Genomic DNA, 144,179 nt, shown 5'->3' with positions numbered 1-144,179 from the left:
GAGCTGAGAGTGAGATCTGGGATGTTCAGTGTCTGGTTTCAAAGCTCACCGCCTCCTCCAACAGCTCCATGGCTGTTCCTTGTCCACAGGAAGTGGAATTCAGCCGAGGAGACTGCACAAATGCATGGAAAATTCCCGAGACAGTTTGTATCCAGAGCTGTTTCATAACTGGGAAATCTGGAGGCAGCGGCAGAAGCAGAGGCTGCCCAGCTCTCTAAGAAGCTGTCAGAGCGCGCCTGATCCCTGCTCCTCCGGGCTGCTCCCTGCTCCTCCTCCACTGTGTCCTCCACGGCCCCTCCTCTGGTCCCATCCTCAATGTTCCTCTTGCTTGACTGACTGCAAGCAAAGACCACGAAAACCCCTCCTCGCCTCACCAGACAGCATATGCTGTTCATGGGAAGTTAAACAATTGCGCTGCGAAATAACAGCTCCGCACAGAAGAGGGGCGATGTCACAAGGCAGGGTATGATTAATTGCCAAATGAATTATTGAAATTGTAATTGCAGACAAGTTCAGGGGAGCGCGTGATTGTCGCAGGCTGGAATGGTCAGGACAGGCTGGAGAGGAGGCTGTGTGGGGTTGGAACAGTGAGGGCTGGGGGCGGGTACCCCCCTGGGGGGAGGGAGGGAAGGGTACTCCTGAGAGGTGGAAAGAAAAGCTACAGAGGGATGGAGCAAAACAGAAGATAGACCTTTCCCAGTGTGCGCTGACTTTCTGGCTCTCAGTTCCAGTCCCCTAGCCTCCCTGTGTCTGGTGACATTTTTTTTTTGTCTGTGCACCAGCTGTTCATTCTGCACAGCAGGTTACAAAGGCAGGTCTCAACCATCAAAAGGGAGGAGAGGCATACCTCAAAGTTTGGGCTAGAGAAGTAAAACATTGGCAAGTTTTGCAACTCCATGACACTGAGGTCCAAGCAATTATAGAGAGCCAGATCACTTTTTTTTTTTTGCAATGTAGGATAATAAGTTAATCAAAGCTATTGTAGTTATCCAGACCTGAGCCCAGCTACTGACTCTCTGTCCTGGAATTGTTATGTGCTCTTGGATAACTTGTTTAGCCTTTCCCTCATCTGTAATGTGGAGCTACGGCTGACCATCTAGTGTGGGCTTCTGGAATGCTTGGGATTGTGTATGTCAGATGCCCACCCAGCGCTGGCGTGTGGTAGCTTAACATCCAGCTCCACAAAAGATCAGCAGAGTGGTCTAACAGGAAATGAACAGTAGCTGGGTTGTTTTTCTCTGTTGTTGATTTTTTTCTTACAGAGTCATAAATAGCTGGGGTTTTTTGTTTTAACAGAGTCATAAAGGGACAGAGGTAGCAGGCATGCCATTTGGCTAAGGGCACAGGGGCAGAAGCAGAGCAGACAATGGACAAACATGCCAGGCACGCAGGCTTGGGTCACTAATGGAGAGGAGCAGAAGGCTGGGCAGTGCAGGCAGCCTGTAGCAGCTGGGAGACGGGAATTTGGACTCGAGCCACGGGTACGGTGCGGAGCTACCATCCCGAGGCAAGTAGGAAGACTGGGCAGAGACATGCGGGAAAAGGGCAGTTTATTTTCAAAAGTACTGCAGCACATACAGCAGTACACACACTCCGAGGGCCACGGAATGCCTGTCAGGGTAACTCTTTAAAAGCACGTGTGCAGTGAGACTAGCATGTGCTTCACTTTCCCTTGGGTATTACCTTTTAGCTTCAATGTGCCTCAAAGAGGAGCTGTCCCCGCTGGGGGGGAGATGGGTGGGATGTCTGCACCTTTCTTCACCAGGCCTCTGGGTGGGGCAGGTTCAGGCTTGGCTGCATAGGCAGACAGATGTGTCCAGGAACAAGAGAAGCAGAATCTGGGAGCCTTGTGCAGTGGGGACAGGGCTGCACAGATGGCAGAAGGCAAGAAGAGGGGACTCATGGGGGACCTGCTGGGGGAAGGGTACTGAGGAAAGGGGTCTGAGCAGGGAGAAAGTAGGGGGGGGGGATGACAGGAGGGGTTGGTGGGCCTCTGGATCAAGAGAAGCAGCTGGGGCAGAATAACCTACAATGCTGGGGCCTGGGACTTGGGAGGGATAGCAGGAAGCCTAAACTGTATGGACCTGGATTAGCGTCTCCCAAATCTGACTAGTCATCAGACTCAACAGCATGTGTTTGTGCCAAGACCTACACACAGCATCTGTATCTGAATCCTCAAGCCACCCTAGCCTAGGGTTGGCCCTGGGAACCGAAGGCTGACACTGCCCCTAGTGGCCATATGTGGTACTGCACACAGACTAGTCAGGGCCTTCTGGAGTCAGGGCTGCTTAAGGGCTTGGGAATTCCACTTAAAAGACTCTGCCAGCCACCTTCTCCCCGGGCCAGCCTCCCCCAGAATGCTCTGCTGAATGAAAAGAGCTATGCATGTCAAGCACGTGTCCAGCAGCAGTCTGATCCTTGAGCTTTCTGTTGCCTTACTCATGTCTGATTGGGGCAAAGGGGAGTCAGAGAAACAGACAATCCCTAACAGGTATAGCCAGGGAGTTTAGATTTCAGTTGCCGAGCCATATACCACATTTCTTCTTTTTCTTCTTCAAATGGATTTGAGTTCAAAGTTCCAGTCTCTATCTGCTCCAGCGTGAGGGACCCCAGATCCTCTGACCCAGGATCTCTCCAAAACATCAAAGATCTTTTGCTGGTCCCCTGGCTATGTGCCCTGCTACTCAGCAGGAGTGAGGAGTCAGTGAATTCACATTTGTGTAAGGTAGGAGCAAGCAGTGCCAGGCCCAGAGCACTCCATATACATTGCTATTGGTCATCTATGCTGTTTATTACTGACCTATCCATCTTACTGTTCTCATTGTCACTTCAAGTTGCATCACTTGCCGGGCGCTGGTGGCTCACGCCTGTAATCCTAGCTACTCAGGAGGCTGAGATCTGAGGATCGCGGTTCAAAGCCAGCCTGGGCAGGAGAGACCGTGAGACTCCTATCTCCAATAAACCACCAGAAAACAGGAAGTGGCGCTGTAGCTCAAGTGGTAGAGCGCTCGCCTTGAGCTGAAGAGCTGAGGGACAGTGTCCAGGCCCAGAGTTCAAGCCCCACGACCGACCAAAAAAAAAAAACAAAAGAAGTTGCATCACTTATGGGGCTAAGGAATCTTCCAGAAGAAACAAGAACGTCCTTCTGGGTCCTTGTTCTCATTCCAATTTGCTTTTATCAGGTAATTTACAATCTTCACTCTGACCCCAATCCATTCTGAGGAAGCCTTCCTCCTCCTTTCTTCTTTCTTCCTTCCTCCCTTCCTTCCTTCCTTTGTTCCTCCCTTCCTTTCTTCTTCTCCTCCTCCTCCTCCTTTTCCTCTTCCTCCTTCTTCTTCCACCCTTCCTCTCACTGTCTCTTTCTCTCTTTTTCTCTCTCATATCATTGGCATTAACCATAATCTCTTCACTTTGTTCAGTCTCGCACTAGGGCACAGAGCACATTGCCTTTGCCTCTGAGCCATTTCTGAGGGCTGACTGATACAGAGGAGGAGAAAATGTCATGAATAGAGCTGAAATTCAACTCAGGCACCATAACCCCAAGTCTCTGAGACTCCACTTCACCACCCTTGCTACTCACAGAGCTTGTCAGAGTGTGAATGGCTGATAGCGGCTTAGTGGAACCCTTCTTCTGCAGACATCCAGGGAAGTATGAGTGGGAACTATCCAGGCTTCTGATGTCCTTGAGTCTCCCCCCACCCCCACTCCTCCAGGCTTCAGATCCACATCACCTTCATTCTACTTGCTCCATCCTTCAGTCAGTGATAAATCCCAGCAAGGCCTAAGGCCAGCGCAAGCTGGATTAAAAGTCTCTAGAATGGGCCTTTGGTCTTCTATCCTGATTCCTGTGTGTTCCTCCTCTCAGAGAGTCTGGCTGCCAGCTGAGAGGGCATAGCCCTGAGAAATGCCTCCCAGGAGGGTTCTTAGGGTTAAGTACAGGGCTTTGAGTGAAATTGGAATTTCAATAATATAATATTTAAAATCCTAGCTATGTATGTTCCAAATGGGGCACAAAATACACATATACCACCACTTATTTGCTATTTACCTGACATTCAACTTTTAACTGGATGGTCGGTGATTTCCTTTGTTACATCTGTCAACATCCCCGCCCCAGGACATCCATTTCTAATCTAGGTCCCCACAAAAGCCATCATCTGCATTTTCCAAATCCTATAGACAATGTCCATACATGCACAAAAGCGGGTATCCCTCAGGACAAATGCCTCAGACCACAGAGACACTAACAGCTCTTGGCAGCTAGCATCTGGGCTCTGTGGGTCTAAGGCCGGGTGCAGTCCTGGGTGTACAGATGTGTAACCACACTCCTTTGGTGCTAATTATAAGCGATATTGTCGGTGCCATCCCTCCCTCTATGCTGCAGATGAGGGACCCAAGACACAGAGAACCAAGATGACACATCAGAACCGCAGAGCCAGGCGGCCAAAGGCAGCTCTACAGCTCATGACCTGGCCATGAGGGACCAGAGCCTAGGCTGAAGAGACACAGCACAGTGTATATGTAGTACCGCAGCTGCCAGATGGGCTGTGCAGCAGGCCGCTCTCCCCCTCCAATGTCACATACAACTGTGAACTGTACACTTACTCATACAAACACAGATACATTTCTATCCAAAGTGCTGATGGTGCATTAACCAGCTGCTGGTGCTGTCTGTCGCCGGGAACATCTGGTATGCTGCCATTAGAAGGCACATTTACACAGGAATTGCTTTGTCTCCTGGAATGAGTCAAGCCATGCTCTGCTCAGGTGTGCTTTGGTGTGATCGTGGTGTCACAAGCCCCCTCTTCCCCCCTCCTCACACTTTACCCATACCTAATCTCTAAGGCCACCCCTAAGGCAAGGCCCCTCCCTTCTGCAATCCCACTGGACTGATCTTCATTGGAATATTCACTCTGGATCAAGGAGCAAAGCTACGGGCTTTGTCCAGGTGGATACATGTCCTCATGGGGTTGCAGATGGAAAGGCAGAGGTAGCAGTGCTGGGTGGAGAGAGACAACTGAAGACAAACAGCATGAAATCTAGGCCAGGATGAGAATCACCAGTCCCCCTCTGCACGCTGCCGACTCGGCGCCTGCCCCACCTCAGCTTTGATCACTTGCTTCAGTGGCTCACAGAATTTAGGATAACAGTTCAATTATTACTGCGGGATTAAGGTGGCAGACGAACAGACAGATGATGTGCTACATAAGGTCCCGAGTACGGAACTTCTCTTCCATAAAGTTGGATGAGGCTACTTCTTGGCCTTCACCAGTCCTGAGATCCTGAATTCCCTTCGTCGGTATTGTCACAGAGGTCCCATGATGAGGGCAGTATGGAGTAAGGGCACTGGCTATTGATGGCTGTCGACCTCAAGCCCCTCCCTCCTTCCTGAAGGTGGGAGAAACTAATCACATGACTCGTTTCCCTGGAAACCAGTTCCCATGTGCCAAGAGTTACCTCAATAGCATAAGCTCATTTTATTTTATTTTGAGGTTTGGAAAAGGTTTATTTGGCAACACAGAGCAAAACAAGAAGAAGAAATAGAGAAAGCAGCGCACCTCCCACCCTGATGAGCGAGAGCAGTGGTGGTCCGCATCCTGGTTACATTTATACCTTCTGGACTAAGATGGGGAATCTGATTGAAGATTTCCCTATACTGGCGGTCAGCCATCTAACCTCTAATCCAGACATGGAGACCTCAGGGTGGCTTCCCTATCTCACCAATGAGAAGATGCCGGGCTTCGGGGTATGATCATCTGCTTTTTTTTCCCCATGATCCTGAACATTATTTTCTGGTCAATGAATTAATTCCCCACCACATTTTCTAGTTTGGGATCTATTATTCATCTAAGGAGACTGTAACTCATCGCTTAAAAAGAAAGAGGGATGATGGATGCATGTGCTTTCTTAAAAGGATTAATTTAACTTTTGCTGCTCTAGGAGAGAAAGAGGCTGGTTATGAATAACAAGAAAAATCACTTAGAATACTCCAAGGATTTTTAGGAGCTCTGTGCCAGAAACCAATGGGGAAGATCAAATACATACTTTTTTTTACTTTGTCAGAATATCTTTCACAGCCTTCAAGAAATAAAGATATGAATCCAGGAATAGCAGGAAAGCAGGCGGGAGGATGAAGAGGTTGAACCCGGGTCTGCCTCACACTGAATGATGTTAGTGTTCAGTGCTGAGCCAGGCAAACCCTAATCCCTGGAAGAGGCGTTCGGCCAATGCTTCAACACACAATAGCTGCCATCACCTATATCTGCAGGGTCCCCTCAGCCCTTCCAGACACAAGGGAAAGCAGGCTACTCAGCCCATTTTACCTTGAGCATCTCTGTTCCAGCCACCCAGGAACCGTTCTACCTGACTCTGAATTTTGAGGCAGCGGTACACACAGAAGTCAGGTCCTATGTGAGGTAAACTGCTAGATCATGGGGTACGGCGACCCTGATGGATCTCAGGAAACGAATCCCCTCCAAATGCTGTTCATTTGCTACTCACTACAACCTGAGGGTACCTGGAAAGCAGCTACAGTGGAAGAGGCTCTCTGGACTTCCCTGACCTGTCCAGAGAACTCCAATGTTAGGAACCCCACCTGCAGGTCACCTCACCAGGAATGCTAATTCTATCACAGGAGAGGAGAAACTTGGTCACAGGCCACCTGATCTTCCAGGGGTGTGTTCATCTTTCCCGGAAATAATATATTTGCATGTAAGTTGTCCCTGCCCTCACAGACGTTTGAATATTTACTTGTCTTTCAAAAGATGGCTCCGTGCTCATAATCAGCTTTAACAACTTTCCTTCCTGTCAGCCTGACTAGTGTCCATTTATTTGACAGACTCAATTATGAAACGTCAGCGTGGAGAGGAGACACTTTGACTCCCATACCATCCTCATTTCTACCCCCAAGTAGTCTACCATCTAGAGCCACCAAATGAAAGTGTTTCCATCCAAGATTTATGATTTGACTTTGAGCATCCCTATGTGTTTTTGTTACTAGTTAATTGATGGTTTTAGAACCTCCCAATGGACTCCACACTCCAGGGTGGCACTGTATCTATTCTCTTCTGGTAAGCAGTACCTACTGATGGAATGTTACCGCTCAAAACCTGAATGCAGCTCTGTAGTATCTTGTCTGTCTTCCAGGCCCAGTTCATTGTAGCATCTTTTCTTAGACAAGTTGTGAGGGGTTGAATTTGTGGGCTGTGTCACAAATGAATAGCAACTAACAACAGTTAAAGTATCCATTTAAGCAATAGCTTGTAAAATTAAGAAATATTTCCTATAGTTAACATGTTTGCTGTAGAGAAAGTCAAACCCTGCTCAGGCCTGGCTGTACACTAAGATCCTTACCCCAACCATAGCTCCACAATGCTGCTCAGAAGTGGGGGAGAATGGAATCAGAGTCCTACATCCAGTTCTGGGTGGTCATATCTGGCCACTCACCTCAAAGAGAACAAACTAAGCAATCATGAGACAATGACCAATTGGGGAAGATAAAAAGTAGGCATTTTAATCCATCTGTGGGGTATTGACATGAGCTTCAGGCTTATGTAGAGGAGAAATTAGGATGAGAGGCGTGCATAATTAATCTGCATTGGCCAGAGAGTGACCTGGTTGATTATTATCTCAGTTCTGGTTGTGCAAGTTGGCCTGCCATTGTGCTGTTTAACTGAGGGGACAGTGGGGTTCAGGGATGGTTGGTCTTTCTTGTAGATGCTCTCATCACGGGGCGATCTGTCTGCAGGGCTCTGCTGTTCGTGGAATCCAGGGTGAGGACAAGGACTGGAGACTTTCCAGTGCCTTTTGGAGCCTGGAACCAAACATTGTAAAAGGTGACAGTCAGCTGATCAGTCATAAGGGAGGATATGGGTTAGGTATCATCAGTTGTAAGACAGATATTCCTAGAGTAATATGCATGCCTGTGTGCTGAGTTAAACAGGAATCTGATCTAAACATTTTAAGACAAAGGCCACAGATGCGAAATAAAGGCAATGATATCAAGCATTTATTCTTCTCTTACTTACTTTGTGGGACTAGTAAAGAGTCAGTCACTGCTTTGTAGCAAAAGTAGTTACTAAGAATTTGCTTGCTGTAAGTAGGAGTGTGGGGGGGGAGGCAGCTGTATCACAAGCTTTGTCCAGGAGGAAGGCTAAATGTCCGTCCATCTGATAGGACCTTCTAGCTCAGGGCTCTGGTAGGAGGGTCATGAGGTAGGCAGCTGGAGCCTCCTCAGAACATCCAAGGAGGGATGGAGGTCTCGGTCAGTTTGGGCTGCCAGACAGCCTTCCAGAGCTAGGATGGCTTAAACAACAAACATTTCTGCCTCGGTCCTGGAGACTGCAAGTCTGACATCAGGATGTACAGGTGGACATGTTCAGGTGAGAATTGTCTACTGGGTTGCAAACAACCAACTCCCAATTATGTCCTCGGGTAAAAAGACAGCACTCTGCTCTCACACACATTTATTCATTTATTTAATTTATTTATTCTGAATGTTGAACTCAGGGCCTCATACGTGCCAGGCCAGCGCTCTACCCCTTGGGTACTAATTCCATGGAGAAGCCTCCCTGCTTGACCTGTTCAGTTCCCCCAGGACCCATCCACATAGCCTCACATCAGGATGAGAGTTTCAGCATTCAGGTGGAGATGTCTAGAGAGGAGGGTCTCTTGAAGTATCTGCTTTCCTCATCAGGTGGATCCTCCCTTCCTAACAAAGTCTCTCGAATAAATCCAGAATATCTGGCTCAATCCCATTCCTATCAATCCCGTGGGAATGGATCCTTTCCTCAGCATCAGTAGCTTGCTAGCTATGTGTGAAGTTAGTTTCAGGGTATTCTTAGGAAAGCTAACAGGTGAGGGTGTCCATAGAATGAACTTTTTTCTTTTTAATGTATTCATAAAGTGTACATTCCTAACAAGGGCTAGGGATTTTTCAGTGCTTTCTGAAAGTAGAACCTGGAGGGTCCAGCTGTGTTTGTTGTGTGAAAAATTCAGAAGACTCTCTGCCCTCAAAGTGCTGATTGAGGCACCAGGCATGGGAGCAAGAAGGCCCAACAGCACCTATCTCATTTAACCAGCTTTCTTGGGAAAGGGTGGTTGGCAGGATGCTGGTGTCCCTGCTGGACAATTCTGTGTAGGAGAAATTGTTCTAATCACTTCCTAGTGCCCAATGGTTACAAATTTAAACTCAGGGATCAAATGGTTTCTTTCTTTAAAGTTTAACAAGTACGTCACAGAGATTTTTATATTATAGTTTACTGCACATCCAAAGGGCTGAACACAATCCAGTTACACGGTGCAACTTAATTAGCCTCATACATTAAACATATCGACTTTATTGATGGGTTTTTGTTATTGTTGTTTGGGGAATAAAATAATGCATGTACTGTATTCAGCACAATGTCCAACATACAGGTAAGCCCAGTAAATATTAATGATTATGTAAATTCAAAGTCTTACCTCTGTCAAGAGTAGGGTGTGGTAGTCTGGAGGTTTCTTTGGGGGTCTCTCCCTTACTGTTCTTCTCCTGTCCCTCTGAGCTTCAGAATGCTTGAACAAAAGGAAAAGAAGGAAAGCAGTACTATTTACTTTCCTAAATCAGTCCAAATGTTTTTCAAAGCCTCTGCAAAGCAACTCTCTGTTCTTGAAGCTGAAACTTCTCCTGTCTCTGCTAAGGAGCCACATCCAGGGGTTTGTGGAAGAGCAGTGCATTCTGATTGCTGGAGTGGATTAAATTTTGGTTATGGGTAGGAGCTGGTGATTAGCTCTGATGACATCTCGGGGTATGGGTTCATTTCCCCTGCTCATTAAAGAATGAAAAGGCTGGAGAGTGTTTAAAGACAAAGTTTATTTGAAAGTGAAAAGAAAACCTTGTAAATAGGGAGATTCTCCATTCAGAGGGATCCCAAAGAGGAGTCCAATGGAGTCCTCCTGGAGGTCAGTTTTATATTATGGAACTCCTCCCAAATCTCCCCTTGGCTTTTTGGTGATTGTTTAATGGCTTTTACATGAGCCACTCCTGCTCTTTATGGGAAGAAGAAGCAATTGAGCAGGAGGTTGAGGCACTATAAGAACAAGAACACTATCATAGGTCACGTGTTTTCTGTCACGTGTTACATCCACACTTTTTAACCTCTATCTACATAACACTTTCCCCTTTCTTTCCCTTGGGAGAGCCAGGACATCTGAGGAGAGCTTCTCCTCAGATGAATCAGCCTCCTGAAGCCAGCATTTGGATCCCATGATGGTCAGTCTTACCCGTAGACTGTGGAGACCTGCCCTGACCCTCTCAGAAGTGTGAAGTCAGCTGAGACTGCGACATACCACACCCAGAGAAGTTAAAACAGAGCTGCAGGGCTTGTCTGCCCTATAAATAACCCAGGCTATAAATATTTATGTGCTTTGGGCTGTGACACTGGTCATCTCTCACTTTCCCTCTGAAGAGCAGGGTGCTGCAAGGTCAGAGAGAGAGAGAGACAGAGACAGAGACAGACAGAGACAGACAGAGATAGAGAGAGACAGAGAGAAAGAAAGAGAGAAAGACAGAGACAGAGACAAAGAGACACAGTGAGACAGAGAGAGAGAAAGAGAGAGCACGAGAGAGGTGGTGAGGAGATGGTAGAAGGAAGGGGACAGGGTTTGTAAAAACCTATGTGCCAGTTGCTCTGCTTCTGAGACAGTGCAGAGTAGAGGCAGAAGAGTGTGCTGTAGCATCCCGAATGCGGCCCTCACAGAGTTGAGGGTAGGTATATCAAGAAGAGATTGGAAGGCTGCAGTAGAGCTGGAATCTAAATTGCATGAACACATGTTTGGGCACCCATTATGTCAGAGCTGAGTTCTAGATGCTCGTATGTTAGAGAGGGGGGGCTTTCATGCCTATTTTATGACTTTCAAAATCAAGGTGAGAAAGCAAGCATGTTTGAACAAACTGAGAAGGATGAGGCAAAGATGTGCCAGGGAGGAAGACTGAGTGGTCATATCCCTTTCCTCTAAATGACCTATGGAAAAACGTTCCTAAGAGAAGTGTGCGTGCATACATCCACACCTACCCCCACCACACACACACAGGCACACATGCACACATACACACACATGGCAAAGCTTCACTGTCAAAACTGCTATCACACTTCTGCACACATCCAGCCTCACAGAACGATAACGCTAAAGGCAAATGATATTGGATCTGTAGTAGCTCTCAGAGGAGACACAGGAAGCCTGTCATTGACCACTATGGAAGCGTTGGGGGACTTGTCCTGCACAAGATAGAAGGTGCCTCCCATGGAAGATGAAGGGAAGTTGCTGCCCAAATCTCTCTGAACAAAGGAGGGAAAACAGGGACGCCCAGCCTTCTTCTCAAAGCCGGGCTTTGGCAGTACTGTTGAATGTCTGTTAGCTGTATGGCAGTATGTTGAGGTAGGGGGGTGGGAATGAGATCATATAGCATAGAGAGACTTGATTAATTTGGACAATTTACATTCTTCTCAGGAGAACATTTAAGAGAAAGTGATAGGGTAGGACAGGTTGCTTGAGGAAATACTAGGGCAATACAAATAAAAACAGAATCTTCCTCCAACACAGAAATCCTCTGCAAAGGTAGTAAAAAGAAAAAGAACTTTTATGGTTGAATAACAATTAAACGAGGATTCAGTGCACATCTCAGGCAATCTGCTAAGAGGTTGCAAAGACAGAAAAAGATCCAATTTCTCCACATAGTTAGGTAGACACAACCCCTAACATCCATATCTTCAAGTACACCAAAACTTATCCTCAAGAGAGAGAACTTGGCATCATCTTTTCCCATAGAGTTGGTCCTAATGTGGTCTTGGTAGTTAAGGTGACCACCTGTGTTAACTTTAATCCAGAGGAAGTAATACACCTCCTGTGTTTTTACAGGTTTAACAACCTGATCAGCAATAAACCGAGCCACAAAGAAACAGTCTCAAAATATCTCTTAAGAAAGAAGAGTATTTTGCAAGTTGAACCAGTGTGCCTATGGAAGTTATGCTCTGAGTTTGTCAGTTTTTTGGGGGTGTGGGTGGGGTCACCGTGCGATGACAATTTAAGAGAAACAATTTTAAAAGATAAAAGATTAATTTTGGCTCACAGTTTCAGTGGTTCCAATCCTAAGTCAGCTAGATCTGCTGCTTTGGGCCAGAGGTGAGACTCAATAGCTTGGTAGCACGAGTGTGTAGTAGAGGAGGATGTTCATCTCATGGCAGCCAGGAAGTAGGGAGGAAGAAACAAGGTATATATTTCCAGTGACCTGCCTCCTCCAATGGGGCCTCATTTCCTCTTTTCCATCACCTTCCAATAAGGCCATTAGAATCTTCAGTATTCTCAATGGCCCATTAACTGCTAACCAAACCTTTAACACACCAGTTTTCAGATTGAAACTGTTACTGGCTCTTAGCCTTCCAGAGACCTGGTAGAGAAGAACACCATCTCTCAAAATGTTTGCTTCCCATCCCTTGAGGAAACACTGCTCTGTTAAGGGCTGGCAAGAGGTTTATGTAGTCATTAGGAGGATTTATATGCATTCAGAAAGACAAAGACATTCTGAAAGGAGAGAAGGGAAGTCTTTTCAACAGAGAGAGGCTAAGCCTCTCCTTTTCCATTTGTATTTGCCCTCACCGTCACCTTCTCCTGTTACCATAAAATAACATTACAAACTTCTAATTATTTTCATTATAGTTTGTGCCTTTGTCTGAGCAAATGCAGTCACCTAAATATACAGCAAGTCCATAGTAACACGCAAATAAAGCAATTACCAGAACTACAATATGATGGATTTAGAAATTCAGTGTAATATTTGCCTTGGGGGAAATAACCTTCAATTGTAACAGAAGGGCGTTTGCTTTGTTTATCCATCTCTGGTGGAACTGGAAGAAGCTGCATCTTGATGTGAATGGAATGATTATGCGCCTGTCTTCTGCAGTTCATTTTTCTAGTAATTAAGTGCTTTCCTCTTCTACATCATCCTTCTAGTTCAACCAGTTAACGTTCTTGTTATGAATCTTGCCGCTTGAGTACCTAGATGTATAGTCATTACTCTTATTTTGAAATTGTCAGGAAGTTCTAGGGACAAGGTTTCTACTTGTTCTAGCTACAGAAATCAGATTGTTACACTTGTAAGCCCAGAACAAGTCAATCCTGGGAGCATCGTTTAGAATTCTCCAGAAACACGAGGTTTGGGGAACCACCTCTGGCATTCAGAAAGGAAGAGAAATTTCACAGACAGCACTGTTTCCTCCTGAACATGATGCTCAAGGTAACTCTCGCAACTGTCAAGCATCCCAGGGGAAGAGCGGGACATGTTTGGGGATGTTTCTTTTTGGTTCGGTTTCCTGCTGATCAGTTACTGTGAACATTTGTTCCAGGTCCTTTGTGGGAACCACCACATCCGGTCCAGTCCTTCCATAGTCTGGCTTCCCCCAGGAACCATGATCCCAGCCATGTGACTCATCTACAGCACTCCGAAAGGACTCCTCTTTAATACCTTCACAGCCTTCTTTCCTCCAGAACACTTTCATGTATTTGAAGTGTTCCATTTGGGAGGTATAGCTTACTTCCTCTGGCTACTCCTTCCAGATCTTTATGATGTACAAGTTTAAGACTCATGGTTTCTGGGAGATGAGAAGTCTTTGAAGTACTGAACAGAGTTTTTTGAATGAATTCAGTTAATTTAGGCAGATGTGCCCTCGGACCCAAATCCATGGCCTCTCAGACATAAGTTTAAGGAGAATGTTGTGTTTGCTTTCAGAGAGGTTTCTAATTTTATTTTCAGCTTATTTATTTAATTACTGTGGAACTGGGGATTGAACTCAGGGATTTACACTTACTGTGAAAGTGCTCTGCTGCAGAGCTACGTAACCTCAGTTCTCATTGTAATTTTTAATAAGGCTAGTGGTTAAGACTTGGCTAAATCTAATGCAGGCAACTGCTGGATCTTACCCAAAGAGAGTTTGGTTTTTTGTGAGTTTGATTTATTGCTCTACTTGTCCAGAACACTGGGGCTTTTAAGAATCTGCAAATATTTGCATAATTTCTGGGCAGCTATGGAAATAAAATGCTGTCCTCTGATTCAATGTGCTTTGGTATCTGCAAGAGTGAGGGCCTTTCCCATTGCTTCTGAAGGGAGAAAGGGTATCTCTCTCTCTCTCTCTCTCTCTTTCTCTCTCTCTCTCTCTCTCTCACACACACACACACACACACACACCACTTAGAAAAAAATCTCATCTTCCATATTCATTCATTTTAGGAAAACAAATGAACCCCCTGGTAAAGTTGGTCAGGAAGAACTTCCTGGCCTTACTTTGGGATCTACCTGAGAAGAATTCTGCTATCAGATAGCACATCTCTTTTTCATGCTTTTAGTGATGTCATTGTTGCAATAGTTATAAGGAGCCTGGAGTCTTTAAAAATGTTTTTTTGTTTAGGCAATTTTATTCAGGACATGTGACTAACCACGCAAGTAAATAGAAATTTATGTTAGCTAACTTCCATAGTGAAGCTAAATTTAGCCTCTTTTATAATATTTTCATCACTCCCACTGCCCACCCCTCTCACTCCCACTTTTTGAGACAGGGTCTCACTACGTAGCTCTGGCTGATCTCAAACTCACAATCCTCCAGCCTCAGCTTCCTCGGTGCTCAGATTACCAGCAATCTGTCAAATTAGGTTAGAGCCTGGGGCACATTTTCCTAGTGACTAGCAAAAATAGCAGGGGAATTTCAAAACTTTTGAGGAATTCTTTGCTACAAATATCTAACTCTTTTGTAAGTAAAACCATACAAAAATTTAGAGTCATCTTGTAGAGGTACAGGTGACTCAAAATGTGTGTGTCTTTCCAATAGGAATTCCGTACTATGCTAGCTGGGCACCTATGGCTCACACTTATAATCCTATTTACTCAGGATGAGATCTGGAAGATTGAAATCAGAGGCTAGCCCAGGCAGATAAGCTTGCATCTCTAAAATAGCTACCAAAAAGGCCAGCTATAGTTGGGGGTTTCATGGTAGCCTGTGAGCTGAGCAAGCAAGCAAAGAGAGTTTAAGGCTTTGATTCAAACCTTAGTACCTACTAAAACTAAAGCCATGCTGTATTGGCTTTAGTTCTAGGTACCCACATACTCTATGCATTATGGCATCTGAAACAGAGATCTGAGAAATACTTCCCAACTATAAGCCAACACACCACTTTGATTTTCATAGAAAAGTAAGTGGGAAAACCTGCAATTCCCAATGCTCTGTGACATAGCAGCAACTTTAGCTATGCAAATGCTTCTTCAGAAACCAGAATGTCCAGAGTTACACAATTGCTTATCAGAGATGGTCAGAGGTTCTGAACACTATGCAAAAGCTGGGATCCAATGTATTATACTCCACTCCCCCAAATTGTCTGCAATGTTCTTTTGTAGTATTCCTTTTATGTGTAAAATCGATGGGCTCCTAGATTGCCACACTTCATAGCCTTCTGCTCATAGTGAGAAGCTCTAATATTCTGCCACAACTTGGCAATACTGCAGTTTGTCTAATGAGGCTTTGTGACCTTGGAAAAGCAAGGAATTACAGTAAAGCCCAAGCATCTGTCATTTGTTTGTTTGTTTTGGGGTGATACTGGGTTTGAACTCAGGGCTTTGTGCTTGCTAGGCTTGAAGCATATGTTCTGCATTCTTTTTTAGTTTTTGAGGCTACCAGCAAATCATGGCTATGTGTTGTATGACCACACATGGGCAAATTTCCTCTAAATAATTAGAGAAAATAGTTGGAAAGGGTCTCAACGCTCTTGAGGGATTCTGTGCTACAAAGATCAATCTCTTTTATGAGTAAAAGCAAACAAAAATTTAGACTCATCTCCAATAGGTGAAAGGGGAAAAAAAAGCAGAACATAAACTGCAGGGAGATTCTGAATGAGAATAGCTGCAGTGTTAGTAACTACAGGAGTGATAAAAACGACAAATTGACTTATTTCTACAATACTGCACAATGATCTGTATATCTTTTTGAAGTATACCTTCTTTCTTTACTGGAAGTATGGTAATATGACAGGGTGAATATCCCTTGTAAATTATCCCTTATCTTCCTAATTCTTTTATAATCAGTCTTATCTCTTTTAATTGAGCTCTTGACAAAGGATGTTGTTTTACACAGGCTAATCCTTATCTTTCTTGTAAGCTGTTTTTATTAGTCCTATATCTGAAAGTAAAGCAGCATCATTACTCCCTAGGACCCAGGGCAAGTTAGTGATCTGGTCTTCCACAGCATAGTGTGTGACTGAGTTTTTATCATACCCTTATATTTCTAGAAAGTACCTGGAACTATTTCAGGTACTGTTTTCGGGAAACTCTACTTCAATGCTTCCTGAATAACAGTAGCCATTAGCTTGCCCAGCAACTCTAACAACTCTGTCTCTCTGTCTCTATCTCTATCTCTGTCTCTGTCTCTGTCTGTCTATCTGTCTGTCTGTCTCTCTGTCTCTCTCTCTTTCTCTCTCATCTCACATAGGGTCACAGGAGGATTAGGCAAGCATAAGAAAGATGAATCCTCAGTAACAGCACCTACCTGTATGCTATTACAGAGCAGAGGGCTGACCTGACATACCAACAACTTTCACTGACCTGTTGCCAGATAGAAAGTGGGCGTTTTCCAAGGAAGCTGCAGACTAAATGATCTACCAAGTTCTACTAGAAAAGGCAGAGACAGAATCACCGAGCACAGCCACTGACATACAGAGTTCAGCAGTTGACTTCAAGCAGTCAATCTTGAGCCATTTGCTGAGTGCTTCCTGAGTGTTGGTATTACTGGGCTTTCCTAACTGTGGATGTCTGTGACCTCCATACCCTCCAGTCTGTTTCTACAGACCTGTTGCCAAAGCTCAGCTGTGTGTGTGTGTGCATGTGTATGTGTGTGTGTTGGTCAGTTGTGGCGCTTGAACCCAGAGCCACAGAAGATTCCAATTTAAATATCCACAAAAGAGGAAACAAACACAGAGAGACTGGAACAGGCACCCAGTGCAGCCGCGTGGCAGCCACAGGCTCCAGCCAGAGAGCTATCCCAATTTATTTTTTTTCTTTTCCTCTCCCCCCTCCTTTTTTCCCCTTTCACGGCCCTCCAAGCAACTCAACCTCATCAGCACACAACACACTTGTGATCCAGAAACAGAATCTCAAAGCTGCAGCAGAATGCACCAGGAACAGCATTTTCAGAGACCAAGTGACTCCATGAGGAAACTCAAACAAAAGTCTGTCAGGGTCCTCCAGCCCTAGGACAGGTGCAGCCAGTGTCCTAATGCCAGAGTGCACGTGATGAGGCCTAATGGTCTCAGTGGGTCCTCTAATGCCAGGAACAGACTTGGCGGCTCTTTAAAGCAGGGGTCAGGCATGTGCTGGTCCTCCAAAATACAGATGTGTATCCATATGTGTGACACTGGTGGCATATTTCACCCAATAACCACACAGTTCATATTTCTATTAGCAGTCCATGGAACCTTCTCCAAAATTGATCATATCCTAGGATACTCAACAAGCCTGAGCAAATGGAAAAGGATTGAAGTAACTCTTTCATTCTATTTGATCACATGGAATTAATCTCTATCCCAACAGCAAAAGTTACTACAGAAAAGACTCGAACACATGGAGACTGAATAGCACACTATTGAACACTAGGTGGGTCACTAAAGAAATAAAGGATGAAATCAAAAAGTTCTTATAACTCAGTGAAAATTAAAACATACTGGAACCACTGGGATACAGCAAAGGCTGTGTTGAGAGGAAAGTTCATAGCTCTAACTGTGCACATAAAGTAAACAAATGGCTGAACTAACTACTTATAGCTGCTAGATAAACAAGAATAAAGCAAACCACAAACTAGCAGATAGAGAGATATAGTAAAGATTTAGGCAGAAATCAATGAACTAGAGACTGAAATATAATAAAATCAATAAAACAAAAACTGTCAAAAGAAAAGAAAAAAACCAAAAAGCTAATTCTTTGAAAAAAAATCAGTAAAATTGACAGACCACTACCTAAATTGATGAAGAAAAGGAGAGAAGAGACTCAAATCACCACTATTAGAGATGCCAATAGAATCATTCTAACAAACATCCAAGAAAAAAGATTATGAAGAGCTACTTTCAAAACCTATACTCAATGAAGATGGAAAATTAGTAGAAATGGATAAATTCCTTGAGACGTATAAACTGCCCAAGTTGAACCAAGAAGATACAAACCACTCAAACAGGCCCATAACATGCAATGAGACTGAGGAAATAATAAGAAGTCTTCCAACAAGGAAAAGCCCAGGTCTGAATTCTATAAGACTTTTATACTTGAACTAACACTGGTAAACTCCTCACACTTTTCCATAAAATAGAAAAAGAAGGATCAACTCCAAACTAATTTTATGAAGCCAGCAAAACACTCATCCCTAAGCCATCCAACAAAAAGAACTATAGATCAATCTCTCTGATGAACACAGATGAAAAGCTCTTCAATAAAATACTAGCCCACAGAATTCAGCAAGTAATAATAAAAAATCATACATTATGATCAAGTAAGTTTTATCCCTGAGATGCACAGCTGGTTTAATGTACATCAATCAATAACTGTGATACATCACATTTACAGAACCAAAGACAAGAACCACATGTGCATCTCAACAGATGAAGAAAAAGTCTTCAACACAATCCAACATAATGTGAAATCTCTGAAGAAGCTAGGAATAGAAGAAACATACCTCAAAATGATAAAGGCTCTATATGACAGACCAGCAGTCAACATCATACTGAACAGAGAAAATCTAAAAAATGAAAACCAGTTCATCTAAAATCAGGAACAAGGCAAGACTATAAACTCTCTCTGCTCCTTTTCTAGAATCCCTAGCAAGAACAGTAAGGCAGAAAAAGACATAAAATGGATTCACTGAGGGAAAGACAAAATCATTGGCAGATGGCATGATCGTATAGCTGAAAGACTCCATTCTCAAGCTCTTAGAGCTTAACAACAACTTTGGCAAAGTAGTGGGATACAAAATTAGCCCACAAGAAAATCAGTCACCTTTCTGTATACCAAACTTTACAAGCAGAGAGGGAAATCAGGAAAACAACTCCATTTGCAATAGCATCCAAACCAAAGAGGCATAAAGAAAAACTTTATAGAGGAAACTATAAAAATTTGAATAAAGAAATCAAAGATGATATCAAGAAATAGAAAGACCTTTCATGTTCATTAATGCATAGAATTAATACTGTGAAAATGGCCAGACCGCCAAAAATGATCTTCAAATTTAGTGCAATCCCCATCAAAATCCCAATGAAGTTCTTTACTGAGATAGAGAAAACAGTCCAAAAATCCATAGGGAACTGTGGAAGACCTCGAACAGCTAAAGCAATTCAAGAAGAAGAAGAAGAAAAAAGCAATGCTGGTGATATCTTGACCCCAGACCTCAAACTCTACTACAGAACTGTGATAACAAAAACAGCTTGATATTGGCACAAAAATTGACATGAAGGTCAGTGGAACCGACTAGAGGACCCTAAAATAAAACAATATATTTACAGTCATCTGATATTTGAGCTCCCTTATCAAGAAGATATCTTCTTCAATAATTGGTGTTTAGAAAACTGGACATCCATATGCAGAAAACAAAAGTGGATCCCTGCCGGGCGCTGGTGGCTCACGCCTGTAATCCTAGCTACTCAGGAGGCTGAGATCTGAGGATCGCGGTTCAAAGCCAGCCCGGGCAGGAAAGACCGTGAGACTCCTATCTCCAATAAACCACCAGAAAACTGGAAGTGGCGCTGTAGCTCAAGTGGTAGAGCGCTAGCCTTGAACTAAAGAGCTGAGGGACAGTGCCCAGGCCCAGAGTTCAAGCCCCACGACCGACAAAAAAAAAAAGTGGATCCCTGTTTGTCACTATGCATTAATATCAATATGAAGTGGATCAAAGACCTCAACACCAGACTGGAAATTTTGAAATTACTGCAAGAGAGAATAGGCTAAAAGATTCCCAGGAGCACAGAAGACAAGAGACTTGACGAATGGGATTGCATCAAGATAAACTAGCAAAGTACATCATTGCTAAACTAGAAAGACAGCCAACAGACTGGCAGATCTTCAGCAATACATCTGTCAAAGGCCTAATATCCAGGAGTTCAAGAAACCAACCCATCTCAAAGCTAATAAACCAATCACTAAATGCGCAAGAGAGCTAAGGAGAGACTTCTCAGAAGAGGTAAGCATGGCAAAGAAACAAATGAGGAAATGTTCAACATCCCTGGCCATAAAGGAAATGCAAACCAAGACAACTTTGATCTCACCGCTGTTAGATTGGCCAACACTATGGATTTGAACAACAACCAATGTTGACAGAGATGTGGGGGAAAGGAACCCTATCACACTGTTAGTGAGGATGTAAACTAGTACAACCACTTTGGACAGCAGTCTGGAGCTTCCTCAACAAGCTAAACATAGATCTTCCCTACGACCATACCATTCCTGGGCATCTACCCAGAACATTACAAGCCAGGATGCACCTGCCCATTCATGTTCCCTGCTGAACTACTCACACTAGCCAAGTTATGGAAATAGCCTAATGCCCTACAATAGATGAGTGGATCTACATAAATGTAGTCCTTATACACAATGGAATTTTACACAGCTATTAGAAAGAATAATATTATGTCATCTGAAGGGAAATGGATGGACCTTACAAATCATGTGAAGTGAGGTAAGCCACACTCAGAAAGCCCATCGTGCATGTAAAATCAGATGTTTTCTCTCATCTGTGGAAGCTAGAGCTAAAACATACTGGGACACGATCAACTACCAGGACTCTAAGCATTCACACACAATGAGAGCAAAGGAGCACACTCATGAGGGAGGAACACAAAGGTACAATGTCTCTGTGGCTCTGTTCATATGAAATAATATTTATCAAAATGAAAAGAAAGACATATCAAGAAATAGGAAGTTGAAAGCAAGTGGGAGTAGCTATAATCATATCAGACTGAGCAGATTTCTAGAAAATACTAGTCAGAAAGGTAAAGAGAGTCACTGCATGTTAATAAAGCAATATTCCATCACAAAGGTAGAAACATTCTAAAGATACATGCACTGATTTTTGATGCCTCTGATTTCATAAAATAAACATTGACCTCAGCATCTATTCTCATCAATACATAAAACATCTATACTCAAAAAGGATCGGCAAGGGTATCTCAGAACAAAACACCACTATTGAGGAAATACACTTTACAGAGACTTAAAGCATATTCTATTACACATAGAAGTTCACATTCTTTTCAGCTGCCCATGGAACTTTCTCCCAAACAGAGTATTTCTACTGTTGGTAGAAATGTAAATTGTACAATCACCATGGAAACTAGTTTGAAAGATTATTGAAAAACTAAACATAGAACTTCAATATGATCTGACCATACCACTCTTGGGTATGTAGCTGAAGGAAATTAATTCAGCATGCAATAGAATACAGCATTATTATTAATAACCCAAGCTTTAGTAATAAGTAGATAAAATACTATTAATCCAGAATGTGAAGACAGCATGGGCAGTCTGCTATGGGATAGTAAAGACAGAAATTTTGTCTTTACATCACCAGTCAGATACAACTTTTATATTCACGTGACACTGCTTTTTGGCTTACAGCCAATCATTCTAATTCTCCAGTGAACCAATGCACTAGGCATGTGGTTGGAAAAGGAGTTTGCCAGGCATTTACCAATGCTGGCTTTTATTGAATCTGTGACAGTGGCCTTTGGTAGATCAGCTCACATGGAAAATGGCAGATACCATGTTCAGAGAACAGACGGAATAAAGACATATCATAGACCTGCTGAAATTTCCAAAAGTTAATTTTCCTTTAACCTTTCACTTTTAAAAGTAACTTTTATATTTTAAACTCTTTTAAAATTTCTTGATAATGGGAAAAGTTAGCATGATTAAAGTTTTAATACACATATGCTAATGTTGCCCTCTCTGCTCAGGAGTGCCTTTTAATTTTCAGGAATGCCTAAGGTCTTTCTAGAGAAGTCATATGACTGAAACTGTACAGGAAAGTGTTGGAATTCAACAGACAATCGGTTATAAAGCTAGAAGACTACCTTTCCCTAGGGGAACTGAGAAATCTCCAGAAATTCCCCCTGGGAGAGGCCATACAGAATTTGGGAAGTACAATTAAGCAATTTCTGATGGCACACAGGCTCATCAGATCACGGCCCTCAGATGGGAGGCATTTCAGTCATTCTGAAGAAGCATCAGGTTCCAAGTCTTCATGTAAGTGCAAGGAACCTAAGGAGCTTTTTATATTTCAATAGTGCAAGAGCAGGAATGGAAAAGAAAGGGAAAAGAGGAGAGGGAAAGGAAGATGAAGAAAAAGGAAAAGAGAAAGAAGGGAAGGAAAGGAAGGAATCAGTTTTGCAAAATATCCTTTGCTTGTCCATATTTAACAATCTTTCAGTGAATTGAATGAAAACAACCTCTTCTTTCCCCCTCCCCCCAACTCTGAGGCTTGTTCCTGGGCAAAGATGGAGACCTTCACAGCCCACTGCAATAACAAAATGTCCGAATTGTCTCACTACCTGTCATGCTTAAGCAGGGAAAATGTGCCCTGGTTCTCTCTCTGAAATCACACACACCAATGATATCAACACTGCTTGCGGCCACTATGTAACTCTGCAAAACCAAGTTTTTAGTTAGGTAGTGTGTCATCCAAATGGCTGTCCATATTCCTATGCTAGTCATACCATTATGGAAAAGAAATGTTATTTTGCAGAAATGCTTTTGCTCAAAGGAATGAACGCAAGCTGGGAAGACTGAATTGTTCTTTCCCACCCCTGCTGGCATGGGCAGCACCCAGAATATGGCTCAGCAAACTATGGCCTGCAAGTCAAATCCAGCTTCTGTCTCCTACATCCCTGATGGCTCATGATAGTTGAAAATAAAAACAATTGTAACCTGAGAATTTAATGAAGTTTAATTTTGTGGTGTTATAGGGACCCAACTACATTTGTTTACATTTTTGTCTAGGACTGCTTTCACAAGCTCCAGTGCAGACTTACGTAGCTGTGATGGAGATTTTATGGCCAACATGAGCCTCCCATATTTACCTGGCCTTTTGCAGGAAGAGTATGCTGACCCCTGACCAACACTACCACATAATTTTTGCTGAATGAGGCTCACACAGAAGTGGCTAGTGACTCTCTCTTCCCTCTGAGCAACTGCCCATGTCCATTGTAGACTTCTACTGAAAGTGTGGACTGAATTATCAGATGTTCACACCTCACCCGTTTATGGGATGAAACATTCTTCATGCTCTAACACTACTTACATTCTGCATATACAATTGTTTTTGCCCTAGTTCTTTCCATTGAAGATTTTCTGTGGTTCTTCCTCATGTTCCTAAACCCTTGGCCACAGATAAGCTTTGGCACTAGGGCAAAAGTCAGTTCAAACAGATCGCAAACATTCCCTACAGTTGATTAACTTCGGTAATTTCAATTTAGAATTTATGACTGTCTCAAAAGATTATCCTCAGGATTTTCTAGATTTGGGGTACCATAGTGTTTCCTTCTGAAACTATGAAAGAAGAAATGACTCACAGAGAAAGGAGGATAAATTAAAACCAGACACAATGGAAAGACTTCTTGAGTCTTCTTGAGATGTAATGCTTTCATGTAGCAGTAATTAACTGCAGGTACTCATCTGCATGACTAAATCATTTGAATGGCTGTAAATTTTGTGTACTATGGTTATACATTGATCTGTCCGGTACCGTTTGTTTTGCATATTCTGACCCTCACACCGTTTACTTTTTAAAAAATTCTAAATTTTTGATCAACTTCTTTTTCGGACTGTTTTAGATTTACAGAAAATTTAAAAGTAAAAACCCCTTATACCTTAAACCTAACTTCCTCTATTGACAAGTAACTATGTTACACTTATTAAAAATTTTAAACCAAGATTGCCACTTACACTTTATTTGGGTTTCCTTCATTTTTATATCCTTTTTCTGCTTCAGAATATCATCCAGGACACACAGAACATATAATCATATGTACTTAGGCCTTTGCTTTACTCAGAGTTCATTTTCGATGGCTCTGCTAACAGTATTTTTTGAATACTGACCAAGTATTTAGGAGCAAGTCTCCTAAGAGGGATTTGTCTGCTTTCCTCATTTAGGCTGGGGTTATTAAACTAACTTTAAAACAAAAAAAAACCCATCAAGTATCATTTTCTTTCCATTCTATCAACAGTATTTAACATCGACATGCATTACCTTCAATATTGGCAAAGTGGTATCTGTGAAGTTTCTGCATCGTAGTTTTTTTCTCACCGTACACTTTCTAGGTTTTGGAAGAAGGCACCAGCGGCAGCCTACATTTCAGTGGGGTTATGCTTTATCCCCATGAAAGTGGAATGTTTACATAAACAAATCAGGAACTCTGCTTGGAAAATTTGTCTTATCTATCCAATAATTTATTTCCAGCAGTATGGCTTCACGATTTTAAAATGCATACATACATGTATACTTTGGATGATAATCCCTTATTACTTTGTTGTTCATTTGTCCATCTTGGCCATTGGAGCTACTCATTCATTCCTTGTTTCCCTAGAATGTTCCCTTCTTATAGTTTCTTACTTGCTTTTGGAGATAACATCTCAGCTAAATCTTTCAACATAATCTGTTTTCCCAATGTACACATAAGGTTTATGTCTGCCCTGGTTACTCAGTGTACTTACCTGGACAAGATCTTGAGGGCCTGAAGCGTATTTATTTTTCTCTCTAGTATTACAAGTTTTCATACAGAATGGGAGCTCAACAAGTATTTCTAGAAGTCCAGAGTTCAGTAGTATCAAACACATTAACCAGAAACCATGTGAGAACTGATAAGTAACAGTTCTGTGGAACTGCAAGGTCTTACTATCATATATAATTTAATAAGCTCAGGATAAGTAGTTGATCCAAGTTACATTTATATAATAATTGCTTTGCTTAGAGAACTGGTGCCCCCTGCCCTCCCCCCAAAAAAGCTCATGAGCATTGTGGCTATTATTTCCAAATCACTTACTGCTGGCTGGGGATTGTATAACCACTGAGAAATAACCTTGTTGAGGACTATTCTTAAAACAATGACTTCAAATTTACAAGGTATCTTCCAAGATATACATTAAGATTGAAACAGGCTTTTGGGATGGACAATGCTATCAACTTAAGTGCAAACTCCTTATCTTAACTGATCACCTCTTCCTGATGGGACTCATCTTCATCCATTCTCCACAAATCACATTTTGCTATTACTGCCTTTCCCTCTTAACCTTGTAACAGAATGAGAATTCTCAACCAGGCCTTAGTAGGCTCCACTCTACTTCAACTGCATCCTGTAATTCCAACAGTCCAGTACCGGTCCAGTAACACTCATCTTTCAGAAGTTGTAGCTTAGTCTCATAAATCTTAATACTTAGGAACTCAATCTTGAGAATTTTGTAAAGTACTCAAGTCTGTGATGATTCCTATTCATTGGGTATAAGACAAGCTTTGTGAGAACCCCTAAAAAGCCACAAAATAGATTAAATGGAAATATACCTTGTCTACCTATATTAAGTATTTTTGGTGTTACAATGTGTATGATCTATAACCATTATTTAACTAGTATGCAGTTTTTACAAGAGTTTGGTAAGGATGTCTTATCAGAGACTAATATTTGTGTATGTGTGTGTTGGCCCTGGGGTTTGAACTCATGCCCTGGGTGCTGTTCCTATTTTTTCCTCAAGGCTAGTGTTCTACCCACATAGCCACAGATCCACTCCCGTTTTTTTTTTTTTCCCGGGTGAATTAAACATAGACCTGCCTGGGCTGGCTTTGAGCCAATCCTCAGCTCTCAGCTTCCTGAGTAGTTGGAAAATAGGAAGCCACCGGTGCCCAGTTTAGTTTTTTTTTAACTTTTTACAAGAAATAATTCGAAAATACTTTAAAGGAAAGTCTTAATTAAAAAGCTGCATGCTTTGATAACCAAATGCATCTAAGTGCACCCTTCCAAAGAAGCTAAGGGAACTAATATCAATTCACAATGAAGGCAGCCTGAAATAAAACATACAATTGAGTTCAAATATTTATTATTGCATACTTATAATTTCAGCTACTGGGGAGGCGGAGATTGAGAGGAAGGTGGTTTGTGACCACCCAGGAAAAAAATATGGGAAGACTTCCATCTCAACATACAAACTATGTTTGGTGTTTTGTGTCTATTATAGTTAATGTGGAGGTAAAGTTGCCATCTTATATGGCTTTGGTCAAAAGTGAAAGCTTATCTGAAAGAGAAATTCATCTAATGTTTGAAATGAACTTACTTGGAACTCATACAATGTGAACACCATTCATATGCTTTCTTGCATACATATTAATGTGCTTGATTATGGCATATTTCTCCAGACTCTGCAGGAGGTTACTTAATAGAAAGTACATGTATTGCTAATTTTCTGATATTCAGGTAAACCAATGTGAACCTGTGGCTGGTCTTAGTAATTTCAAATTGAGGGATACATTTGTGATACTGATTACATTATGCAAAACATCTTCATTAAATTGTCTTCAGCTCCTTGTTTTTATTTGAGTGTGGCAGGCAGCTCTACTATGTTCTTTTGCTTTTTGAGGAGAATCCTGTGTCTTACCAGGGGCCAGCCTAAACTGTCATCAGGCAGGGGTAACAGGTGCATCGCACTACCCCTGCTTGTTAAAATAAGGTTTCCTTGCTGGGACTTGGTGGCTCACTTCTGTAATCCTACTCCAGAGGCTGAGATCAGAGGATCACAGTTCTGCCAGCCTGGGCAGGAAAGTCTGAAAACTCTCATCTCCAATTAAAAACCAAAAAGGATGCACATGGTGTTGTGGTGGAAGTGCCAGCCTTGAACACAAAAGTACAGGGAAAAGTGCCCAGGCCCTGAGTTCAAGGCCTAGGATCAGCATACACAAAAAAGAAAGAGGAATCCTTATTAACTTATTGCCTGAACTAGGCTCAAACTGTAATCGTCCTGATCTCAGGCTCTCAACTAGGTGGATTACAGACAGGAGCCACCATGCATAGCCCAGTTTTGTTTTGTATTTTTTAATAAAATGTGTGGAGTATAATTTTACTATCTTTTGCTGAAAAGTGCTCTCAGATTTTAAAGCAGCTCTATATGACATGTGTTTGGTTTGCTAATCTTAATTTTAAAAAAAAAATTTTTGGGTCCAGTCGTGGGGCCTGAACTCTTGGCCTGGGCACTGTCCCTCAGCTCTTCAGCTCAAGGCTAGCACTCTACCACTTGAGCCACAGTGCCACTTCCAGCTTATAAGCTTTTTGCTTATATGGTGCTGAGGAATCGAACCCAGGGCCTCATGCGTGCAAGGCAAGTGCTCTACCACTGAGCCACCTTCCCAACCCGCTAATCTTACTTTTTTACAATTTGAAAATTACGTATAAAATAAATGGGCTAACAAATCATGATCTGTAGGCAAAATTTTACAATTCCATCTATTTTCTGAGCATTTGTTCCCATTCTATGTGTGGCAGCTTTCCTGCTTTACTGGCTGCCGAGTAGTTGTATCTCCAACAAGGATAGCACTAGTAACTGACAAGGCAGCTCTAACTGTCAGTATTAGTGCTATCCTGGTTGGAGCAAGGATGGGTACATTATGTGTACATTATCAGCACATATATGGCAGTGAGAACTAGCTTCACTTGGTCAAAAATTTAAGTCTAGGTCCGGATCCAGAGGTGTTGGGGGTTAGTACCAGCCTACAGTATTTCACAGTTGTTCACAGGTAAGTTTTTATAAAATTAATGTATGCTACTTCTTGAATGCTTATATCCTCACATTTGACAAAAATTTTAGCAGCTTATTGTGGCTCAATAAATTTTTATTATTTTTTGTTATTTATTTTTATTCAAAAGAATTTATTTCCCTATCACAAAAATTAGATAACCACACCACCAACAGCAGCAAAGTCCATGGAGTTATATTGATGGTGGAGAGTTCGCTGGGTATTCCCAATGTCCCAAAGGTCATAAAGGAGGAAAAAATGGAAAAAGGTATTCGAAAGAAATCTAAAACCCAGATGACTTTGGGAGGGACATCACACGACATTTCTGTTTCTTCTCTCACTGTCACAGCTGCAGTTGTTTTTCAGCAAGACCGAGCACAAGATGTCTTCAGTAAACCCTTCATACCAATTCTAGCACCTAAATGGAGGGAAAAACAGGATGAGTATTATATAATAGTTTTAAAAATAGAGTTCAGTGAATCTCTAATATGTTTATCAATGGGAAGCAAATAAAGAATATTTACCAACTGGTGGAATGCTCAAGAAGGTGAAGGTATTGGACATTAATCCTTTCTTACTTTCAATTCAAGCACTGCATGAACTCTTTCAGATTAGTTATCACCACAGTTAATTAGTAAGCTTTCAAGATAAATAACATGGAACATGGATAAATGAATTGATGGCTGATGGCATAGCATAAAAATAATATATTTGGAATATTTGTATCTATTTTCTTTTCAGAAAATTTAAAATATTACTGTTGCCAATTTTAATCTACTTATTTCTCCTACTGACAAAAATTAGTTGGCTCAAACAAACACTTCTCAAATACTAATGATTAATGTGTACATCTTTTTCCCTTGCTTCTTTCATTTTCAACGTCAACCATCTGGTATGATATTTTGTTAGTGCTACTATTTTGTTATTAAAAATAAGAGGAAAGCAAATGGCTAAGAAAGGACAGGGAACATGAAGGTAATTATGAGACACTGACAAAAAGAATTATTTACATTTAGACTGTAATTCCAGGTAGCATAGAACTAAAGGTACTATCTTTCTGTTCTCATACTGCTAAGGTTTGACTTATACCTTTGCTTCCATAATGACCTTGGTCTTTGTATTAGACAAACAGGTTAGTTAATAAATATAGAGATTCACACTGCAAAACAACATCTTGGATTTGTATACAATGTCTTCTAACTAGCGATCCTCTTACTTTAGCTTCTCAAGTGCTGGGATTACAACCTCCTGAGTGCTGATCATTATGCCATCATATTCATCTCAAAAGCCTAGTTTTCATTTAAGCTATTTTGGCTTCTTTTTGGAAAGGCCTACCCAAAGAGATAAACTAGCTACCTAAAAAAACAAGACTACCATCTCATACAATTTATTTGGTTTGGATTTACTTTCTGGGTGGCTATTGTATTCCCTACCTCTGATAAGCTGAGGAAAATCATGGAAAAATTAATGTTCACTGGAAGGTTAAAAAAATAAAAGCCTTTCTCATAATCCAGGGAAAATATGTAGGTATGCTCAGTACGTATACTAGTGAAACCTATGCACTAAAAATCTCCACCAAAATACTGTTGTTTAGAAAAATTTCACTGCTTCACCTAGCTTTATTTATCTAATAGTCCACATACAAATATCTAAATAGTATTATTTGACAAAATTTTTATTTCCTATGCTTCTGTTTACTAAGTGTCTGGAAAACATTGTATTTGAGTTTGTGACTGAGACTGTTCCAAAGAACATTCCATTTTCAGACTTCATCAGTGGCTTAATCCTGTATCAATCAATTTTCAAGCAACACTAAAATTTTTTCTCTATCCTAATTCACTTTAGGAATTCAGAAAAAAATCTACTTGTCAGAAAAGAAAAAGAAGAGAAACGTGAGAATGAGTAATATGAGAGTACAACATATTTAAGTGCAGTGCACAGGTACTTCTCATTGTATCTTGGACCCTGACTACTGAATGCCTTGGAGGTTAATTTGTAGAAGGGAAGCTAAGAGTGCTTGGCTCCCAGTTAATGCTAAATAGTCTTCATCTGTTATAACCACCCATCAATCCACCTACCACCTGTACAATCTCAATAAGCATTATCATCTTCTCCATAGTTACAAGCTACCTATTACTTTCTCCTTCAATCTAGTCATACCCAAGGAAGCAATGGCCCATAATTTGGAATGAACTTCAAAACTCAATATACTGTTATAGTCTAAAAAAGGTTCTGAGTTTAAAATGGAGATGTATGAAATAGCTTACCTTAATTGTACCCTGACTGTTAGCAGCAATCAGCACATTGGACTCCTAGAAAAAGAACAAGAGTTTTTAAGTACAGAAAAAAAAAAATCCTGAAGGGTACCTTCAAGAGAATAATTTCCTCTTCTTTCTTAACTTTACCCTAAGATACCAATGGAATCTGAAGTGGAGAGCCAACTTTCAATGTGCATTTGTCAGGTTTAAAGGAAAACTCCTTTTTTTAATGATTAAGTTCTAATACAAATTTTATTTTATTTATTTTATTTATTTATTTATTTTTGGGTCCAGTCATGGGGCCTGAACTCTGGGCCTGGGCGCAGTCCCTCAGCTCTTCAGCTCAAGGCTAGCGCTCTACCACTTGAGCCACAGCACCACTTCCGGCTTTTTTCTTTTTGCTTATGTGGGGCTGAGGAATCGAACCCAGGGCCTCAGGCATGCAAGGCAAGCGCTCTACCACTGAGCCACCTTCCCAGCCCCCTAATACAAATTTTAGAAGTAGAAAATTTCTGAACACATAGAAAAAAGAAAGGAAAAAGGATTGCTAAGGGATATAAAGCTCAGAAAAAAAAAAGTCTGAAATAAAATACAGGACTAGCCTTAGAAAAACAAAGCAATTGCATCCTCAGAACGCTTCACTCATTTTTTGACATGACATAGTAATTATAATTAGTGTAAATGCTGCTTATACCTTTGGGTAGACATTTATAATTAGGGAAACAGTAGAGAATATTCATCTTAAAGAAGGGAAGGTTGTCTTTGCAAATAATCTATCATTCAGCATATGTACGGTGTATATAACTCTGGTGATTACTTGAGTGAAAATTTATGCCACAAAGTGTGCATTATTACACACAAAGTGTGTATTATTATTACATAATAATAATAATGATAGGGAAAAGGAATGGCCAAGAATGAGCTCATCAGATAATCTCAGAAAGCAGTAAGAGCTGGGGCATGCTTCCTGTGACAGTGTGTATAGTTGGGCTATGCAGTATTATAGGCTTGCTCTCCAAGATAGACACTTAGGAGGCAGAAAAACTCAAGACTGCCACAGAGTCTAGATGGCTGAAGGAAAGACCAAATACAAATTATAGCGATGTGAAACAGAAAAAGGTGTCAAACTTCAATGAAGGCCAGGATCTTCCTGAACTTTCTTCAGGCTTCATGACTAAGTGATGGGAAGAAGAAAGAAAAAATTTTGACTTGTATGCTGGGAAAGTTACTTCGGCCAATCTGAGGTTTAAGTTCTAGTTTCCTTGATATTCCCTGGTATAAGTAATTTGTATTTTTACAAGTTTACATGTTTCTTTATTGTAATTTTCCATTTGGTTTTATAAAGCTACTTGTGAAAACAGCTCATCTTGTTACTACTGGCATATGAGGGAAGAAATCATTTCTCCAGTTACCACAACAATTTTAGTAGGACTGGAATACTTAGATGGAGTTAGTGGTGATAGCAACCAGGGTTTTAGTTGTTTCAAGGAATAAACGTGGGCATGGGCACTGCTGATCTTTTCCCAGCTGAAGGTTCTCCTTAAATAAACATTCACAGTTGTCCTTGAAAACAGTGACAGAATTCACTAAGAGAGGTTCAGTATCCTCTTTTGGGGGAATTATGGGTGATTCCTGTGACTTCATGTGTTCCATATTGAGAGGAGATGAAATGAGGAGACCAAGAAGATAAACTTGAGATTGACCTACTCTTTTTAGTGACCTAAATTTAGCAAATGGTTGGCATGGATTCTGAGCCTCTTTAAGAAATATAACTCACCCTGAACTCGTCAAAAGCAGACTTTCTAGAACAGAAAACGGCAAAGAGAGACACTGTAGGCTACAATATAGATTTCTCCCAACAAAAACTTTACAACCAAAGCTGTGTGATATTAGAACTGCCACTAGAGGACCCAGCGATGACTCTTTTATGAACAATACTAAGAAGCAAAGCTGCAAACAGCATGGAATGATTGTTGCTGTTTAAGAATGGGAATGACTCCACATTTTCCAAGAATCCTTTTCATTGGTGAAAGACGCTTTTCACCACTAGATGCTGTAGCCATGAAGAAATGCACTCTCTGCTTCAGAAACATACAGTGTCAGAGTTGGAATTTTGGATTAGGGATATCCAACTTGCATTACCTTACAACATAAAAACTTAGGCTTATATTAAATAAGATCATTTAACTAGATAACCTCTGAAGATGGTCCTGGAATCCGTGTCACATTAAATTCAAGAAGCAGACATATTTCTCATCAGGCTGCCTTTGGACTCAGCTTCCTGGACAGGTGGGGTAACAGGCATGAGCCATTAGCACCTAGCTCACAAAGAGGTCTATAGTCTTCTCTTAGAGGAAAAGTAACTTCACAGAATTTACTTCTGCATGCACAGACAGCTAGTAATTGGCTTTCAGGATGAACTAAGCCACAACTATGTTAAGAAAGTCTCTTTCTATATCTAATTAACAAAAAGTGGAACAATATAAATGTTACAAATATAGGCAGAGCAAATGAGTGAAATAAACAGTCTTTAGATTTATACAAATAGTAACTCCAAACTATATCATTATGGGTAAGTTGCTTAAAATATTTTGATCTAAATGTACTAAAAAATGGACAAATGCTAATAAAATTGAGACAACAGAATTACTGTTATGAACAAACAAAACAAATACATATGGGCTTGGAATTAAATATATATTTACAAGTGATTGTTCTGTGAGGTAAAATTGCTTCTAGCTTCAAAAAGAGCCAAGTAGCCCCAAATGATGAAATAATTAAATGGAAAACCAGGTTGTTATACAGTTTAAGGAAGAGGCATAGAGAACCAAAAGTTATGACATGAAAAAATATTTAGTAATAATGTGTTTACTTGATCTCAAAAGCAACTCTAACTCATGTTCAAATTTTTATTATAAAGGGCCTCTGTACAGGTCTGTGAATAAGTAGGACTTTAGAAACTGGCTTTGACAAAAGTTTTAACACACAGCCTATCCTGGCCTTGAGGATAGTTAAAGAATGAAGGTTAATTTTAGATGTCAACTCAACTAAATTAAGAATTATCTGTACTGGTAAAGTGTCGTGTCTGCAAGGGTGATTTCAAAGATGTGGACAAGATACGCCCTCTATGTGGGTTCAGCATCACCTAGTCAGTCACCTGGGAGACTGCACAGAACAAAAAGGCAGAAAGTAAACTAGCTCTCTTTCTCGGGCTCTGCAACTTCTATTAGTGCTAACACCCAAGTTCTTAGGCCTTCTGCCTCAGACTGAAGGTTACTCTATGTGCTTTCCTGGTTCTGAGGCCTTTCAACTTAAAGAGTCATCCTACTAGCCTCTATTGTCTGTCTAATGCGGAACTTCTCAGCCTCAACAGCTCTTGAGTCAATTCCCTATATTCTATTATTTTTCTCCTTTGTCAAGTGATTTTATGAAGAGATGTCGTATTACTTTTGGATCGCAGAGTTTACACTTCACTTTTGCCAAGGTTTGCTGCCACCAGTAGAGTCCCCTAATGTGACCAGAATGTTTATTTTCTATGCTGTGCATGGATGGCAAGTAGGAGCTCATACAAGATAGTTAAACAAAGGATCTAAGACAATCTTCAGCTAAATAAATGCTATTTCTAATCCGAATAGCTTCTTTTTGTCCCTGACCTCTTTTGGTATGTGGTTTTCCTAAACTGACATGGCAAAATGAGTGTAAATATGTCTTAGAAAGAATAAACCTCAAACTACAATCTATCAATGAGATCTTGCCCTTTAAATTGAAATGTTAACAGACCTATCTGCACTCTATAAAGGAAAAGGTGTACTTTGAATTATTATATCTGTTAGATAGACAATAAATGAAGTTGTATCTCATTTTACTGTCAGGTATAAGAAATATTTCTGAATTATCTGTAACTTTAATTATATTACTTTGATAACTTTATAGACTATGTGACTAATCTGTACAGATATCCAATGAGAAAGCTATCCAATCAACTTACAAAGAGAAAACAGTCTCACTGAGATTTCTGTAACATTAAAAATTCATATACAGAGAAAGGGGGTGAGAATGCAGTAAAAAAAAAAAAACCAGTGTGCATCCTACAAAATTAAAAAAGTGAGGAAAGGGCTGGGAAGGTGGCTCAGTGGTAGAGCGCTTGCCTTGCATGCATGAGGCCCTGGGTTCGATTCCTCAGTACCACATAAGCAAAAAGAAAAAAAGCTGGAAGTGGCGCTGTGGCTCAAGTGGTAGAGCGCTAGCCTTGAGCTGAAGAGCTGAGGGACAGCGCCCAGGCCCAGAGTTCAGGCCCCACGACTGGACCCCCACCCCCCCAAAAAAAGTGAGGAAACAGGTGAGTTTGAAGAGATGAATGAGAATGTAAAAAGGGGTGACACTGATCAAGATGCACTGTATTCACAAACTACTTTGTTAAATGGCAAATCCTTTGTACAACTACTTAAGGATAATAAAAATATTAAAAAAATTAATACACATAGTTAAAGAATCACCAAGGTGGAAAACAACTTACAAAGAATGATTAAATGCCTCAATGCTGCTTTGTATCATGTCTAACCAGTTTGATTTTTCAGCCAAGAAAAAGTTGCAAGGATTATGTGAGGAAAGAGAACAAAATAGACAAAGGTAGATACATACACACTTCTTTCCTTACAATGTTTTTCAAACTCTGAACCAAGTAGCCCCAAATCAATGTAATTATACTTGTTACATAGCCCTGACATTTATCCAACTATTTTTTAAAAATCCAACTTTTTGCCTGGGCTTTCCTCAAACCACAATCCTTCTTATCTCCAACACCCAGGAAATTAGGATTATGGGCATGAGCTATGATGGCATATGATATAGCTTAGCAGTAAGAGTACCTGTCTTAGCATTTGCAAGGTACTGGGTTCAATCCTTACTTAGCACTAGAAAAAATATTGAATGTACATAAGGTTTTATCACATTGTCATAATATATTCCTGGAATTCCAAGCATTTGAGAGGCAAGGTAGGAGTTTGAGGTAAGAGGTAGTTTTAGGCTAGTGGGGGCTGTTTATCAGGTCTTACCCTTACACGGCTCAAAACAAAAAAATTAAGAGAAAACCAGCTCAAAGCAAAACTTCATGGAATCTACCTATATCACATCTAAAAACACATGACCCCTTAGAAAAATATTTCTGCAGTCCTTCTACTTTCCTGGCTATAGATTTCTTTTTTTGCTAGTCCTGGGGTTTGAACTCAGGGCCTAGGTGCTGTTCCTGAGTCTTTGTGCTTGAGGCTAGCATTCTACCATGTGAGCCAAAGTGCCATTTTTGGCTTTTTTGAGTAGTTTATTGGAGATAAGAGTCTCATAGGAACTTTTCTGCCTTGGATCGCTTCAAACCATGATCCTCAGATCTCAGCCTCCTGACTACAGACGTGAGCCACCAGGGCTCACTGGCTAAATTTCTTTAATATGAAGTTAACATACCTATTTTCAAAAATGGTGACATAACTCAAAAACCAATTAAGATGATAAAATAGCTTTATTTATCTACTTTAGTAATTCTGTACATTTAACCAAAAAAGATATTAAATAAAATGTTGAAAGCAGTATTTACAGTGAAAGTTTCAAGTGTCTGGAGGGGAACGATCAGACTTAGCCAGCTGTGCCAAGTCAGACAGAGACCTCCATGTTTATGTAGGATGCTGCTATCTGCAGACAAAGGGTACTCCTCATTTGTCCACATGGATGGTTCTTGCAGCTTCCATTTTTAGTGTGCTTTATTATTAAAACTACTTTTACTATCGAGTTTTATGTTCCAATTTCCCAGCTACATAGAATTCTCATTTAAATACATATTAATGAATTTAAATAAGCTAAATAATCAGGATTCAAATAAAAGAAAAGGAATCATTAAAAAAGACACTTAGCATATAATGTCAAACTGATTTTTCATCCAAGGAAAAAAGTTGGGAAAATAATATGGGGTAGAAGGAGGAGTTAAGATACAAAGGTACACATACTACTTCCTTCCTTCCAATGCTTTCCAAACACTTAGCACCAAGTAGTCCCAATCAATTTAGTTATACTTGCTACACAGCATTGAAATTTATCTCCAGACACCTTCAACTTGTATCATATGTCAACATTTCTGGTTTGTATAAAGCTTATACTGAATAATGATTAAGAACAATGTACTTAAAAATTTATATACACATATGTAATTGTAAAAATGATTGCTAATGGTAAGAGCTCAGAAATGATTGGTACTTAAAAGATTCTCTGAACAAAGAATTGAAATTTTTATTTAACTAGTTGTACAAAAAAGCTGCTATTGAACAAACAAAGCAATTTATGAACACACTGCATCTTGATTATTACCCTTTTCAATGTTCTCATCCATTCCTTCTACCATCCCTTCTCACACTTTTCTTAATTTTGTAGGATATATATTGAATATTTGACTCATTCTCTCCATTTCTTCTCTTCATTTTTATACCCCCTTTTCCTTGACCCTATTTCACACCTTTGGACACAGAACTCCTAAGGATGTTATTTTCAAGTATCTTCCACACTACTCTGATAAATCTACTTCTAGAATTCTGTTATTTACTTTCTAACATAATAGAAGTAACAATTTAGTTAAAATTAAGAGTCAAGGATCTGTATTATTTTGTACTCATTATCTTGCCCATGTAATTGTAACCCCTCTGTACAGTATTTTCACAATTAAAAAAAAAGGACCTGCATTTTCGTTCCGCCACCAAACTGTTTAATCTTTTTAAAGATTGTATTTCTTCAACTATAAATAATCTTTGGCACTTAAAGTCTTTATAAAGCTTGAAAAATAGATAGGATTTAGTACAAACCACCCCTAAATCTGGAAAATAGGCTTCTCTTGACTTTTGCCCTTCACCTCTTAAGCAGACCATAAACAATTCTTTTCTCTGAAGCAGATCACCTATACCTGGAGGAAAGGAATGGCTTAGTTCTAGAGCGTTAGGGATATAAAGAAGAATACAAGCAGGCCTTGCTATGTTCCCTCTAGTTTACAATTATATCCCTTGGTCCTTAACAACTATACTCTTCCGTGACTATTCAACTATTCAGCTCTGAGCACGAAAATATGCATTTATTCATTCTTTAGGCTTGATTTCTGAAGCTCCTGTAAGTCTACATGCTCTCCTCTTATAATCTCTGGTGTTGAGGGGTTTCAACCATGAATTTAGCAATGGATAAGAAAACATCTCTCTGTAGGGCACTTTACAAAAAGGTAACTGGCTAATTGTAGACATCAAACAAAGAAATGGTATCTATTCTTACCAAAAGCAACCAACATTTCTTCACAATTAAAGGGTAGTTATCTCAAGTAATGACTGTATTATTACAATCAATTTAGTGTATCATTCTAGTCAGAATACTTATAATCTTATGAAAGTTTTTTTTTTAATGTAAAAGACATTTCAGGTTAAGATTATTTTTCTGTTGGGCTAGGAAGGTGGCTCAGTGGTGGAGGCCCTGGGTTCATTCCTCAGCACCATATAAACAGAAATGCCGAAAGTGGCACTGTGGCTCAAGTGGCTAGAGCGCTAGCCTTGAGCTGAAAAACAGACCCAGGCTCAGAGTTCAAGCCCTATGACCAACAACAACAAAGAGAGAGAGAGAGAGAGAGAGAGAGAGAGAGAGAGAGAGAGAGAGAGATTATTTTTCTATTTTAAAATCTTAACTCTGTTACACCCTTCCTAGAAAACTTAGTACTTACTTTGCTAGCTGTTGGTATTTGTATTTTTGTTCAAAGTAGAAGAACCGTAAATGATACATTTATGAAACATAAAGTAAACTATCTTAATGGCAGCTGATAAAGTGTAATCTATAGGTACATCAACAGCTGCAGAAACCAAAGAGAAACCAAACAAAACAAAAGAAAACAAAAAAACAGTGACTAGCTGGGTGCCAGTGGCTCATGCCTATAATCCTAGCTACTCAGGAGGCTGAGATCTGAGGATCGCGGTTCAAAGCCAGCCTGGGCCAGAAAGTTCGTGAGACACTTTTTTTTTTTGGGGGGGGGGAAGTCCGGTCATGGGGCCTGAACTCTGGGCCTGGGTGCTGTCCCTCAGCTCTTCAGCTCAAGGCTAGCACTCTACCACTTGAGCCACAGTGCCACTTCTGGCTTTTTTCTTTTTTTGCTTATGTTGTGCTGAGGAATCGGACCCAGGACCTCACGCATACAAGGCAAGCGCTCTACCACTGAGCCACCTTCCCAGCCCAACTGTGAGATTCTTATCTCCTTTACCACTAGAAAACCACAAGTGGTGCTATGGCTGAAGTGGTAGAGTGTTTGCGTTGAGCAGAAGAGCACAGGGACAGCGCCCAAGCCTCACAACCAACAACAACAACAACAAAAAAGTGACTATTGGGGAAGAGTGACAGAATTTATCAGAAAAGGACAAGGCAACACTGATATATCTTGAGTAAAGAGACGATTACAAATTTAGAAGCAGGAACAGGAATTTCTTTGTCAATGGAGGCTAATTGGCATTACACACCTACAGTACTGCATGCATACTTATAACTCCATCTATTTGTGAGGTGCTGGTTTAGAAGACTGAAATCTTAGGCTGGTCAGACCATATCTGGAAAGCAAACACAAAAGGACTAGGGCAGTGGTTTACGTAACAGAATGCTTGCCTAGCAAGCTCAAGAGGCCAAATTCTTTCTCTAGTACAACAACAATAAAACAAAATGAAACAAAACAACACCAACTCCTTTCTTAATGGAGTAGATGGTCTGGGAAGAAATAAACTTGGGCAGTAGTATTACGTCAGAATCCTTGGTATACGGCAAGGAGCTTATAGCTGTAATCCTAGCTACTCAGAAAGCTGAAATTTGAGGATCATGATTTAAAGCCAGCCAAGGAAAGAAGTCTGATTACACTCTTTTATCACCAATTAACTCCCCAAAAGCCAGAAGTGGAACTGTGGCTTAAGGGGTAGAGTAAAAGAGCTCAGGGACAGCAACCAGGCCTAAGTTCAAGCTCCAGGCTGGCACAAAAAACAAATCAAAACAAGAAAAAACACCTAAGTAGTAGATATGAAGCTTAAGTGTGAACAGTGTGAAGTTAACAGGAATGGAGAGGATGTGTGAAATAGAAAAATGAAAGGCATTTAAAATTCACATCTTTGATTATACATTTAAAAAGCTGAATATTTACTAGTAAATTTGAAATTTGAACTACTTCTGAATGATTTTTCTCCTCTATCTTCTCATATAATAGATACTGGGTTCTTTTAAATACACACAGGTTAATAGTGTATTTTACACTACTAAAGATTTAAACTTTACATTTTGTTAGTGTAAAGTGTAATTTTTAAAAATAAGTTTATTGTAAAAATACTGTTACAGTTACATGAGCAAGGTAATGAGTACATTTCCTATCAAGCATCGTTACCTCCTCCTTTGTTTGTAAAGTGTAATTTTAAATTTAGAAAAATGCATTCACAGTGACAGAGATAAAGCAATGGATAAATTTTAGATATGAGGAAGCAAAAGGAATGGGAAGATGAAAAGTAGGAATTTAGAAGAAAAAATAGGAGCAACTTCACAGAAAGCATTATTACAATTTGGTAAATAGAGGAAAAATATAAGAAAAATGATTTTGGGGTTCTAGGCTTAGACAAATACAAAAGAGTGATAAAGCCAGAAAGAAACAAAGATGTCAACATTTCAAAAGTGAAAAGAATCAAAGGGATGACAAACTGCAATGTTTATTTATAAAAAGTAATTGAAGGCAGGTGCTCTCAGCCCTGTAATACCTAGCTTTCAGAAAGCTGAGATCTAGAGGATCTCAGTTTGAAACCAATCTGGGCAGAAAAGACTACAAGATCCCATCTCTATCTTCAAATCCCTTTCTATATAAAGGTATTTCAGATACTTCTAAACATTTAGAATGTCTTTTCAAATTAATATTTGTCTTCCTTTAAAAAGAACTAAAACAAAAAGGGCAGGAAGTTTTAAGATTTGTGTCAAATTTATGTTTTGCAATAGTCATATGTACAACAGTGTTTATAAATGTAAGAACCATCTAAAATGTAATAATTATAGTAAATATACTAAAATGATAATAAGGAAACATTTAAAATGTCACCTAGCAGACTGTATAAATCCTATTTGGTTGTTTTCATTACAACATGTACCATAAAATATTGAATGTAACATGTTTTCACTGAGGCTGTTCCACACAGTAGTAGACATTAAAGGTAAATTTTATTTCATATAGTTTCTTCAGAGAAAAACTAACAGGGCTGCCTCAGTCTTTCACCTCCCTTTTCTACTTTTTCCATCTCTCTCTAGTCTAGACACTTGGGAGGAGATAGTCAAGTCTCCTTTCCATTTTTCTGGAAATTGGGATTTTTGCTCAAAATATTCTTTGCTTCCACTCACAAGACAGACAAGAGTTAATTCAGATTGACACTCTTATAGTGAGGAAAATTTTCTAAAGTGCTATTAACCATCTAGCTAGAGGAAAGATAAAAAGACAAAAGAATGGCAGTTGATGAAAAAGGAGGAAGGAAGTAAAAAAAAAGAATCAGAAAGAAAAATCGCTATCATTTATTTTGTGTTCACTGTGGAATTCTGGAAAAGAACTGGCTTGTAAGTGTAGGAAGTCAATATATTTTAAGTATATTTTTTTAATTGAAGGAGAAAAAAGAACACATCTTACTGCCTTTTTAAATTTACCAAAATGGGATAGGAAACAGCAAAATTAAACATTAGGTATTCATAATTGCAATTCTTCTTTCTAACAGATGCTTGAGAGCAATTTGGATTTCTTAGTTATTTTCAACACAAACTTCTCCCAGTGGTAGCATGATTCATCTGTTCCCAAACAACAACAATCTGATCTGAGCCTGGGATCTTTTTCTTCTGTAATAAGACTATCCTTTGAGGTTTCCTTTAGTATAGGCCAAGTGATGGCAAATTCTTCAAAACATTTTGCTAAAACTGTTTGTTTCACTTTTATCTTGAGAGACTAACTAGATACAGAATTTTAGCTGGGTAGGTATTTTACTTCACACTTTGCATATCTGGTTTTATTATCTTCTCAATTCTACTGTGCTACTGTAACACTGGCTATCAGTGTAATAGATAATATTTTCTCTGCCTTTTTGATGAATGGTACTAGATACCAATAGGGACAAAAATGAAAACAGACTCTTCTACACAGATGATTACATGGCACACAAAAATTAATTCAAAACAGAATAAAGACATAAACATAAAACTAACCTATAATACTAAGAAATCATGATGGAAGTTTCACAACATTGATCTAAGCAATGACTTTCTGGATATGGTCTCAAAAGCAAAGGTGACAAAAGCAAAATTGGAAAAATGGTACCACACCAAATTAAAAAGCTTCTGTATGACAGGAAACAGAATTGATAAAACCTGTGAATTTTATGAAGATGTTTGCAACATAGTTAAAGAGCTCATAGCAAACACTCATAAAACAACTCAACAGCAAGTAAATTACCTAATTTAAAAAATGGCAAAGGATCTGAATCAGAAATATAAAAATAGGGAACTGGCGCTGTGGCTCAAGTGGTAGAGCACTAGCCTTGAGCTGAAGAGCTCAGGGACAGTGCCCAGGCCCACAGTTCAAGCCCCATGACCAACTAAAAATAAATAAATAAAATACAAATTTAAAAAATGCAGAAATATAGAAATAGACAAATAGGTATATGAAAAGAATGTTCAGCATCAGAGAGATGCAAAGTAACACCACAATGAAATACTGTATCTATTAGAATTTTTATTTTTATTTTGCCGGTTGTGGGGCTTGAACTCTGGGCCTGGGCGCTGTCCCTCAGCTCTTCAGCTTAAGGCTAGTGCCCTACCACTTGAGCCACAGCGCCACTTTTGGCCTTTTCTGTTTATGTGGTGCTGAGGAATCGAACCCAGGGCCTCATGCATGTAAGGCAAGCACTCTACCATTGAGCCACCTTCCCAGCCCTCTATTAGAATTTATATAATAAAAAAGATGAAATGTCAGCACTGGTCAGAATTTGAGAAAAAACAAACAAAACAGAACAATCTTGTAATGTTAGTGATGAGAACATAAATTAGAATAGCCATCAAGGAAAACAATATAGTAGAAGCTTTACAACAATTTAAATCTAAGTAAATGCCATTATGATCCAGTAATCTTAATTCTGGATACATAAGGAACTAAAATTACTACATCAAAAAGACAGCTGCACTTCCATACTTATTGTATGGAAGTCACAAGAATCAAGATACAAAATCAACCTATTTATCTGTCAACTGACAACAAACACACACAATACACCAACAACAGATTCTAAGCATAATTTAGTGGACATTAGCACAGAAATAACTCATACAGAAGAAAAATACTATGATCTTAGTTTTACATGTGATCTAAAAATGTCTTATTCATAGAAGGCTGGAAATGGAAAAGAAAGATGTTAGTCATAAAGTCATGAAGATTAAGTTTTTGAGGTATCTTGCACAGCAGGGTAACTGTAGTCACATATTTCAAAATTATTAACAGAAGATATTTTAGGTGTTTTCACAAGAAGAAAAGTAAATGTTAATTGGTTTCATTCAATTACCTATGTGTCTGTGCATATGAATTGCAAAACATGACACTGTACCACATCAATATATTCAATTTTGTCAATAATATAAAAATGGCTCAAAGGGGGAAATCCTTTGTACTTTATATATTTTCAGCAGTTTTACTATGTCATATGAAAATGTGAATGTCTCACCACCAACAAGGATTGATCTTGGCTTGGAGGATTCAGAGGCAAGTGGTTTTAATCTAGCACTAATTTAGTTATAAAAGAATATAGGATTGAAAATTCAGCCTGTTATATTTTAACTCACCTGAATATATTCTTTGACTTACCCACAGAGTACGTACAACAATGCATTTTGGTTTCCTATCCCTCTTATACTGTGTGCACAGAAAAAAGGCCACATGCCATACTATCCATAGGGTTTTATAATAAATTTAAAAGATAACTTGCAAGTAGCACTTAATATATAACTTGCAAGTAGCACTGTATATTCTTAATATACTTCCAAGGAAACAGAGCCATGAGAAGGCAACCTATGACAGGTTTATGTCTACTCAAGGACAGGGTCAACATTAGTATTTATTCACACTATTTCATATCTTTCATTCTTCACAGTTCAAAGACTTACAGAACATTTGCCCCCATCAACTCTAATCCCTTCTAATTTTCTTTACTGCTGCTTTCTTTTTCCTTTTAGATATCTTATTGAAAATATTAACTGTCCTTACTTGATACTCTTTATTTTGTATTTTCCCATTTTTCTCTTTCCATGCTTACTTCTATGCACATTTTTCCTAACAAATCTACCAGATAAGTAACTCTTTTATTTCTACCTTATCTCTTTTAGAACGTATTCATTGAGTTCTTAATTTTGGTAATACATTTTTCAGCGTTAAGGTTTTCATTTTTAAAAACATTTTCAGTTCCAGATAAATTTTGCAATCCTGTCTTTCATTTTGTAAGCATTGCTACTTTTAAGTTTTATCTGATAACTGTAATCCAGAGCTGCTACAATTCTGTTTTTAAGTTTATTTTTATATATCCTGTATTATTTTTATTTTTTAGTATACTTACTGTATTTGACAATTAGAAAAACAAGAAGATATTTCAAATTATACATTTAGTCAGAACTTACCTACTACTTGAGCCACACCTTAGCTTTAAATAAACATTGGTATTTTTTTCTTCTTTTTTTCTTTTGGTACCAGGGGTTGAACTAAGGGCCCCTATCAGTTCAGTCATACCGCCTAGTAAGATGTCACTAATAATTAACTCATGTTTACATTAATCGAGAATAAGATAACTACTACTTCATGTAAGTAACAGAAAAGTTAACAATTAAAAAATGTATAAAAGGTGAAGCCCAATAAAACTGTGTGTTTTTTTAAACCAGTAGGGTAACATCCTTGTAAGAAAATTCTTTAAATATTCTTACATATATATATTTGTAAAGCTAAGTCTACCACCTCAATCAAATGCCACCCTGCCCCCCAAATCTCATCTCAGCTAAATGCTTACTGAGCAAATACTGCATGTGATTTTTAGAGATGAGACAGAGAACCCTGGGGAATTTTCAGTCTTTAAGAAAAGATGTACATTTGTGTACCCAAGATTCTCTGGTACATGGGAGAGGCACTGGTCAGCGTGACATTTTTTCACTAGTGACATTTCAATTGTTATTTAACATTCTTCTTTCTCTGGTGATATAGTGCCAAGCAAAAAAGAAATCACATCCATTTATATCTTGAAATTTAAATACTCCATGTATACACAAAGCACAGACATACACAAACAAAACCAAAAAAACTAATGGGAAACTTACCCCATCTGGTAGTGCCCTCCAGCACACAGCACTAACAAATTCATTTGTATCATCTTCTTTTCTGTCTTTATCCAGAACACTTTTAACTGTATCAAACTTAAAAGTTAGCAAAGTCTTAGAAAGTCCTTTATAGTACAGATAGAGAGAGTTGTTCTCACTTCCTGAAAATAAATGATGAAAATATTATTTAGAATGGGAGAATATGGAATGATTATCAAAAAAAATTTTTGAGGTAGTACCACTATTAAACTAAGGATGACTTCACACTCTATGCAGACTCTCCTACTTTGTCTTATGAGTAATGGAATTATATGTACACACTACCACACACAGCCAGAATAGCATATTTAAATAGGAATTATCACTCAAGAGTGTTAGCTCACATTCCAGTAATCTCTAAAAAGCAAACTTGAAAGATCATTTGGAAGTTAGGTGTGAAAAGAATCCAATTCAAAAAAGCTATGGCTTACTAAAGAGACAAACAATGTTAAATAATGTAACAATGTAGATATCTAAGTTTAAAATCATTATATAATAATCACTGTCAACAGAAGTCTAAAATTTGTTAATTACTTTGGAAAGAATACTACACAGAAAAAAAATGAAAGTTGTAGCACCTTCAAAGGCAAATCTGAATAGGCTACATAATTTATTTCCTATTTTCCAATTAAGAATTACTCTATTAGTTTATAGAACTGTATTTCTGAGCAGTCAATCAGGGTAGGATAATAGTGCTTCATATTTCCTTTAGTGATGTTTAGGTTCATATATGTAAAGAGAACTGAATTTACCAAAGAAAAGCCATCATATAAAAACAAGTGAAAGGGGGGCTGGGAAGACGGCTCAGTGGTAGAGCGCTTGCCTTGCATGCCTGAGGCCCTGGGTTCGATTCCTCAGCACCACATAAGCAAAAAGAAAAAAGCCGGAAGTGGCACTGTGGCTCAAGTGGTAGAGTGCTAGCCTTGAGCTGAAGAGCTGAGGGATAGTGCCCAGGCCCAGAGTTCAGGCTGCACGACTGGACCCCCAAAAAAACAACAATAACAAAAAAAAAAACAAAAACAAGTGAAGTTTATTACCTTGATTTTTCTATTTCTGGTAGAAATTTCCATAAATTATCTATAATAAAAGCCCAAGAATAAAGAAATTGCTATACAAAGGGATTGCTAAATGAAAAGAACTCTAGAGAAAGAAAATAAATATTAAACTTAAAACAAATGTCTTCTTGGAATAATAGCAAAAATTAGTAATTTGTTTTTGCATAATAGCTATAATATCTACAAAAATTATGTCATTACAGAGAACTACAAACATGTTTATATTTTAAATGCAATTATTATGTATTCAGTTTGTGGTCAACAAAATGGAGACCAGTGCTCTTCCAGCACAACCTGAGGAAAACTTTTGTTGTGTAGTCATGCCTATTGATTCTTTCTGATTTTATACATCATTTATCCATCATGTATAATTATAGCTACAGATATATTAAAAATTTCCTTAAAAAGATTGTTTCACTTACCACAAGCTATATAATCTCCATTGGAAGCAAGGCCTACAAAATTTTTTTCATTGATATGTCCCTTGAAGGAACGTAGACAGTATGGTTTCCCTACATTCCACAGTTTTAGCTGGCTGTCTGTTGAGCTGAAATAAACACAAAGAATAAGAATGTATTTTAATTTCCATGGTGTGAAACTCATCACCACTACTAGAAGCCATCTAATTTTGTGGTTAAAAATACAGACTATGGAGCCAGATTGTCTAAGTCTGTTTCCTAATTGGCCTTAGTTTTGCATCAGTTAAATGTGAAACATATTGATTACTACACAATGCAAAACTTAATTTAAAATGGTCCTGACAGAGGGCTGAGAAGGTGGCTCAGTGGCAGAGCGCTTGCCTTGCATGCATGAGGCGCTAGGTTAGATTCCTCAGCACCATATAAGCAGAAAAAAAAAGCTGGAAGTGGCGCTGTGGCTCAAGTGGTAGAGCGCTAGCCTTGAGCTGAAGATCTAAGGGACAGAACCCAGGCGCAGAGTTCAGGCCCACGACCAGACCTCCCCCCCCCAAAAAAATGGTCCCCATAGTACTGGGTGTACAGGAAGTGATCAGCACCCCCACTTTGGAGATTAACAAGCTGAGGTTAAAGGTCAGGGACATTTTCAGGGTACCCTAGCTAGCAAACACTGCAGCAAAGATCCTGCTACCGGATTATGGAAGCTAGCTTTACAGTATTTTACAATACCGCTTTAGTTTATTTTGCTTAACAATGTTGTACTAAATACTCCTGTTTACAGTACCAAAATATTTTGCATTAATATTGGTACTGACTCATATATTGTGGATATTTCAAAGGTCTAAATCCTTTAAAAAATCACTGATTTATAAAAACTAAGGAAGAAATAGATGGATAAAAAAATGTTCTAGGTCTACTTTAAGATCAGTTAAGATTTCCAATTGATTCAATTCAACTAAGAACACACATATTTATATAGTAACTAATGGAAGTAAAAGTAATTGATTATACATTTATGAATCTGAAATAGAAAATAGTCTATACTTAAATCTGAATATTTAAATTATTTGTTGTTGATTTTATTCATTCCTAAAGATGGTATACTTTTTGACTGGTTACTACTTCATTTAAATTTCTAAATAACCTTGCCTTAGAGTTCTAACTTTATTTCTTGTCCTCTTTTGTAACTCAATTCAAATGACCAAGTTTTTATTTAGAGCAACCAGTGTGTGAAGGTAGATAAGAGATATCAAATACAGTGTGCTGGCATAATAATCTGAGAGACTAGAAACTAAGTAATAAAGGAAATGTGTCATTTATCTTGAGATGAAATGGTAGATATAAAAAAGAAAAAAATCAGGAGTAGTTATTTACAAGGTAATGTAAACCCAAAGCTTGGGACTGGCTATGTTAGGAGAGGTTTGTCAATATTTTCACAAGTGAAATTTCTCTTTTACCTCACTTGACATCTTATTACTTAAAAAAAAAAGTAAAAAGAGCAACTAAAAACTTAAGATTTTTTTAGTTCAGAAAGTTTTTCAAAAGACATCTGTCAGGTATAAATAGTCATACTTAGAAAGTTTTCTTTGAAATATATTTAAAACCTAGTGCAAAATCAGAGAAGAATTATAGCATAAAAGTCAACATGTAATAGTGAAACTAGATATGTAACATACTGTTTGACTTTAACAAATAATGCACTTATTCTAGTCTATGTTGCTTGTCTTGTGGAAAAACAGTTACTGAAATACAATTTGAAGTTCAAATACAATTACACCTAATATTAGATAAGTGGGACACATTGAAAATTAGCTTCTTTGCTTACAGGATTTTATTCACAAATAACATAAAAGTGAATGATACAGATCAGAATATACATGCATTTTAGTTGGACAATATGCAAAAATCTATTATTTCAGAAAAAGGACATGTAATCTTATGTTTTTCTATGTTTACAGTGACTTCATAAAATGGTAAATGACATCAGAACTGTATACGAAGCTCATGTCAGAGGAGAGTAATACTCACGCAGAGACAATTTCCTCGCCACTCACAAACTTTGCATAAGAGACTGCTTTTCGGTGTCCCTTGAATACCATGATTGGCTGTTTAGTGTTACGAAGATCATAGTAGTGGACACAGTGATCTAACACAAAACAGAATGAAAAAAAATGTAGTAAATGAAATGGAAAGAAAAACTAACTGGTTTTGGTGGTTTTTGTCAAATGTTTTCCAATGTCAAATTTCTAACAAGCAGAAAGAGAAAAATGAAGAGTAATTATCTTCCAAAAGAAATGGCAGACAATTTTATAGGCATGATGAACTCCAAACATAGCAAAACAAAAGCCCCTTAATCAAGTACTCAGAACCAGCTTACTTTGCTAAGTGGTGAGTTATTTCCAGTCCTATTTATATCATCATGGTGCTGAATATTTTTTTAGATTTTATGCATGTATTTAGAATGAGGTTATACTTGTTTGGTGCTGTTAGCTCATGCCTGTAATCCTAGCTACTAAGGAGGCTGAGTTCTGATGCTTGCAGTACAAAGCCATCCCAACCAGGTAAATTCATAAGACTCAACCAATTAACCAGTAACAAGCCAGAACAACTGTGGCTCAAGTGGCAGAGCACTAGCTTTGAGCAAAAAAGTTGGGAGAGCCCTCACATCCTGAGTTTAGGTCCCAGGACTGCTAAAAAAAAAAGGAACAGAAGCATATGAAGATGGTCTACAATTTCAAACTTGTAGGAGTACTTTAAACACTATGATAAAAATGGAGAATGCTATAATAATTTCCTTTATTAAAGGATCTGTGTTCACAAATACTTCTGAAGAATTGCTGTGACATTCAAAAATACTCTTTGGAAATATTTGGGTATTGTCCTATTTCTTCTTTTGTCGGTTATGGGTCTTGAACTTTGGGGTTAGGCGCTGTCCCTCAGCTCTTCAGATCAAGGGTAGAGCTCTACCACTTGAGCCATGGCACCACTTCAGGTTTTCTGGTGGTTAATTGGAAATGAGTCTCATGGATGTTCCTTCCCCAGCTGGTTTTGAACCGTGATCCTCAGATATCAGCCTCCTGAGTAGCTAGGATTACAGGTGTGACCACCGGCACCTGGCTTCAAGATAACTTTTAATTTGAAAATATTTAAAGTTACAGAAAAGGAAAATTTCAAAAACAACAAAAAATACAATGAATAACTTTCTATTCTAGACTTACTAATTTATACATGTGTCACTATTGCTTTATCCCTACCCTATATACTCATATTCCAATACCCAAACATTTGTAAGCTTCAACCATAAAAGCTATTTAACTGTAAAATCTTTAGGAGTAAAAATGAATGAAAAAAATCACTAGGATGTAAGATCTAAAAATAGAATCAATGACACATCAACAATATCATTGTTTTGCCAACAATATCATTGTTCTTCACAAACAACAACAAAACCCCCAAAAACCAGATACATCTGAATTTGTCAGAATGGGTTTATTATTTTGCTGAAATTATACTAGTCAAAAACACTATAGAGATAATGGTTCTTTCTACTGTATCACATCAATTTTTTTCTTATAATATGGTGCTAAGTGTGATTACTTAGTTATATGTCTCAATGGCCTTGTCAGTATAATTTGTTCTTTTATTTCAGTTTTTGAATCTGATTAAGCTCTGCCCACAACTATTAAAGACAAAGATATATTTTATATAGCTAAGTGTTTTAAAATGTTTGCAAGTGTATATATACATACCAACATCTTCACATACATATTTGCTTAAGGTATTTAAATATAAAATAAACAGAGATATAAACATTATTTCCTGTCCAAGTGCTGGTGGCTCACATCTGTAATCCTAGCTACTCAGAAGACAGAGGACTAAGAAGGCAGCCTGGGCAGCAAAATTCATGAAATTCTTATCTCCAATTAACCACCAAGACCTGGATGTGGAGTTGTGGCACATAATACACATTGGAATACTCATCCATTAGAAAGAATGATACTATACCATTTATAAAGAAATGAAAAGACTTGGAAAAAATTATGCTTCGTGACAACAGGGTACAAACCATAGGGAAAAAAAAACAAATCACATAGTACATTAAAAAGAAATCACGCCAGGCGCCGGTGGCTCACGCCTGTAATCCTAGCTACTCAGGAGGCTGAGATCTGAGGATCACAGTTCAAAGCCAGCCCAGACAAAAAGTCTGTAGTCTCTTATCTCCAATAAACCACTAGAAAACCGGAAGTGGAGCTGTGGCTCAAGCGGTAGAGTGCTCGTCTTGAGCTGAAGAGTGCAGGGACAGCGCCCAAGCCCAGAGTTCAAGCTCCACGACCAACCAAAAAAAAAAAAAAAGAAATATAAATAAAAAAGAAATCACAGAGTACATTAAAAATACCAACAAGAACAAAGAAAAACCGTTTGGTCTAGACAGCAAAAGGACACGTTTCCCCTTGTATGTGGAAGCCAGACTTAGATTACAAACTTGTAAGTAAATATGTTGAGTGGTACGCAAGTATATACAAATGTAAAACTGAAATATGATAGATTCAAGTGAGAACTCAAGAAGTATGTAATTCTTTACAAAGCCAAAATCAAAGACAGCAAAATAAAACACCAGAAAGTGGGTACTCAAAGGGTGTAGGGTTGGTCAAGGGGAAAGGAGTAGATGAAAGAAGAGGGGAGAGAATGAAGACAAGAATATAATGTACATCCTACAAAATTAAGAGAGTGAGGGAAGAGTGGTAGGGGAGGAATAGGTGAGAAGGTTGTAAGTGGTGACACTGATTAAGTTAAACTGTATTCATAAACTGCTCTGTCAAATGGCAACTCCTTTGTACAACTACCTAAAGGTTAAAAAAAGGAACATACAATTATACGATTAAAATACTCAATTTTATTTTTGTTGGTTATGTACTATATCAGCCTGTATTATATAATGAAACTGGCCTATTCATGGCCCCCAGGTGAGTGCTTTGTGCATTGTAAGCACTCAATAAATACTAGTTCAATGAATGACTATGCATTTAGGCTATTTAAACAAAATTGTGATTAACAAGACAATAATCAACATATGTTTACTGATTAAAGATGCGTTACAAAATAATAATTAACGTATACCACTATTTGAGTCATGACAGTATATTTTGAATTTAGAGGCCTACAATGAAATAAAAATTTAAGAATACAGGGATGATTGTTCATATTAAAATGTTCAGGTAGGAAAAGATTTTTTGATGACAATCAAAAATTATCTGCTTTCATTTCTTACCTGCACAACCAAAAGCCAGATGATATCTGGAGGAGGGACTGAATTTCACACAGCACACATTAGCCTTTGCTTCAATGCTTGCCACTGAATTGTCTAGGTTGGTAGACCATAGCTTCACTAAAGGAAAAATAATTAAAGTAAAACATTAGTAGAGATTTCTATTTATAAAGTATCTTAGCATAGATATCTTTTTTTGTAACAATATATTTTGGTTTTCTAGTACTGAAAAGTGTTTAAGCAAAATGCTTAGTTAATGAAATACTTTATTTGAAAACAGGAGAGCTTAATTTCAATGTGAAAAAAATCAACACAGATAAGCAATTTTGCAAAGAAATAATAAGGACCTATGGGACATAAAGATCAGAATCCAACAATAAACATGAAGTTTTAAATGCATATTTAAATGCTTTAAATGCATATATTTTGATAAAAGCATACATTCTTGCATGCATAATAAAAATCCGAACAAAAACATCTCCTAAATTACCTTTTTTTTTTTTTTTTGGGTCCGGTCATGGGGCCTGAACTCTGCCCTGGGCGCTGTCCCTTACTAGAGACAAGAGTCTCATAGACTTTCCTGCCTGGCCTGACTCTGAATGGTGATCCTCAAGTCTCAGCCTTCTGAGGAGCTACGATTACAGGCATGAGCTACTGGCACACAGCCCAAAGTTGTACTTTTGTATTTAATATCTACGCTATTGCAACAGAATATACTGAAACTTATCATAATTAATGTTATAAAATCTGACCTACTAGAGCAGATCTAATCTGAAAACAGAACTAGAAAGATGAGCTGCGATTTTTATACTGGTATCAGAACAAACACATACTTTTAAACAAGACTATAGCTGGGTAGGTATTGCATAATATGCAGATTTTTGAGGACACAAGTTGCCATCCTGGTTGCAAATTGGATTAAATGAGGAAAGGTAAACAGTAAGTAACAAAGAAAAGGAAGGGATGAAATAACAAGGGTTGACAAAGGTAAAGACTAAATAGAACATATAGGCATTACAAGAATTACTTTTAGGAATATAAAATGGTACTGCTACTATAGAGAACATAAAGGAAATTCCACAAAAAACTACTCATAAAAGTAACATATGATACAATTTCACTTGAGTATTTCCTAAAAGGACTGAAAACAAAAACATGAAGAAATATTTGCATATTTGTATTTCTATGATCATGTACTGCATAGCAATTCTTAACAGTCAAAAGGGTAAATTTTATGTGTACCAAAAGGAAAACATAATGCATGTTGTTACTTTTGTAACACTTATGAAAGCGGAATATGATGCTAAACACAGCTTCCAATGCTATCCTTGTCATAAAAATGGTTAAAGCAATACCAAAAAAGGGTAGAAAGAAAAGCAGAAAACAATAATAAAGATAAATGAATTTTTAAAAAGATAAATAAAAGAATAGAAAAGTCAATTAAACTGACAAAAAGATACATGGAAGTTTTGTCATGAAATATTTACAAAGCATATTATGGGGCTCTATACTAAAAACTTTCATAGAATTAGAATAGATTTCTAAATATTTACTTCAAGAGACAAAACATTCACTTGATGATATGTAGAGAACATAGCTTTTTAGATGGCACCAACTCTACATATTACCATGTGGCACAAATTGAGAAAATATTATATAAAGATGCAAAATATTCGTTTTTCCTTCACTCAGAAAGAAAAGTTGATGTGTGGGTTTAGGTTATTTTTGGAATAATTAGTAATCAGAAAGGACTGTTATGAGTTTCAATAAATGCTTTAATTTCTGCCAAAAAATTGGGAAAAAAGAAAAATGTTCAGAAAGAGTAACGAACAAACAAAACAAACAAACCTTTTGCATCATCAGAACCTGAAGCCAAAAGTTTAGGATCCATCAAATTAAAGTCAACACTCCAACACCTCTTCTCATGTTCCTGGGTGCACAAGAAAGACAAAGACTCAGAAAGAATACAAATCTTCAAATAAAGAAAAAAAGAGATACCAATTTATTCCTTGGGGAATGGAAGTCTGTAAAAACAAAGAACAAACTAAGCTGCTGGGCACTAGAGACTCCTGAGTGTTATCCTAGTTACTCAGGAGGCTGTGATCTGAGGATTTCAGTGTGAAGCTAGCCCAAGCAGTAGAGTCCAAGAGACTTTTATTTCCAAGAAACTACTTAGAAAAAGCCAGAAGTGGCACTGTGGCTTAAATAGCAGAGTGCTAGCTTTGAGCACAAAGAGGCTCAGAGACAGTGCCCAGGCCCTGATTTCAAAGCACAGGACTGGGATTTTAAAAAACAAAGATTTAAAGCAAACATAAACCTTTTCACATTATCTTAAATTACTACTTTTGTAAATTATTTAATACATTCTAAAAACATAAAAGTCTGAAGAGTCCTTCAGAAGACCATTTTGTATTACATAGTTATTATGGGATCTAAAAGTATTATACAAAGTCAGGTGCTAGTGGCTCACGGTTCAAAGCAAGACAGGTAGGGAAGTCTGTGAGACTCTAATTTCCAACAACCACCAGAAAACTGGAAGTGGGGCTATCACTCAAAGTGGGAGAGTACTAGGCAGTAGGCAGAAAAGCTCAGCTCCCAGGCCCTGAGTTCAAGCCTCATGACAAATAACAAAAAAAGAGAAAAAAACCTTTTCAGTAATTTCCAATCTGTAATTATTAATCAAAGGACATTAGTTATGAAAATAGTAAAGATGCAATTCTTACCTAACTAGCCTCTTTATTTACCTGATACACTTTTGATCTCTGTCCTGTGAATCCATCCCATAGGATAACAGTACCTTCATAATCACTGCTGGCTAACAGGTTTTTATGATAACTGCTCCAACTGATACAGCTGGAAGAAAGTGAAAACTTACATAAAATAAAAGTGACTGTATAAAGAATGTTTTTAAAAGGGACAAAGGAGACTTGCAACTTACAGAAAAGAGACAATTTCATGAATACTGAGAGATCTTTTCAAGTCCAGAAGAACAAAATAAGTCTAAAATAAAAAAATCTTTAAAAAATATTTATGTACGTATATAGCTTCACTCACAACAGGATGCAATTAAAACTACAAATTTCCTATATGACAAATCTGTGAAAAGCTTGTAAATTTCTGTAATTGGGAAAGGTCATCTGTATTTTTAAATATACTTACTAGACTTTCTGAAAAAAAATTATTCGAGAGTTAAAACATGGAAAATAGAACTATGCTCAAATTCCAAGTGTGCCACTTAAGAATTATGGCTCTGACTAAGTTAGTGTACTTCTTACACTGGTATAAACAAACTGGCTAACTCTGTTTAGGTGTGCTTGGTATTAACAGTTTCACTCCCAAGCCCATAGCTTTCAGGGTTGAACAATTGCAGCAATTTACTTATCATATATAAAGTATTGTATAATTTTATGTATCATGATAGTAGTTAGCACATTTAGACCCTCTACATTTCCATCGCAGTATGACTTACTTTGTTATGAACTGGCTATTCTGAAGAGTGTATTATGGGGATATTTTAAAAGCATAGTTTATAAAAGAGGTATAACCATTATGGTCTCTATAAAAGAGCTCTACAGCTCTCTTAAAGCATTTAAAACACTACAAAACATTTAAGACTTGTTTATTCTCTCTACTTAGGTATAATAGTAGAATCTCAATAATGAGCCCTACTGATAAATGGGCAGACTCACTTTTATGAATCATTTAGGAAAAAGGAGAAGCCAAAACAAATTATGGAGAGACTATAACATTTACTATATTATCAACGTTATAAAAATACATTTATATAAACATATACCACAGACTGAGAATACTTGTTTCAAAAATATGAAATGTTTCAAAATGTGTAACTTTCGGAGCATTGGTATCACATGACAAGACAGGTGACAGTTCAATAAAATTAAACTTTGTTTAAAGCTCAAATTATGGAAACATATTGTAGAAAACTACCTTCAAACTACTTATAAAAGGTATATGTAAAACATAAATGAATTAGATGTGCTTAGATTTGGGTCTCATCCCTTAGAAGTATCAGTGTATACATAAAAGTAATCAAATTAAAAACACTTTTGGTCTCAAATATTCAAGATAAAGGATGCTCAACCTGTATTTATGTCATTTACTAAGATATGAAAGATACAGAGACTAATTTGAAGATGTGCAATGTTGTAAATAAAGTTATTGGTAAATCGCTTCCTTAGATCAGTGTTCATGAATAGCTTCAAGCTTTTTTGTTTTAGGGAGAATAAAAAGGTAAGAGGAAAGAGGTGGGTAAAAAAATGAAAGGGTTTACTGATATTTTGAGAGGATATACTATAGTACCTAATTTCTGTACTTTTTAACAGTATTTGGGTTAGATAAGCATTCTTTATAATCACAATTCCAAGTAAGTGAAACTTAAGTACTAGTTATGAATGAAAGGCAGAATTTTCTGTAAAAATGAAAACAATGTAAACAATTATATTCTTAGAGACTTGAGCATGCTATGGGAGATACTATGACTTACAGACAGTAACCAACAAGCTATAATAATTTTTGCTGAACATTGAACTAATGGCCATTTCCAATAAAGACCTTTAATTAAGTGGAAGAAAGACTTTCATTTGTCAACTATAAAAACAATACATTCTAAACCCCACAGGGGAAAAGCAACTGTAAGAAAGATATTTTCTAAATGCATAGGGAAAATATTCTGTCAATAAGTTATTTCCCATGTACATAGTATAATTTATATCATTCACCATGAATGATTAAGGAGTCTCATGTGAAAGTAAAATAAGCTCCCCTTGTGGGGCTGGGAAGGTGGCTCAGTGGTAGAGTGCTTGCCTTGCGTGCATGAGGCCCTGGGTTCAATTCCTCAGCACCACATAAGCAGAAAATGCCAGAAGTGGCTTAAGTGATAGAGCGCTAGTGCTAGCCTTGAGCTGAAGAGGTGAAGGACAGCACCCAGGCCTTGAGTTCAAGCCCCACAAGTGACCAAAAAAAAGTATGACAAAAAAATCTCCCCTAGTATGCATACCAACTTTTATACACACATACCTGATTTTGGAATTGCAGGTCATTTCATTCTCAGGGTAATGAATATCCACTGCATCCTGGATGACTGTGCCGTACTCATAGACTTTAATCTTTTTTGTGACCCCAGCAATTGCAAAATAGTCACAATCCCGATCAAATTCAATACTAAAGAAAATGTACACAGTTCATATGTAACAGCCTTCACAAAGCCTTTATGAAATTTACAATACAACATTCAGGATTGTTATTTTCTATTTCTAACATGATTTAATCTAAAAACTATCTTCAAATTATGTGAAGCCCTATGTTCTGAGTACGTCATCAAGACATGTCAAAATACATCTACATTTGTGTCAAGACATACTTTTGTTCCTAGATACCAATATATATTTTACTTCAGTCCCAGAAACCACATTACAATTTAGTGAAAAAGATATAATGGCTGGATATGACAAATAAGTCAAAAGGAAATTATCAATTTGTTTCTTTTCATGAATTCTAGTTAATAGAATTTTGCAGAAAGATTTCACAGAATGTACTGGTATTTTAATAAATTAGTAAACAAACAGAATTACTTGAAGAACTAGATGATGACATGTGAACAGAATTCACATTAAAATTGAAATATTTTATTTATTTACTATTAGCTATATTTATTACTTATCTCCAAATTATTTTCTTATTCCTCCAATAAATATGGTCTCTCTGAATACACATTCTTCAAACCACAAGTTGTATGTGTATAAGAGGGGGAAAAAATTCCTTCTTTTTGAGATACAAAGAATTCATTCATTTCTTGGTGACCTTTATAAAATTTTATTCCATGCTCAAAAGTAACCTATCTCCAAGCAAGTTACAAAGCCTAATTTTCTTTGCAGAACTTAACTTGAAGCCTCAGCAAAGTTAGTATTACATAACCAAATAGAATTTGACTGATCCAAGCAAGTAAGTTGAAATGAATAGCCACATATACATTGCCTTTCCATTTGATTTACACACCCTTTTCCAGAGTCTAGCTACAATGCTAGAGGACATAAAATTCTCTCTAATCTACAACTGAAAGTATAGTAAAATCAGCTAGTATTCATTAGTCATTCACCAACTACTTGTGTATTAACTCACTAAGAGTATTGAAGTGATGTAATCTCAACATTAGCCACCTTGGTAAGTGTTCAAACTGGTATTTAAAAAATCAAGGAGAATGGTTTCAGACTTGATGCTAATAATTAATTTGCTATTATCACAAATCAAATCACTTACACCTAAGCTAAAATTATGTATGCATGTGCCTTTTCTACACACACACACACACACACACACACACACACACACACACACACACACACACACACACGTAGTTGAATGTATTTCTCCTCCTAAAATGACTATGGATGGCATTGCATGGGGGAGAGAACTAGGCAAACATACCAATATTAGTAACTTGAGGTTTTGAAATCTTTTAAAATTAAAGGAAAAGATTTTAATATAAATGCTAACAAAAAATAGAAAGATTATTATATGTAGTGAGTTTTTATTAAAAGAGAAAGGAAGGTAAATGCTGCTTTTATGTAAAAAAATACAAGTACTTGTATCACTATAACTCAGGCTTTCAGTGCTTTCAAATACTGAGCCATATGATCCCTATTTCTGACGAATTTAATCCTAGTTACTCCCAAATATAAACATAACTAGACTCTAGAAACAGATCATAGAATAACTCAATGAACACTGAAGTTTTTAGATACAGAGCACTTTCTAAAACAAAAACTAAAAATCTCCTATTACACAGGGTATTTAAGACTGATAATGCAAAAAATGTACAGAAGTTTAACAGTGACTAGATTGGAAGAAAACAAAGGTTAAAAAATAACAAATGAACTGGGGGCTGGTGGGTCACGCTTGTAATCTTAGCTACTCAGGAGGTTGAGATCTGAGGATCAAGGTTCAAAGCCAGCCTGGGCAGGAAAGCCCGTGAGACTATCTCCAATAAACCACCAGAAAACCAAAGCGGTGTTGTGGCTCAAGTGGTAGAGTGCTTGCCTTGAGCTGAAGACCTGAGGGACAGAGCCCAGGCCCAGATTTCAAGTCCCATGACCAACCAAAAAAACATAAAATAAAAAAATAACAAATGTATCTACTTATACAATTAATTTTAAAGAACTGTTAAAAATCTTGCTATTGCAATACCAAAGTTAACTTGGTGATATACTACTACCAATAATTATTAAAACCACTAGCTTATTACTGAAATAATAAATTCAATTTCAGTATCACTAGATTCATTCTAAATTTCCAAACACAATTTTTCTTTCAAAAACATTACTAAAGATTTACTTCAAGCATGGATTAAAATTTCACTTGCACATTTTGAAATATTTCAACTGTTTAAAGAAAGTGATTGATTTTAACACTTGAAAAACATAATTTAGCTACAGGAAACTGCCTATATTTCTTGTCAAGAAAGCCAGAAGTCAAGTGATTAAGCAGCAAGGTAATAGCCCATGTAGAACAGTTGATTAATGTATACTTCCAGTACAATGAGGCACAGCAATACAGAACTGTCAATATGCCCAAACAGTGAATTTTGTGTTCTCACAGTCTGTCATATCTCTTGGCAATTATAAAATAAGTACTAACAAGCAAGGTAGATTAATATCTCTATACACTAAAACTTAATTTATTAAAAGAAAATATAAAGAACAGTGGCTAACAGTCTCATGCAACTGGGGACAGTGGCTCATGCCTGTAATCCCCAACACTTAAGCAGGTAGAGATCATTCCAGTGAAATCAAGACTCCATCTAAATCAGTAAGCCAAGCAGTGGTGACCAATGTTTGTGATTCCACACTCAGGAGGAGTAACACTTTAATAATATATAATATTTTCTATGTGATCTTTCCAATAGGAGGAGGGCCAATGTGTGAGAACCAATCTGAACAACTAAAGCAAAAGGAAAGGGTAGGAAAGCAGTATGAGGCTAAGGGTATGAATCAAGTAGTACAGCACCTGCCCAGCAAGAATAATTTCCTAAATTTGGACCCCATTTTGCAGTTAGAGAAGGGCAGGTGTAAAGAAGGGTCCTAGGAAAATTTCTGAAAGGAAATCCTTTGCTCTGCATTCCTATTCATAGATTTCATTCCCAAATACTAAGACAATAGAAATGTGTTCTGACAATGAGTGAAAGCCAACAAGTAGTCCTTAAAATTACACCTGTTCTCTACAAATGAAGTTAATATATTCTTGAAGATTTGGTTAAATAAAAATTTACATCTCACAAGCATTCTAAAATAAAAAGCACATTAAAATGTTCCCTAAATCTGGATTACCATTAGCTATGACTACAAATTGATGTTTAGCAACATATTGTTAGCAGGTACATAAAAAAATTTGCATAGTTTCAAACTACAAAAACAGTGAGATTTATTAAGACCTACTTAGATGGTGAATATCAGAAGATTTCCTTATTATTTATGGCTATCTAAAAGTAAAATGTTGCCTAAAACTCTCCCCAAGATTAAAGCAGATCAAGTAAAATGCATGATGTTTTAGAATGCGTAGGAAGTCAAGTCTCAGTTTGTGTTACTATCTCTAGGCTGACAGACACTTTTTTTTCTACTTCTGTTTGCTCACCTGAAAAACAGGATTATAGAAATCTATAAGGTTCATGTAAGAATTAAATATATTAGTAAATTCACATAAATATTTAAAATAATGGCTAAAGATCATATACTAACCAATGTAGTGACTAGATTAGCATTAACAAATGATACGAAACAGCCATTTTTTCCTCATCAATTTACTATATGCTGGAAATAATTCAATTTCAACAATTTGAGCAAACAGAAGCAAAAATGTTAGAAGGATCTCCTAGAGGAGAATGTTTAACAATTTTGCCATAGAAAACTTGAATGTAAAGTTCACATTAGGAATGTAAGTTCACATGAAAAAAGCAATCATCACTAGTAAGGATTCAGTAAGTTTAAATTCAAACCAGTTCTCCCAGTTGGGCTACTGAAAACCTAATGGAAGACAAAATACAAATAAGAGTGCAGAGTCTTCTTTCCTTTCAATTACATGTTCTTATTATCTGAGGATAATCTGGTTAGCAAGTGAATGAACCTGAAGACAAACCATCAATCTTGCATACCTCGGTACCTAACTCTTGATATTGTAAACAAAGGCTGCCACCTTGTGGAATAATGGATATGTTATGAATTCCTGAACAAGCAAAGAAAGAAAAAGTGGAAACCTGAGTTTCTGTTCAGTCTTTTTCTCAGATTTTCTTTGTAGTAAGCGAGCAATACAAGATGTAGACTATGCAATGCTACAATAATATTTAAATTATGATGCTATAAAGTATGTAGTACACCAACTCAAAAAGAGTCTTTTTAAAAATCCTTGTCCCGAAATAAATCCATTATATTTCCTATTTTGTCAGGAATTAAAAACTTTAAAATGAATTTAGAAAGTTTTAGTGTCTATTCATTTCTTTGGCTAGTCATCATTTGTGCTATCTACAAATTTTCATCTGTGCTGCCAAACAAAAAAAATGTAAAATTTTAATTTAGAAATGTTAATTGAATGTAATTGAGAAAAAAAGAATGGAGGCTAGCATGCAAGGTGAAACAATTAAGGATATGTCTAATTGTAAAATTTCAATTGAATATTTAACCTTCGCGAGTGTATGTGATAGTCTCAGTCTAAAGTCTCATTAAGGTCTCCTAAATACAGTAGACTTCAGCTTGAGAATCTGTAGTTTGTTGATATAAATTTCTTGTCAAGCCTAAATGCTTTCACAAATGTTACAAAAAGACTAAACTATTTATTAAAAGAGAATGATGACTAATCCTATATTTTCTAAATAGAGTTGTTAGTCCAGTAATATGATGCTTAATAGGAAGTTTTTATTTTAATTGATAAAACACAACACAGAAAAAATTCACAATGGTTAGGGACATGAATCAATATTGCTTAGAGAGCTCTAACATGGTGTAATTTGAGTATAGTCATATAATTACAGACAATTTTATCCAAAGCAGGTAAAAATTATATACAACATTTGCTAGTAATTTTTCCTCTTGTGCATTCAAACTAATTTCTGAAGCCATTATTAACATATGCTAAATATTCTCCACAGTAGTTAAGAATTTAAGTATAATGCCAATTTGATGCTCCAAGCTAAGTTGTTTCATAAACTATTTCATAGAGGCATGAAAATAAGATTGTTAGATTTCCTGAATATAAGTATCACATCTAGACTGTCCATGCTTAACATTAAGCTTAGCTAACACTAAGTAGTCAATTAATTTTTGTCAGTTTGAACCCCACAATCCAATGCATTTTCAAATTTTACTCATCTAGTACTTTTGAAAAATTTACAAAAGATATGGCTAAAAATGACCTAAGATGGCAGGCAAAGCCTGAACAGCTATCTTTCCTATGGCAAGTTTATGCCACAGAATCTCCTTACTGCATTTCTTTGCTGATGAACTTCATTATCTTAACGTAGAAGAAAAATTCACATTGCTGCATACTAAGTATCCTATTGAATCTTACTGAATACTGAGTTAACCAGTTAGAATACATTAAGTACAACAGACTCTTCAGCTGATGGCTTAGAAATTCTACTTATATAGGTAAAAGTTTACTTCTTGCCAAAGGGAAATAAAATACCCTAAGCTTTACGAGTACTGTGTAAGTTAAAAATTGCCAGAACTGGGCTGGGAAGATGGCTCAGTGGTAGAGCACTTGTCTTGAATGCATGAGGCCCTGGGTTCGATTCCTCAGCACCACATAAGCAGAAAAAAAAAAGACAGAAGTGGAGCTGTGGCTCAAGTGGTAGAGTGCTAGCCTTGAGCTGAAGAGCTGAGGGACAGCGCCCAGGCCCAGAGTTCAGGCCCCACGACCGGAGTCCCCCCCCAAAAAAAAAAAATTGCCAGAACTAAAGGTATAGTTCAGTGGCTAGCCTAGCACCAAACAAATTAAAGTAAAATGGGACTTGTCAAATTGCTGATCGGTCATTTTAAAAATACCTTCCTAACATTTATTCATGAGGAATACAGAACATGGACTAGGAATTTAATGTAACCAAGGGATTAATGCTTTTTATTTGGAATATGGTCCTATGATTTTATAGTATCCATTATTTTAAGTAATAGTGATTCCGGGTGACACATAGACTGTACTCATAAACTGACTTGTTGAAAGGAAACCCCTTGATACAACTATTTAAAGATAATAAAAAATTAATCAGAAGAAAAGAAATGGAGATACTTAAGTTCCCACAGGTAAAGTGATAAAGTATGGCAAATATGTCTTAAAATTCTTAAGTAAATAGTAATAATGAAAAGAATAAATGAAGTATAACAATGTTAATAAATGCTTATCTGAGTAATGGTCAGCTGAGGGATAATTATTTTATTTCCAATATTTTAAGTATGTAAGAAATTTTCATTAAAGATTTAACTTTTAATGGCACTTATTAATTGTACAAATCAGGTTTATTATGAAACGCTACTATAAGTACTTTATGTTTTTTAATAATTCACCTTCCAATTTCTTGCTCTATCCTTTCATTAAAAATTTTAAAAGATGAAAACAAAAATAGTAAATCGTTAACAGAAAGCTCACTGGAGAATCCAAATAACTAGCAGTACGTTTTAGCAATTCACTGGTGAAAAACAACAAAAATGGAAATTAAAAAGTATTCTGTACCAGGCACCAGTGGCTCATGTCTGTAATCCTAGTTACTCAGGAGGCTGAGATCTGAGGATCAAGGTTCAAAGTCAGCCAAAGGAAAGTGTGTAAAACAACAATTTACTCCAAAAGAACAGAAGTTTAACTGTGCTTCAAACTGGTAGTATGCTAAGCCTTGAGCACAAATGCTCAGGGACAGCTAGACCCTGAGCTCAATCCCCAGAACCAGCACACATACAAAAGCTCCTGCTTTGGCCAGGTGGCTTGGCTCTTGTTAAGGAAAAGAGGACCATTTTGGTATAAAGAAGGATCTTTTGAAATACAAGGTTTTTGTCTTAAACTAGTTTCTTTTCAAGATGGACTAAAGATACATCTCAGATTGTTCAAGAACTAGCAGAGGGGGTAGGTAAAATTTGAGATTATATGTGTACTGTTACTGTTATTTCAGTATCACCTTATGCAAATACATTTTACATTATTCAAACTAACCAATCATGAGCAGCTTGTAACCCTGAATTCAGTCAATGTGAGCAGAGGCAGGGCCTGCCTGCTGCTTTACGGATAAATGGGAGGAGAGCCTGCCGGCTTTGTGTGCTTGCTTGCCAGACTTTTGGTTGATGGTATACTCTTCTGCAGAAGTAAATTTTGCCTTGCTCAGACAATTCTTTATTTTTTTTTTTGTATTTATCATTGTGACTACGATGGTTCTTGGAAAGCATATTTATAACATAAGGCATTTACTTAGCAAGCATGAAGCCCAGACTTCAAAATTCAGGATGGACAGAAGACTAGAAAGAAGGAAGGAGGAAAATTAAAACTAAAGAATGCTGAAGAATCAAAGTAACAAATGGCAAAAGTCAGTGAAACATAGAGAAATACAAGACTATCAAAAGCAAGAAACTGCTCAATAAAACTGATAAGCTACTAATCAAGACTATTCAAGAAAAGAGTAAAAGTATCAGTAACCAGAGAGGGAAGAAACATCATCATAGAATCTAAAGATATAAGACTATTATGAACATCTATGCCAAAAAAATTGGTAACGTTAGCAAATTTCTTAAAAGATTACTATTCAACAAATCAGTTTGTAAGTACAATATCTCTTGATTGGTATCACCTCCCCCTTAAAGATAATTGCTGAAAAGCTGAGGGACAGCGCTCAGGTTCAGAGTTCAAGTCCCACGCCTGACTCAAAAAAAAAAAAAAGCTCTCCTGGAAAGTTTCACTAAAATATCATATATAGTATTTAAGGAAGAACTATACCAATCCTATAAGAATGTTCAGAAAACAGAAGAGAAGGGACACTTAGGAGATATTCTATCATCAGAACTAGACACAAATAGTACAAGAAAACAAATTATAACCCTATACAGGTAGGTACAATTCATCATTCTTTGAGATAATCATAAACTTGCCTAAGGTAACAATACTAATAATTTCAGGCAATCTAACTATAGAACCTACATTTTTAACAGTATGCTATAATTGCTTCTCAAATTCAAATAATTTCTAGAAAATGTCACAAAATAAAAATTGAAGAGTACTTTACCCTTACCTAGAAACTATGCTGGAACCATTATAGAGATCACTAGCATATGACAATGTGGCCAAAGGTCGTACTGAATTATATCTTGTAAACTTAGACAGGCATTCCTGAAATTCATCCAACTGGCTTGCAGTTCGACTGTCATCTGTATTAAAAAACAAAATGAACAGTACTACAATGTAAAGAAAGAACATTTTCCACAGGCTAAATATGTTCTAAATTTTAAAAGTTATTTTAAAATATTTTATACAATATGTTCAAGTTAGGTATCTTTCAATTCAAAATGAAAAACACGTCAGTGATTCTTTGAAAGATACTATTCTATCCACATCAATAACAACAAAACTGTGAAGCCTCTTTATTTTTTTTTCCAGCAAAAATTTCTTGAGGAAAATAAAATTTCCCTCAAAATGGTTAAGTAAAGGAGTTAGGTCAAGCTACATCATTTATCATTTATTAAAACAAAAATCTCACATCAACAGGGAGGCTTGAAAAGGTATTTTGGACACATTATTACTATAAAGATTGTTTTAACAAGGACTTTCCTCACAGTTACTTATGACCAAAATAAAGTTTATAACACATTATAGATTTTAAAAAAGTTAAAAATTTTGGTTATGCCATCATGGTATCTTAATTCTTTTACTGGAAAAAAACAGAAAACAGCAATGTATAAATGACTGAGTCTCCAGAACAAAAAGTATGAGTAGCTTACATTTATCCCAAAGTACAAAAAAGTTTCATTCAAACGTCTTATGAAAAGTAGAAATTCCATTCAATGGAATATCATACAAATATGTGAGTAAAGTCTACCTAAGTACAATAAAACTAAATCATACAAGATTTAAATAATAAAATCAGCTTGTAACTGACAACTTACCTATTCTCCTATGGAAAGGTAGGCTCACAGTGAAAGCAAACTAAAAACTATTCAAGTATTTCAAAACTGCTTGAAATCTGGACTTAAAAATTTTATTTCCAGGGCTGGGAAGGTGGCTCAGTGGTGTAGAGCGCTTGCCTTGCATGCCTGAGGCCCTGTGTTCGATTCCTCAGCACCACATAAGCAAAAAGAAAAAAACTAGAAGTGGCGCTGTGGCTTAAGTGGTAGAGTGTTAGCCTTGAGCTGAAGAGCTGAGGGACAGCACCCAGGCCCAGAGTTCAGGCCCCACGACTGGAATCCCCCCCCCCAAAAAAAAAACACCTAAAAAAGTTTATTTCCAAAGAATGAAAAAGACATGTATTCTGTCCTCTTAAGAGACAATCTGAAACAGATCTGTTCAGTACTGCCATTCATAACATCTTCACTATTCTACTCTCATGTGCATACATATAGACATTTTAGTGTAAGCGTTCATGATGGCCCTTAATTCCTTAAGGAACTGATATGGAAGATTAGGCTATCTTTAAGAAAATTCACGGACACCAGGGCTGGGAAGGTGGCTCAGTGGTAGAAAGCTTGCCTTGCATGCTTGAGGCCCTGGGTTCAATTCCTCAATATCACATAAGCAGAAAAAAAAAAGCCATAAGTGGCGCTGTGGCTCAAGTGGTAGAGTGCTAGCCTTGAGCTGAAGAGCTGAGGGACGTGTCCAGGCCCAGAGTTTAGGCCCAACGACCGGACACCCCCCTTCCCCCCAAAAAAAAATTACTGACACCAGAAGAGATCTAACATTTAGAATGAAAGAAGTATCACTTAACAGTAACTGTTTCTCATGTGTTTTACAAATTTAAAAACGAAAACACTAAGTCAGTAAACTCATCTAACAACCTACATTAAAGAGAACAGATTTAGTACTGCTTTCATCCTAAAAGCAGCAAAACAAATATTGTATCTAACATATAAAATCATCCCAATGATACTGAGATAAAGCTCCTCCTCTATAAAAATTATTCTCAGCAAACTCAACAATTTATAAATAAAACATAATTTGCTGAAAAATACTATCATGGAGTCATTGAATGTAATTGTAAATTGCTTTTCTAATATGCAATTCTATTACAGCTAAGATTTTAATGTAATTAATGCTGCGAAAGTTATTTTAATCCATTTAAAATTGTTTATTTTGTTTATCTGGTTGGTTTGTGGGGCTTGAACTCAGGGTCTTACACATTTATGTGGCTTTTTGACTCAATGCTGACGCTATCTACCACTTGAGTCACTCCTCCCCTTTCAGCTTTTTGCACATTAACTGGAGATAAGAGTCTCACAAATTGTCTGACTGAGCTGGTTTTAAGCTAGGATCCTCAGATCCCAGCCCTCTGAGTAGCTAGGATTATAAGCATGAACCACCAAAGCACTGCTTTAAAAGCTGTTTTAATGCTACTCTATTCTTTTATATTTTGAAATCAGTTCCTAAGTATGCAATCATAAGCATTCAAGAACGTGTATTCAATAATTCTTTTGTAGAATAAGTAGACCTCTAGTTAAATTCAAGTTCATTCAACGGAAACTATTATTAAAAAATCAGGAAAAGGATGATTTCAGTACTTAGAAGCCTAACAACTGGTCTTCATTTATCTGGTTATAAAAACAGGATTTTGGTTTGCTTAGTGCTTTTATAACGAACATCCCACAAATGGTACACTGACATATCACCTCTCCTAATTTAGATTAATTTGTATAAGTATTTTCAACGTTTCTTTCTTTCTTTAATGTGTTATCATTTACTATGTCCTCCAATTATAATTAATATTCCAAGGCAGTAATTTCTTTAAAATTTCTCATTTTCATAAATGGAAATAACTGAGGGTAGGAATAGATGGATGGATTCTTATTGGAAATATACAAAGAGCATTCACCGTCTTACATTCTCAGATATGTACAAGAATCTGTCTTTACAAAAAAAAAATCTGTCTTTACTGTCAAAGGAATTAAAAAGGCTTGATATGCAGAAATATTGTTATGTAAAATTCCTAAAACCTAGGAAAGATATGCATTAACTAAAAAACAACTATAATTACACAAAGAAACAGCTATCTAATGTGTCTCTTTAATTATAATTCAATCATCCTATACAACAAAATATCGTCTATGGAACACCTTTAGTACTCCACAGCATGCCTATGGTACTAGTGACAAAGATGATCAATAATGTTAACATTAATAATATATCCTAAACTCATTCCCATATATTTAAAACAATATTTGGTCTGTTTTATTTCAACATCATTACAGCAACTAAAGTTCAAAATTTGCTGGCACCACTGCCTCACTCCTGTAATCCTAGCTACTTATGAGGCTGAGATCTGAAGATGGCATTTCAAAGCCAGACAGGGCAGGAAAGTCTTGTGAGACTCATATCTAATTAACTATCAAAAAGCCATTAGTGGAACTGTGGCTCAAATAGTAGAGTACCAGCCTTGAGCAACAAAGATAACAACAGTACCAGATCCTATTTTAAGCCTCAGTATTGGCTTTGCAAGTGCATGTGGATATTCTCTCTCTCTCTCTCTCTTCCCCTCTCTCACACCCCCCACCCACCCTCCCCCCACAGAGTCAAAAAGACTGCCAGAGTGCAAGACTTGGACTACCAAAAGCTTAACAACTTTTTAGTAGTTTATATTTAGACTATCATAGTCACTAAGGGACTCAATTTTCAGCCAGTAAATACCAACTTGCCATGCATAAAAACTGTTTACTATTAATCTAAATCATGCTTAGCAAACAAATTCTGGGCTCCATGTTTTTCTCCTAGAAACAATGCTAAGTGAATTATCCTACACCAGTTCTATGGCAAGTTGCCCAAAGCATGTAAACAACTGCTACATGTGTTTAACTAATATTATTAAATAAGCATGTTCAGACAAAGAGTAAAACCAAGGCCCAGATTTTTTCCAATCAATCAAGTACCAGAAACTTCTCCTTGGTGAACTTATTTAAATAAAGATGTTCAATAACTGATTTGAACTGTTACAACATCCAAGGTGTGCCAAGCACTGCATTATATATACACTGTTTACAAGTTATCTTGTATGGTGTCAATTTTGTTTTGTTGCATGCACGTCAGCAAAACAATTAAATTCCTCATTCAAAAAAAAACACAAAAAAATCCTAGGTTTAGGTCTGATGATAAAGATGCTAGAACAGCTAAATAAAGGAAAACAGGAGCTTTATTATTTTTCTAAAGCACTAAAAACATTTTCACCTCAGGCATTCTCTTTGCTTCCTGGTCACCAAGATGTTGGCTGCCCTGCCCAAGTTCTCCCTGCCACAACAGACTGAAACCTTTGGAAGTAGGCCACATACTGAAAATGGCAACGTTACAAAATGGAAGAAAGTTGGATTTGGGCATTATCGTTTAGAAAAAAGTCACTGATTCACACTTTACATAACTGATTGGAACGAAACTAGAACAAGGTGGGAATACCAAAGCTTGTAGAATGATTTGTCCTCAGTCATAAGACTGAGTGATAGAGCAGAGAATCAGAATACTAGTATTCTTAAGACACTGAGAACTGGCAAGATAAACAGAACACTTCCACTGTTCTTAGAAACAAGCAAGTAATCAAGTAATCACAAATATGCTACATTTTATCAGGCAAGCCTATTGTCAAGTGCCATTTAAACTAAACACTGAAAACTGAACCAGACAACAGAGATTTTCGTCAGGCTTCACATCTGCAGATTTGGGACCAAGAGAAGGCAGGTCTATGTTTAATTTTCAAGTCCCCTCAGACCATCTACCATCTTGCCATACACAAAGTCTACACAAAACTAATGTTTCTTTACTAGTAAAATATTGAATTTCTTTTATATCAGAAAAAGAATATCCTATACTATCAATTGCATGTTGTCTAATTTCTTATTTCATCTACTTTGCTATTTTGACAGTTTCTAATTAGCAATTTCAGTTTATTCATTCTAACCTGGCACAAAAGCAATTCCTCTCAAGTCCCCAGGTCGTTCATTACATCTACTTTTCAGCTTGGCCCAGTATTCTTCTAATATCCATAAGTACTGCATACTTATGCAATACATACCTGCTGTATTTTGCCTATGTTATGACACTCGAGAGTAAGAATTGATTGTTTTATTTATTTATTTTATTCTTTTTTTAAAGATAGAATTCTACCATGTACCTCAGGTCTGAAACTCTGAGTCCTCTACTTCCTTAAGTGCTATAGTTCTCGGCTCATTTTTACTTTATTTTCAGCACAGGGAAAGTGCTAAACACTTATTAATGTTGAAAAGTTGAGGCAACTGAATAGAACTTAATTTGTCTAACTAAACTTTATAGTTTAAACTTTATATAGTTCACTATACCAAGATAAAGAATTCTCAGTGAACCAAAATCTGCTACTTAAAAACAATATTCTTGTAGATCTCTAATAAGTATTCTAATAGAATGGCAAAAAAATATACTTTGCTTTACAACTAGGAATTTGCAGTAAATCTAGTATTGAAACCTAGAAATGTATCTGAAGTATTACTGTGAGATAAAAATTTTAAGAGAAATCCTGAACATGTACCTGATATACGAGACATCCTTGTAGAAAAATAACACTGCTCTAAGTCTTCAAAATGAGCAGTGAGCCGTTTTCGTCTTGAGGCTAATGTGCTGTTATACCAAGGCTGTTTCTTTGTCTATGGTGATAATAAGAAAAGATACTTATAACTCACAGCAAATAACTCTTCTTTTAATAGAATACCCAAATGACTACAATATATTTTCAAAAATTATCAAAATAAACTGATCCCAAATGGTGAAAAGCTACAGATCTCAGGTCATATTTTCCCATTTTTTAAAGGTGAAATAGAAAACAAAATTTTCACAGACTAAATAACATATATTCTGTTTGGATAGTAAGTGAGGATAAATTTCAATTATAAATACCAGAAGGAAAATAATAGAGAAACATACATTTAAAACCAGTAGCAGGATAGTTGGGAGAGATTAAAAAAAAAGTTAAAACATGAGAAAAACAATGGAGGTGTAAAAAGCAGTTAAAATACCAGTATTAATAACAAATGTAAATGGGATACTCGCAAAACAGTAAAAAAATGGATTTCTAAAAATATACCCATATGCTGTGTGACAAAAAACTTAAAAAATGATAAATACTAAAAAATTAGAAATTAATGTAAAAAACAGCAGGAAAACTAAGCTAAAAGAAGAAACAAAAGTCGGGTGTAGGCATGGTGGATCATACCTATAATGTTAACTTCTAGGGAATCTGAGATTGGGAGGACTGGAGTTCCAGGCCAGCCAATGCAAAATGTTTGTGAGAGCTCAACTGAACAGAACAGGGCTGTCATCCCAGCTATGGCATGAAATATAAATAGGAGGGTCACTATGCAGACTGGCCAGGCAAAAAAGTGAAAAGTATCTAGATCTAAAAGGACTGAAGGGTTGGCTTCACAGGTAAAATGACTGCCTAGGAAGTGTTAAGGCTCTGAGTTAAAACCCCAGTGCCACTAAGTAAAAGGAGATGGAGCGAGAGAAAACAAAGTCAGGCATGGTGACACACACCTGTAATGCCATCACTTGGGAAACTGAGGCAGGAGGATCTTAAAAGTTTAAGTTCAATGTAGGTTACTAGCAAGACTCTCCACATAAGAAAAACCATGAGGGAGGAAAAAAAAAAGGTGGGGGAGGCTGAAAGAGGGAAAGGAAGAAAAGAGATAGAACATGAAAATACATTGTAAGGATGGAGACAGCAGTGCAGAATGGAAATAAGTTTAATTCAACAATTGCTTATCTGTTCATAATAAAACTGCCTCAGAAATATATAAAGTAGAAATTCCCAGACTGAAAAGTATACCAATATTGTGAGAGATGAATTTCACCGATTTTCACTGACAAAAAAATATGGTAGTAGTGAAGCTGAATACTGAAGCAGGAATCTGCACTATTCATCTCACACAACAATCGGGTGAAATGTAAGTTTGGTTATCTGCAGTACAGCCTTGAGAAAGCCCCTCTAGCCTGTATACTATATAATATGTCAGAAATCAAACAATTTAGTGACAAGAATAACCTGAAGAAATAATGGTATCCGTTCTATACACCTGCACAACAGAAAAGCATCTCATGCCTAGGAGAGTAAGATTAGATAGGCAGCATTTGGCCATAAACCTATATACTCTGAAAAGGTACCCAATTAGTCTGTCATCACCCATCTCCTACAAAAACCATCCCTAAATCAGTCAAATGTACTTAGGACTTGAGTTCTACATCTTCTTGGTCAGCCAGGTCTTTGGCTACAACAACTTGTCTCTTAAACCTAACTGGCCTATTGTGCTGTAACCAACCAGAGCTGTGTCTGGTAAGAATACCAATAATATACATTTAGTCAAATAGAAAGTATAGTTTAATAAATACATACAAAATGCTACAACTAATTAAAACTATATTCCTCTTAAGCATACATGTGATATTAAAAAAACTGACGATAAACTATTATTGGGAAGTTTTTGATCTTGAGTAGGGGCAGTAATTATAAAAAAGTGACGAATTCTATGTCACAGAATTTAGGAACTCCTGGTCAGTAAAATCAGCTAGGAAAAAACTGACACACTGAATTGAAACTTTTGTACAACTGTTTGAAGATAAAATAAATTTGTGTAAAAAATCGATTATTTAAACACAAGTGCTAATCCTCAAGTGCAAACTCTAGTACTGCCAAAAAAAAGCTGAATGGAGACTAATACTTTGCTGAGTATACTCATGCCTGTAATTCTACTAAATAGGACAATGAGACTTTGGAGACACAAGTCTGAAGTCAGCCTATATAGCCATATTCCATGAGTCAGTCATGAATAAAAATGAGTGAAAATTTGAAGCTCTGAGTTTTTGTTAATAATATTAAATCCAATGCTAAATTAATTCCAATAAAGGGACTTGTAGTGAGGTAGATACTGGTCAGCAAAAGACCAACTGATTACAGAGTAGGAACTGTACCATCAACCTTCAGGAAGGTGAGGTCTGGAAGGTCAGCTCTACCACTCCTGAACAAATGGATGAACTTCAGGGTTGGTAAAGACACTGAGTTCTTGGGAGTGTACAGACATCTAGAGAGTACACAGAAGCTCTGAAAACCAACTACCTCCATACACTTGTGCTTACAGCTTGTACCTCGAAGGTTACAGAATTTCCTACTGTGGACAATATCATATATACTTGTGTCAGAAGTATTAAGTGACTGTGCACAAAAGAATCTCATTAAAAGAAAATAAAAAATTATGAGCTAATTTGTAGAACTACGTAAAATCTCTGAAAAATAAAATTTACCAAATATGCCACAAACTAAAACTGAAGGTGTGAATATTCTTTGTCTTTATGAAGAAAGTTTCTATAAGGCTTTCCCACCAACAAAACTCCATTATCAAATAGTTTTACTTGGGAATTCTGCCAAATATTCAATGAAGAATGCTAATATCATATGAATTCTTTAGAGAAACAAAAGGAGGAAAAACACTTCCTGATCTTTGTCATACTTCCATTGATAGTTTGAATACAAGACTAGGGGCTCTAATGGTTTGGTTCTGATTGGTGGTATTGGGCAGTAGGGACTAGTGGGTTAGGGACATGAGTTAGTTCACTGGTAACCCCTAAATCTCTTGCCAGAGGATTCTTTTTCCTTCTCCCTCTTGCTTTCTTATTAGGAATATGTATGTCTCCCTGTGCATGAGCTTAGCTTATTCTCCACCACAGACCACACATAATGTGTCCCTATTCAAATTTTAGGCAAGGTCTTTTTCTTCTTAAATTAACTGCCTAAAGTATTTACACAATGTAATCTAATTCATTCCAAACTAAACACAGAATGTTGAAAAAGTAAAATAGCCTTTATAAACAGAAATCCAACAACAAAAAAAAACCAAGCAGATTAAATCCAGCATTTTTATCTCTTTGACCATGTCTCCTTCACCATATTTCTTACCATAATTAGAACTTTGATTAAAAATTGATATCAAAGATGTTTTTGTTACTGTTACATTTTGAAGAGTCTATTCCATTTCATATTTATGAAATCTTTCCCAATTTAGATTTTTGGGGTACTTTACTAAATGTAGGTTTCTTTAAAAATTTCTGTACTTCTATTGCTATTTCTTTCATTAAGTGATAAAACAAGAAACTAAATTTTCATCCATTTCCCACCTGAAATACTATATGATCACCTCTACCACAAGTTAAGCCATTAACTATGCTTTGATTAGATTTTAATGTTTTATTTTGCTCCTTTCATTACAACAATACATTCTAATAGTTGAATGGGCAGTTGCACACTTATCACATTAACCTCAGAAGAATGTTAACGTCAGTTGCACACATTCTCTGTACACTGATCTGAAATTGCCTTAATCTATTTTAATATTTTACAAAAATTACCTATTTCTTTGAGCTATTTTATTAGTACAGATCTTCATTATTAATTAGTCTAATCAATTCTGCATCAGGAAAAGTTAATTTTATGTTGTCTATGGGCTCTTATCAAACTACATTTAAAATCTTACTATAGATTAGTGACGTGAATGCTTAGTTCATTTTTCATCACTGTCAACAACAGAAGGTATTTAATGCTATAAATTTTAGTATAATTCTGACTATTCTTTATTAATTTTTACATGTAATTTATACATATGAAATATATTTAGTGTTTGTTCCACATTCCTGGTACCCAGCATAGAGCTCTTAAAAAAACAAAACAACAACAACAAAAAAAACACACCAAAAAAACAGGTGGGTGCCAGTGGCTCAAGCCTGTAACCCTAGCTACTCTGGAGGCTGAGATCTGAGGATCTTGGCAGAGAGTCTCCATGAGACACATCTCCAATTAACAAAAAACTCAATTAACTCAAAAACCCAGAAGTGGAGCTGTGCCTCAAAGTGGTACATTTCTAGCCTTGAGAAAAACAGCCCAGGGACAGTGCCCAGCCCTCAGTTCAAGCCCCACAACTGACAAACCAACAATAAAAAAAATATGTAAATAACAAAAAATACAAACAACGTTAACAAAAAACAAATGAATTCCATTTATATGTCTATATATATGTCCATTTATATGTCTATATTTACATATATAGGTATATATATATTTACATGCACATGTATGTATATGTGTGTATATATACATATATCTGTACATTGAGACAGGATCTCACTAGTTAGCCTAGGATGGATTCATCCTGGTTTATCCTCCTATCTCTGCCTATCAAGTGCTAGGACTACAGGCATGTGCTAAGTGCCTAAATTCTATTATTTGAGTTCTTATTCTGAATAACTTATACCTTAAGAAAATGAATACCAGGAAGCTGAAATGTGTAGCTGGAGGGATGAAGTCAACAGAAGAGGGCAGATGACGGACAGAGGAAGGGTGGGCAAATACAATCATACTATTCAACGTACACATGTGAAAATGCAACTTGAGGGGACGGATAGGTGAGAGGGTGAAAGTGATCAAGATGCATTGTACTCATAAACTGATATGTTGACTTGAAACCCTTTTGTACAACCACTTATAAGACATTTTTTTTGAAATATCTGTATCAGAACTTATAAAATGGTTGAGAAGTCCCTAGTTTACTAGCTTCCAAATTGAATCAGTTTGTTTCTATTTACTTATGTATTTATTTACTATTTTAATTGATACAATGAAAATGGTATAAATTATCCTATTTTAGAATTAGCTTATTTTTCTAATTGCTCCAAAGACTAAATAATTTGTGCTCTTTGATTTAAAAAAAATGTAAGGACAGATATGTACTTTTTTCAACTTAAAAATATCCAATTTGTTTACAATGGCCAAAAAGTTGTGTATATGTTACACCTGTTATGCTTTTTACCTCATCTACTTTTCTCTGAATATTTACTCTGCTCAGTTAAACTGGACTATATCAGGCATGACCCTACATCAGGGCTTATTAACCCATTCACTCTCCTTCAATTTCTTACTCAAAGATATTCAAATGGCTTACTTCTTTACTTTTTAATCCAAATGCTATGGAACTTTTCTTTTCTTTTTTTTACATTTCTGTCTTTCAAATTAGATTAGTAGTTTATTTTTGTTCTATGTATCCTCTCAAAGCCTACCTTAGATCTTCATAAATACCAGATACTCAAAAAAAGTCTAATGGTTGAATGAATAAACACTTAAAAGCACAGGCTCTGAAGCTATATAACACCTGGCTTAAAAATCTCACCTTACTAGCTATATTTCCTCAGTCTTTAACTTCACTTTATACCAGTTTCTCTCTTAAAATTACATTAATTAATAAATTTTACAACATTATTTTCTTGCATGTATATTTCTTTAGCTTTGTTTTGTGCTCAAGGTCAAGGCCGTGTGCTTACTTGGTCATCTGACTACTTGAGCCACATCTCCAACCCAGCATTTTGATTCATTTGTAATAGAGTCTCCCAGCCTTTCTGTTGCTGGAGCTGTCTTTGAATCATGATCCTCTGATCTCAGCCTTCTAAACAGCTAGGATTATAGGCATAAGCAACTGGCACTTGGCCGTTTTCTTTGGTTTCTAACAGTTTTTGCTTTATGTAAATTACAATTATTTGATAACACAAGGTACAGTTTGTCCTCACATAAGCAGATTCTGCAACTATAGATAGAAAACCTGTGTACTGAGGATGTATAAACTTTTTTGTTATTCCCTAGCTGTTACACGATAAATTTACAATGACCTAGAAATCCAGGTGTGCAGACAAGAGTATGCAGATAATTGTAAGTTACATAAATGACTTAACTATCCACATTTTTCTTTTTGTACCAGTCAGTTTGAGGGCTTGAACTCACAGACCTTAGCTTTTTATATACTAAGCTAGTGCTCTACCATCTGAGCCACACCACTATTTCTGGTTTTTGAAGTTAAGAGTCTCACTAATAGACATTCCTTGCCAGGTTGGCTTTCAACCACAATCTTTATCTCCGTCTCCTTAATAGCTAAGATTACAGTTCAAAGCCAGCCTGAACAGCAAGTCTGTGATGCTTATCTCCAATTAACCACCAAAAAGCCAGAAATGGAGCTGGCTCAAGTAGTAGAATGCCAGCCTTGAGAGAAAAAGCTAATGGACAGTGCCCAGGCCATTCAAGCTCTTGTAGCTGTAGTGTGCACACACATGCACACGTGCACATATACACACACACAGAGGTGTCACAGGAAGGACAGGCTTTCCTCTGGAAACAGTTATATGAGATTAATCAGTTATATGAGATTAATCAATGACTAAGTACACTAAATCTTTTGTAGAAGTAGAAAAGGGCTGGTGATGACCCTACCACTGCTAAGAATTAAAAACAATAGTAAAAAATAGTAATAATAATAGGACAGGAAACTAGAGTGAGGCTGAAATTGTAACAGGAAAAGAAGCAGTAATATATTAGTCAAGACTTGTATGTATTTAACATTTTGAAATGTTTGCATAGTCACTTTGGTTTTTTCATATGCTTAAACAAGTTCATGGAGTAATGTTGGTTTTGTTGCACTTCATCAATGATAGATGGTCTTGCCTAATTATTCTGTTGTGAGAGTATAATTAAAGAACTTAAAAGCTGCTGGTCACTGGTGGCTCACTCTTGTATTCCTAGCTTCTCAGGAGGCTGAGATCTGAGGCTCATGGTCCAAAGTCAGCCTGGGTATAAGAATCTTATCTCCAATGAATTACTGAAACACCAGAAGTGAAGCTGTAGCTCAAGTGGGAAAGCACTAGCCTTAGCACAAAAGCTCAGTCAGGGATAGCATCTAGGCCCTGAGTTCAAGCCTTATGACACACATTTACACACACAAACATACTTTCAATAAATAAATGCTGGGTTACTGAAAAGTTACTAATTTACAACTTCAGTAATTATACTCATGGCACAACTAAAACCATTAAATATTTTATTTACCTGAGAACTGCCACTGAAACCTGGAGGCTGGCTGTATTCTGTAGAATCAATTATACTACTGAAAAATAAAGAAGGAAAAATATAATAGTATAAGACTAAGTAACAAATGTCAGGGTACAACAAATAAAAATTCTTAAACAAAGAGGCATATGACAATGAGAATGAATGATCATTTATTACTGAAATATTGGTGATGTGAAAATTTTCACTCCCTTTATATACTCACTCAACTATCCAGTTATCTAAGAGTTCATGTCAGAAAAGAAAAACTAGGTTTAAAGTTATCTATTTCCCACATACCTGGTCATTAGAAATGTTTTAAGCAAAGTAAAACACACAGGAAAACTAATTAAGGTAACCACAGAGAATTCTATACACTATAGTTCATATGCAAAATATTAAACTTTTCAGGAATGTTTCTTCACTAAAAACATCCCTTTTATTGCTTTTCCACATCCTGCACCAAACTAGATCTATAATAACTTTCTGAAAGTTAATGCAATCCTGTATACTAACTACTATTGGAGTTCCTGATAATCCACATTATCCTAATGTGATTTTGTCTAAAAAAGATATTGAACCATTGTCTTAAATGTAATAAATTTTTTTAAAAAAGTGAGTTCATGTAAAATAGCTCTTACTTGGAACATTTCAAGCATGAACACTCAAAACTCAAAAAGCTATTATAATACATTGGATTCTGGCAGATTATGTCTAGAATCCTAACTGTTCAAAAGTCTGAAGTCTGTGGATTGTAGTGAAAACAGCGTAAAGTATGCAACACTCTATGTCCAATTCCATCAGCAAAAAAGCCAAGAAGAGATGTGGTCCTACTGACACAGTAATCAGAAAAAGCAAGTGAAAATGCGAAACACTTAATTCCAGCTTAACAACAATAACAACAAAACTAAATAATTAAAAAAATAAAATAAATTAGCACATAATCCATGACATAGAATTTTAGTCTCACAAGGATAGTATTAACTCATTATAGTGTATAAACACTAAATGAAGCAAGAATCATTCTAAAATCTAGGGATCTTATATAGAAGGAAAGACTTAAATTAGTGACAGAAAGATTTCAAGTTTGAGGTCAAGCTAGACAACTTAGTAAGATTTCCATCTCAAAAAACCAAAAGGAGAAGAGGTATAGAGAAGGAACATCTGTGGTGGTACAGGCCAGTAACTGGGAAGCTGACACTGGAGGCTCACCAAGTTCAAAGCCAGTTTGGGCTACATAATACGCTGAATACCAAAACCCCTCCATTTTTTGTTGTTGTTGTTGTTTTTAGTCATAGGGCATCAACTCAGGGCCTGGGCACTGTCCCTGAGCTATTTTACTCAAGGCTAGTGCTCTACCACTTTGAACCACAGCTGGACTTCCAGTTTTTTAGGTGGCAAATTGAAGGTAAGGGCTCATTGCCTTTTCTCCTGTTTCTGGCTTCAAACCAGGATCCTAAGGTATCAGTCTCCTAAATAGCTAGGATGATAGTGTGAGGCACCAGCACTTGGCTAAAAACTCCAAGTTATTTCTAATTTTACCATATCATGTTTCCAAATTCAGATTTTGAATGTCATCTAATTCATACCATAAAAAATTTACTCAATTTTTAATCCAACAGTAAACTGAAAATACTATTCCTAGAATGAAAGAAAATGCATGTGCCATATATATATATATATATATATAGATAGATAGATCATAACCAAAAGTAATTTCTCAAGGGTTTCATATGCTATAATAAAAAGGGTCTGCGGGGCTAGTGTTATATGTGTGCTTTTCTGTAACTTAAGTCCTAAATATTCACTAGAGCATAGCTTTTTACCTGTGTGATGGAGAAGGGGCTTCAAATTGAGGCACTGTGCTATCTTCACTGACAGGAGAGTATAAGCCACTCATTTCCTGAAATAACAAATTTTTTGAATTACAGTAGATATTCCAAAGAAAAGTTCCACTAATAAAAAAGATCTATTATACTCCTTTCTAATCACAAGTATTTATCAGTCCTTTTGGTCTTAATACTCAAATTTCTCAAAGATTCCTTTCCATAAAGTACAAAAGCAAAGAGAAACTGAAATTTTAGGAGGCAAGACTTTGATAGTATATAACGTTAAGGAACTGTAAATTCTAATCAACACCATATACCACAAATGAAGCCTGCAAATACAGAAAAAGTAAATATTCTTAGAAAGGCGAACAGCATAATACATGAGCTATGAGTAGCTAGTTATCCCAGTCTCTTAATAATATCAACAGCAGATTTAACAGTAAAAAAGTATAATTAGGCAAAATTATTTCTAGCTAAGTAGCTAGAAGTAACAATATAAATAGATAAGTATGGCAGACCCATGGCAGTCCACAAAATATTGTATCATTATTCCTTAACATGTAATGTCTGTCAGTAAAAGTGTAACATGTGTTGTCAGATGCCAGTAGTAACATGCTACTGGGCTCAAGTGGTAGGTAGAAAGCTATCCTTCAGCAAAAAAGCTCAGGGACAGCACCCAGCAGCTGATTCAAGCCTCAGGTCCCACGCAAAACAAAGTAAAATAAAATAGATTTTAACATGTGAATAATTATATACACATATACAATGAACTAAATTTATCCACAAGCAGTGACTTCACCTAACAGTAAGTTAAAAACTGCTATAATATTGAAAACATATTTTTATAAATCTTTGTTAACCTCAGTATTGCATACAGCATGTGAAATATTTTACTTAGAAAATTTAATAATAAATCATTTCAATCTAAAGATAGAGGATTTTGTCGGAGTTAATTTAAATTGATATAATGAAGATTACGTAATTTTTCTTGAATTTAATCAAGAATTATGGTAATAGTATAGCATGAAAACAAACTCAAATTACATTTTATCAACAAAAAATGTTCAAAATCTTTATTTTCAAAAAATGCACTATTAATTATAATTAACATTTGGTACTTCCTTTATAACCAAGACCAATCCCATAAATCTAATGGAGTAACTTAAAGAAAAGGTGACATTTTCACGACAATAAAAAGTTATCAGAGATGTGAGAAATTCTTGATTTCTTACTTCCACTCTTTTAATATCTTCTTCCAAAACACTTAGTTCCTTCTGGATCTGTTCCAGTTGCTATGGATTAAAGAAAGACAGAAAATGTTCTCAACCAAACCACTGACATGTCCATATTCACAAAGAACTCCATACTTGGGAAATTAATTCTTTTTAAACACTGAGCACTGATGTTAGGTTTGGTGGATAAGAACTAATACACATAAAAATATTAGCTTTAAGTTCCAGTGTTAAAATGTAAATATAGATTTATCTTTATACTTTTAATAGGAATTGACTTCATAATAAAAAAATAAAAACGAACAATAGCAATAAGTGACTTAAAATATAAGATATGCAAAGAACATATTACCTCCTTTAATTATTTAAAATAAAAATCTAAAAATTTGTCATGAAAGCTGTAAATACCCTTCTTTATGAGAAACAAGTCTATTTAATACCTGCAACCCATATAACCATCCTAACAGAACCCTTTCATGGACTTTTATAACATACTTAAGCTATTTTGTCTTTTTAATCTTTCCTATTGCACCTCAACCATACTTCATGTCAGTAAAATGTATTACATTTTCACAACATACAAAGACGTATTTAAATATTTCTGATAACAGAGAGTTGTTTGTAAACAATCATAAATAATCTTAGAACATATGGATGTTTCTATTGAAAGAACATATGGATGATTTTATTACAAGATTCTTCAGTGTTTTTTGGGGGGAAGCAGAACTAGGTTTGAACTCAGGGTCTTATGCTTGATAGATAGGTACTCAACACTTGATTCACACCTCTAGCCCTTTACTGCACAGGTTATTTTTGAGACAGGGTCTTATTTTCTGCCTGAATGCATGCCTAAACCACAATCCCACATGGTTTAGGCATTTCCATTTTGAAGCATTTCCATTTCAAGATTCTGAAGGAAACTATACATTATTAAGAAAGCAATGAAACACATTTTAGTGCTGTTAAACTGAACAAATAAATAGGACAGCTAGCTGAAAGCAGCAGAAAAAAAGAACAAGACTAAATTTACTCTGTAAACAACATTAACCTACCAAGAATGGTAGATGTATAGAGAAAAGCCTATGAAGATTAACTCATGTTTTGTGAAAAATCAGAAATTGAGAATGATAAAGTCCTGAATATCCTTTGCCTTACCATAGTGTTTGAAGTCAGACATACACATACAATAGCAAAGAAAATAGTCCTAAGACACCATAGCAAGAACTCACAGTGGAGTAGTCAAAAAATTTTGTAAGAACATTTAAACTTTAAAAGTAAAGAACATTCTCAGAACATCTTAGAATAAAAATTTAAAAATGGAATAGTTCAAAATTCCTAACTACTCATAATGTTAATATTAGCTCTGGTATAAGTACATATATTTGGAACTCATTTACTTCGCCTTCACTACTGGGTTTGATAAAAATATGCCTAAGTATTAAACTCTCAGGATTTAATTTTATATAAACTAATATAACTTAGAATAAATTATTTAATTACTGCAGACCAAAGGAAAGGATATCAGTTACACTTTCAGGAAAGACAGCTGGTAAAGAAAAGAGAATGGCAAAACTCAAATGTACATTAATTCTGAAAGAGCTACTACTAAATCAAGTAAAGCACTTAACCAAACTACAACAAGAACCAATTACAGCAAGCCAAACATTTCTTTTTTCGTATCACCCTAAAGACAGTCATACTAAATACTTAATGGCAGATTTGATTTTAAGACTTCACTGAACTCGCCATAGAAATTTTTAAATGTGTATCAAGCAAAGCCAAATATAAATAAATGAATAAATAGAAGGGATGGAAAAATAAAATAGCTTATTTAAAAGTAAATGAAAACATATGTTCACACCAGTAGAACCTAGCATTACACATCATATAATACCTAGTCGAACAACTAAAAATGTATTCAAAGATAAGTACTCAAAACAACTAGTTGAACCAAAATGATATTCTGAAAAAGGTGTCGAGAAAACAGAAAAACACCCAGAACAACTACAATAAAGGGGGAAAAAACAAACAAACAATAAAAGGCCAGGGTTAAGTTACAACCGTTACATCAAATACAAAGCCTAAATACACAATTAAAAGGCTGAGACTAATAATATATTGAAATAATATTTTCTATATACTGTTAGTGATAAACTCTTCTCAAATGATTCAGAATTTGATTCAAGAAGACAAAGACTCAGTAAAGATGTAGAAAATTCTCACTATACATTTAACTACTTTATACTGCACCATGCAACTGCAGAAAACATTCTTTTCAAGCACAAATACTTCAAAACCTAACCAACTACCAGGTGGTACAGAAAATATTACATCTGACAAAAGAGAACTCAGAGAATTTTCTGATTGTAATTCCATTAAAATAGAAAAGCATAACAAAAAATCCTCATGTTCAAGTAAAAAGATTACTTCTAAATAATACACAAGCTTAAGAAAAAACTATAATAAAAGGAGGGAGGAAGGAAGGAGGCATTATATGCCTATATGCTATATGACAAAAGTAATCTGCATAATTATATGAAAATTTAAATAAATGGGAAATAACAAATTAAATCAATTAAAGAGATGAAAATAATAAACAACATAAATGAATAAAATGGAAAACAAACACGAAACAGAGTAAGATTAAAAGATTCAACCCAGAAAACAGAAACATCCCTGGCAAGAACTGATCAAGAGAAAACACACAAAGCAATATTGGAAATATAAGACATCACTAGAAATCCTGGGAACATAAACATTTCAGATTCTATTAAGATGAATCTTATGCCAATGTTTTGAAATTATTATGAAAGAATTTCTTTAAAAATAAAGTGATAGCGAAACCAAACCTTGAATAACTATTTATGTAACTATTCAACTCAATCTGTAATCTAAAACTTCCTACAAACAAATCAAAATGTCCAGATGTCTTCTCCAACAAGATCTTTACTGATTTGACAAACACACTAATTCTAAACTACAGTCTTCCAAAAATAGAAGAATATACATTTCCCAACTTGAGAAAAACAGCCATCTTTATGGTAAATTGCCGTAAGACTAGTGTTAGAAAAAAATAATTTCACAGTCTTACTCATGAACATAAACGCAAAAATCCTAACAAAATGTTAATAATCCAAACCATACTGAAGAGAATATATAATGTATGTTTGGTTTACACAAGGAATACAAACAGGGGAACTAAGTATCCTGGCAGGGATACCTAAAACAGGAGATATGAGATTAGGGAGATGAGACAATCAGGATGTCTGGTCATTTAAAGTACACAGGTGATTAACTTTCTAATGTTAAACCAATGTAATTATAATTATTCACATTAACAGAATGAAAAAAAATCATGATTGTCTTAGATACACAAAAAAATTTGGAGAATACTCAACCCCCCTAGTAATGAAGGAAAGTTCTCTTAGTAAACTGGGAATAAAAATAGAAATTTCCATGAATGATTAAAAAAAATAGCTAAAAAAAAAAAAACCTACAGAAAACATCATACCTAATGGTGACACGTCGAATGCTTTCACTTTGAGATCAGCATCAAGACTAGGATGCCCAGCTATCACCACTTCTATTCATCATTGTACCGGTGTCCTAGCCAGCAGAGTAAGACAAGAAAAATAAATAAAGATATAAGGATCATAAAGAAAGACACTAAACTGTTATTTTTTGCAGATTATGATGTGTACATAGAAAACATAAAAGAATCTACAAATAAATTAGAACTGATGAGTGTAACAAGTTGCTGGTTATTTGAAAAACAACTTGTAAAAATCAAATAAATATCCATTTGCCAGCAACAGTAAGAAAACTAAAATTAAAGACACAGACATCATTAATAATAACATAAAATGATTAAATCTCAAATAAAGATTTTTTTGGATATTTTAAAAGACCTATAAATATACATACAGAATATCATGTTATGGATTAAAGGATACATTGTAAAGATACATTCTCCCAAATTTATCTAGAGTCAAAGTAATCCCAATAAAAATCTCACCAGATTTACCATGGAAATGTATTGATTAAAAAAAATATACATAGAAATGCAAATAGCCATGAATAGCCAAGAGTTTCATGTACAACAAAGATTCTAGTATTTATTGTATAGTATTGTCCAATGGATACACAAACAGAATGGTGGAAGAGAAGAGCCTATAGGGACACATGATATGTGATAGGTTCAAACTTCAAAGCAAAAGAGAAAAGGATGGACTTAAACATGCTTAGACAGCTGGGTATCCATATACAAAGATCACTCCCTACATAGTATACACAAAAACGTGTCTCCAGGTATAGGGCTTAATGTCAAAGATAAGAAAATACTTTCAAACAAAAATATGAATAGGAAAATATCATCATGATCATAGGTGAAGATTTCTTCTCTGACTCAGAAGACATTATAAAAAGAACAATTAATTAGAGTCTATTAAAGTTAAAATTCTATGTACATTAAAGGACACCATTAAGTTAGGAGCAGCCTAATTAGAAGAAAAGGCATTTGTGAAAGATCAATTTTACAAAGAATTCATATCTAGAATATACAAACTAAGGAAAACCCACTGAACAAAAAATCCCTGCAAAGTCTTAAAACATATATTTAAAAAAATTCTCCAATGGCCAATAAACATAGTATCAAGTACTAAACCTATTACCATGAAAATGAAATTTAAAACCCCCCAAAATAGTAATATGTACTTCACATTTAGTTAAACTGGAAAATCCATACTGATACAAACTTTTGGCAAATATAATACAAACACTGAGAGTATCTATAGGAGGAGTACTTAATACAAGGAACATTATTTAGGGAAACACGTTGGCACTACCAGTTCAATAGGAATATATATGCCCTAGGACATCTAAATACATCCCATACATGTATCTATGCTAATATATACTCAGATATATATATGTACATATATAAATATATATAGGAGATACTAGTGTTGTTTTGAATATTACAAACTGAAAACCACCCAAATATCCATCTACAAGTATTTTTACCAAAAAATAGAGAAATATTTAAGCAAACACTATAAAACAGAACTCAATTATAATCATATACAACCATACAGATGAATCATAACATTGAGCTAAAGACAGAAATAAATGATTACATAGTGCACAGGCACATTTACATATAGCTCCAAAAATACACCTATATATAGACTTAAGTAGCAAAACACTAACAAAAGTTCATCTTCATTATGCTCATAAGTTAAGGCTTCTTTAACTATGAGAAATACAATGCCTTAAGAATGGAAATCTCTAAATGAAGAGAGGAAGAATGCAGTCATTTTGTATACACAAAAAATTAAGAATAGTAAGGGAAAGAGTGGGTCAAATAGATGTAAGAATGTGAAAGGGTGACACTGACCAAGATGCATCAAATCCATAAGCTGCTTTGTTATATGGCACCTCCCTTGTATAACTACTTACAAAATTAAAAAAAAAAGAAAGACAAGGTACTGACTGCTGTAAATAAATGGATATTGATAAATTAGTGGGCAAGTGAAAAGGCTGTACTCTGAAAAAGCAGATGTCCTCAGGAGTTGTAGAAATATTTTGCTGCTCCATCAAGATATTAGTTAACATGCACAGTAACTTCACTTTAAACCATAAATTTGATTAATAAAGTTTTCTATTTTATTTCAAATAAAAGTTTAAAATTCAATTTTAACTCTAAAGAAAACCAAAATTATTCAAAAAGAGATACTAAAATCATCCAAAAGTCTATCCAAAATTAAATCAAAAGAAAGATAAAGCAATTTACTCAAATGCTGGTACAGATTTGAACATTTGGCTTCTAACTGGGATCCAAAGACCTTATGTCCAAACTAACTATAGAAGGAGATTAACATGTTTAGTTATTAAATGGTTTGGTAGGCAGATCTAAAATGATCTTCCAAGATCTCCACCTTTTAGTATTCACATACTTTGTGGAACCCTCATGTTTGGACTATACTAATAATTTGTTCCTAACAATGAGAAAACAACAAAAATGTTAAGATAAAACATCAAAGATTAAGATATAAAAAGCAGATGGTATCTATTTTTCTCAGTCATTACACCTCTGAGGAAAGCTGAGTGTGTGTAAAGAAGCCAATAAGGCTTAGAAAGGTTACTATATCAGTCAAAATTGAGACAATTGTGCCATGGTCAACCTTGATTGCAGCTTTTTCAACAGTATGGAGCCAAGCAATCTGGCTGTTGTGTATTATATTTCCTGACTGGAGATAATAAATGGTTGATGTTTAAAAGCCTTCAAGTTTGACGGTAATTTGTTCTATATACAATGCAAACGCCTAGTAGGCACTTTCTGTTCTCTAAGTATTCTGAAAAGAATGAGTAGGGATAAACTGAAACTGAAAAGTAAATAGCCAGCACCTAAAAGGCCCTAATAGCTAGATGCGACAGTGAAGTAATAACTATGTTAAGTCTGAACATCATGTTTAACTCATGTGTTATATATGTCTAAAACAATAACGTAATTAGAATCACAAACAAAATCACAAAGTTAATTTTCAGGGACAATCACAGGAAAAATTCCAAGTAATAATTTGTTTCTAATTCAATCTATATATTACTGGAATAAAATGCAACAATAAACTATACTCCAAGAGACAGGATTAACAAATATAGTTTTGAAGACTAAAAATGCCAATGTCCTCATCTCATTTCATTCTGTGTACACTTAAAAGGGAAAACATCCAGTGTATTTTGAGATTTCAACATATTTTGATTTTATAAGACACTACAATACTAGACTCCAATTGTGAAGGAAGTTATACTGTTTAGTCAAGAAAGCAGGTAAAAAGTTAATCCAGTTTCTTAAACTGAAATGTAAGTCACTCAATCATGAATAAATTAGGAACAAGAAAAACAAAATGTATTCATGACAATGTAGTCAGTGGTCACTAGAGGATCCAATATTTAGAAGTACTTGGAACTAGTATGTTTGTTTCTTGGTTACCTAATATAAGAAAATATAGCCCAACGGAATATGATTCAAGATAAATCAAGCCAAAAGCTTCTCCAGCATTTCACCCAAAAATTTAACAGTAGAAATATAGAAACAGTAAAGAGAGCTATGGGATCCAACCTAGTATCATAAAAGGTGTTACGGAAAAATATCAGCCACAACAGGGAAAGGGCATATTAGAATTATGAGGAAGTTATTGTTGAGAAAAAAGTTCTCTATTGATTCCTCCAATTGCTGCACACATGTCAGCTGATAGTTTTTATTATAAATTATTTCTTCGAAGATTATAGGTACAAAGAGCAGCCTGGAAGAAAAGAAATAGTAAATACATCCGGGGGAGATCTGTCTTCTGACCAATAAACAGTCCCTGAAGTCTGAACAGATTCCTCTTGAAGACACTGGGTTTCTTTGCTAAGCTCAGCATTCTTCAGCTGTATACAAACCCAGTGGGTCTACAACATCTATCTTAGCTCATCTCCACAGTGCCCCTGTGGAATTTGGGAGACTAGAAAAAAATTAAAGCTGACATTGCCAAATAATTCAAGATTTAGGAAGTCTGTTATCTTCAACTCATTAATCTCAGGTCTTCTGCTAGCATCTATGAAACAGTGGCCACGTAGCCTGATAAGTAACAGTAAAACATCTCATTTCAGACCTTTATCACTTGAAACTATGTCCAAAGTACTGGCTGCAAACATCAGTAGCCCCCAAAAGACATAGTGATTAATTCTGGGAAACACTCAGGGGCTAAGTAGAACTTTAAATCAAAATCTGTTTTATGTAATCCTCAAATATGTTTATGCTTGAGCAGTTCACTTCATTGATATATTTAGTAATGCTTTATATGGAATGTTATTTTGCACTAAATTTCATCCTCAATGAGTTCAAAATCTAATATGGAAATAAAAAGTAAATAATTACAAATAAATTTCATACATTTTTCTCAAAAGGGAGATACACACAAATTTGAAAAAGTGATTTTCCTTATTTCTACAGCATAAATGTTGAGTGTATACATCAGATTAATAATTTTTATACATTATAAAATTTTCAGCCTTGTTACTCAAAAGTGTGCTCGAAGGACCAAATGTTATTGCATCACTTGCAGCTGGCTAATATTCATACTATCTGTCTCCAAAGACCTTAATAAGAATTTGCATTTAACAGAATTCTCAGGGGATTCTCATGTATAGTTTAATAAGAGTACTATGCCATAAGATATTTAAACAAATCAATGTTTGGATATCATTTCATGTCCCACCCCTCAACCCCTGCCAAGACAAAAACAGAATTACTACATAACCAAAAACACAGCTGGGTGCCAACAGCTCAAATTTATAATCCTAGCCTATAATCCTAAATCCAAAGGATGGTGGTTGAAAGCCAGCCTGAAGAGGACTGGGGGTGTGTGTGGCTTAAGTGGTAAAGTACCAGAGGAGCAAGTAAGCAAGCCGACTTGAGTACAAAGACCTGAGTTCAAACCCCGGTAATGCCCCTCAACAGGAAAAAAAAATCCAAATAACACAAGTACATCTTAAACATACAATGAAGATAATGTTCGTACTAACAGGACACCTACATACTAAGATCACAATTGTTAACTTAGCAAACGTGAAGGATGAGAAAAATACAATCATCCAAGAAATGGAAACAAGAGGTTTTTTATTGTATTATTTGTGGGGTTTTTCTTTCCTTTTTTTTTGGTTTATCCCCTTTTGTCACTGTTTTGGATTTCTGTACCCTTTGTCTTGTATATAAGTTTATCTGATTTGGGGAGGGGAAGAGGAAGCACAGAAACCATACAACAAAGGGTGAACCAATTCAGCAGTGATACTAGAAGCTATGTTGGAAATAAACTATACAACTTTGGGGTGGGGTGTTGGGAGGGGAAAAACTGAGGGAGAATGAGAGGGTAACACTGTTCAAATGGAAAGGTACCCATTTCCTGACTTACATATAATCCTTCTGTATATCACCTTTACAATAAAATTTAAAAATTAAAAAAACAATGTCTTCCATTAAAAAAAGAAAAATACAATCACAAATCACCTAAGAAATATTTGTCTGTTAATATCAGCATAATCCAAATCTAATCTGAACAAAGTCAGAAAAATTTAAACACAATGGATAATCAAAAGAAGAATTATCCCACTAAGCCAATGTAAAATTCTGGCAATGTACACAGATTATATCGTCAAAATAAAAACTTATTTTATTTTCAGATAGGTTAACTCAAAGTATAGTAGATGTGTATGTATCTTCTTAAGGAGTGGAGGTGCCCTAATTAGATAGTTCTTTAAGAAAAAAAAAAAAAAGGATGTACACTGGTTGCTAAAGTTATAATCCTAACTATTAGCAGGAGAAGACTAGAGGATCCTGGTTCAAAACTAGTCCAGGCAGAAAAGGCTGTGCATGAGATTCTTAGCTCCAATTAACCAGTAGAGCTTTAGCTTAAACAGTTGAGCAGAAAAGCTAAGAGGCAGAAATAAGGGCCTGAGTTCAAACCACAGTAATGGCATCAAAAATAAAACGATTTCAGAACTATTTTAGCATGTTCAGATCACATAATTTTATTAGATTTTCCTGTATTTTGTACAGGTGTGAATGGACTGAGTAATTTGATAAGTATTAAACTTTCTAGTTATAAAGCCATGAATATAAAATTGTCTTTCAGTTAGCCCCCATGACTTTACTTCCAAGTATAAATAGGTCTATCAAGAAATAATTTCCAAAAGTTGTGTAAAGGTAAAACAACAAAACAAACTTAAAATGTGAGAAAATTCTCTGAAAAGTTAAATGTTTTAAAAAATATTTTAATACTTTGTACTTCAAATGTTTTACAAAGTAGGAACAAGAACAAATGAAACATCATGTAAAACATACAAAATAATATACCTCTCTCTTATTTCTTCTCGCAACCTTGAGGAATTCCATAAGGATCTGTAGTTGGGCTGCATGTGATTCCTACAAAAAAGATTATAATTATTTTCTTTAGAAATATAACTCAGCTCAAAAACTTCGTTAATACCACAACAATCAGTAAAAGATAACTTTATGCACACATTTAAGTTACACTAATTTTTCCACTTAATATTATTATATGCTATTTGGCATTTTAAACAACAAGTCATTTTCCAAGAAACAGAGGACACAGGTTTTCTACATATTGAAAACCTACTTATAGGAAATGGTTTTGTTTCCCCAATCAAACTTACAGCATAGTCAAGACAAAGTTTCTAGACATGAAAATCAGTTTTACCATAACAACTTCATCTGTAGCAATTAGCACTAATAGATATTTATACTTTTTAGAAGTATAAATTTACACTTTCTGGTTATCAGTCACATAAATATGAGAATATATTTCTATAGATTTTAGTCAAAATTAAATCTTTGAAAATAAAAAAGATTTTAATATAAATAGGAAGATAGGATGTATCACAAATCAGTAATTAAAACTAGATGAAACTAAGTTAAAATTATGAGACCTGACTTTTTTTGTTGTTGTTGTTGGTCGTGGGGCTTGAACTCTGGGCATGGGTGCTGTCCCTGTGCTCTTCAGCTCAAGGCGAGTGCTCTACCACTTGAGCCATAGCACCACTTCCGGTTTTCTAGTAGTTTACTGGAGATAAGAGTCTCATGGACTTTTCTGCCCGGGCTGGCTTTGAACCGTGATCCTCAAATCTCAGCCTCCTGCGTGGCTAGGATTATAGGCGTGAGCCACCAGCACCTGGCAGACCTGATTTTTTTATAATTGTTGGTCCTGGTGCTTTAACTCAGGACCTGGGTACTGTCCTTGAGCTTTTTTGCTCAAAGCTAACTCTACTTCCAGTTTTTTGGTAGTTAATTCAAAATAAGTGTCTCATAGATTTTCCTGCCCCTTCTGGTTTGGAACAAAATTGTCAGATCACAACCTCCTGAGTATCAGGATTAAAGGTGTAAGCCACCAATGCTTGAAATTTACTGAGTATCCAAACATAAAAACAAGATTTATCTCTCAATATCAAAATTCTCAAAAGCAATTACTTTGGTAGTAACAAAAAAGGATTCAAAATTATATACTAGGTTTTACCAATCAGATTAGAAAAAAGAATACTGTTGTAGTCAAGTTTACCTTGATCTTACATAGTAATGCAGGAAATGTAACTAATACAACCTTCTTAAAAGGCAAGATGCTGGAAAAATCTCCTTTAGCATGATTTTCATTTCTTGGAATTTATCCTAAGTTCATACATATTTAGAAGGGAATTCAATGGAGACAAATTTTCAAGATTATTATCTCCAATTAACCAAAAAGAAAAAGAAAAAAAAGAAGCTGTATGAGTGAAGTAAAAGCACACCACAAGCAAAGAAGCTAAGGGAGAATCTGAAGCTATGAATTCAATCCCCATACTTGCAGGGAAAAAAAAAGGGTGTAAAATCAGAACAATAAGAGTTTATAAACAAATATAGTAATAAGTTTCCCTTAAATGATTGAAATGGGGGAAAAGGTCAAGCAGAGTAGTCCAAAAACTAACATATAGAACAAATACATACAAATATACAAATATGTAACTAATAAAAATTTCATTTACTGCACAAAAGAACTGAAGCATCTATTAAAACAGATACCATGTCAGCTTTTAGAAATTCTTATTTTCTTGCTCTAGAATAGATCTAAGAATTGTATACTTAACAAGGGCCCTGATGACAGAGAATAAGCCCACCAAAATTTGAAAAATACCACTAAAATAAACCCCATAGCTCCTTCACACTCATTCCACAGGTTCTCTATTCCTTTGGGCAGTGGGAATGAATCTTTGCATTTTAAATGGAAAAAGGGGAAACATATGACAATTTTACCTCAAGGAAAATATAAACTGAGAGTATTAATTTAATTATTTTCCAGTTAAAAAACACAATACACCTGGTATTTGATACACTGAATAAATTTGTAAAAGAAAGCAATCTGAAGACTGAGGTTTCTCCTGTCATAACGAATTGTTTTGCCGAGGTAAAGCCTTAGACTCATATTTGACAAGGGAGTTAAACTGTCACAGAGAACAAACTCACAAGAGCCTTATATCCCAATAATAATAATAAAGCATCCTAGATACTATACATCACTGGGACTTCTCTATAATGATTACTTCAAACTACAGAATATATAGCAAAGCCCTCATCTTTATACAAAACAGAATATACCCTGCAAAGACTGCCAATAAAGTAATTTTGTTCAATTTACAATAGTATCTGAACGATCTTCAAAATAAAAAGTGTGAATACTTTAACTAGAACATGCAAATAGGATGAAAATACAACTGTGCAACATGGGCACAGTGGCTGCTTCCTGTAATACAGGCTACTTGGAAAGTGAAGATCATGAGATCATAATTTGGGTCAAGCCAGGTAAGAGAAGCAAATCAAGAGACTGTATCACAATGAACAGCTGAGATGGTAGTACATGCCTATTACCTCAAAATTCCAACAAAGGGCAAACAAGAGGATCATAGGCTAGACCAGCCCAAGAATAAAGCAAAACCCAAACCAAAAAAATATCCCCCCCCCCACACACAAAAGGTTGAAAACTTTACCAAACACATGGTAGAGCATTTGCCTAGTAAATAGAGGCTCTGAGTTCAAACCCCAGTATGGAAGGGGGGAAAAAGGAAAAACAGAATGCAGCTTCAGAAAGAAAAGACTCTCAAAATATTATGATCAAAAGGAAGCGCAACTTAGATCAGGAGCTCATCACACAAAATCTTCTGTTGCAGTTTAAGCACAGTGCCATGATGGGTCTGATTGTGATGGTTCTATAATTTTTTGCCTTCACAAAAGAATGAAAACTATATTCAATGGAAATAATATGTCAATTTTTTTTCCTACTATCCTGAGGCATAGGGCCCAGTCAGCCATTTCATCAGGAGGTTAAGTAACAAACTTTCTGTGTGTGTGTGTGTGTGTGCGCGTGCGTGTGTGTGTATATATATATATATATATATATATATATATATATATATATATATATATTTCTAAGTATTGGGAAGGTTAAGTGTTAAAAACCACATTTGGCTTAAATATTTTCAACTTAAGACAAAATAAATCATACATAATCACATCATTAAATTGAGAAACTACCTACCTACAAGAAAGTAGATAATTATCAAATTTACAAAACTATAATTTCATATGCAAATATGAAGAAAATTATATAAAAGACATAGAAAGTACAAAGATGATTGCAAATGGGAAGTGGTTTGCCAGTAGCATTAAAAAGAAATTGAACAGGAAATTAATTTCTGATCTTCTTCTTTTTGAATCTAGAGCCTCAGATTTGCCAGGCAAAGTCCTTACTCCTTTGAGCCATAACTTAGGCCTTTTTGCTACCTATAGTCATCTAACAGACAGTGTTGTGTTTTTGTCTGTAAAGCCTTAGACTATAATACCTATGCCTACAAAGTAGCTTAGATTAATAAGTGTGCAACTTCATAAGGTCATTAAACCAATGACTAAAATGAGAATTCCAAAAATTCCTTAAATATTGCCTAGAATTGTTAAAACTTCCAAAAAAATGGACATTTAGCCCTATTCTCTCACTTAAGAAATTTCTTAAGAAAAAGAAGTATAAAGGAAAAAAACATATTAATCCATTAACAATTTTTATTAACATGTTAACATTTTAACATTTAACATTTTAACATTAACATTTTATTAACATATTAACACATTAACAATTTTTGTTTCCACTTGCAGTATCCCTTATATTTGTCTTGAGAGAGTATGTCTGCCATCTGAAATTAAACTAGCCTCAAAGTTTTATAAACCAATGTTTTAAAAAATATTTTCTCAACCTTCTCTACAATAAATATTTTTACTCCCTAAACTACAAAAAGTATTACTATTACAGAAAGCTAGCCAAGGATCTGGTCAAAGAAATACAATTAAATATGTAAAACATATATTTAATCCTTGTACCAATTCCCAATTCCATGCTTTAGTATATTTCTGATATGATGAATGCTACCTTTGCCAGGTATAAAAAAGTGGACTCATCAAAGTATGTAAACAGATTATACAGCCGATCTTTTCATATTTCATTATACATGAACAACTTGGTCCTTATCTATTTAATTAGCATGAATTCATATGCCCCAAGTGCAGTTAACTTCACAATGACTTGCTTAATAAGACACCAAGCGCTTGGAGGAAGAATTGTTTCTACTTACACTAGACTTTCTTAAATAGAATATTAGTCATGTTTATTGTTGCAAAGTAGAATGACTACAGATGACAATATATCTACTGTATATTTCAACAAAAGTGGAAGTGTTTTCACTGCATAGAAACCTTAAATGTTTAAGAAACATGGCATAAATAGTACAGTGTATACATATAACAAAATATCACGTGGTACCCCATAAAAATACACAAGTTTTATGTTAATTTTTAAAATAAAAATTTTAAAAACTAATAATTACAAATCAAAAATTACAAAACAAATAAAAATTATACTTTTAACACCTCTACCAAGAACTGGTAGAACAAAAGAAAAGGGATTTGAATGTTAATCAAATACACATATTTAAAAAGTACTACAGTATTTTCAAACTAAGTAAAATACTCAGCAAAACAAACTATATGCTGAACTAAAATGAAAATTACAATCGATTTCCAAAAACTGAAAACATAAGCTGAAATTCTGCTCTTGGCTAAAATGATGTAAAAGGGACTAGATTCAAGTTGTTACCTTAAACAACAAAATATCAACTCAACCATATGAAATGAGTTTTCAAAGGCTCAAAATATCCTAATAGGCATAGTGAAAAAACTTTGAAATACAAAGCATCATTTAGCATACTCTGAAAGGCTGCATTAGTAGCCAGGCAAAATTAGTATAAACAAACAACAACAAAAAAAACCACTGTTTTTTTCAAGCAAGTTTAAAGACAATTCAAACTATTTCCAGGTAATTTAAATGCATGTCTGAGCAAAACTTAGAAGTGTGAAAATACAAAAACATGCAATAATGAACAACATGAAACAATATAATTTCTAGCCTTCAATAAAAAAACACTGTGCATGCAATGAGGCAGGAAAATACATCTCATAAAGAGAAAAAGTTGATCTATAAACACAGATAAAGCAATGACGCAGAAGCCAGTCATCCTGGTACATTCTTAACACTCCTAGTACTTGGGAGGATAAGGCAGAAAGATGACAAATTCAAGGCCAGCTTGGCCCACATAGCAAGACCCTGCTTCAAAAATCGAAAATGAAAACATTATAGAAACAACTCAGATAAGAGAATAAAAACATTTACAAAAAAGGTATGCGTGTTCTTGAAGTTGGGTAAGAAACATAAAGCATAAGAAATATGGAAGTTAGAAAAGAGGAGTAAACTTGAAAATAGTTGTAGAAACTATCAAAAATAAACCATATAGAAAAATCTACCAAGCTACACATATAAGAACTGTTCAACAGTGAACTACAGAACAACTCCAACCTCCTAATAGTGTGTAGCTAGTTTCCAAAGTGAAGAAAAGGAGACAAATTTTAATACATAATGGCAGAAAAAATTCTAAATCTAATACCAACTCTAAACTCACAGATCCAAAAATTCAAAGAATCTCAATAACAAGAAACATCAAGTAGGAAATCCTAAATTAGGGCATTTAATAATAAAATTAAACAGGGTAAGACACTTCATTTATAGGACAAAAGAATGACAGGAGATCTAACATTTGAAACAGTGGAAGCCAAAAGACTGTGAAGTAAATTTCTTTTTTTAAGACAATCTAGAATTCTATATTCACATAGAAGTACTAAGGAACACAAAGGTGAAATACTTTGTCAATGACACAAAAGAGTTAATTCAGCAGCAGCAGAAATGCCCTAAAGAAGAAATGTATTAAATGTCCTTTAGGAAGACAAAAATAATGAAAGATAGAAACCTGATCCACACAAAGGAAGGAAGTGGATTCCAAGTAAGCTAAGGCACCAAGATGAAGTAGAAACTCATTTTCTTTATTCTTCTCATTCTTACTCTCCCACCACTTCATAAATCAATAGGTAAAAGAATTGAGGAAAATAGAAATAGAACACAAATAACTAATTCACCAAACATAAAACCAAGTGAAGAAACTTTCAACTTCAGTACTAATCACAGAAATGTGAAAAAGGCACATAAAAAGAGATGTACTTGCTAGCATCAAACAAGAAAAAATTAGAAAGATCCAAACCAGAGAAGAAATGTTGACCATCTCTATCAAGAAAAATAATGTTCTTCAATAGCTGACATTTAACAAGATTAAAACATGTACATGCATACCTTATTACTAGCAATTACCTTAAAAAATCCTAGTGTATGCATATACATAATGGCACAAAAATTCTAAATCTAATACCAACTATAAACTAACAGATCCAGAAGTTCAAATAATTTCAATAACAAGAAACAGGAAAGTGGAAAACCCTAAATTAAGGCATTCAGTGCATTTCTTCTTTAGAGCATTTCTGCTGCTGCTGAATTAATTCTTTTGTGTCATTGACAAAGTATTTCACCTTTGTATTGCATAGTACTTCCATGTGAATTATAGAATTCTAGATTGTCTTATAATAAGAAATTTACTTCACAGTCTTTTGGCTTGTACTGTTTCAAATGTTAGATATCTTGTCATTCTTTTGTCCTCTAAATGCCGTATCTTTCCCTGTTTAATTTTATACACATATATGTGTATATCTATGAATAAAGATAGACACATAACCATATATATACAAGAACAAGGAAATATGTGTAACAATGTTAAATTCAGTACTGATACAGCTAAAATCTAAATGCTGACCAATAGTAATAAAAATATTCCCATAATGGATCACCCTGGATAAGTTAAATTAAAACTAAATATCGTTATGAGCTTCCAAAAGAAAACAGAGGTTATGTATATGTCAAAATAAAATCTACAGTATGAAAACCTATGTGCACTTATAATTCACAGAAGCAATACACAGTTGTAGCTAAAAAGTCCATGACAGGAGATTGGTTCCCAAATTGGCTCCTTCTTGAGAAAAATAATAGTAAAAATCTACAATCTAAAACTAAGATAACTGTGTTTCTTCAATTCTAAGCCACAAAGAAGGAAAGACAATGGAATGTACGTAAGAATTTAGTTTCAGAAAAGTACTTGTCTACAATATCTTTAAAAGTGCAGTTGTACATTAGTACAGAACTTCTAGTTTACCACTGGGTGGGAGACAGAAGAGGGAGAAACAGCTAAACAGGAAAGAATCATGGATTTCATCTACTTTTTCAACAGTCTTTCAACAAATTCTGTCTTCAGCCTGTACTACGTATCACCAATCCTGGAATTTCTGGTCTACCTAGCTTTCCCATGTTGGCTTAATGTACAGAACACTCCCCACCCTTCAGAAACCTGAATATATTGCCTTTTGTGTTCATATGCTTACAAAATATTCCTATTATCTTGACTGCCATTTCCTTTGTTTTTCTTTGTTTTGTCCTGTGGGGAATGTGGAGGACCAAACTCGGGGCCTTGCACGTACCAGGCAAGCACCTTTCCTCTATGCTAAATCCCTAATCCCAGCCTTTTTCTTTATTTTCCCTTTGTTGTAATATTTATAGTTCAAAAGTCAAGGTAATAGTATATGGTTAATTTATCACAAAGAAATCTTTTCAAAAGATTTTTGTTCTGTTTATCTACACACATACACACACACAGCACATTCTTCTCCATAGCCTTTAACACAACTCCTGAAATAAGATACTAAAAAAAAAATAAACAAAAACTATAATTAGAAGTGTACAGTGTTTACCTAGCATGCATGAGGACCTATGTTCAATTCCTCTTGAAAATTAAAAGAAAAGTGTATGTTTAGTTAAAAAAAAGTGTAGGAGAAATTTCCAGCTTGATTACATCAACCTCAGGAATTCCTTTCTCTAGGAAAAGATTCTCATGCTATTTAGAGAGACCCCAGGTCAGGACTAAGCTAATCAGAATCTACAGATTTTTTTTTTAACTTAAGTTGGAAAAAGAAATTTTTCTTTTATCAAAAATCACAAATATAAGCCAGACGCTGGTAGCTCACGCCTGTAATCCTAGCTACTCAGGAGGCTGAGATCTGAGTATCACAGTTCAAAGCCAGCCCAGACAGGAAAGTCTGTGAGACTCTTATCTCCAGTAAACCACTCAGAAAACCAGAAGTGGTGCTGTGGCTCAAGTGGTAGTGCTAGCCTTGAGCTGAAGAGCTGAGGGACAGCATTCAGGCCCAAAGTTCAAGCCCTGTAACTGACCCCCCCCAAAAAAAATTCACAAATATAAACAAAGTGTCACATAATAAAAATATATCAGAAAACAAAGCACAACTGGCATAAAAGGCTCCCAACAACATTCAAATTTCTAATCTCATTTGTTTGCAGTATTTCAGAAAAGCCACACATCTAATCTCAAAATTTGGTTGTTCAGTTCATCCCTTCTGTTTTTGTGAGCTACTCAGTCACTTACTATCACAAGAAATAGCCATTTTTTAACCTAAAAAGTCAGTAACTAGTCAGGATGTATATTTGCTTAAAGTGTGTGTTGCTTTTAACATATTCAATTGCAGGGTTGGAAAGGTGGCTCAGTGGTAGAGCGCTTGCCTTGCATGCCTAAGGCCCTAGGTTCGATTCCTCAGCACCACATAAGCAAAAAAGAAAAAAGCCGGAAGTGGCACTGTGGCTCAAGTGGTAGAGTGCTAGCCTTGAGCTGAAGAGCTGAGGGACAGCACCCAGGCCCAGAGTTCAGGCCCCACGACTGGTCCAAAAAAAAAAATAAATAAATAGATAAATAAATAAAAATAAAATATTCAATTGTAGGTTAATACATACTTTGTTAATACTTTACATTTATTCACATAAAAGAAATAAAATTTTGCACCTACTTATAATCACGTTTTTATATGCTCTTAGTTAAGCCATAGAATTGCTGCTGCTTTGAAGAAACACCTGCCAAGATTTTTGCCTAATGGAGATAACCAAAAAAAAAAAATCTATTTCACCTCCAAATCTCAAATGGAAAGGGGATGAAACAACAAAGACAAATCAGTAGAAGAAAATATCAGTAATTGTTTTATATGTTGATGGAATTTTATTTTCTCTTTAGCACTTACGTTAATAACAAATGACCATTGGAAATGTTATATATGGAATTTGCTTTCTCCCTTTTTTCCCTTGAGATGGGGATCTATGTAGCACATGCTGATCTCCAACTTGTGATCCTCCAGCCTTGAAAATGAGGACTCTTGTCCTCATGAGTTTTTCATATCTTTTTTAGCCAAATAAAAAAAGATGAATTACTGACACTATGATTTTAAGCATTTAACTACAATAAATACCTCTATTTAAAACTTTTTTTTTTTAAGTTAAGCTACCACTTACTGCTTCCAGTTGTTTCTTCTTTTGCACAAGTAACTCCAACATGAGGTTGACATTAGCCAAATCAAGGTTATCTTGGTCAGTTCCTAACAAATCTTGAAGTATCTGCCACCTGTGGCCATTCTGAAAATGAAAAGAAAAATAGGAACTGTTTAAAAAGAATGTTTTATAGACTCTTAAGCAAATATTTAACAACTACTTCCAATATGCATTACTTACAGTAAAAATACACTGTGTGTTCTACCCTGTTCCTCCATAATCAGTAGCTCTTCACCACCTTCTAGTTATAGTTTAAACATTATATCTCCCTCAAATGAATTTAGCAGTTACAAAAGGGACATTAAAGGCAAATATTAAATCAGAATTTTGAAAAGTATAATTTCTCTGCAGAAAAAGTAACTATTTCACTATTAACTTGAGCGTCTTATTGTAAGATAAGCACTAAAGATTTTTGCTTTGTTCTTGTTCTATTATGGAAAATACTATGAATTATCTGTATTAACCATCTCATCTTTTTTTTTGGTAACGTAATTTTTTTTCCAAATGTCTACAACCCACATTTTAAACTTTCTCTTCAAAAAATTGTAATTAAGGCTCAATTGTCTTGGTAAGTTGAAGACAATCCTGTTAAGCTGTATGAATAGTTTATTCTAAATACCTGCCCATTTTGTTCAGCCTGACCATTATAATCTTTCACATGTCATTATTAAAAACTATCTCAACATGATAATATCCAACTTTTAAAAAAGTAAGTACTCTATTAACTATAACAGACAATGCAGTTAATTCATTTATCTGAATAGAACTTCAAACAAATATCCTTTAAGAAAAACAACAGTAAGTTTTAACATCAGCTCAATATTAAACAAAAAAAATTATTAAAAATAGTAATGAGAGTTGAAACATACGGTGCTACTCACTGAGTGGTCCAATTTGAACCTCTTTTCCTCAAATCTTTGCTTTTGTTTGAGAATGAGCTCATTCACTACAAACAAACATAAAGAATATAAAATTCACTTATCTGTTAAATAGATCTTATAATTCTGTTTAAGATTCTATTTTAACTTTATAATATATAAAAATAAGATAGTAAGCAGAATGTGTTTTGCTTTATTTGCTTTATTTCAAATTATAACACTTTTTTTGTACCTATTACTACTTCAAATTTTATTACCACATACAAATTCTTTAGAGGATTCTTCACTATGTGACACAGTTTCATGCTATCAAGCATAAGTAACTTGAGTGTCTTATTCTAAGATAAGCACTAAAGACTTTTGGTTTGTTCTTGTTCTATTATGGAAAATACTATGAATTATCTGTATAAACCATCTCATCTTTTTTTGGTAATGTAATTTTTTTCCAAATATCTACAACCCTACAATATGATTCTTGACTAACTTAGGCCAATTTATTCATTCATAGTCTAATAGTGATTGATGAGTTTTTTGGGTTTTTTTTGGTGCTGGTCCTCAGGCTTGAACTCAGGGACTGAATGCTGCACCTGAGCTTTTATGCTCAAGGCTAGTACTCTAACCACTTGAACCACAGCTCCATTTCTGTTTTTTTTTTTCTCCTTTTCTTTTCTTTTTGTAGTTTTCTGGAGATAAGAGTCTCATGAACATTACTGCCCAGGCTAGCTTCCAACTGCAATCCTGATCTCGGCCTCTTGAGTTGCTAAGATTATAGGTTTGAGCCACCTGTACCAGACAGAGTTTTGTTATATAGATTAGGCTGGCCTCAAATTTGTGACCCTCTTTCCTAGACTTCAAGTTCCAGGATTAATCACCATATTCTACTATGACCAGCTCTATGTCTCAGTTTTACCAATGAGAGGTGTTGCTTTTTAAAACAAGGGTCAAATTCTTTCCCTACCTTCATAAGGGCATCTCAACCTACTTAGAACCATTTTTTCATCTTGTGGGTAACTAGCCAAAGGACCAAAGCATAGGCTGGAAATGGAAGAACAGAAAGATAGAAAGAACTTAGCAGTATCGCTGAACCAGTGGATTAATACATTGTAGAAATTGTTTTATTATAAACCAATACATTTTTATACTGCATAAATGATTGTTGTTTCTGCTTGTTTTTATAGCCAATGTATACAAACTGGCATTGGAATAAAAAAATACCGAAAAGAAAACAGTACTCAACAACATTAGGCACTTTAAAGACATTACTCTAAGGATAACGTGTTCATTTAGAGAGGAAAGAACATTAGGATAGAGAATTTCAAGACCTTACTCAGGGTAGATAAGAAAAAGACTGAATTAGGAAAAAGGCCATCCATCTATTATTGTCCACCATGCAATTGCAAATATTTTGAAAAAAAAAAACAAGTAAATATTCAGGTCATAACTGGGAGCCAAGATCTCAAGCAACTCAAACTAGCAAGACAGATAAATATAATGTAGCAGTTATTACACAGTGTGAAAATCAGCACTATACCTGAAACAGATTTACACAGTATAAAGGCCAGGTATCATTGAAATAAAGGGTTACAAATACACACAGCCTGTGGATCAATCAAAATGTTAACAAGTAGGCTTCACATAAATGTGACTTAAAAATTGGGCCAAACAGGACCAGAGAGACTAAGAAGAGGAGTAAAAAAGAATTCACAAAAGGGTATATAAGTGTGTGTGTGTGTGTGTCTGTTCTGTAGTCTGTCTGTCTGTTCTGTATTAAAAGCCACAAAGCAATTAGAAATGAGGTGATTTAGAATAAATATATAGCTGGGCACTGGTAGCTCATGCCTGTAATCCTAGCTACTCAGGAGGCTGAGATTTGAGGATTACGATTGGAAACTAGCTTGGGCAGAAAAGTCCCTGAGACTCTTATCTCCAATAAACTACTCAGAAAACCTGGAAGTGGCACTGTGGCAAGTGGTATAGGGCTTGCCTTGAACAAAAGCAGCTCAGGGACAGCAACCAAAACTAGCACAATAAACAAACAAATTAATTAATAAATTAGATACAGGGTCCTAGTAACTTTGTAAATGAATAATTGGGGCTAAGAATGCAGGCATATCAGAGCCAAAAAGAAATATAGAGTCCACAGAAGATAATACAATGAGAATAAACAAACATATGAAGATAAGAATTGTGACTAAAACAAGTGCAATATTGGTTTTTGCCAAATATACTGTGAACTGAGCATATTAAGGCTACATGTCAAACTACAAAAGTTATAGAAAGTAAAGGCAAAAAAAAGAAAAATGTATTAACTGATATTTCATATATAAATTAAACTGCACATTTCTCAAAAGTTTTTATCACTGGATCAGATTTTTCATGTATCTAAAAACAGTATTTTTTCTTTAAAAACTATATCCTCCTATAAGATGTAGTAGGAATTCCTGAAGAATGAACATTAACTTTATTTTTAGCATACTTTGTTCAATTTCTTCATTAAAGAATCATTGTTTACTTCAGTACATAAAAATACTAACAAAGAAGTCTTTTTAAAAATCCAAGTTAAAGGCCCACAACTGACAAAAAAAAAATCCAAGTTATACCTAATGAATTCAACATTCAAATGAAAATATGCAAATGCTATCAAAATTCCACATTTAAGGGAAAACCCTTCTAACTGTGCTATAACTCACAATGTACTTTGGCTATTTTATGTTTAAATAATGGTTTGCTGCAAGGAGAAGGCATCAGCTATAGATTCCTTAGTATACTATAAACTGAAGCATTTAAAGATTCCATCATTGCCCTGCTCACCAATCCATAGACACGAAGATACAGTAAGCATCAATTAAACCTTAATTTTATAATTCCAAACATGTCATGCAATTTTCACATTTTCATCAAGGTAAATATTTACTTGAAACCATAATGATTTCTTAGAAGTGAGATCCAAACCTGAAGGATAGTTTATACTTTGGTTACAGTTCTGTGAAGTCTTACAACCTTTTCATCAACATTTCTTAGTGCCAAGAATACATTTTACTGGTAAAGGTTCTACTCCACCAATTCTTTTTAGAGGCAAGACAATAATAGTAAAAGTATATACACAAACCACCATTACTAAATACCACATACCAACTTAATTACTTAGTTACTGTATAACTTTATGTAAGTCAGACACACAACATTGTCTGGGCCTCAGGTCTGCTCATCTAAGGACAATAATAGCAGTATCTTGAAGGACTGCCACAGGATTAAATAATCTATGTTCACAAAGCTCTTAAGACAATGACTGACATTAGTGAGGGCTTCATATTCTATTTACTTTTTAAAAAAACACACTTGCTTGGCTTGGGGAAGGTAGTGTGTATTGTGTGTGTGGTTGTGTGCGTGTGTGTGTGTGTGTGTGGAGAGGGTATTTGTAGTGTGTGTGTGTGTTTGGTTTGGGTTTTTAGGGATTTTTTTTTCTTGGAAACAAGTTCTCTCTATGTAGCCTAGACGCTAGGATTGGAGGCATGTGCCACCACACCTAAGCCTAAACAGATTTAAAACTTTGAATACCTTGCCTTTTATTAATGCTTAGGAGGTTCATTCAATTCTGCAGAAATGTTCATTATAAATTTTACATATAGAGAAGAACAGTGAGATAGACAAAAGAAAAGAAACAGAAACATACACACACACCCATAGGTAGTAGATGGTAGAGTTGGAGGAGCTATAGACTAAGCTTTGACTGTAGTTGAGACTACCAACAAAATTAGGAGATGAAGAAGACTGAGGCATCTGAGAACATTACAAGAATCGGAATTGTAAACACACACACTTGTTTATCATTAGGCCCTCCACAGACATTAAGGTAGCTTCTACCTCTTAGCTCTTGTGAATGCTGCTGCTATGATAATGCACATAAAAATACCTTTTCTGGACCCTATTTTCAACTACACAGGATATATAATTCAAAAATATAATTGTTGGATCACATAGAAATTGTGGTTCTTAAATTTTTCAGGAACCATCATACTGTATTCCTTATTTTTTTATTATCACTAAAATAATATTACTTATTATATTCTCACTAACTACATAATTTCTCCAGTGATACAAACACTTGCTTTTTGTTTTCTTTTCACAGAAGTCATCAGATATCACAGACATGTAATCTATATATTTTGAATTATTTTTTGGTGTTTTTTTTTTGGGGGGGGGTCTGGTCGTGGGGCCTGAACTCTGGGCCTGGGCGCTGTCCCTCAGCTTTTCAGCTCAAGGCTTAGCGCTCTTCCACTTGAGCCACAGCACCACTTTCCGGCTTTTTTCTTTATGCTTATGTGGTGCTGAGGAATCGAACCCAGGGCCTCACACGTGCAAGGCAAGCGCTCTACCACTGAGCCACCTTCCCAGCCCCATTTTTGGTATTTTTTTTAAACTTTTGATGATTTATTATAAAGCTTGCCTTAATAGATACAATGATGAACCAGAAGCTGACAGACATACATAAAGTTATGGGGGAAAGGGCATGAAATTTTCATACCATTTCTAGCCATGCCTCCCTCCTAGCACCTCTACAGGTTAATCAACAAGTAGCTTTCTATGCTGCCTTTTGGGAGTTCTACAGATGATTCACTGAGTTGCCACATTTGATAGATCACTGGCCACTGGTGTACAACTCAGCCGCTCTTCCCTTCCTAAGCACAGAGAGTAGACTGAAAGTTTGAATGCTCTACTTATGTGCTTGATTCCTCTGACAACCAGCTATAGTGAGCATTTTTTGATTGGTGAATACACTTTCTACTTGTAACTATTCATCATCATAAATCATTTATCTGCAGTGTTGGCATATTAGTTTAGCCTTACTATTTCTGCTGTGGAGTAATTAGTCCTTAGATTCTCATTCCCACTGAAGTTTAGCACATAATTTTATATCGAAGTTGGCTATGATGTGTTAGTAAAAGATACCCTTTAGTTATGAAGATTAACATCTCAACTAAATCTGAAGATAGGAGAAGGAAAGAGAAGTCTCAACACCAAGGGAAATGGAAAACAGAAAGAATGTGTACACTGGAGGAAAGAGGGTACAACACTGAGAGAAAATACTATGGAAAAGTATTTCTGGTAGGCCCAAATCTATATGCAAGTAGTCACCACATGGTAACTCTGAACATTATACTCTTATACTCTTTTAAATGAAGAGTTAAATTTATATATCCCCCCTTCTCCCCCCTCTCTCGCGCTCTCTATCTCTCTCTATATATATGTATTTCTATCTTGTCAGACACTACATACTACAGGTATCTGACAATACCTTAGGTAATTCAATAGGAACAAGTTGTTATTTGATTGGAGATAGACCATTAATATGTAGCCCAGGCTTGCTTCAAATTCTTGATCTTCCTGTTCCAGTCTCCAAGTGATAGATTTAAAGGAATACCAAACCTTGCTATATCTATGGGTTTCCTGATATTCACAATTGACCTGACTACATACTAATTCCAAGTATTTACAGTTAGGGTCTCAAATGTGTCTTTTTCAATTCTTTTATTTTTAGATAAAAAATTGTATTATATCTATGCTTTCCTTCTCTAATTCTTATTTAGCAACTAGTTCGCCAGTTCATACTCTCTTCCCCAATCTGGTAATTGTGCTAGCCAACGCTTTTTCTACCTTCTCCAGTCAATATTCACCCACCTTGTGCTCCCTACCCCATTAACCTTTTTCTGTTACTTCTCATTTCTGTTTCATAAGCAGACAGAAGAATTTGAAATAATGTATAGAGAAATGTAGTAGAAAAAAAAAAGAAGTCTATTTTATATGCCAAGAAGATAAAAAGCTCTTTGGTGAGTAACTGCAAAACTTGTTTACCTCTGAGCTAGGTTTATGAATAAATTATAGCTAACACTTATCTGGGGAAAAATTATTTTTGAAAGTTAAAATAATACCAGACTCACCCAAGAAATTAGGATAGAGATGGTCAATATTGTCCACAACATAGTTACACTTGGGACATCTATTATTGTCCTCCAAACTTTGATGAATACACTTGTAGCTATTAGCAGGGAAAGAATAAAACAAGTTTAATTAAATCAATGAAAAAAATTAGCAAACCAGTAAAAAATAATCTAAATGTTGTACTCATCTTTAATATAAATAATCGAACAATCTCTTTTACTTATACTTCATATCACAAGACTTATGGGGTATTAATTGGATGAATAGTATATAAATTATTTCAAAATAAAATCAATGAACATATTAAACGTAAAAATTTAGAATACCTACTAACTCTAAATTCAAAGCTTATGCAATTTATATACTACATAACAATAACATAAAAACAAATGTCTATGGTTTTCATTAAGCAAACAAATCATTCATGTTCTTTGAGTGTTAATACTCTAATACATAAAGAGCTCACTGAAACAAAAATAAAAGAAAAATAGAATACTCAAGTGAAGACAAAAGTTTGTTCATAAACATCAGAAAATTATCACCTTCAGTGACAACAAAAAAAAAAGGGAGGGCAGGGAAGGTGGCTGCAGTGGTAGAGTGCTTGTCTTGCATGCATGAGGCCCTGGGTTCGATTCCTCAGCACCACATAAGCAGAAAAAGCCAGAAGTGCCACTGTGGCTCAAGCAGTAGAACACTAGCCTTGAGCTGAAGAGCTGAGGAACAGAGCCCAGGCCCAGAGTTCAGACCCCACAAACGACCAAAAAAAAAAGAAAAGATTCAAAAGTAGCCATTAGTTTATACTAATCAGATTATGTAAAAAAAAAAGAAAACACTGTTGTAGTTAACAAGTACAAATAGGTATAAGCCATCTTACATACTATTGAAGGAAATATAACTAGCATTAGCTCTTTAACCTTGTGGAAGATGCAGGAATAACCTTGTGGTTTTGCAACACCTTTAGCATAATGGGTTTTATTTCTAGGAATTTGTCTTAAGTTTTTATATATATCTATATTTTTTTTCATTCAGAAGAGGATCCAATGCGGATTTGTCTATAAATAGTAAATTAAAATAGAAGAAACTTAAATACTAAGAAAATGACTAAATAAATCTGTAAACATCAACAACATAATACTATAGTGCCAATTAAGAATGGTATTGTAATATATATGATGTGATGAATAACATAATAGTTATAACTGGAGAAATGTGATTATAGGAAAATTTCTCCTTATGTCATAATTCTATAATACTGAACCTTGAACAGTTATGTATTACCTTAAAATTAAAAAAATCTTTTTTTTTGGGGGGGTCCAGTCGTGGGGCCTGAACTCTGGGCCTGGGCGCTGTCCCTCAGCTCTTCAGCTCAAGACTAGTGCTCTACCACTTGAGCCACAGAGCCACTTCCGGCTTTTTTCTTTTTGCTTATATGGTCCTGAGGAATCGAACCCAGGGCTTCAGGCATGCAAGGCAAGCGCTCTACCACTAAGCCACCTTCCCAACCCTAAAAAAATCTTTTTATGTATTGTTCAAAACAGACAAATGTGAACTGGCATGAGATACAAACATTAATATACCAACCTGCTGAACCAAAATGACAACATGTGCACGTACAACATAATATATACAATATAATCCCATCCACTAAAAAGAATTTGCATATATATATATATATATATATATAAATAAACTAAAAAGGACAACTACTACAATGTTAACACTTTCCTTCAGGAGTGAAAAAGTGCAGAAAAAAGTTTCTGCAGTTAAATATACATTACTCTGATGTTCGGGAAAAAAATTCTAGAAATTATTAAGATCATCCCTAAAATGAAAGCATGCATTTTATTCTGTATCAAAATTATTTACATTACTTCAGCTTTATTAACTGAAACTACCCTCCTCTACCTGAGCAATGAAGTACCTTATCTGATGTTAATTAGGTTTCACTTAAATTCTAGTTATCAATTACTTTCTCATCTTGATGTTTTCAACGTAAGCGAACAGGATAAAGATACAAAGACTCCAAGTAACATTGGTATTTGGCACAGCACAGAGGTTTAAAGAGCACTGTAATATTCAATTACCTACTAAACAAAGGACTTTCATAGTGTTTCAGAAATAACTTCATTCCCTCTTGCAAGTGTGCCAAAGCTGTAATTATTGTGGTATCACAACATGCTTTCCAAACCTGACTGGAAATTTCCTACCTAGGAAAATAAATTAAGTAAATTAAAAACTAAATGTTTTAGCTTTCATTGTTTTTGCTAGGGAGAATAGTGTAGATATACAAATACAACAGACTAAGAATCCCAATATGGAGAAATTTACAATCTGCTTCAGAGGAAAAGGAGAATACTGGGGAATACTCACACAAGACAAGAATTAACCTTTTAAAAAAATCAACAAGGGGTTGGGAATGTGGCTCAGTGGTAGAGCACTTGCCTTGCATGCCTGAGGCCCTGGGTTTGATTCCTCAGCACCACATAAGCAAAAGAAGAGAAAAGCTGGAAGTGGCGTTGTGGCCCAAGTGGTAGAGCACTAGCCTTGAGCTGAAGAGCTGAGGGACAGCGCTCAGGCCCAGAGTTCAGGCCCCACGAACGGACCCAAAAAAAAAAAAAAATCAACAAATCATGATAGAGAGAATTTTCAAAAGTGATTAAAAATGAGAGGTTGACAGTTAAGCAGGAAGACATTTGTGGTGTCAGAAATAGCTTCTGTTTAAAAGTGTTAGAATGTTACCCAATAACAAAACAAGACCCTAGCTTTAATCAGCACAAACAAGGCCATACTAAAGCTACCAGTACAACTATGTTTATTGCAGCATTATTCACCATAGCTAAGATATGGAACCAATGTAGATGCCCCTCAGTAGATGAGTGGATCAAGAAATTGTGTGTGTGTGTGTGTGTGTGTGATTGAATTCTATGCTTTCATCAGAAAGAATGACACTGCCCCATTTATGAGGAAATAGAAAGACTTGGAAAAAACTATATTAAGTGACGTAAGCCAGACCCACAGAAATTTAGGTCCCATCTTTTCCCTCATTTGCAATAATTAATATAGGTCTAGGATAAATTTATTAGATGAGCAGAAAAAGCTCAAAAACTATGTTCATATGACCATATAAGATGATGCTAAATGAAATGAACACCAAGATATGGACATGAGGTCTTTCCTTGTTGTTGTTTTAAATGTACTATGTGATTTTTTTTTTTTTGGTCTCCTTTGTATGTTCTTCCCCCTATGGTATATCCCCTGTTTTCACTATACTTCATTTTGGTACTCTGCATCTTGTATATACATTTGTCTAATTTGGGGAGAGGAAGGGGAATAACAAAACGCTGAAACAAGGACACAGGATGATCCATTACAACAATGATACCCACAAGACAGTATATTGGAAATGAACTTTACAACCTTGGGCAGGGGTGGGATGGGGTGGAGGGGTGGTGAGGCGCGTGGGAGGTGGGGGAAGTAAGGGATAGTGGGAGAACACCAAAGGGAAGGGGCAACAATGCTGGACAAGTAATGTACTCATTGCTTTACTCATGTAACTGTAACCTCGCTGTAGGACATCTTTACAATAAAATAAAAATTTTTCAAAAAGAAAAGAATGATTATTGAACTGACCAAAACTTTTCTCTAAATAGCAAAATGAACATGTCAGTTGAAGGAAGTTAAAGGAACAAATTTAAAACTCCACTTTAAAATCTGTTTAGTATTTGGACAATTGTGCATCTATGAAAGGACAGAAAGTGAAGAAGGAAGGAAAGGATGAAGGTAAGACTAGAAAGCAGAAGAGAAAGAGGGCAGTAGTAAAGTTGAATGATTTGACAAATGTTAGATAAATTTTAGAACCATAAGTAGTGGCTACTTCAAGAGCTGGTTCTAAATAAACAGCTCTCAACTACAACCAATTTTGTCCCCTAGGGAACATCTGGCAATATCTGGAGATATTTTTAGTTATTCCAACAGGGAGTAGTGAGTTTCCATTGAATAGAAGACACTGACATTGCTAAACACACTATAATTCACAAGACAATAACTCACAACCAAGTATTATCTATCCTAATACATCAGTAATACCCCAGGTTGAAAAGTCTAAACCACAGTACCACTAAAAAAGCTCCAGAATAATCAAAATAAAAAATATGGTTTTCAAAAAAATGCTAATATTCCAGATCAATTTTTGAACAAGAGAAAATATGGCTGCTCAACAATCAGCCTGAAAAGACCAAGACCATATATGTATCAGCCTAAAACTGAGACTCATATAACCAGAATTTCTTAGCAAACAGACCTGAAATTAATTACGGAAATGTGAATAAAATGGAATTTTTCTTTAAAAACTCAGAAGCTTTAACAAAATGCTTTAACAAAAATGCTTTAACAAAAATGACTGGGTACACGGCTTATGCTTGAGATTCTAGTTACTAAGGAGACTGAGCTCTAAGCATCTAGGTTCAAAACCAGCCAGATAGGAAAGTCCTTGAGATTATTATCTCCAATTAACCACCTAAAGGCCAGATGTAGAGATGTGGTTCAACTGCCAGAGTGTCAGCTTGAGTGGTAAAAGCTAAGGGACAGTGCCCAGGCCCTCACTTCCAGTCCCAAGTTGGGTACACAAAAGAATTTTGAAGAAATAGGTAATCTATTCTTGAGCAGTAATAACTTCTGAGGATAGAAAACTGAAGAATGATATTTATATTATATTTCTCTGTATAAAGTTCCTTTTCTAAGTCAAGAATACACACTGCTTTAATTTTGCTTAATAAAGAATATAATGTAGGCTAAGTAAACTTTTTTATGCTAAAAAATTTAAATCAATATTAGACTGAATCACTGAAGCACCATTCAGTAAATTAAATGACTTACAGACTACTGTTAACACCTAAAACCCTTCATGACTAAATGAAAGCTACATCTAAGATGCTATATCCAACTTCAACATAAAATTATGAGCTCAACTTCAAAGGGAATTAGAACATAATGATTATTACTCCACAACAGAAATGGTAAGACTACACTAACTGCTAACACTACAGATAAGTAAGTTAGGAAGGTGACTAGTTACAAGTACCAAGTATCACCTCCAATCAAAGCAATGCACAAGTTAAATGAGATGACTGAGGCCTGGGAGCTCCTAGATATGCTCAGTATAGCTGATTGACAGGTAACATCAACACACAGATAGAGCATTGGAACTTTCAGTCTACCCTCCAGGAATGGAAAAGCGGCTGAAGTGTACACCAATGGCCCATGATCTATCTAATCAACTGTGGCAATTCAGTGAATTGTCTATACAACCTCAAAAAAACAGCAAAGAATGCCAATTAACATGGAGAGAGTTGGGAGGGAGGTATGCCTAGAGATGCTATGAAAATTCTATGCCTTGTCCCACATACCTTACCCTATGTATTTCTGAATCTAATTAATCATTATGTCCTTTAAGATAATCCTTTATAATCATGTATACTTTAAGATATCCTTCATAAGAAGTCAAGTTTAAAAAAAGCAAAAAAAAAATTCAAAATAGATTACATGTGACATGTCTGATGACTACTATGAAAAGAAACAAGTGTTGGTATGGATGTGGAGAAATTATATACTGTTAATGAGAATATAAAAAATTATTATTTCAGTGATGATATATAAAACAGCTAAGGAACACTGTATAGTGGGACCTGAAAAAATTAAAAACCAAAATTTCTTTATGATCCAGCAACTTCACTTTTGAGTTATATATCTTGAGTAGTTAAAAGTAGGGTATAAGCTGGGTACCAGTGGCTCACACCTGTAATCCTAGCTACTCAGGAGGCTGAATTCTGAGGATCGAGGTTCAAAGCCAGCCCGGGCAAGAAACTCTGTGAGACTCTTAGCTCCAACCATCAGAAAATCAGAAGTGGCAATGTGGTTTAATTGGTAGAGCACTAGCCTTGACCTGAAGAGCTGAGGAAGAGACCAGCCCAAGCCTAGAGTTCAAGACCCATGACCAACCCCCCCCCCAAAAAAAAAGCAGGGTATAGAAGTATTTTTATATGCATATTCTGAGTAGCATTCACAAGAGACAAAGGTAGAAGATATCTTGGTATCTGTGAAGGGCTGCATAAACAGGTGTAATTTTTTTATTTTTTATTGTGAAAATACTGTACAGAGAGGTTACAATTACATGGGCAAGAAAGTGAGTACATTTCTTATCAAGCATTGTAGCCTCCTCCTTTGTTTCCCCTTCCCATCCCTTCTAAACAGGTGTAATTTATACATACAATGAAGTATTTTCCAGCCTTCTAACAAAATCTGACCCACACTACAACACAAATAACCATAAAAGACATTGTGCTAAGTGAAGTCAGTCAGAAAAACATTGTATATTTCTACTTTTATAAGGTATCTGGAGTTTTTTATATAATCAAAAGTCAAAATAATTGTTATCAGGCTTCAGGGGACAGAAAAGCTGGAGTGTTTTCAATTGATACACAGTTTGTTTTACTAGATGCAAAAGTTCTGGAGATAAAGTATGTAACAAATGAACATACTTGATGTTAATGATTTAGCAAAATAGATAAACCTATAAATTCTATTATTTTACAATTAAAAATTTTAAATATACACATTATAATGTGAGATGTGTACAGATGACAACAGTACAGTTAACAGCAAGCAAAGTTTTCAAGAAGAGAACATAGAACTTAACTATACATCCTTTTTCCATGTTGTCAGTTCACTTTACCAGGCCTCCCTAGTATCCCTAGGTATCCCTACAAAGAAAGTACTCATGCTTCATGGTCTTAATTACTCAGTACCCTTGGTTTCTTATAATAGCAAAGATTCTGTTACCAGTTAATTCATCTTATATACCTATAGTAAACATAATTATTTCCCCAAAATTATGTAAGAATGTGAGTATCAACTATCAAACCTCTATAGACATCAGAGAAACAATATGAAATCTGTTTAAAGAGCATAATTTCTCCTTGGTTATACTAATATCTTTATCTTTAAAATGTCAGAAGATTTTTTACTAAATAAAATTATCTTACCAAAAGCTGTGGCCACATTTTGTCATGTATGCTTCCTCAATCATATCAAAGCAGATGGGGCTAAAAAGAAAACAAAATTAATTGTTACCTTTTTCAGTAGGGTAATTAGAAATTAGTAACATCAGTGAAATCAAATTCTGTATCAAGTTAAGAGTGAAGTCTTCACATCTTGTAGCAATAGTAAATTTCTGCATGTTATAAGAATGCTGGTTAAAGGGCCATGAAACTTTATAAATTCAACGAGTAAATTTTAGTGGTTCAAACGTTTTAACTCAACTTACATTTTCTATAGTGTAATGTAGTCACCATAGCCCTTAAGAAAGTTCTATTGCCAGGTGCTGGTAGCTCATGTCCATAATCCTAGCTATTCAAAAGGCTCAAATTCTAATAAGTTTCTAGAGATAAAAAAGCCATCTTGTGATAATAAAGACAAACACAATAGCCAGGAAGCCAAGATACATATGATCAAACCTCTGAAATTTCCATTACATGAGAAAATTATAATTTAATTTTCTTAAACTAGTATCAACTTTTGTGCTACTGATAAATTCTATCTTTACTCATGATGTAGTGACACTGAAAAATTGCAAATAAAAATTTATTTACTTGTTTAAGAAAAAATTTCTAAGCATAAACACTATCCTACAATATGGGTATAAAGTTTAACAGTGTGATGGCAATGAGAAAGTACACACACACACACACTGACACACACACACACACTGACACACACACACACACTGACACACACACACACACACACACACACACACACACACACACACACACACACACACACACACACACACACACACACACACACACACACACACACATAGGGGAAAATAACAGATTTGTTCAGAATAATCGGGGAAGCCTCAATGAGAAGTTGACATTTGGGTATATATTTCAAGGAAAGGAGGAAATCAACTATGTGGAAATCTAGGAGAATAATAATCCAGCAGAAAGTGTAAGTGAAAATGTTCTGGGGTAAAAAATACACCTGACATGTCCCCAAATTAGCAAGAAAGCCAGTAGGTTAAGCAAGAGGGAGAATAGAAGAGATTAGTTGGATAGTAAGAGCCACTTCAATAACTTAAGGTAATGTTGAGGACCTTGGCTTTTATAGTGAGAAAAAAGTAATTCCCCGGAGAATTTAGAACAAAGATGTGACAGGAGTTAACAGTGATCAAATAAATATCTCTGAAATGTTGAAAAATTTTCAAAGAAAGGAATTGTAATAGCTCAGATCCAGAAATCGCAGAGTTGGTACAAAATCACTAGATGGGTAAGATTAGTATTTATAGAATAATATAATATAGAAAAGGCCTAAGAGAATATGATCGCCCCTTCCATCATGAGGTCCAAATGAGGATGAGAAATTGTCTTCAGTAGATACAATACCTATACCTTGATCTTTAAATTGCCATCGTCCAGGACTATAAAAAATAAATGTGTTTTACCAACTTAAATAGACTAGGACATTCTGGAAGTGTTCTATCAACACAAGCCACAAATTGTAAGGCATTCCTGTTAGAATTAGAACATACAATAAAAAAAGATAAGAATGGCAAAATCACCAAAAAGAAATTAAGTATCATAGGAAGTACAAAAATGAGAACCCACAAAAATCATAAGAAAAGAATATGCACAAAGCAGATTCAGGGAAATATGTAACATACAAAACAATCCATTTAGAAAAACAATCTATTTAGGGACCTCTTCCCACAATACACACATACAACTGACAATATTATTCAAACTGGAAGTAGTAACTCAACCAAATATACAAATACTTGAATCTTTATAAAGATCCCCAAAACTTCTTGTGGACTTTCCAAACTTTTCCTACTATAATCTTCAATCAACAAATAAAGACTGCTACAGATAGTCTGGGAAGGTGGCTCAGTGGTAGAGCGTTTGCCTTGCATGCATGAGGCCCTGGGTTCAATTCCTCAGCACCACATACGCAAAAGAAAAAAGCCCAAGTGGCGCTATGGCTCAAGTTGTAGAGTGCTAGCCTTGAGCTGAAGAGCTGAGGGACAGCACCCAGGTCCAGAGTTCAGGCTCCACGACCAGACACCCCCCCCCCCAAACAACAACAACAACAACAAAAAGACTACAACGTACTTAAGATATACGTAAGGTATAGAACTTGATACAGGTGTATAATTGAAATGATTACCACATCCAAGGTAATTAACATATGTATAACCTCACTTATTTTTATTCTTTTTTTAGTGAGAATATTTCAAATCTACTCTGACAACTCTAAGTGTACTATACTAGTCAACGTGCTGTACATTAGATCTCTAAAGCTTATTCATTTCAGCATACCTGAAATTTGGCACCTTCTGGGCAATCCCTTCACTTTCCAGTTCTCCTAGCCTCTGGCAACCTTAGATCTATAGTTGTACTCTTTTTTTTCCTTTCCTCCTTGTTTTATGTGTAATTTGGTACCAGGTTTGAACTCAGAGCCTCGGGTACCTATTTAGCTTTCTTTTTCACTACTAGAGTTCTCTACCACTTGAGCCATATTGCCAATCCAGCACTTTGATGGTTAATTTGAGATGAAATCTCCTGGGCTTTTCTGAACTAGCTGACTTCAAACTATAATCCTCTGGATCTCTGCTTCCTGAGAGGCTAGGATTACAGGCTTGAGTCACAGATTCCCAACTACCCTCAACTTCAAATTTAAAAAGTTTTTTGTTTCACACATAAAAAATCATGAATGTTTTGTCTTTTTCTATCTGGTTTATTTAATATATCATAACTACTTCAGATTCATCTGTGTTGTGGTAAATGGTAGGATTTGGTTCTTTTGTAAAGCTGAATGCTTATGGTTTGAATGCATCCCCCCAAAATTTTTATGCTAAATTCTTATGTGACAGAATAAAGAGGTAGGGCGTTTAGGAGGTGATTAAAGCATGAAGGCATCATCCTCAAGGAAAGGACCAGAATCCTTATTAAAAAGAGCTTGAAAAAATTAAGTGTGTTCTCTTTGGCTCTTCTGCCATGTAAGAATACTCTTTTTGCTCTTCCACTTTCTGGTAAAAGCACTTCACTAATGCATTAGCTCGGACACAGAGACTGGAACTATCACTAGATATCAAACTTCCAAGAAGAATATTGGCCAATGAGAAGTAAAATTATCTACTATCAGGTATTTAGTTATAGCTGGCAAACAGAGTAAAAATAACACTCTATTAGGTACAACACATTTTTTTTTATCCATTTAGTCATCAATGGACACTCAAGACTCATTCTGTTTCTAAGCTAGTATAAACAATATCCAATGAACATGAGAACATAAATACGTATTAAACATATTGATTTCAAAACTTCTTTTGGATACACAGTTGTCCCTTAGTATCCATATATGTCTGGTTCCAGCAGTATTCATAAATACAAAAATCAGCAAATGCTCAAGTTCCTTGTATAAAATATAGCAGGTTGGGAGAGAGGAGAATGATGAAAGACAAAACACTGATCACTGCACTCACAAACTGACATGCTGAATGAAAACTCCTTGTACAGCTAAACATAATTACAACAAAAGGTAGGAGGCCCTGTATAAAAGTGTAGAAGTTTTATACAAACTATGTACATCCTCCTACATATGTATAATCTTCCCCAGATGACATATAAATGCCTAATACAATGTAACACTATGTAAACAGGCATTGCATATTGTTTAGGGAATGATAAAAAAATGAAAGTCTATATAGGGTTAGTAAAGATTTATCTTTCTGAATATTTTCATTCTATACATGGTTCAGAATGCTCAAAAGTGGGACTGTTAGCTAATATGGTAGTTTTCATTAAATTCTTTTGAAGAAGTTCCATATTGGAAACATTATTATTTTATAAAGACTGTTCTACAGTTTGTACTTCCATCAACAACATACAAAGATTCCCTTTCTCTGCATCCTTGTTGACAACTGTGTATCTAAACTGCTTAAGGACCCCTGATATAGTGGTAACATCCAAAAAAGGGAAAAACTCAACTAATGCATTAAAGCCTATGCTAGAGCTCTATATTCCTTCTGTAAACCACACACAATTTCTATAATTGAACATGTAAGAGAGAAAACCCAAAGGGAAAAGACTATATACTGCTAATGAATAGAAAACATACTGTCTTTTCAAGTATATATAAAGTATTCTAACTCACTAGTAATTCAAAAATGCTAACTGTTAATTAAAGCAGTAACATTTTACTACCATTAAATTATAAAAAAAAACTGTACTACCAAGTACACTTGGGACAAAAATGGGAGAAATTAAGAATCTTCATACAGAAACATTCAATTAAACATATGGAATTACATATGACATTTATGTAATTATGATCCAATAATTTCACTCCTGAGATTATATGTAAATAAGTATACACATATATATATGTGTGTGAATATGTGTACTTGTACAGAAACATTGTGTATCTATAGTATACATGTACATATGTGTGTATACATACATAAATCCAAGAAAAACATTACTCAGTAAATGTGTATGAATATACTCGGAACAGCAGTGTATGATAGTATTGTATCAGAGACACCCTAGATATACATTGTAAGTAGAATGGGACAGTAAATTATGTTGGGTGTATCATCCAACAATCAGAGGGAATGAGCCAAAGATATGTGAAATAATGTGGCTTGATGTTCAGTTAGGTAAAAGTAGAAACAAAAATAAAATATGGCATAGTAAGTTTAAGATTTATACAAAGAATACACACACACACACATATATATTACAGGAATATATATATATGAATATTACACTGCATCTAAAAGATCTACATTTACATCACAACAAACTAGAAGGCTAAGAGAAGAATTAAGGAAATAGGAATAAGGGATTAATAAAAGTAGGGGAAATAGAATCTATTTAATAAGGTCTTAGATGTCATCAGTAAGATGAACCATTTTATACCATTTAAAAAGAAACTACTATATTGTCTTACCAGAATTTTATGAGAAAGTAGTACAGAGATACAGTGAAATCTATAAAAAGAACAAAAATGTCAATCCAGCAAAAACGAAAAAGCAGAGATATTAAGTGAAATATGTCAGGGCAGAAAGACAAAGATACATGCGCTTATATATTGAAGGTAAAAGGTGATCTCAAAGAAATAGAGAACAAAAAAAGTGATTACCAGAGCCCGAAAGTGTGACAGAAGGGAAAAATGGAAAAAGGATAGTCAACGGGTGTAGAGGTGTTGCTTTATAGGAGAAGTAACTTTTAACATTTCATATCACAACAAACTAACTACAGGTGACAGTAATTAATTACATATCTCAAGAGTTAGTAGGGAGTATTTTTAAATGTCTCCACCACAAAGAAATAATAAATGCCTGAGATGATAGATATCCCAAATTGTCCAGATCTAATCATTATACATTGTACCCAGGTACAGAAAGGTCACACTGCACCTAAGTATGTACAATTTCTGTGGAAATCAACAAACAAAAAATCTTTTTTAAAAAAGTGTGAGATTACTAAGTACCCACTCTATCACTTGAGATACACTTCCAGCCAAAAAAGAATTTTATTTTTTACCCCTTAAGTGAACTCTTTACACATAGTTTATATCATCCTTGTGAATATAGTAAACCTTTGGCATAAAAAAGTTTATAGTACCATATACCTGATGAGGTCAAGTGGATAGAATCAACATGATAAATGTCCTTATAATAAATGATTAGGGCTTGCACTAACTGGGCCATACAAGGATACAGCATAAAAGTATTCGTCTACAAGTCAGGAAGCAGCCTCTCATCAGACACCGTGTCTGTCAATGCTTGTACTTCAGGCTTTTCAGCTTGTGAGAAACCATTCGTTTGTTTAAAGCCACATAGTCTATATTTTTGCTGTTGTTCTGTTTTCTTTTTAAATCACCCGAAATACAAAATAAGTCGGAGGGTCAGACAATCACTGAAAAGTCTCACAATGCTGGAATGGACTGTAGCAACTTTCTCAAAATTAATAAACTAAAGGCATATGCCACAACAAATAAATCAAGCAATGAGTAAAAACCAACCTAAGGATTGGCAAGTAACAACTACTGTTATAACCCTTTCCCCTTCCAAGAAAGGCGAAAAGATTATAGACAGAACCCTTTTCACGAGAGGTGTGAAACTGAAAACTAAAGACAGAACATGAACAATAAAGGAAAAGCTGTCGGGCACCCTAAATGTCACCCTAAACTCAAGACAACACAAGTAAAATTTGAAGTTTATGGTCTATGAGAAACAGGTACAGGAAAAAAAATTCAAACTCAGCCCAACTCCTGACTCAATCCAAACATAAACACTTTAACAGAAGAAGTATGATATATTTAGGAAAAACATTATTTACCTACTCTATACAGGTCTACATACAATCCTCCTATGAGATAAACACAAAAGCAAACATAAACAAACCCTTACCAAGAATAAAGCAATCAAGACTCAACACAAAATCAAGTGGTAAGACTATAAGACAAAAAATTTTAAAGTAACTATGATTAATATTAGTGGATCTAGTAGAAAAAATAACAGTATGCATGAAGAGATACAGAATTTCAGCTAAAACACAGAAAATAAAATGTGATTAATAACACTTTAAAAAACACATGATCTAAGACCAAGAATTATTCTGATGTGTTCACAAAACTTAAGGAGCAGTAAATTTGTGAAAATAGGCCATGAAAAATAATTCAAATTGAAGAGGTGAAAGAGTCCAAGAGCCATGACAAGTCAAAGCAAAAAAAATGTCTGAGATGCTAGTACCACCATTATACTCATGTGAACTAAGACAAGTTATATAACCTTTCTGGACTCCATTTCCTCCCTTACAAAATGAGAACTCTATGAGTTGTAACAGTTGTGAAGATCAAGTAATGTAAAACAATAATCCTTAGCCCTTATTTTTATTTTTTTCAGTACCAGTACCTTGACTCAGAGATTCCCACTATGGCTTACTTGCTCACAGCTGGTTCTCTACCACTTAGGCCATGCCTCCAGTATGGCATACTGCTAGCTAACGCAGATAAGTCTAGCCAACTTTTTCTTCCCAAGCTCCCTTCAAGTCCTAGCTCATGTGTAGCTAGGACTACAATTATGAGCTACCTGCACTGTGGGTAGATTTGGCATTTATGAACTTTTCAGTTTTGAGTATCTGAACAGCTCCTAAGTAACTGTTACTTGTAATTTTTAAAGCTCAGTTTGTCTCATTATCTCTACCAAACCCAAATGCCCATTCTTGAACTAATACTGACAAAAGATTCCAGTGCACTTGGGCCTTGATTGTGTGCTCTAAGCAAATTTGGGAAAGGAGAGTACCTACCACAAAACAAACTAGGAAGAAAGAAAATAGAGAGACTCCCCAAGTTATGCCAAAATTAATAGATCAGTTATGAAACATCAAAGGACATTTTACATCATTGTGAACTTATAGGACTAAATGTAGGGAGGTGTTAAAGTATTTATTGAAGTAAACTTTAGAGTTCATTACATTATTTACTATCAGTCAAGAATTTCCTTGAGTCTGTCAAGTTGAAACTTTATTTTTTTAATAAAAATACATATACCACTTAGATGGCAATGATAATGTTCTCTGCAGATACATACTATATTGATTCAGTATGGTCCATCTGACCATGTTTGATGTTAATAAAAGATTTAGGTGAATTAATTGGTGGTTTTCATAGTTATAAAACAAGAGTATAAAACATACTCTGTTAGGGGGCTGGGAAGGTGGCTCAGTGGTAGAGCACTTACTTTGCATGCTCAAGGCCCTGGGTTCGATTCCTTAGCACCACATAAGCAAAAAGAAAAAAGCCGGAAGTGGCGCTGTGGCTCAAGTGGTAGAGCGCTAGCTTTGAGCTGAAGAGCTGAGGGACAGTGCCCAGGCCCAGAATTCAGGCCCCATGACCGGACCCAAAAAAAAAAAAACATACTCTGTTATAAAAAGACTATTAAGTTGGGTTCTAGGCTATAAAGTGACAAGTACTTGTGAATTAGTATTATGAAAGAATTGTTGATTAGTAGTTATCTCTGCCTTTACAAAGTTCTGTATCCTTCCCAATAGTGAACCAACATTACTTAGGCAATCTACATAACTTTCTGTGCAAGTTCTTGATTTCTATTTCACATATTAACTATTTTAGCCACAACCCTTTTCCTCAGAAAACCTCTACACCTTGACAGGAAGGGTTTTAACACTGGTTGTTAGCCAATCTTTTTCTGTTCATATATGTATAACAAGGGGAGGAACTAACTATTCGCCTCTGATCATATAAAATAATACTGAAATGAACTACAGGAACTGCAAACAAACGAGTTTTTGTCTTACGTGTATGTGTATATATATATATATGTGTGTGTGTGTGTGTGTGTGTATTACACAAAATCCCCTTAAATGTGTCCTCTCCATCTTTGCCTTCTACTTTTATTCTTTTCTTTCTTTGTATATGCTCACACTGACTTCTATTAACATAGGCAGCATCTTCCTGGCAAGTGCGCGCACGCATGTGTGTACATGTATGTGTCCGTCCCCTGGTGCTTGAATGCAGGGCCTGGGTACTGCCCCTTTGAGCTTTTCTCTACTAACTGAACCACAGCTCTACTTCTGACTTCCTGTGTGTGTGTGTGTGTGTGTGTGTGTGTGTGTGTGCTCGCGCGCACGCGCGCGCTTAATTGGAGATAAGTCCCTTATTGTCCTGCTTGGGCTATCTTGGAACTGCGATCATCAGATCTCAGCCTACTAAGGAGCTACAACTACAAGCATGAGCCACTAAACCCCAAGAACAAGTACCATTTTGAGAGTAACATGTTTTCTTTATATTCTCACACCTTTTTTTATAAATATCTTTCATTTTTACCACCAATTAATTCACCTAAGCCTTCTATTAACACTGATGTTGATGCTTCAACATCTGATATAGTCTAGGAACATTCTTCACCATTGCCATCCAAATGGTTTATGTATTTTAAAAAATCAAGTTTCAGCTTGACAGGCTCAAGGAAGCTCTTGGATGACATTGACATAATAATGTAATGGACACTAGAGTTTATTTCAACAACTAAATGTTTTAACAACACTTAACATTTAGTCCTATAAGCTCACAATTTTCTAAAATGTCCCTTAAATTTTCCACTTATTTTCTTATCACAGGGAAAATTATATTTCATAATTCAGTGACCCATTTCTTTACCTTGACACTTGTCAAGAAACGCATCACATATCCTACACATACATCAAAAGTTTCATCAGCTACCCTTTATTGGTATGTCTGATAGTCTATGCTATCCCCTAATCTACTTCATTTTGTAATAGTTTAAAAAACAGAGTCACAGTACCAAAAAGGGTCAATAGGTTTTATCTTTAATGCTAAATGTAATAGGTTTCATAAAGTGTTATGTTGAAGACTATGAGACAACAGCTGAATTCACAATAGACTATTTAACATGGTTAATAGTATTAATAAAAGGATATGGTCGTAATAATTTTGTCCTGATACTAACTGATGCTCATAATTACATAGTTAAAAGTGTTCTCTATAAGTTTCTCAAGGGTAAAGAATATCTATTATTAATTTAACATAAATAGGAAGCCACACATTTGTGAAATGGTAGATCTAAGTGAGATTCTACTTTCTATCAATATAATTAAAAGGCTGGAAGCTGGAGGTATGGCTCAGAGGTAGAGCATCTGCCTAGCAAATACAAAGTCCTAAGTTCAAAACTCAATTACCAAAAAACAAACAAAAAACAACATGGTGTTAAAGATAATCTTCCCACAAGAAGCATACTATTTACTAGCAACTATTTGTCTGCTTTAACTTGGAAAACAACTTTTTCTGCAGAGATGAGTGCATTGCAGATAGTTAGAAAAGCTAATACAGAGACGGTAGTTACGTTATAGACTAAAACAAGAGTGAAGCTAGAAATAATCTTCCAAACAGTTTAGACTTATAGTTTAGGTAGAATATATAAAATAAAGTAGAAAAATGTCAACTTCTTTAGCACACTGAAGATGTATCCAACAGCAAGCTATCTATTATAAATCCATAAATCCATTTATAAGCTATCTTTATAAAAGCTCCATCTATAAAACACTGCTAAAATAACATGTGACTTGATGTATCATCTTTTATATGAAACCATTAAATGCAAAATATAAAAGCCTTTACTTTCATTATGGAGGTCAATGTGTGCTCCCGAAATTACATGTGACTTTACTTAAATAACTATCCTTAAGGAATGGATGAAAGTGTGTGTGTGTGTGTGTGTGTGTGTGTGTTATGGAGGTCAATGTGTGCTCCTGAAATTACATGTGACTTTACTTAAATAACTATCCTTAAGGAATGGATGAAAGTGTGTGTGTGTGTGTGTGTGTGTGTGTGTGTGTGTGTGTGAACTGCTTACCTTAGCCTCTAATTCTACTATGTCTATTAGAGATACATATTATTTCATGACTGAAACTGCTGCTTCCCTCCAACCTACTTACATACTTAAACATATATTCTGTAACTTGAATTGAAACTTATAGTTGCACATAACTAAAGCACTTCATTGAAAAACTGGAAATCTAAACTCCCATTCTCTCCTTTAGCTGTCCAGTCTGAAATGAAGTTACTTAACCCTCTCTGTGCCTTAGCAGGAATAGCATTATATCAGTATTAAATTAATAAATTCCATTTAATTTCTCAGAAATTAATTTCTAAGGATAAAATGGATAAGATAAAATGGGAACTGCTCTAAGGATAAGATTAAAAAGGATAAATATATCTTAAAATGTGTTATCAATGTCCACCAGTGGCTCATGCCTGTAATCCAAGCTACTTGGGCAGCTAAAATTGAGACAATCCAGGTTCAAGGCCAGTCTGGGCAGAAAAGGTTGAGACCACTTCTCAATTTACAGCTGGGCACAACGGCATCCACCTTTCAAGGGCTACATGGAGACTGAAATTTTGGATCAACTCGTATGAAGGGAAGGTAGTGTGCATGGTAGCACACATTTGTTCCAGCAACAAGAAGTGATCACCGCTAGGAAAACAAGACCCTATCCTAAAATAACCGCAGCCACCACTATCTCTCAGGAAAAAAAAGCTTGGAGGCTTCGCTCAGCAGTAGAGTTCCAGCCTAGTAAGTGCAAGGCTCTGATTTTAAATCCCAGTACCACACACACACACACACAAAAGTGTAAATCAATGAATAAGAAATTGCCATTAACTATTAGAACTTGGGACCTCATTTAGATATAAAGTACTGTATAATTTGAATTGGTTCACAATCTGATCTTAGGCATCTATGACCAACCACCCAGAGGTCAACTAGAAATGAAAAAAGTTTCTAGGGCTTTGCCTAATGCACATCATCATATCTTAAGAGTTTAGTCAAAAACAAGCAAGGCATGAAAAGCAGGATATACTCTTACTGATGAATTCTCTTGAATATTAAACCTCATCAGATAAACAAATAGGAACCAATAAAATTTTTAGAGAAATATTCAGAAATAATTCATTAGATATTTCCATAAATATACATCAAGGTTAGGTAATATTTTTTAAGTAGCTGGAACAAAAAAATGTTACTCCTAAAAAAGTGAATGTCTGGTATTTTTTAAATGGATAATTCTCTTTTCACAACGTTTATAGTATTTCAATGACCGATGTGTATGTTGACACATTTTCTATTCAAGTGCATTGAAAATTGAAATGCAGAAGGCAGCTTAAAAAAAACCCAAAACTACAAACTCTCATTTTGACTAGTTTCTATCTTAATCATGTGACCCTACTAATTGGGGGAAAGTACAAATGCTCTTATCAGAAACTGTTTAATTTATAAACTCACAATTACAATCCAGGTTCTCTAAAATATAAGTTAATTCTGAATCCAGAATAATTTAAGGAAAACTGGAAATAAAAACATCACCAGTTTCCTTCAGGAACTAACACTGTAAGTGTAAATAAACGCTAACTTTCCAATAATTCCAACTCCTAGCCCTTCCATATTAACAAAAACCGTCTTTAACCCTGAAATGAATCGACTTCCATAGTAATGACAGTGCAAGCTAAGGTCCTACTTCACTGACATTTTACGTCAACATTCAAGCCTTTTGGGTGGAGGAAGGGCACAAAACCGTACCATTTCTTAATTAATGGCAATTACTCTACCATAATCCTACAAGTCATATCTCAACCCCAATGAAAACTATAAAACACTCTCTTCAAGACAGTTCCTTCCATCTTTCACTCAATACGTGGAAACAAATATGATCGAACACTTCCTTTCAGAAGTTCCAGTACGGTAATGCTGTACACAGATTGACACTCGGACAGTACTGAATAAACTAAGTCCCCTCTTTCAAGTTATGCAGTGGAAGAGCGGAACTCTTTGCAAACAGCTTTTGTGACTGCACTGTCTTCAACAGATGTAAAAGTGGCCTGCCCTTCAAAGTAGAAAAGATGGATTTAACCCAAGTATCTTACAAACACCAAACTTTTTCGTACAATATACAATCTAAAGAGAAAGAAAAGAAAGGGGGGGTAAAAAGGAAATGATAGGAAGAAATAAATGTGGTTAAAAAAAAGAGAGAGAGAGAGAAAGTATTTACCTACAGAGCCGTGATGGGGAAAGGGCACCCACACTCCCCAGGCCAGCCCCTCCATCCCTCCGCCAAGTCCTCTTCCTTTACAAATTTCGTTCAGCTGAGCAACGCCTCCTGTCTGGCCGGTGCCTCATTCACTACACGGCTTAAATAACTCACCACCCACCCAACCTCTCTCTACCCGGTGTTTTTTCCTTTCGCACCTTGACTTTTAACCCTCCCTAAACCGTTCAGCTCCCCAGCACGCCAACAACGACCCAACACGGGCTTTTATCCTTCGCATCCCCCCCCCTCCCCGCCCCGCGCGGCGTCGGGATCCGCACCTTCCCGGGGCCCCACGCCCCCCCCCCACGAGCTCCAGTAACTCCGCACCCGGACGCCCTCCCCGCAGGAGCAGGACCCCGAGGGCGCCGATCCATCACCCCTCCCGGGGCCCTTAAAAGTCCGCCAGGGCTGGGGACCCAAGGGCTGTCGTGTACACCCACCAGACGAAGTCGTTGCTTTTGTCCTCGTAGGAGTTGATGAGCCCATTGCAGAGCGGGGCGAGCGGAGGTCGCTTCCGGCCGCTGCCGCCGCCGCCGCCGAGGCCGCCACGGAAGGGGGCGACGGGGACGAGGATAAGGACGAGGAGGCGGAAGTCACCGAGGAGGCCGCCGAGGAGCCGGGGCTCGTCCCGGCGGAGCCCGACCCGGTCGGTCGGCTACCGGACATGGTGATGCCCTCTCCGCCTCTTCCTCCTCCTCCGAGCGCCGGGCCGGCCCGGAGGAGCGGGTCCGCGGACCGCGACCCCCCGCCGCCGCCGCCGCCGCCCCTCCGCTCTCAGCCGCCGTGCATCGTGACGGCGCGCGCCGGGAGGTGGGGCTGAGGAACAATAAAGTTGATGGGGGGTTTTGTTTTTTGTTGTTTTTTTTCTCAAGGAAACCACCCGATCGCGTCCGACGGGAGGGGGCGGAGGGAAGTGAGAACGCCGAGGGGAAGCCACCGCCGCTGCCCAGGCCGCCCGCGCCGCCGCGGTCCCGCCGCAGCCAACCCGGGCGCGCCGTGGCCGTCCGTGTGCGCGCACGCGGAGCGGAAGGGGCGGGACCAGCGCGGCGACGCGACTTCCGCCGCGGTCGTGCGGCGTCGGAGGCGTCTGCGGCGCGGCTGTGTTCTTTTGTGCTGTGTCGTGTGGAGCGGGGGACCCGCGGCTTTAGTGGAGCCAAAGGAAAGCAAGCTTGGAAATGACCAGAAGGAAGAGAGGGTGTGTTTGAAGGACTGCGAAGGTGGCGCGAAAGGAAACTGCGAGAACGCGCGCCAGGCTGCATTAGCTCCCGGGTTTCCCAGCGTCTGGGCCTCCTGGGTAAGTGGGAGGTGCTTGCGCGGAACTGTCGTAGCGCGCATGCGTGTCAACCCGCACATTCCTGAGCTGGGCTGGGAAGTGTCCCGGTCCCTCTCTTAATTTAAGAGTACTGGCAATGTGGTCCAATGACTCGTCTACGACGGGTGCTTCCGAATGGAGAATGATGGAGTCGGAAGCCAGAGACGCGGGAAGAATGGAAAAGCTTGGAGAAGCAGTTTTGAATGTCATCCGACTGAGTCACATCATCCAGCTGTGCAGATACCTAAGCGACTCCACATCGTTGTGAGCAATACATGTAATTTGAAGTCAGTGAAAGGCATTAATCAGAAAATAGCTAAGTCAGGACCCCGGTTAATGTGAATCTGACACAGTTCTAGCACAGCACTAGAAAGCTTAGCATTCACTATCAGAAAATGTGCAAATCACCAGAGAAGCAATACTGTTAGTACAATAAAAGATTCTAAGGACCTAAAAGGCATGACCCATGTCTGCCTTTTTCATTACGGTTCTTGACATAATGGTAAATACGTTATTCAAAAGCGATGAAGCACCACATAAAAGGAATGACTCCCAACATAGTTCTAGAGAACAATAGTATGATGACAGAATTGGAGACATCCAGGGAGTGGTTTAGTTTTGGTTGTGCTGAGTGGGTGTGGGATGAAACTACTTTTAATGAGCATATCCAGTCTCATTGAAAACAAAAGACTGCAAGAGAAAGTTCATGTCAGAAAAAATGTTGGAAAGTAGAAGGATAGTATGTCAATCACCAATAGTTAATTATAATAGGACCTGTTGTTTGGTGAGTTATCTTAGTATAGTATGAGTTGCAATCAAAAAATGTCCAAGTTCATAAAAGTTTATTTTGTAATTCCAGTTTTGGAGGCTGAAAGTCCAAGATTGGGTTGCTACATGTATTTGGTGTCTTGTAAGAGCAACATTAGCATCCAAACATCATAGAGAAATGGCAAGGAAAATACACCAGTACTGAAGGGGCTAGCATTTGGGGTGGCCTTTCTCTGTAGTAATCTAATCTTGAGAGAATAGCTGTCATAATTCTTCATTGAAAGCATTGGGCCAGTAGCAGTGGCATACACCTGTTATCTCAAAAGCAGAGATCCAAAGGTTCAATGTTCAACCAGGGCAAAAAAGTTAGTGAAGCAACTTCCCCCCATCTTAAATAGGACAAGTATTGTGACTCACATTTTTTTTTTTATCCCAGCTATTCAGGAGGCATAAGTAGGAGAATTGCAGTCTGAAGACAGTCCTGAGAGCAAAGCTCAAGACCCTAACTGAAAAGTAACTAGAGCAAAAAGGGCTGAGATCATACTCAAGTGACAGAGCCTCTTCCTAGCAAGCACAAGTCCCTTAATCAAAACTCCTGATCCCACCAAAGAAAAAAAGGAGCATTAATCCCTTTCTAGCCACTACACACTAGACATTGCCTTCCGCTAGGCACCATCACAACCAAGTTTTTAGCACATGAACTTTTGAGGAATACACAAACCTCATAAACATTTGGCTATACCTGTAATTCTCAAACATTGGTCCAGAGGTTCAGAGAACCGATTAAAAATAACTTCACCTTCAGATATTCTAAATCCATAACCTAAAGTGGGGGCTGTATGCATTTTTATCAGCAAACTTGAGAGTCTAAGTGTTGGTAGACGAACACTTGAAAAAAACTGGTTAATAATGTAGGGAGTGTAAAATTTGTAATATAGTCTCTTCTGTTTTTATTGATGGGATAGAAGCTGATACGAACCAACAGTGACATCTAGGTACAAGCCATCAGTGCTTCATATGAACTCTTTGGAACCTAACCAGTAAAATCTAAATTTGCAGAAGAAAGTGAAGGAAATGTGATGCAACAGAATTTCCCTTTATACCAGATTAGGGTGTAAACAGTACATAAATACATATGAAAGGTTAGAGTATTTGAGGCAGTGACCATTTGTTGCTTGTTTTAGAGCAGAGCAACACGTGGTGCTAAACCACCTGTGTGCCCTTATAAGACCTGCAGATCCTTAGCTTGGGGCTCTCCTAGGCTCCGCTGTGTCAAAGTGTAGGACGAGGCTCGAGCTGCAGCCCATTTAAATAAAACAACTGTAGAGTCTGACTCTCGGTGGTCTTCTTGCGGGGGGTCCTGCAACCTTGGCATAACACATATAGTCCTAGTATCTACTGGCATGATCTGTTATGAAATCAGAAGAAAAAAGAGGAAACATGGCTAAATACATATATAGAGAATAAGGAGAAAAAAGCAGGCAAGATGACTCAGGAGAAATAGAAGGGAATATTTTTTTTAATGGGAGGAAATGTAAAATTAAAAACTAAGCCCAAATAAAGGAATTCCATTGTGAATCACAAAATATGTTAACCATGTGAATCACAAAAATGACATGAAAAATTCAAATCGATCAAAAAATAGGGTGGAATTAATAAGACTGAACTGCGCAGAAGTATCTGAGGTGTCATCTAGTGAGATAAGGCTTCCCATCCAAAGTTGACTCTGTCCTTTGATAACCAGGGCCCCCAAAAGATCTTCACTAAAAAGCTTTGTCTATCTAACATACCTGGTTTTCTGCCTGTCCTGCATGATGGTTATCTGTCTCTCTTAAATGAACAGTTTTCTCCTGTTAACGTGGTTGCCCTTTTAACTGAAGTAACCAACATGCTATTAAAAAGCTAAACTGACAACAAAAAGAAGAAATGTTTATTTTCTGTCTGTGAATGGAAGGAAAAATAGAAGTTTTCTGAACCTAGTGTAAAATGCATCTAACAGAAAATAATATGTGAAGTGAAAATTGTGAAGTGAAAAGCTCCCATGTATTTGTTAAAACCAGAGGGAGATAGATGATTCTTCTACACATATTATTGAAGAGAAACCCTTTTTTAAATGCAAGAGCAATACTCACAAGACAGTATGTTGGAAATAATCCGTACAACTTTGCAGGGGAGGAATAGGGGATAACAAGTTTGGCAAGAAATACATTTATTACCATACTTATGTAACTGTAATATCCTTATGTACATCACCTTAACAATAAAAAGGTATTCCAATCATATACTGTACAGTTGTCCCTCACTATATCACGGTTCACTTTCTGTGGCTTCATTGTATCACTTTAATACTGTATCGCAGAGTTTTTGCTATATTGCAGGATTTATGCAATATATAGGTATTTATATAGTTATGATTTTTAATTTTTTGCTTAAAATTTTAAAACTATAAAAAATGTTAAGGTTAATAAGAAAGTAGGAAAGGTTTATAGGAGAGCGGGAAGGATTTATAAAGCCTTATATATAAATAATGAAATGAATATAACACTGCTACTTTGTGGATTTTCACTTATCTCAGGAGTCTCTGGAATGTAACTCCCACAATTGGTGAGAGATTTCTGTAATCTTAGCTATTCAGGAGACTGAGATCCAGAGAGTAATTGTTCAAAGCCAGCGCAGAAAATGTCTTATTTCTAACATAATTAGCAAAACACCAGACTAGAAGTGTGGCTCAAGTGGTAGAACATAAGTACAACATGTAAACAGCAAGCACCCAGACCCTGAATGCAAACTCTGGGACTGAAAAAAAAAAAAAAAAGCCTACACAACTTGTTCATTGGATGAAATGTTACCATTAACTTTTTATAAAATTACAATCATTTTTAGGAATGACAAATTAATAGCACTGATATCCTTATGAGTCAGTTATATTTTTCAAAGTTAATTTTCAGCTAATTTTGGTGGCTCAAGCCACCACCCAGCTGCTTGAGAAGTAGAGATGGGGAGATCGAAGTTTCAGGCTAACCCATGCAAGAAAAATTTTTCAAAAGCTTCTCATCTGTATGAACAGCTGAGAGTGTGGTGCACACCTGTCATCCTCAATAACATGAAGCACAGGTAGCAGGATAATAGACTAGGTCAGGCATAAAGTGAAACCCTATCTCAAATCTATTGGGGCCAAAAAGGGTTAGACATGTGGCTCTGGTATAGTGCCAACCTGCAAGGCATGAGGCCCTGAGTTCAGTTCTGAGTACAGCCAAAAACAATTTTTTTTATTAAAGCACCTTTTTTTTTAACAGTCTGTTGTGAATAATTTTTTGTCAAGACAGTTGTAAAATATGGTCTGGGCAATTGGAAGTACTGTAACAATGAAGGATGATAGTAAGTTGCACTGTATAGATGTAAAGGAAGACAAGTTATTCAATAATTTCTCAGCTTTAATAAAAAAGGAAAAAAGCAACAATTACTAGAAAAAATTAACTTGTTTTAAGTACAGTGATAATGTTTACATTCTGCAAAATATATAAAGGATTTACTTTGATTTACCTGAAGATCGTAAGTCAAATCAAAATGAGGTCTGAATTCTATGAGACCCGAACAAGTGCTGTCATAGGTTAGGTTAAGGTGAGAACGGAAAAAAGTCATCACACATTGAAACTAAAGCAGATAATTTCAAGTCTTCCTACTCCATGGAATTGACCACCCATACTGGCATAACTATGTTATCTGGGACTAAGGTAGGTAGACAGATATATAGATGCAGAATCAAGAAATGTTTGAATCAGTGCATTGTAGCTTACATTAAGACACCTTCCTTTTTAAACCATGATTTTTCCGTTTATTGTGATGTAATTCCTGGTAATAGCACACTACTACCTAAAGGTTATTTTCATACTATTATTATGGACCTTAACGTAATGCAAAACAGTCAAAAAGAAACAGCAACATAAAATAAGAAGGTATAGGCTAGGCCTATGTGGAAAAAGAAGAAAGGGTTCAGTTTTCTTGTGGGGAGACAGGTTATGAACTACCTTTAATTCCCAACATATATCTAGTACTATTTATCATTTATGAGTGTGTTCATGTCCAATAATGTCTAAAAGATTTGAGTTTGTTCATCTGAGCTACTGTAAGTTCCATGGTAGGACAGAGAGATGATGTACAAATGTGTAAAAGGACACTGTGATCATTAGAAGGGGTGAGTCTGAGTATGATAGCTATGGTTCAGATGTCTTCCAACCAGTTCTACTGGATTCATGCCTGTGTCCCCAGAAGCAAAGCCTGAAATAAAAGGCATGCTCTTGCAAAACATTGGGACTGCTACTGTAGCCCTAAATCATGAGCCTGTATAAACCATTTAGGAAGAGGAATCAATAGTATTTGTACATAACAATTTTTTGTTAGCTTTATATCAGCTTGGAAAATAAGGAGCATGTTTCTAATCCTTGAGGGTGCTATCAACTAAAGCATGCTTCTGACAATATGTTGGCTTTTCTAAATCAGTGCAGTAATTCTCATGTGTTTAATTTTCTTTATTCAGATACAGCCGATATTTCGTTTCTCATTCCATGAGTCCTCCCACAAAGAACACTGGAAATCTCTCAGTTGATAAACCAGTTCACCAGCTGCATTTGCACTAGCCAATTTGTAGTGAACAAAAATTGATATTATCTCATTTTCAGTTTGGAAAAAATAGGTCAAAGCAATAACACTGTTGGCACTCCACCCTATGTTCAAAGACAAAGAATTGCTTAGTCATCTTGATTTGATGAATATAAAATATATAGAAGACCATATCTTGGTATATATAATATATACAAGACCATATCTTAGTATTAAATCAGATAAACTATAATAACAGACAAAATATCACACTTCGTTTTTCTTCAGATGTATATTTTCTCACTCTCAATCACTGGATTTAAATGTTAGTAAAACCTCTGAAGAAATGATATGCTGAGATCAATTAAGTATTAGCATCTTTAGTGTCAGTTCCAATGTATTGCTTTTCTCTTGTTCCCATACAATTTGCAATGAAGTACCCTCTTAAAAGGACAGGATTTCTCCTCCTTTAGTTTAACTGCCAGTTTTACAAACCGAAATCAACATGTTGATGGGCTTTATTATTCTGTAGAAGGTCTGGAGAGACCTGACTAAAGACTCACTCCGGTTATTATAGATTTGAGTTTGGTGTGGTTTAGCACATGAACTTGGTTGATAGCTAAGGGCTGTTCTCAAATTAGCTTGTTCTCCTTGACTACTTGGCTACTGTTGTTTATAAACTGACTACATAAATACATTGCAGAAAATATATTGCATAAAGAACCAAGAGGAACATAATAGGTGATCATGAAGAAAACATAAATAATGAAAAGAAGAAAAATTATCAACATTTTTATATGGGTTTGGACAGATATTACATTCATCAACCCCTGTAATTTATTAAAGGTAATCTAAGTTATAGGAATATATACCAATGCCCAGCTTCTATTTGGGTTATTTTATCTTTTATTCTCAGAAACAAATCTTTGCTCTCCTCACTTTATGTCATCTTTCTCTGTGGTATAACTGTTATTTGAATTTTGCATTTTTCATTCCTATTCTTCTGCCTCTTAACTTTTCTAATGTTTAATTTTTATTTTCTTCAATTACTTAGGAGGGTTCCTCTACCCTTTTTCACGAATTTGTTCTATGGCTGGATCCATCTGTTAATATCCTATTAAATTTAATTTTTTCCCTTCCAAATATTATCACCTCATTCTTTTTAATACTTTTTTTATTTCTGGGCTAATAGGTTTGGTAGATGCTATTCAGTTACTAAATATTAATTTAAAGAAGGATTAGTGATCTGGTCTCTGTCCTTCAAGAGGTATTAATCCATTCGATGGGTAATTGTTGAACACCTAATTCAACAAATTATAGCTTTTGCAGCCACTATGCCAAGCTCTGTACTTGCTACACCAGTCTTCTTCCTCCTGGGCCATATGTGTTAATGAGGAAGACAAAATACATAAACCTTTAAGTCAAGTAGGGGCATACTGTGAAACAAAGCTAAATGATAGAAATGCTATTTTGATTAAGCTAGTCAAAATTATATATCAGTCTGATTTGAACTGAGAGAATGAAGAGAGGAAGTGAACTAAAGGAAAACTAAGCAGAGGTTTTAACAGCATGTATAAGGCTCAGTATTCTTGGAATATCTGATCTTGGTAGCTAATTTGCTGGAGAAATAAAATGACAGAGAAAGAAAATACTATTTTAAAAAAAGCATCTATTTCCTGTATTGGAGTCCAGCAACCAGAACTTCACAATGTGACTGTATTTGGGCACAGGGCCTTTAAAAAGATAAACAAGTTAAAATGAACAAATCAAAACAAGGATGTTAATTAAAATGAATACAAAGGACAAATTTGGACACAAATATCAGGATTGGAATAATCACAGGGAAATGACCACATAAAGACATCAAAGAAAACTGACATCCTCAAGTTCAGGGGAAAGACCCGGACTGATAATAAATTTATGTTGTTTAAACTACTCAGCAAGGGTATGTTTTAAATGCCTGACCCCTATTACAAATAGCCTGGCCATGAAGATAGACACCTTTATAAGAACTGTAAATGATCCATATTTTTGTATTAGTGTAAATGTTTGTTTTTCACAAAAATATGCACAGAACATGGGGCTTCTTAAGCCTAACAATAAAATTATAGTTTCTTTATGTTATAAAGTATTTTGATATGGCTTCCAGATAGACATAACTGAATAAATTAAAGATGTTCCTCTATTTTCAAGCTGAATCGTGTTTTTTTTTTTACAAAAGCTTTGCACCAAATGCTTTTTCTGCATATAGTTTATTGGTTTTCAAATTAGTAAATTCTGCTTTGTGATCATAATTTTAATATGCACTATTTCACTTTTTACATTTTAAAATTTTTGTATCAACAAAAAAGATTGGCCATACTTGTTCCTGACAGGTTTGGATATAAACATTATGTTCACATGATAAAATTAGTTGAATAATTTTGCTTCTCTTCACCACAGAAATTTTTTTATTGTGAAGATACTGTACAGAGGGGTTACAAATACATGGGCAAGACAATGAGTACATTTTACTACAGAAATTTCAAGAAAGAAAGGCATCACACACATACATACACACATTTATACACATACACACACATGCACACACACTTTTGAATAGCTATTTTATTCTACTAATTTGGTAATTTTATTAAAATGTATGTAGAGAATAATGTATCTAAATTTTAAAAATTTTTATTAGTCATCATCAAGTTACGGTTTTTACTTCTGCTGATTCTGCCTTTTACACTATATTTGCTCTTCTTACTCCTATATTCTTTTATTGTTTGTACATTCTCCATTTTCTTTTATCTCTCTTGGTTGTGTAATCCATTTTTGTTTCCAAACTGTGTATTTTCTTTTATAATTGTTTTAAACTAAAATTTTGTTATTTTATTTTTGAACTAGCAGACTCGTAGTATGCAGGGTTTTCCCTGTGGTATTTCCACAATGTCACACAGTATACTTTGAACAAATTAACTTCTATTAACATTTCTATTCTTCTCCCTACTTTCTCAAATAGTTTTCATTATGTTGTCTTTATACATGTATACATATATAAGATGTAAAATCCATCAATACCCTTAAACTCTTATTATTCCCTCCTTTCCTCTTGCCCCTCCCACATTTTTCCTCTTGGACAGTCCATCTTATTTATTCATGCTTGATTACCATTACTATCTTTTCTTCCTCCTCCTCCTCCTCCTCCTCCTCCTCCTTTTCTTCCTCCTCGTTATTCCCTTTCAGTCTGTGCTTTACAAATGACCATGAACATGCAATATTTGGATTTTTAATATTGGGTTATCTAACTCAATATGATGATCTCCAGTTCCATCTACTTTGCAAATCATACAGACAGGCAGACAGACAGACAGACAGACAGACAGACACACACACACACACACACACACACACACACACACTTTAGACATTCAGTTGGGTACCTTCACAGTTAGGATATTGTGAACAGTGCTGCAGTAAACATGAGTATGCAGGTATTTTGGCTGTTTTGGGGCTACTCTTCTTTGGATACATGTCTTAAGAGTGATATGACAGGATGATAGGTAAGTCAGTTTTTTTGTGTGTGTAAAATTTCCATGCTGATTTCAACCAACAATATATAAATGTTCCTTTTCCCAGCATTCTCATCAGCATTTGTTGTTTGTTGTCTTGATGATTTCCATTCTAACTGGATAAGAACAAATCTTACTCTAGTTGTGATTTGTATGTCCTATATGTATTTATTTACTAGCTTTTTTTCCTGAGAACTACCTATTCACTTGTTTTGCCATTTATTAATTGGATTATTCTCTTGTTGGAATAGGGATCCAAGTTCAGTCTTCTGCATGTAGATATCCAGTATTCCCAGAGCTATTTGTTAAAGAGGATATCTATTCTCTACTGTATGCTTTTGACTCATTTGTCAAAGACCAGATGGCTGTAATTGTGTGGCTTTATTTCTGTATCATTATTCGTTTTTATTTCTGTCCCTAAGATATGTTTCTTGCAGGCATCAAATGTTTTTATTTTAATTTGCTATCCAATTCCATTCTGTGTCTTTTCTTTGGAGAATGGAGACTATGTATATTCAGTATTACTATTGAAAGGTATATATTAACTCTTTCCATATTCTTTTTATTATTTTAATGTATTATTCTTCCCTCCTCCTCATTTGGTAATCTATTCATCCACTAAGATTTATTTTCTTTGTGATTTTTCTCTAAAGCAGTAATCCTTTAACTTTAGCAACCATAGGTTAGTGGCCATAAGTTATTTGTTTTTGTTTATAATGGAAGGTTTTATTACTAACTTATTAGCCATACTCTTGATAGGTAAAATAATCTATATTGGCTGTTGTTTACTTTCAGAAAGCGAAGCAGACCGTTCCAAACCTCTATGGAGAGTTTTGTTGCTGTTCGATGGACTTCTCATGATAGGTGACTTAGCACTTCTTCCTGGCACTTTTCAGTAGGTAGTCCTGGTGGTTCTTTTTTTAGTCTGGTTTATTTGATGTCCTAAAAATCCTCCTGCGTTTGAATGGTTACTTCTTTCTTGAGAGACTTTCTTCTGTTACATTATGGAATATATTTTCTTTCTACTTAGCTTACTCCTTTCCCCCTTTCTCTATGCCCATGATTCTTGTACTTTTTTCCCCTTAATAGTGTCTCTGAGGTTTTACAATCTCTAAGGAATAAAACAAAGATCCTACATAGCCAGGCAGCAATTATGTCTCTCCCTCTTCTCATAAAAAGCCACCAGCATTTAATTATAAGGCAGTACCTTGATGATCTTATTTAATCCAAATCACTTCGCAAAGGCTATACTTCAAAGCAACCACAATTCCTCTTAATGCCTCACAATGGGGATTAAACTCAAGCACAACTTTTAGAAGGGATAAATCTTCTTCCAACCATAGCATTGCCTCACTGTCTTTTATGGAATTGTTTACTTACTGCTTTACTGGATGATTTTAATGAAATCTTTGATCTTTGTACATAGACACCACAAGCCACATGTGTGCTTGTGCAGGTGCACACACATCAGCATATATGGGTCATTTCTCCTTAGAGAGTTGCTGCTTTACATCTTTACTTGAGCCAACTAAACTTGGAATTGCACTGTTCCCTTTTTTCCTGATCACACTCAGATGTTAAATTTGATGAATTGCTGGTTGATTGCTCTACTGTTTCAGCAATGCCCAGGACTGTAAATTGTTCTACACATGAATCTAATCAAGCTGTTTCTTTCCAAAACTAGTTTCTGTGGACAGAATCTTGATATTTTAAAACTAGTATTCCTTTTGCCATACATTTTGTGCACAAGATCCCTTTTTCAAGCCGTCAGATTACAGTCTGTAGCTTTATAAAATACATGAATTTCTTCTCAGTTTTCTTCTCCGTTCCTTAGAGATAAACCTTTCTAATAGCTCAATAGATATGTACATATGACCATATAAGATGATGCTAAGTGAAATTAACTCCAAAATAAGAAAACGAGATTTTTCTTTGTTGTTGTTTTTTTTTACTGTACTGTGTGAAGTTATTTCTTTTTTCTTTTTTCTTTCACCTTTGGTGTATCCCATGTTGTCACTATATTTGATTTTGGTATTCTGTGTCTTATATATATACTTATCTCAATTTGGGAAGGGAAGGGGAGCAACAAAATAGTGAGACAAAGGACAAAGGGTGAACCAATGCAACAGCGATACTTACAAGACTACATGTTGGAAATGAACTTTACAACTTGGGGAGTATTGGGAGAAGGGAAAGTGGGAAAAAATGAGGAAGGGGATAACCATGTTTAATAAGAAATGTACTCTCTACCTTACATATGTAACTGTAACCCCTCTGTACATCACCTGGATAATAAAATTAAATGAAAAGAAAAAAATTCAAAAAAAGTAAGTTCCTTTAGGAAGAAATTAATCATTCAGTATTTCATGTCCTTATTTTATTCCAAGACAAAATTTATCAGCATAGGTTTTAGACTAGGGTTGGAGATAATGGTAAACTTATTTCTGATATCCTTGCTCTGGAAGCTCAGTGCTTGATGAAGTTGGATGATGCATTAGCCTGAATTCTTCTTGTAGATTATGAGGTCTCAGTATTCTCAGCTTATTGTTCTAAGATTGTTCCTAACTCACATAATAGCCCCTACTTCCCAAGTTGGTCATTTAAGTCATCAATATATCATGGCCATAAAAGTACCACAGGCACCCACACATACTTTGATATTAATAGAACAGTGAAGTCTTCATCTTCCTACTGCAATCAGGATGTCCACAGCTATAAATTACTTGTGTGTGTGTGTTTGTGTGTGTGCGCGTGCGCGCATGCACGTGTGTGTGTGCGCTTGTGTGTTTGCTCTAGTCCTGAGGTTGAAGTCAAGGACTAGGTGCTGTCCTTCAGCTTTTGTTATTGTGTTCAAGGCTAGTGTTCTACCACTTGAGCCACAGCTCGTTTATAGCTTTTTATTGAGGTTAATTGCAGATAAGAGAGTCAGGGACTTTCCTGCACAAACTGGTTTTCAAACATGATCCTTAGATCTCAGACTCCTGAGTAGCTAGGTTTATAGGCATGAGCCACCAGCACCCAACAAATTATTTCTTTCTAACAACCCAAAATTCTCTAGTTCCTTTTCTGTAAGTTAAGGAAAGTTGAGCTTCTGGGTGTCTTTCCTTTGGAAAGTGTAAAATGTATCTTTGGTTGAGGCAAAATAAGGAAACGGAGAAATTGCAAACAATAATCGCTAAAGGGATGAACCTCAGAAATTAGAACCTGGAAGCAAACAGCAAAATCAGAGAAACAATCTTCCATCCCACCATCTCCTTTTAGATATTGGATTGCAAGACACAGAAAAAGCCTTTGACAAAATTCAAAATCCCTTCATAATTAAAAAGAAACAGCTTTAAATAAGGATACAGGTGGATCCGTTGCAACAATGAGAAGTACAAGTTGTCATGTCGAAAACGAACTTTACAACTTTGGTGGTGGGGGGGAGGATTGGGTGGGGGGCAGAGGGAGGATGGGAAGGGATGGGAAGGGGAAACAAAGGAGGAGGCTACAATGCTTGATAAGAAATGTACTCATTATCTTGCCCATGTAATTGTAACCCCTCTGTACAGTATTTTCACAATAAAAAATGAATAAAAATTTAAAAAAAGAAACAGCTAATTCCCAATAACAGAAGTACATGCAGTTTGCATCTAACAAGCCTTTAGCCAATACTGTACTAGATATAATTATTCCTTTCTTCTAAAATCAGGAATAAGATACAAACGGACTATTCTCTCTACTTTTATTCAATAGGGTGCATCATAGAACTAAAATGAGAAAGAAATGAAACACATAGAAAAGGAAGAAGTCAAATTATCAGTATCTGTACATGGTATGATCCTATAACCAGAAGACTCTAGAGCTTTACCAAAACCTCTTAGATCTTGTAATAACTTTCAGGAAATGTCAAGATACCAATTAATATACAAAAAACAGCAGATTTCTATATGCCAACAATGTACAGGCCGAGAAAGAGCTCAGGAAAACAATGCCATTCATAATAGCCTCAACATTCCTAGGAATAAACTTAAATGATGAGTTTATAGTCTTCTGTATTATGAATAAAGCATCAAAGAAAGAAATTGAAGAAGATACTATAAAATGGAAAAGCCTCCCATCTTCATTGATTGGTAGAACTGATATTTTGAAAATAGCTATATTACCAGATTTAATCTAGGGAGTCAAATTAACACCTACCAAAATACTAATGTTGTTTTTCATAGAACTAGAAAAATCAATATGGAAGCATAAAATACCCCCAAAGTGCCAATGTAATCTTGAGCAAAAAGAGCAAAAAGATGTCAAACTAGATTACAGACAATATGGTACAGACACAAATGCAGACATGTAGGCCTGTGAAAAAAAATGTGTCAAATATAAACCCAGAGACAGCAAACTGATTTTAAACAAAGGATGTAAGTATGAGAAACAAAAGAAGTTGCTGGATAAAAGACAGCAACTTCAATTAATGATAAAACAGTATAGCCACATGTGGGAAATTAAAGGTAGACCTTTTAGCCTTTACTCTGCACAAAGAAATTAAAAATGGACTAAAGACCTTAATGCATGATCTAAAATTCTGAAACTGCTGCAGAAAAGCATAAAGAAAACTCTGGAAAATTTAGGTCTAAGTGACAACTTTCTAAAGAGGATGATAATAGCTCAGGAAATAAAAACAAAAAAATGGCAAGTAATATTGCCTCAAATTAAAAAGCTCAAGCATATCAAAGGAATCAATTACAAAAATATATTAACAAAAGATTAACAACTAGAATATAGAATGGGCTCAAAATTATCACCAGATCACCAAATAATCCAATTCATAGATGCACAAAGAAAGTGAATGGTCAGTTCTCAAAAGGAAGTATAAATCACAAAGAAATACATGAAGAAATGTTCAACATGCTTAGCCATAAAGAAAATGAAAATCAAAAATGACATTGGAATCCATTTCACTACATTCAGAATGATAATCATCAAGAAAACAACAAACAAGAACATATGTTAGCCTGTATTCAATGAAAAGGGAACTTACTACTGGTATGGATGTAAATTAATGCAGCTAAGATGGAGGTTCCCCCAAAGTCAACAAAGAGAGCTAGAATATGATCATGCTCTACTACTCAGGCTCTACTACTCTTGAGCAAATTCCCAATAGAATGTATGTCAACATAATGTAGAGATATTTGCACATTCATATTTATTGAAGCACTATTTACCATAGTCAAGCTATAGAATCAGTGTGGTATCTATCAATCAATGAATGGATAAAGAAAATGTCATATGTATACATAATAGACTTATTATTCAGTCTCTTGTTGAGCATTAGAAGCACTCAGACATAAATATTCTATATTTTTTGAAATCTCATAGATATAATTTCAAACTAAAAATAGTAACAGTAATACTTACGCGACAATTGCAAAATGCAGGCTGTTTAGAGGAAGGAACTAATAGGAAAAGGAGGGAGTAAGGAGATAGAGATAGGATAAATATGATTGGGTTACAATGTAGATTTGTACAAAAACAGCACAATGATATCCACTAAAAATTGTTTAATAAAAGCTGGTGGAGAAGGGAAAATGTTTAAGAAAGAGTAATATATCAGAAAATCTTAATAAAAACATTTATATATGTATTGAAATATCACAATGAAATTTCTTTAAGAAGCAAAATAGGAAAGAGGAGAAAAGTATATGGGATGGAGGGCTAAGAAATACTAAAATTATGGGGCTGGGAAGGTGGCTCAGTGGTAGAGTGCTTGCCTTGCATGCATGAGGCACCACATAAGCAAAGAGAAAAAAGCCAGAAGTGGCACTGTGGTTTAAGTGGTAGAGCACCAGCCTTGAGCTGAAGAGCTGAGGGACAGTGCCCAGGCCCAGAGTTCAGGCCCCAAGACCGGACCCCCCCCCAAAAAAAGAAAAAGAAATAGTAAAATTATGAGAAAACATGAGAAAATAATCACAACAAAAGAGAAAGCAGCCAAAAATAAAATAAAAAAGGACAAGTAAAAGAAACCAATAACTATTATCAAAAGCAAAACAAACCAACACAATACAAAGTAACCAGACAGTATTTCTTCCTTGTTAAGGAAAAAGAATTCTCCACCTTTGCCCCTCATGGCTCTCCAGGCTCATCCCTACTACCCCACCCTAGACTTGTCTTTATTTATTTATTTATTTTTAGCATTTTTCCCCCTGATGAATTCTACAGTAATCGTGAGGAAGCAGTCTATAAGCTGACTTGCTTCCCTGCTGGACTGATTTCTGGGTAATATTTACCTATCAGGCCTCCTGATGTGGAACTGTGGGGATTGCCTACACAGTGTTCCTGCCAGCTGAACCTTAGCACCTCTAAGGCTGGATTCCTCTAAGCATCAGATGCTCTTCACTTTGTGGGAAATTCCTGTCCACCAGTCTCTCCCGCCCCCATAGAAGGGTGGGTGCAAAGCAGTAAAGAAGAAGCAGTTTGCACTGACTGGGAAAACCATGGCTCTAAATGATCCACAGTGCCCTAGCCACATAATTCTCCATCTTATTACCCTGGCTTATATTCACAAACAGCTGGTATCTTTTGAGTTATTGGACGTCAGTGTTTGTGGTGCAACTCTGCCATTGTTACTGGAGTCTTCACCACAGCTCTGCTGCTGCTTTTGTTTTTCCTTAGTTTTGTTCTGTAATTTCATCCTGGATTCTGCAGCTCAGTTCCAGATAGCCTTTCCTAATCAAGAAGATCTATCTGATGAATCTGAAATCAAGTCACACATCTTTTTTGTGGCCACTCTGATGCTCAGGGTGGATGTTTATTTAGACAGTGGAGTGGAGGATTCTTCAGGGGTTGAGAATTATAAAATGTAAATAGAGCCTATCATTCTCTGTGGTGACTCCCTTCTATCTCAATTAGTAAGCGACTTAGGAAGTATAAGGGACACTTTCTGTTGCATCCGTTTGCGGTTCTGAAAATAGATCCTCCATCTTGAATTTTATATTAAGAAGAGCATCTGCTGGTATGCACTTGTGAATCCTTCTGAAGCTTGAATTTGTTTTCTTCCTTTTGGTAGCCCCCCCTCCCTCCCCGGGTGAGATTTTCTTGATTTTCCTACCATTTTGTCCAGAGCTCTATGTTAGAAAGTTCATTGCTTCTTTCTTAAATCTAAATTTTGGCATTACTGGCTTTCATCTGCTTTCTGTTTACTGTTTATTATTACTTGCCCAAGGAGAATCTGAATGCCTCCAATCTACCATGTTAGTCTCAAGTCCTCTAAGGTTGAAATTTGATTCTCACCCATCTGGATCTACAATTCAGGTCTTTGAGCCTCCCTACCTCCATGCAATCACTCCTCATAATTCACGATTGATGGCTATGCTCTATCATTTCCAAGACATGTGTCAGCATAGAATATTAACATGATATGAGAAAAAGGCGCCTGTAATAATCATTGTTTTCCAATACCAGGGTTTCATTGGACAGTCTCTTCTGACCAAGCAATAAAGGCAGAAAAGGAAGAGGGAAAACAAACACTAATATTTATCATCAAAGAGACTACGTTGTTTGAGAATTAAGTGTTGTTTTTTAAAATTCCAGAATGACTAGTTTCCTTTAAAA

The 144,179-nt window shown here is 36.1% G+C and overlaps 1 protein-coding gene across 1 annotated transcript; it reads right to left on the bottom strand.

Moving 5' to 3' along the window:
• Positions 1 to 27,903: 27,903 nt before the first annotated feature.
• On the bottom strand, positions 27,904 to 126,871 carry Rfwd2 (ring finger and WD repeat domain 2, E3 ubiquitin protein ligase). Its single transcript, XM_013015742.1, has 21 exons — positions 126,800 to 126,871; positions 113,712 to 113,771; positions 106,671 to 106,768; positions 100,723 to 100,799; positions 99,818 to 99,937; positions 90,304 to 90,372; positions 80,409 to 80,468; positions 79,174 to 79,250; positions 77,348 to 77,405; positions 69,974 to 70,088; positions 64,517 to 64,652; positions 56,287 to 56,430; positions 53,994 to 54,102; positions 53,098 to 53,179; positions 51,253 to 51,369; positions 48,012 to 48,129; positions 45,990 to 46,114; positions 44,474 to 44,634; positions 30,086 to 30,130; positions 28,343 to 28,457; positions 27,904 to 28,236 (listed from the first exon to the last, which is right to left on the bottom strand). The coding sequence occupies exons 2-20, from the start codon at positions 113,753 to 113,755 to the stop codon at positions 28,446 to 28,448; spliced, it is 1,767 nt and encodes a 588-aa protein (XP_012871196.1). The 5' UTR covers positions 113,756 to 113,771; positions 126,800 to 126,871; the 3' UTR covers positions 27,904 to 28,236; positions 28,343 to 28,445.
• Positions 126,872 to 144,179: the final 17,308 nt, after the last annotated feature.

Source organism: Dipodomys ordii, unplaced genomic scaffold (genome assembly GCF_000151885.1).
Source record: "Dipodomys ordii isolate 6190 unplaced genomic scaffold, Dord_2.0 Scaffold27, whole genome shotgun sequence".
NCBI classification, from domain to species: Eukaryota; Metazoa; Chordata; class Mammalia; order Rodentia; family Heteromyidae; genus Dipodomys; species Dipodomys ordii.
Note: the sequence above shows the minus strand (reverse complement) of the source record. Positions and strands in the feature narration are given on the sequence as shown.

What these genes read in the sequence shown, in the direction of transcription:
- Rfwd2 (XM_013015742.1), bottom strand. Translation starts at nt 113,755, where the DNA reads ATGATTGAGGAAGCATACATGACAAAATGTGGCCACAGCTTTTG. An exon ending in AAGGATGTCTCGTATATCAG is followed by an intron (nt 64,653 to 69,973) that starts GTACATGTTCAG and finishes TTTTTAATACAG; the next exon opens with ATGACAGTCGAACTGCAAGC. An exon ending in TCTGGCTTTTGGTTGTGCAG is followed by an intron (nt 48,130 to 51,252) that starts GTAAGAAATGAA and finishes GTTTTGTGTTAG; the next exon opens with ATCACTGTGTCCACTACTAT.